The 144179-nt window shown below is 41.0% G+C and overlaps 2 protein-coding genes and 1 pseudogene across 21 annotated transcripts; 1 reads left to right on the top strand and 2 right to left on the bottom strand.

The window, feature by feature from the left end:
- The first annotated feature begins 3831 nt into the window (after window positions 1-3831).
- LOC110519907 (delta-type opioid receptor-like) lies at window positions 3832-22246 on the top strand (annotated as a pseudogene).
- Window positions 22247-71627: 49381 nt separating this feature from the next.
- rcc1 (regulator of chromosome condensation 1) lies at window positions 71628-77396 on the bottom strand. Of its 4 annotated transcripts, none has more exons than XM_021596753.3 (10): window positions 77032-77396; window positions 76020-76158; window positions 75655-75842; window positions 74503-74682; window positions 73941-74037; window positions 73592-73714; window positions 73306-73452; window positions 72804-72923; window positions 72508-72660; window positions 71628-72364 (listed from the first exon to the last, which is right to left on the bottom strand). In XM_021596753.3, exons 2-10 carry the CDS (start codon window positions 76093-76095, stop codon window positions 72189-72191), a joined length of 1260 nt encoding a protein of 419 aa, XP_021452428.2. In that variant the 5' UTR covers window positions 76096-76158; window positions 77032-77396; the 3' UTR covers window positions 71628-72188. The 4 variants fall into 4 exon arrangements, with proteins under 4 accessions (XP_021452428.2, XP_021452432.2, XP_021452434.2 ...); XM_021596757.3 differs by having other exon boundaries at window positions 77028-77392; XM_021596759.3 differs by having other exon boundaries at window positions 76020-76109; window positions 77032-77386.
- Window positions 77397-90634: 13238 nt separating this feature from the next.
- Window positions 90635-141507, bottom strand: phactr4b (phosphatase and actin regulator 4b). Of its 17 annotated transcripts, none has more exons than XM_036973970.2 (17): window positions 141350-141490; window positions 141003-141126; window positions 113979-114087; window positions 113835-113879; window positions 105425-105586; window positions 105000-105080; window positions 103607-104110; window positions 101011-101364; window positions 99051-99194; window positions 97449-97974; window positions 96919-97208; window positions 93747-93972; window positions 93556-93611; window positions 93056-93117; window positions 92587-92724; window positions 92338-92414; window positions 90635-92150 (listed from the first exon to the last, which is right to left on the bottom strand). In XM_036973970.2, exons 4-17 carry the CDS (start codon window positions 113845-113847, stop codon window positions 92135-92137), a joined length of 2649 nt encoding a protein of 882 aa, XP_036829865.1. In that variant the 5' UTR covers window positions 113848-113879; window positions 113979-114087; window positions 141003-141126; window positions 141350-141490; the 3' UTR covers window positions 90635-92134. The 17 variants fall into 17 exon arrangements, with proteins under 17 accessions (XP_036829865.1, XP_036829863.1, XP_036829864.1 ...); XM_036973968.2 differs by having other exon boundaries at window positions 141357-141490; XM_036973969.2 differs by having other exon boundaries at window positions 141346-141473.
- Window positions 141508-144179: the final 2672 nt, after the last annotated feature.

Here is a 144179-nt window from a genome sequence, read left to right as displayed (position 1 = left end):
TGGATAGAGAGCCATTTATTATGTTCAACATAGGAGTTTCAAGCACAGGAAGCAGCTCTTTCAGTAGTTTAGTTGGAATAGGGTCCAGTATGCAGCTTGAAGGTTTAGAGGCCATGATTATTTTCATCATTGTGTCAAGAGATATAGTACTAAAACACTTGAGTGTCTCTCTTGATCCTAGGTCCTGGCAGAGTTGTGCAGACTCAGGAATACGTAGATTTAAAGAGGAGTCCGTAATTTGCTTTCTAATGATCATGATCTTTTCCTCAAAGAAGTTCATGAATTTATTACTGCTGAAGTGAAAGCCATCCTCTCTTGGGGAATGCTGCTTTTTAGTTAGCTTTGCGACAGTATCAAAAATAAATTTCTTATTTATCTTATATTCCTCAATTAAATTGGAAAAATAGGATAATCGAGCAGCAGTCAGGGTTCTTCGATACTGTCTTTCCAAGCTAGTCGGAAGACTTCCAGTTTGGTGTGGTGCCATTTCCGTTCCAATTTTCTGGAAGCTTGCTTCAGAGCTCGGGTATTTTCTGTATACCAGGGAACTAATTTCATGTGACAAATGTTTTTAGTTTTTAGGGGTGCAACTGCATCTAGGGTATTGCGCAAGGTTAAATAGATGTTTGTCTTCTGACATCCTAGGGTAGGCAGAGGGAGTCTGGAAGGGCATCAAGGAATCTTTGGGTTGTCTGAGAATTTCTAGCACAACTTTTGATGAACCTTGGTTGGGGTCTGAGCAGATTATTTGTTGCGATAGCAAACGTTTTAAAATGGTGGTCCGATAGTCCAGGATTATGAGGAAAAACATTAAGATCCACAACATTTATTCCATGGGACAAAACTAGGTCCAGAGTATGACTGTCGCAGTGAGTAGAACCAGAGACAAGTTGGACAAAACCCACTGAGTCGATGATGGCTCCGAAAGACTTTTGGAGTGGGTCTGTGGACTTATCCATGTGAATATTAAAATTACCAAAATTAGAATATTATCTGCTATGACTACAAGGTCCGATAGGAATTCAGGCAACACAGTGAGGAACGCTGTATATGGCCCAGGAGGCCTGTAAACAGTAGCTATAAAAAGTGATTGAGTAGGCTGCATAGATTTCATGACTAGAAGCTCAAAATACGAAAACGTCATTTTTGGGGGGGAAATTGAATTTTGCTATCGTTAATGTTAGCAACACCTCCGCCTTTGCAGGATGCACGGGGGATATGGTCACTAGTGTATTCAGGAGGCAAGGCCTCATTTAAAACAGTAAATTCATCAGGCTTAAGCCATGATTCAGTCAGGCCAATCACATCAAGAATATGATCAGTGATTAGTTCATTGACTATAACTGCCTTGGAAGTGAGGGATCTAACATTAAGTAGCTCTATTTTGAGATGTGAGGTATCACGATCTCTTTCAATAATGGCAGGAATGGAGGAGGTCATTATTCTAGTGAGATTGCTAAGGCAAACACCGCCATGTTTAGTTTTGCCCAACCTAGGTCACAGACATGGTCTCAATGAGGAGAGTGGGGACATTGGCTGATGTCACAGCCAATGTCAATATGGGGAACTGAGTATCCAATGATGGAATGTTATAAACTGACTTACATGGGCTTTGGTTGCTATCATGCATCAGCTCAAGCCCTCTACATGATTTTAAAACCGAGGGGCTATTCAAGTTTATGGCATTCACATTTTAAATTAAAGTACAGGCGGAGATACAGCCCGGCAGGATTTCTTTAGCCTCCTGAGGTTGAAGAGGTGCTGTTGCGCCTTCTACACCACACTGGCTGTGTGAAGGGACAATTTAAGGTCGACACACCTGACTCGTATCTAGAGTCTTTGATGAGATATATGGTTAGAATTTAAATCTTGTAAACCAAGCAGTGCTACAGATCCTCAATAGGTGTGTTATGTGGGAGTGATGGAGACTCCAGAAAGGTTAAGCAAGAACAGTTAGTGACAGTGTTACAGATACATTCTGAAAGTTCTCTCTGATACTTCACTTCAGAGTGAGCTTAAAGGCTAATGCAACCGAATGCAACTTGGTTTCTTGGGTTTCAATCAATTGTTCCTTGACAGTCAATTACTTTACATTCAGCAGCCCTACACCTCTGAGGTTAGAACCTAGGTGGAAGACAAGAGGCTGTCTGAACTAATGCATTCAGTTGGGTGACCCTTTGGTTCAGGAAAGGAAAAGTCGAGAGAGGGGTTTAGTTTTCAATTGATTAACTTTGCAGCTATACATCTGGCTGTTATATAGTATGTTATCATACCCACCTTAAATATTTGATTAGACCTCTGCTACCCCCAGCCTTCATTAACTGCATTACCGCTATGGCCCGGTGAGGTAATTTCATTGTGGTGAAGGCCTAGGGAGTTCACTGATGGAAGGCTAAAGGCCACAGGGAGAAGGGGATATATTGGGCTCCCGAGTGGCACAGCGGTCTAAGGCATTGCATCTCAGTGCTAGAGGTGACACTACAGACCCTGGTTCGATCCTGGGCTGTATCAGAACCAGATGTGATAGGGCGGTGCACAATTGGCCCAGCATCACCCGGGTTAGGGGAGGGATTGGTCTGAGTAGCCCGTCATTGCTGTGGAATGTAGCATTTACTGTAAGGGTCAAGGACAAACTTAGTTATACAAATAAAAATAGAAAACTTAGAAATTAATATGTCTTATTCTGATAAAATGAGTAACAGGGTTGTGTTGGTTAGAGTGATACACTCAATCAAGACTGAAAATATTGGAAAAATATGAAAAATAGAAGAGAGGACTTACCTTTGGTCTACCCATGGTGTTAGCAAATGGTTTGAGGATGTAGTTTCATGTGTCATGTGTCTCATTGTTTTTTCTCTTGCTCTGCCAGGCTAAATAGGTTTAGGGACACAACTTCAGTGCATAATTGATATCATTAAACAAATTCTTTGAACAACTACAAGAGACATAAATCAACAAAATCATACCAACATTTTTTGGATTTAAACCTTATTTGAACTGTTATATTTGATGTGCAAGTTGGTCATCAAGAAGGTGGGACAATAGAAAAATGCCATTTTAGGGGAACCATTTTTTGTCTACAACTATATTTACATTTTGTCACAGGACAAGTATAATATACACAACAAGTGCATGTTTTAGTATTTTGGGCATGGATTATTTGAAATTTCATGGGTGGGACAGAAAATGTCCTCCAATTCTGGAATGACCAATGGGAGTAAAAAGTACATATTTCCTTTATGAATGTAGTGGAGTATAAGTTTAAAAAAATATATATATATCAATATTAAATGTTATTGCTGTCATAAGTGCCCCGAAGAAATTGTTGTAGAAACCAAGCCATTAATTTTTTTGAAAACTGGGTGGACCTGAAAAGAATATGTAATGTTTTACTGCATTATTTTCATTTTAGCAACCAGCCTAATAGACATTAGCCATTAGGGTAGGCTATCATGCAGGATGTCGTCTCGATGCCCATTAACTTGCGCATTAGGCTAATGTCAATTAGAAAATTAGAGAGCAATTTAAGAGCAAAGCACGCACACCTACCCTTGTCTTGCTTCGCACCTGTGTGTCCTCGCCAAGGGAAGTAGATTGCACTTGCCCCCGCCGTCACCACCCCGTTGCATTGCGCGTACCTCGTACAGGGATAGGATCGGATACCTGTCTTTCAGAACATCTTTCCATACCTTCGCCAGAGCCTGAGATGTCAGTGATCACAATTGAATGAGGTCTGATCAGTGCTTTCACACGTTCCTCGTCTGCTCTCGTGCGCTCAACAAAATCTGTATTTGGGGAGTCCGCAAGCATCTGCACTACAGGAAAGGAAAAGGCATCACTGACCTTGAATATAACAACGTTTTATCTACTAGGCTAATATTGCACCTGAATATGATGGAGTTTCCTACCTTGTCTGCGGCTGATTTAGCCAACCTGTATTCTGTGATCCCTTTCAATGGCACATTGCCTGAGGATTCTACAGGGCTGCCATCAAGAGGCAATGACACCGAGAAGGGTTCTTCGAAGGACACCACAAGTATTATAATCGCAGTATCTATAACTGCTCTCTACTCTATTATATGCATTGTTGGACTGCTTGGAAACATCCTCGTTATGTATGGAGTGGTGAGGTAAGAAAGCCTATCTACTGTAGCTCTTTTGGTGACCCTAATGGAAATAACTAATACAAGCACTCTTATGTCCATTTTCTACTGTGAAGTGATTGCATTTTAATGTTGAATATCACCACAAGTGAACTGATATAGTTTATTATATAATCAGAGGCATTTGCATCCTCCAGCTAACTCACATTATTTCGGATAGGCTATGTAGTGCCACAGGTGCATAGTGAGAAAAGGAGACAACAAACCCACCCCACTCATGCCCTACCATCCACCAAGCTCTAGCATGAAGCAGTTAAATTGCAGTAGTGGAAAAAGTACTCAATTGTCATATTTGAATAAAGTAAAGATACCTTAATTGAAAATGACTTAAGTGAAAGTGAAAGTACCCAGTAAAATACTACTTGAGTAAAAGTCTAAAAGTATAATTTTTTTATTTACTTAAAGTACAGTGGTGGAAAAAGTACTGAATTGTCATACTGGTTAATAAGTAGCAAGTACAAATAAATGTGGTACATCAAATTCCTTATATTAAGCAAACCAGATGCAACAATTCACTTATTTACATTTATGGACAGCCAGGGGCACACTCAGACATAATTTACAAACACATTGAGTTTAGTGAGTCCACCAGATCAGAGGCAGTTGGGGTGACAATGCATTCTATTAATAGTTGTGTGAATTGGACCATATTGCTGTCCTAACTGAGCATTCGAAATACAACAAGTACTTATGGCTGTCAGGGAGTATAAAAAAAATGTTTTATAGGAATAAAAGTAAAACATAGATACCCCAAATAACTACTTAAGTAGTGCTTTAAAGTAGTTTTACTTAGTTACTTTACACCACTGTAAAATTGTAAAGCGCTTCCTGGCTGTAAGTGACACAAAGACATGTAGGAACGATTTAAATTAATAAAATTTATATAGACAATTTTTGCTTGTGAAATTGTTATAAATGTTTAAGTCTTGTCAATCTCATCATAAATGTTTAATACATAATGTAGCAAACTAAACTCATGTTGCTTTTATGTGATGCTTATTACATGCTCGGCTCGCTTATGATATTGTGAAGATATTGTGAATTGTTGCAGAATATTATGTCAAATTGCAAAATGTGAACTGTGATTTTTACGGTAGCTATGATACATTAGCCTATGAACCTGGAACTGTGCTCTCTATAGACCTCAGCTCTAATTTGAGGTATTGACTTCGCTTCTGGCTGCACTAGGGCCTTAGATCAATAAATAAACGGCACCCAAGTTCTAATCACCAAATTCAAGGCTGTTGAGTAAACTTGGCTGAGATAACCAGATAAGATGGAGTTAAGTCAGGAGGCAATTAGTGTGATGACATGGGCTGAGTCAGAAAAAAACTATAATTACGAACTGTTTCATCCTTGCTTCCTCCATTCCTCTCAAAGCTCACTGGAGGAGGTCCTTCAATGCACGTTGAGAGGAATCGAGGAAACAAGGATGGAGGAACGAGGAAGCAAGGATTTGATGGCTAGTAACGTTTTCAGACACAGCCCATGTCTCGATCCCCCTACCACCAGTGGTGTCTATTCATGGATGCCAAGGGAAGCCAGCCTTCCCCCCAAAAAAATTACCAAGAAAAAAAAACAACTAAATTATTGATCTTTCATCTCTCTGTGTTTCATAAATGCATCTCACCGGAGAAAGCATTTGAGCAAACGAAACAGCGCCCCTCTGTCTCAGTATGTGTAGCTTATACACTGCTCAAAATAATAAAGGGAACACTTAAACAACACAATGTAAATCCAAGTCAATCACACTTCTGTGAAATCAAACTGTCCACTTAGGAAGCAACATAAACATAAATAAATTGCACATGCTGTTGTGCAAATGGAATAGACAACAGGTGGAAATTATAGGCAATTAGCAAGACACCCCCAATAAAGGAGTGGTTCTGCAGGTGGTGACCACAGACCACTTCTCAGTTCCTATGCTTCCTGGCTGATGTTTTGGTCACTTTTGAATGCTGGCGGTGCTTTCACTCTAGTGGTAGCATGAGATGGAGTCTACAACCCACACAAGTGGCTCAGGTAGTGCAGCTCATCCAGGATGGCACATCAATGCGAGCTGTGGCAAGAAGGTTTGCTGTGTCTGTCAGCGTAGTGTCCAGAGCATGGAGGCGCTACCAGGAGACGGGCCAGTACATCAGGAGATGTGGCGGAGGCCGTAGGAGGCCAACAACCCAGCAGCAGGACCGCTACCTCCGCCTTTGTGCAAGGATGAGCAGGAGGAGCACTGCCAGAGCCCTGCAAAAGACCTCCAGCAGGTCACAAATGTGCATGTGTCTGCTCAAACGGTCAGAAACAGACTCCATGAGGGTGGTATGAGGGTCCGACGTCCACAGGTGGGGGTTGTGCTTACAGCCCAACACCGTGTAGGATGTTTTTAATTTGCCAGAGAACACCAAGATTGGCAAATTCGCCACTGGGCGCCTGTGCTCTTCACAGATGAAAGCAGGTTCACACTGAGTACATGTGACAGACATGACAGTCTGGAGACGCCGTGGAGAACGTTCTGCTGCCTGCAACATCCTCCAGCATAACCGGTTTGGCAGTGGGTCAGACATGGTCTGGGGTGGCATTTCTTTGGGGGCCGCACAGCCCTCCATGTGCTCGCCAGAGGTAGCCTGACTGCCATTAGGTACCGAGATGAGATCCTCAGACCTCTTGTGAGACCATATGCTGGTGCGGTTGGCCCTGGGTTCCTCCTAATGCAAGACAATGCTAGACCTCATGTGGCTGGAGTGTGTCAGCAGAGGAAGGCATTGATGCTATGGACTGGCCCGCCCGTTCCCCAGACCTGAATCCAATTGAGCACATCTGGGACATCATGTCTCGCTCCATCCACCAACGCCACGTTGCACCACAGACTGTCCAGTAGTTGGTGGATGCTTTAGTCCAGGTTTGGGAGGAGATCCCTCAGGAGATCATCCACCACCTCATCAGGAGCATGCCCAGGCGTTGTAGGGAGGTCATACAGGCATGTGGAGGCCACACACACACACTACTGAGCCTCATTTTGACTTGTTTTAAGGACATTACATCAAAGTTGGATCTGCCTGTAGTGTGGTTTTCCACTTTAATTTTGAGTGTGACTCCAAATCCAGACCTCAATGGGTTGATAAATTTGATTTCCATTGATAATTTTTGTGATTTTGTTGTTAGCACATTCAACTATGCAAAGAAAAAAGTATTTAATAAGAATATTTAATTCATTCAGATCTAGGATGTGTTATTTTAGTGTTCCCTTTATTTTTTTGAGCAGTGTATATCAGATGCTGTCTGGTCAGAAAGCATCTGACATTGTTGCTGCCCGTAATATTGACTGCAATGGAAGGCAGCAAGCATTTGGCCTAACTTGATAAAAAAATATAAAAAAATAGCAACTCAGCATTGAGCTAAACAGAGTAACCTCAGTTGTGAATTGTCCTGGCGCACCAAATAAAAGTGTAAGGGGAGCCAGTTTGGATTTGGCTTCAGACCAATCATCAGAGTACGCCGCTGAACACTGTATGCTGGCAACACTCAGTTTGTTATTTTAACTGAAACATAACCTGTAATGAACACGATGGGAGACAGCTGGTTTCAATCGCAGGTCGCAGTAGGTGTTGGACCACAGGAGGAGGCAGGTAGTTGGGTCCAGGGGCAGGCAGAAGGTCATACACATGTGGTCCAAAAGGGCAACAGTACAGCCAGGGAAAAGGCTAGTAACGTAGGTAAATGCTTGAGCTTATCGGTAGGTAGTTGGTGAGGGCTCTTTGCCAATGCACAGACGGGACAGGAATCCAGACACAGGAGGCAGGTGGTTAGTCCAAGATGTTTATTAACTTCTTGACGCTACCAATCCCTGTAGCGGGATAATTTCCGTCTGCAACCGCTGAATAGCATAGCGCAACAGTCAAATAATATTACTAGAAAATATTCATATTCATGAAATCACAAGTGCAATATTTTGAAACACAGCTTAGCCTTTTGTTAACCGCCCTGTTGTCTCAGATTTTGAAATTATGCTTTACAGCGAAAGCAGTCCAAGCGTTTGTGTAAGTTTATCAATAGCCTAAGCATAGCATTATGTACACTTAGCATCAGGAAGCTTGGTCACGAAAATCAGAAAAGTAATCAAATTAACCGTTTACCTTTGATGACCTTAGGATGTTTTCACCCACGAGACTCCCAGTTACACAGCAAATGTTCCTTTTGTTCCATAAAGATTATTTTTATACCCAAAATACCGACGTTTGTCGTGTTATGTTCAGAAATCCACAGGAAAGAGCGGTCACGACAACGCAGACGGAAATTCCAAATAGTCTTCATAATGTCCACAGAAACATGTCAAACGTTTTTTATAATCATTCCTCAGGTAGTTTTTAAAATATATATTTGATAATATATCAACCGAGTGTGTAGCTTTTTCCATAACAGCGGGAGGAACAATGGCCGGTTTACTCAATTGCGCACCAACTCACTCTGAGAGCCCCCACCTCTCCACTTACGCAATGTGATCCTTCACACTCATTTTTCAAAATAAAAGCCTGAAACTATGTCTAAAGACTGTTGACACCTTAGGGAAGCCACATAAAAAGGAATCTGGTTGATATCCCTTTAAATGGAGGACAGGCACGCATAGGAACACAGACATTTCAAAAGAATAATCCTGATTGGATTATCCTCAGGCTTTCGCCTGCAATATCAGTTCTGTTATACCCACAGACAATATTTTTACAGTTTTGGAAACTTTAGAGTGTTATCATAATCTGTCAATTATATGCATATTCTAGCAACTGGTCATGAGAAACATAACATAAAAATAGTGCCCCCTTGCTTCAAGAGGTTAACAATCCAAAAGGGATAGGTAAGAAGATGGGAGTCCAGAAAAACAGGCAAAGGTCAAAACTGGGAGGACCAGTAAAGAGAATAGAACAGCAGGAGCACAGGAAAAACATGCTGGTTGACTTGAACATACAAAATGAATTGGCACAGAGAGACGAATAAATACACTGGAGGGTGACACCTGGAGGGGGTGGAGACAATCAAAAGGACAGGTGAAACAGATCAGGGTGTGATGGAACTTGCGTGTCAGTAGCTCTGTAGTCTGGGTGATCCCAGGATGGCTAGAACTCAGCGAGGTATGGCACTATTGCATTTAGTTGGGGTCTGACGGACGCCGGAATGTAGGTCTTGCCTGCAGGGGTGTCGGGAGGTGCTGGGTCGTGGCGTAGGGCCTCTTGGACGGCTGATTGGATTTCCCACTGTATGGGTCCCACAAGACCGAGGCAGGATGAGCTTGGGAGCTGGGTTAGAGGAAGGGGAGTCAAATAGACGGGATAAGGAATCAGCCTTCACATTGTTTCTTGCCAGGCAGATTGGTGAAGTTGAAATTGGGTGAAGAAGACTGCCCAGCGTGCCTGTCTGGGGTTGAGCCTCTTAGCACTTAAGTACTCCAAATTGCATTGGTCGGTAAGGACAAGGAATGGGTGATGAGCTCCCTCTAACTAGTGGTGACACTCTTCAATAGCCAGCTTAATGGCAAGGAACTCTCGGTTCCCGACATCATAGTTCCTCTCAGTGGGTGACAGTTTCTTGGAAAAGAGCCACATCGGTGTAATTTGGGAGGTGTACCTACCCGCTGAGAGAGAAGCGCTCCGAGGCCGACTTCAGCTGCATCAACCTCCAGAACAAAATGAAGGGTAGGATCTGGCTGCCTAAGGATGGGTGCAGAGGTGAAGAGGCGTTTCAAGGTCTCAAATGCCGTAAGGGCGGTGTCGGTCCATTGGAGGTTATGGGTGAGAGCTGAGAGAGGAGCGGTTGTGCTGCTGCAGTTTCGGATGAACCGGCAGTAGTTGGAAAATCATAGGAAACGTTGTAGTTCCTTTACGGTGGTGTGTTTGGGCCAGTTAAGCACGGCCGTGACTTTGCCTTCGTCCATGTTGACCCCTCCTAGGAAGGTTACCGTAGTAACGTGAAATGCGCTCTTCTTAGCATTGACATAAAGATGATGGTCCTGTAGCCGTTGGAGGACCTGTTGCACATGCTGTATGTGTTCTGCAATCGAGTGAGAGTAGATCAAGATGTCGCCAATGTACACGATGAGGAACTGGTTGATCAAGTCCTGGAAAACTTAATTCATGAAGGACTGGAAGACTGCGGGATCATTGGTGAGACCGTAGGCCATAACCAGGTATTCGTAGTGACCCCTAGATGTGATGAATGTCATCTTCCACTCATCCCCACTTCTGATATGGACCAGGTTGTAAGCACTACGTAGGTCCAGTTTGGAGTAGATGGTAGCCTGTCCAACTTGTTTTAGTGGGGCTGAAATCAGAGGGAAGCGATTCTTGATGGTAATTTCATTGAGGGGTTGGTAATCTGTGCAGGGACTGGATGCAGTGGATGGACGGATTAATCCCATGTTGAGGGCCTCTTCTATATAGGTGTCCATTGCCTCATTCTCTGGGATGGACAAGGGGTTGATCTGACCCTTAGGGAGCGATGCCCCAGGAAGGAGGTTGATTGTGCAGTCCTCCGGGCAAGGAGGGGGCAGAATGGATGACTTTCTTGCTGAAGACACTCAGGAACTGGGCATATACAGGTGGGATGTGGGTTGGAATGGCAGACTCCAATCCTTCTATAGAGATGGCTCGACAGGTTAGATTGAAGCAGTTCTTAAACAGGTGGGAGACCATGACAGCAGTTCCACTTGCCGCCAGGAGATGGCAGGGTTGTGAAGGCTTAGCAAGGGGTGACCGAGGATGAGGGGGTTCTTTAGGTGAAGACAACACCACTAACTGAATGACCTCAGAGTGAAGGAGGCCAATCTGAAGTGTGATAGTGTCGGTCATGCGAGTCACAAGACCAGTTCTGAGAGGTTGTCTGTCCAGCGCATTAATCCTAAAGGGAGGATTAACAGGGATTAGTTTGACTCTTAACTGTTGTGCCAATTGTTTGTCAATAAAATGACCTGCAGCCCCCCCGAGTCCACTAGTCCCTCCACAAACTGAGTGACCCCATTAGCAGAAAGAAGAGCAGGGATAGCAAACTGCCTTTTGGTAATATTCAAAAACGTAGAGGTGCTTACCTGTGCGGAAGTGGAGTGGTTGTGGGCGAACCGGACAGCTATTGAGTACGTGGTTACTCTCTCTCTGGTTACAATAGAGACACAGGTATTCACATAACCTCCAATGTGTTGCATGGGTTTGGGGCTTTTAGACCATGGTGGACGAGAGAAGGGAGTAGAAGACTCGCAGGCCATGGACGACTGTATATGTCTGCGGTCCACCAGTAGGTTGCCAATGGATTTGGACATCCGGATGTATTGGTTTAGGTCCATTAAATCTCCTCTGCAGGCCAGTTCGGTCTGTGACTACCGATTAAGAGTTCTCCGGTAGACTGTAAGGAGAGCTGGTTCATTCCATCCAGTGCTGGCAGCCATGGTGCGGAACGCAAGGGCATACTCAGTGATGGAGCGACGGCCCTGTCGCAGCTCACATAACAGGTCCCCGATGTGACGACCTGAAACTGAATGGTCGAACACCAAGAGGGCGTGGAAACGTGATTCAGACAGATCAGAACTTTGAGCGGCCCACAGGGCTGCGACCCAATCCAGAGCTTTGACTGTGAGTAGGGAGATGACGAAGTCCACCCTGTCTTTGTCAGAGGTGGAGTCAGCGGGGTGATGGCGGATGTACAGGTTACATTGCATGAGAAATCCTTGACATTTCCTTAGGGAGCTGACGTATTTATAAGGCATGGATATGGGGAGATGAACGAGAGGAGGCTGTGGCACCTGATATTGATGAGGCAGAATGGACTGGCGAAGGAGGTTGCAGAGTTCATCGATTCGTTCCTCCTGTCGGGCTAGACGTAGCTGCAGCGCCGCTGAATCCATCTGTCGTTTTTGGGTGAGGTATTCTGTAATGAACAATATGGGAGATAGAGAGCTGGTTTCAAGCCCAGGGCGCAGCAGGGGTTTTTTGTCAAGGACCACGGGAGGAGGCAGGTAGCTGGGTCCAGGGGCAGGCAGAAGGTCATACACAGGGAGTCCAAAAAGGCAACAGTACAGGCAGGGAAAAGGCTAGTAACGTCGTCCGGGAGATCAGGCAATAGGTTGATAACAGGAAATCTGATAGGCTAAAGAACAGACAAGGAATAGGCGTCATTAGTGAGGCATGCAAACAAACAAAACAAAAAACATACACGGGAGGGGGAACCCAGCACTCCGAATAGTAGTTTGTCACAAAACAAACAATACCTCACAATGATGGGGTGCAAAGAACTGAAATAAGTAGTGTGTGATAATGACATACAGGTGTTTGAACAGGTGATCAGAATTCAGGTGATTGGAATCTGGAGAGGGGGATCTATGTGTTTGAGAGTGTGAGCTGGAAAGTGGGCTGGAAAGTGAGCTGCGTTCGGGGGATCTACGTGTTTGAGAGTGTGAGTTGGAAGCAGAAGTTACATAACCAATCTTTGTTAAACATAAATACCAAACTTGTTTTTGCATGGATTCTGTGAAGCGTTTAGATTTTAACAGCTAGGACTGTTATTTCTTGTCTCAGAATCCTGCTTAACTGACAGGTTAAAGTCTGCTTGAAAGAGCTAACCTAACTAATTGCTTGAAATGTGAGAGTGGGAGGATATCCTTGTCTTTCTCACTAGCCGTGAGAAATGTGACTGTTCCTGTTGCAAAAACAATGTCCTATCCCGGAGCTGGAGTAAATGACATTACTAAGCTGCTCCTGAATGTACTACGCCAGGACATGGACATCGATTCTATCGAAGTCCATGTGGGTTCTAACGTCATCATAAAAGGCAGCTCTGAACAGTTGAATTTGGATTTCAAAGAGCTGATTGACTTTCTGCTAGACACTAATAAAAGATCCATCATATCTGGCCCTGTGCCCTCTGAATTGTGGTATTGAAGGGTTTAGCAGGATTCTTTCTCTTCACAACTGGCTATGTGATTATTGCAGCTCATCAATGGGTGTAACTTTTGTTGACAATTTCGATACCTTTTGGAAACAAAACATGTTTTACAAGGAGGATGGGATCCACCCAAATAATTTGGGTTCCTGGGTCCTTTCACAGCATTATAAGCCTGTGTTGAGACAATGACTTGTTAGCTCAGTTAATCCATACCATTGTGTTGCTGAGTCATCATAATGCTTTAGCAAATGTACATTATACCAGGGGCATTGATAGACACAATCAAAGTAACCTAATTTATGTCCCTCTAACTGCCCTGAATGCCTTTGCTGATCCTATAGCTATTGTATGCAGCAATCATGTGCATATGAACCAGATTTATGCTATTAGCACTGAGGCAGTGTGCCCTGGTAGGAAGTCCACTGTGTGCAGCTCACCCTCCACTAACATAAATAACATGAGAATAACTACTTCTGCTAAGCTTCCCTGTGCTCTAAATGGCCCACGCTAACATATGTAGCTTAAGAAACCAGGTTCATGAAATTAATAGCTTGCTAGTAACAGATGACATTCATATTCTGACTTATCTCTGAAACTCACTTCGACAATACCTTGATAAAATGGTAGCAATTCAAGTTTCTAACATTTACAGAAAAGACAAATGCCAGGTGTTGCTGTTTATATTCAGAACCACATTCCTGTAAATATTAGAGGGGATCTCATGTTAAATACTGTTGAAGTAATATGGCTACAGGTTCATCTGCCTCACCTAAAGCACATTCTGGTGGGAAGCTGCTATAGATCACCAAGTGTTAGTATCTGGATAGCATGTGTGAAATGCTTGATAATGTATGTAATATCTGTCACGCCTGCTCCCTCTCCCCTCGAGCGCCAGGCTCCCAAGCAATGCGCACTCCTGACACCATCATTACCACACCAGCCACCCCCCATCACGCGCATCAGCGATTATTGGACTCACCTGGACTCAATCATCTCTGTCATTACCTTCGCTATATCTCTGTGGTTCCCTGCTCTGTTTCCTGTTTCTGCATTAATGTTCTTATGTCTTTGTATACCTGTGTACTGACGCTGGTCCTGTTACCTGTATGTTCCCCATTAAATTTTAAACTCCCGGACCTGCTTCTCATCTCCAGCATCGGTCCTTACATTATCAACAGAGAGGTATACTTTCTGGGTGATTTAAATATTAGAAGACTTTCATCAAACGGCCTCTCAAGAAAAAGCTGAAAACTGTAAGTAGTGCCTGCAATCTGGTTCAGGCTATCAGTCAATCTACCAGGGTCGTTAAAAATAGCACAGGAATGAAATCATCAACATGTATTGATCACATCTTTACTAATTCTGTAGAAATTTGCTTGAAAGCAGTATCCAGATCCATTGGATGTAGTGATCACAATATAATAGACATATTTAGGAAAACCAAAGTTCAAAAGGTTGGGTCTAATATAGTGTATAATAAAAAAAATCTAAATTCAACCTTTATTTAACTAGACAAGTCAGTTAAGAATAAATTATTATTTACAATGATGGCCTACTCCTGCCAAACCCAGACAACGCTGGGACAATTATATGCCACCCAATCACTGCTGGATGTGACGCAGCCTGGATTTGAACCAGGGACTGCAGGGACTCGAGACCCCAAAAAGTTGTTGATGTAAAGCATATTTGTTGGTCCATGGTGTGAGATGAGGACCAAACCGAAGTGGCACTTGACACATTTATGAAATTGCTTATCCCAGTTACTAATAAGCATGCACCCATTTAAGAAAATGACTGTAAAACTGTTACATCCCATGGATTGATGAGGAATTTAGAAATGGTGAGGGATGAGGCAAAAGGAATGGCAAATAAGTCTGGCTGCACAACTGGTTGGCAAACGTACTGCAAATTGAGAAATCATGTGACTAAACTGAATAAAAAGAAGAAACTACACCATGAAACAAAGACAAATGACATAAAGCATGATAGTAAAAAGCTTTGGAGCACCTTCAATGACATTTTGGGGAAAAAGGTACACTCCATCATTCCTTGAATCAGATGGCTCATTCGTCACAAAAGCCACTGCCAACTACTGTAATGATTTTTTTCATTTGCAAGATTAGCAAACTTAGGCGTGACATGCCAGCATGTCAATACACATCCAAGTATATCTGACCAAATTATGAAAGACAAGCATTGTAATTTTGAATTCCGTAAAAGTGCGTGTGGTAAAGGTAGAAAAATTATGGTTGTCTATCAACCATGACAAGCCACTGACAACTTGGATGGAAAATTACTGAGGATAATAGAGGACAATATTGCCACTCCTATTTGCCATATCTTCAATTTAAGCCTACTAGAAAGAAAGTGTGTGCCCTCAGGCCTGGAGGGAAGCAAAAGTTATTCCGCTACGTAAGAATAGTAAAGCCCCCTTTCCTGGCCCAAATAGCTGACCAATCAGCCTTTTACCAACCCTTAGTAAACTTTTGGGAAAAAATGTGTTTGACCAGATACACTGACATTTAAAAGTACAGCACGTACGGCAGTTTTATTGTTCTTTGAACTCACAACGAAACAAGAGAGTGCTCTATTATCCAATATCTGGATCAATTGTGCTATTTTGTTCGTTTTTTTGTTTTGTGTAACTTATTTCTTAACATACTGTGTACATAATGTTGCTGCTACCGCCTCTTATGATTGAAAAGAACTTCTGGACATCAGAACAGCAATTACTCACCGCGGACAGGAAGAAACTTTTTCCTTTAACGAGTCCGACAAGAAGGATATCCTGCTTTCACGGGAACAGGCCCAGAGCCTCGCCTTTTGAATGAAGAAAAGGCACAGGAAAAGGTGCTGCAGATCAGGCAGCCTTCTGAGAATCCGTAGGCGAACGAGAACTCCCACTGCCATCCGTTCTTCTTGCTAACGTGCAATCATTGGAAAATAAAATTGATGATCTATGATTAAGATTATCCTACAAACGGGACATTAAGACATAGCTGAATGACAATACGGACAATATAGAGCTAGCGGGATTTTCCATGCACTGGCAGAACAGAGACGCTACCTCTGGTAAGACGATATTTGTCTATTTGTCAATAACAGCTGGTGCTCAATGTCTAATATTAAAGAAGTCTTGAGGTATTGCTCACCTGAGGTAGAGTACCTTAAGATAAGCTGTAGACCACACTATCTACCAAGAGAGTTCTCATCTATATTATTCATAGCAGTCTATTTACCACCACAGAGCGAAGCTGGCACTAAGACTGCTCTCAACCAACTCTATAAGGCCATAAGCACAGAAGAAAATGCTCACCCAGAAGTGGCGCTCCTAGCGGCCGGGGACTTTAATGCAGTCAAACATAAATCAGTTTTACCTCATTTTACCAGCATGTCACTTGCAACCAGAGAAAAAAATCCTAGATGACCTTTACTTCACACACAGAGATGCATACAAAGCTCTCCCCGGCTCTCCATTTGTCAAATATGACCATAATTCTGTCCTCCTGATTCCTGCTTACAAGCAAGAACTAAAGCAGGAGGTACCCGTGACTCGCTCAATACGGAAGTGGTAAGATGACGCAGATGCTACACTACAGGACTGTTTTGCTAGCACAGACTGGAATGTGTTCCGGGATTCATCCAAGGGCATTGAGGAGTACACCACCTCAGTCATCGGCTTCATCAATAAGTGCATCGACAACGTCGTCCCCACAGTGACTGTACGTACAGTTGTGCCGTAGCATTCTGTGGAACGTAATTTAATTGTCAGCCATTTTTTCTGTTACTGCAAGTTATTGCTAGTTTGACCACCAGACGGCATCTTTGAGAAGCATTTGATAGTATTCCGTATTGGCATTACCTGAGAATTGAAAACCTTTTTTGTAATAACATTAATATATGGGATTGATTTTAAGAAATTTGGCTTAATTAATTTGATTAATATTATGGTGTTTCTATTCAGAGAAAAATGAAAAAATTTAACTCTCAGGGTTTCCGTTAGGATGAAATGACTGTACAACATGACTGTTGGGAGTAGGCTACAGGATTGGAGGATTCTAAATTGTTTGCCTTATCTAGACAACTTTGTTCCAATATTTCTGTAAATCAGTGATATTTATTTCCATAGTAATTCATTATGGATCCATAACTAAATCAACATCTGCATTTTGAAATAGTATTTTTTTATCATTATTTTATTAACAAAATGTGTTTATTTGTTTATTAGGCTACTGTGCAGTCTACAATACATACTGTAGTAACATGGGAAAGTCCCTAATTCCTTACATAAGGGAGAGCATGCCATGTTTGTACTACAGAATGTAGAGCACGCGGGAGACTGGTTTCAAAACCCCGTTGGGGAGGAAGGAGTGGGCTAACCTTGTAAATAAGAATTTGTTCTTAACTGATTCCATATGTGTTATTTCATAGTTGTGATGTCTTCACTATTATTCTACAATGTAAAAAATACTAAAAATATTGAAAAATCCTGGAATGAGTAGTTGTGTCCAAACTTTTGACTGGTACTTGCTGGAACGGAAAATTTGTCGCTGTACAACGTGGCAGTCGGCAGTACAGTACTGGGCTATTTAGCTAAAGAATCCCTGTGTCATGCGAATGAGAGACCATAGTTCAAATTCCCATATGGAAGGAGTAGGCTTGTCTCAGAGTACCCATGCTTGTCTCAGAGCAGTGCAAAATGGTGCTAAAATAGTTGTAGGCTTTTGCTTCTAAATACAATATGCTCTTTACATAAATAAGACCTACACCATTTTTAACAGTATATCTACAAATATTTTTTTCAATGACATGACTCTCCGCAAATAATTACATTAGAGGATTGGGGGACTGTATTAATATCTAAGGGGCATTTATATAATTCAAAATGAATCGAATTTTTTTTAAAGTAATGATATTTTGGAGATTTCATTTTCATTTAAGGAGTGAGTGAGAAAAAGGCAATTCTTGAACATGGGGTGAGACATTCTCACTAATTTGTAAATAGTCAGTTTGATGTTTTAAAATTATTTATTTCAGGAGAAAACTAACTTAATTATTTAGCAGACATCACTTGCTTATATTCAGTCAACACATATCTTAAGAATACCATGGAACATTTGAACATTTTCATTTCTCCATGCTTGCTTGCTGAAATAGACGTCCGCAGTGGGAAAGCTATGTATTCTGTGCCAACTTTGTGGTATCTCTTCGGTTACACATCCTTGGAATAGCAGAACAGCATAACGGTCTGAGCGGCACTTGCTGTGCCTGGTGAGCAGTTGGTCATGTTCTGTTGTCAGAAGAGGAATGGAAATGTCAGGGTGAACCTGCCACGTATGTTGACTCTGCCTGTCAGAGATGGAGTTCCAGAGCTCACAGGTGTGCCTGGCATGGACTGTGACTCCATCTCATTCCTCGCCCTTTTCAACGAGTGAGTGAGTCAATGATTCTAATGATTAGTCTGACAAACAAAGAACTTTGCATCCTGCAGGCCCAGGCATGGATTAAAGCTGGCGAGACATTCAATAACGTCATCTTCACAGATGAATCAACCATGGCCCTTGAGCAATTTGCTCAAAATTGCTACAGAAAAAAAGTTAGAAGATCAAGAAGATTAACGAAAGCATAAAGATGTTGATGAAGAAATGCTGTTTTGAGTTAGACATGTAACACTTTAGACTACTTAAGCATCGAATAAATTGAAAGTTGCGCCGCAGTTGCCGCCGGTTGTTGTTTTTTTACATGTTAAATAAAGGTTCAAAGGCAAGTCAGGTAAGAACAAATTCATATTTATAATGAAGGCCTATCCCGGATGACGTTGGGCCAATTGGGAGTTATGGCTCCCGAGTGCCTCCCAATCACGGTCAGATTTGATACAGCCTGAATTCGAACCAGGGACTGTAGACCGCTGCACCACTCGGGAGCCATAACTTACACACATATATATACATATAAAAAACATTTTCAGAACATTAACCGTGTGTAGGTAGATAGACACAAATTGTTTGTTGCAAGTTGCGGGGGGGGGGGGGTAAAGGTTGAATAGTCTATTGTTCAGCTAATAGCCCATCCTGCTACACTTGTGAAAAACAAATAATAATACTTTTCAATATGTTAAAGATTCCAATTAATAAAGTGTTTTTAGTCACAATCGGCCCAAACCCAATTGATACATTTGGGCACAGTCGATAGCGTGCTGGACTTCGGGCTAGAATGTTGAGGGTTTGAAACCTGCTCCCTGCTTGTTTCATTACATTATTACGCTGGTCTCTGAGCAAATAGCCTGGATTGTTACTCCCATCTCGTTCCTCGCTCCCTTCCACACGTCATTCAGCACGCTTTTTGGCGTGCTGACAGGATGTACTGTTTTTTATTTTGTATATATGAATTACAAATCAACCTTTAAACAGGTCAACATTCACAAAGCCGCTGGGACAGACAGATTACCAGGACATGTACTCAAAGCATCCGCTGACCAACTGTCAAGTGTTTTCACTAACATTTTCAAACTCTCCCTGACCGAGTCTGTCTTACCTACATGTTTCAAGCAGACCACCACACTAAGGTCACCTGCCTTAATGACTACTGACCCGTAGCACTCACATCTGTAGCCATGAAGTGCTTTGAAAGGCTGGTCATGGCTCACATCAACAGCATCCTCCCAGACACACTAGACCCACTCCAATTTGCATACCGCCCCAACAGATCCACAGATGACGCAATCTCAATCACACTCCACACTGCCCTTTCTCAGACAAAAGGAACACCTATGTGAGAATGCTGTTCATTGACTACAGCTCAGCGTTCAACACCATAGTGCCCACAAAGCTCATCACTAAGCTAAGGACTCTGAGACTAAACACCTCCCTCTATATAACTGGATCCTGGACTTCCTGACGGGCTGCCCCCAGGTGGTAAGAGTAGGCAACAACACGTCTGCCACGCTGATCCTTAACACTGGGGCCCCTCAGGCATGTGTACGACTGCGTGGCCAAACACGACTCCAACACCATCATTAAGTTTGCTGATGACACAACAGTGATAGGCCTGATCGCCGACAACGATGAGACGCCCTAAAGAGAGGTCAGAGACCTGGCAGTGTGGTGCCAGGACAACAACCTCTTCCTCGATGTGAGCAAGACAAAGGAGCTGATCGTGGACTACAGGAAAAGCTCGGCCGAACACACCCCCATTAACAGCGACAGGGCTGTAGCGGAGCAGGTCGAGTTTCCTTGGTTTCCACATCACCAACGAACTATCATGGTCCAAACATACAAGGACAGTCGTGAAGAGGGCACGACAAAACCTTCCTCAGGAGACTGAGGGAGAAATGGGTGCCCAGATCCTCAAAAGGTTATACAGCTGCACCATCGAGAGCATCCTGACCGGTTGCATCACCACCTGGTATGGAAACTGCTGAACATCTGACCGTAAGGCACAACAGAGGATAGTGCGAATGGCCCAGTTCATCACTGGGACCAAGCTTTCCGCCATCCAGGACCTATATAATAGGAGGTGTCAGAGGAAAGCCCATAAAATTGTCAGACTCCAGTCACCCAAGTAATTTTCTCTACAGCACAGCAAGCGGTACCGTAGCGTACCAAAAGGCTAGGACCAAAAGGCTCCTCAACAGCTACTACCCCCAATCCATAAGACTGCTGAACAATTAATAAAATCGCCACCAGACAATTTACATTGAGCCCCCCCTCCCTGTTGTACACTGCTGCAACTCGCTGTTTATTATCAATGCATAGTCACTTCACCCCCACCTACATGTACAAATTACCTCAACTAAACTGTACCCTCGCACACTGACTCGGTACCGGTGCCCCCTGTGTATAGCCTCGTTATTCTTATTGTGTTACTTTTATTATTACTTTTTATTTTAGTCTACTTGGTAAATATTTTCTTAACTCTTCTTGAGTTAACTCCCTTGGTTAAGGGCTTGTAAGTAAGCATTTCACTGTAAAGTCTACACTTGTTGCATTCGGCGCATGTGACAAATAAAATTTGATTTTAATTACACCTCCGTGCAATACAGATACCTTGCCTTCTGAGATCTGTAGTATTTGACAAGCTAATAAACAGCACTCTCTGTCCAGATACACCAAAATGAAGACAGCCACTAACATCTACATCTTCAACTTGGCCCTGGCCGATGCTTTGGCTACCAGCACTCTGCCCTTCCAGAGTGCCAAGTACCTGATGAACACCTGGCCCTTCGGTGAGTTCCTGTGTAAAGTGATCCTCGCCATTGACTACTACAACATGTTCACCAGTATCTTCACCCTGACCATGATGAGCGTGGACCGCTACATCGCTGTGTGCCACCCGGTCAGGGCCCTGGACTTTAGAACACCTGCCAAGGCCAAGATGATCAATGTGTGCATCTGGATCCTCTCCTCTGCCATCGGAGTGCCCATCATGGTCATGGCGGTTACCAAGGTGACAGACAAAGGTGAACAGTCCATATGAGCTGTACCGTATGTGCTCCAGACACCAACATCCACATATCCATATGCTAACCATTTGATTGTTTATCCCTCAGGCAATACAGGCTGCATGCTACAGTTTCCTCAGCCAGACTGGTGCTGGGACACGGTGACTAAGATTTGTGTGTTCATATTTGCTTTCGTGGTGCCAACCCTAGTCATCACCATCTGCTACGGCCTGATGATTCTCCGCCTGAAGAATGTCCGGCTGCTCTCTGGTTCAAAGGAGAAAGATCGGAATATGCGGCGCATTACCCACATGGTCCTGGTGGTGGTGGCGGTTTTCATAATTTGCTGGACGCCCATCCACATCTTTATCATCCTCAGGACCATGGTGCAGATCAACAGCACGAACCCCTATGTGATCGCCAGCTGGCACCTGTGCATCGCGCTGGGCTACATGAACAGCAGCCTCAACCCCCTGCTCTATGCCTTCCTGGACAAGAACTTCAAGAGGTGCTTTAGTGATTTCTGCCTGCCTTTCCGCTCCAAAAAAGGACCAGAGCAGCTTCTCCAGAGCCCGCAACTCCACACGAGAGCCTACCACCGTGTGTCCCACTAGAGTGTTGGTGAGGAAGCCTGTATGACTAGGCATGGAGCAGTGTCCTGGAGACTCCCGCTCACGGACAGTCCAGGCAGACTTACAGACTGATGTCACACAGTTCTCCACAGATTCCTGACAGTAGCTCTGGCTTTAGGCCTACAGCACAAAACCAACTGCAACATTTGCATAGAGTGTGATGTTAAATTTTTTGGCCTATCCAGACAAAAACTAGATTTACTCTTCCTCTAGCCTAACATAGCAAGCATAAATTCCCCCATCCGGGTTTCAGTGGAAAGGAATCTACAGTGGCTTGCGAAAGTATTCATCCCCCTTGGCATTTTTCCTGTTTTTTTGCCTTACAACCTGGAATTAAAATAGATTTTTGGAGGGTTTGTATCATTTGATTTACACAACATGCCTACCACTTTGAAGATGCAAAATATGTGTTATTGTGAAACAAACTAGAAGTAAGAAAAAAAAACAGAACTTGAGCGTGCATAACTATTCACCCTCCCAAAGTCGATACTTTGTAGAGCGACCTTTTGCAGCAATTACAGCTGCAAGTCTCTTGGGGTATGTCTCTATAAGCTTGGCACATCTAGCCACTGGGATTTTTCCCCATTCTTCAAGGCAAAACTGCTACAGCTCCTTCAAGTTGGATAGTTTCTGCTGGTGTACAGCAATCTTTAAGTCATACCACAGATTCTAAATTAGATTGAGGTCTGGGCTTTGACTAGGCCATTCTAAGACATTTAAATGTTTCCCCTTAAACCACTCGAGTGTTGCTTTAGCAGTATGCTTAGGGTCATTGTCCTGCTGGGAGGTGAACCTCCGTCCCAGTCACAAAAAAACAGAAACAGGTTTCCCTCAAGAATTTCCCTGTATTTAGCGCCATCCGTCATTCCTTTAATTCTGACCAGTTTCCCAGTCCCTGCCGATGAAAAACATCCTACCGCATGAGGCTGCTACCACCATGCTGGAGTTCTCGAGGTGATGAGAGGTGTTGGGTTTGCGCCAGACATAGTGTTTTCCTTGATGGCCAAAAAGCTCAATTTATGTTTGGGGAGTCTCCCACATGCCTTTTGGCGAACACCAAACGTGTTTGCTTATTTTTTTCTTCAAGCAATGGCTTTTTTCTGGCCACTCTTCCATAAGCCCAGCTCTGTGGAGTGAACGGCTTAAAGTGGTCCTATGGCCAGATACTCCAATCTCCGCTATGGAGCTTTGCAGCTCCTTCAGGATTATCTTTGGTCTCTTTGTTGCCTCTGATAAATGCCCTCCTTGCCTGGACTGTGAGTTTTGGTGGGCGGCCCTCTCTTGGCAGGTTTTTGTGGTGCCATAATCTTTCCATTTATTAAGAATGTATTTAATGGTGCTCCATGGGATGTTCAAAGTTTCATATATTTTTTTATAACCCAGCCCTGATCTGTACTTCTCCACAATGTTATCCCTTCCCTGTTTGGAGAGCTCCTTGGTCTCCTATGGTGCCGCTTGCTTGGTGGTGCCGCTTGCTTAGTGGTGTTGCAGACCCTGGGGCCTTTCAGAACAGGTCTGTGTATATAAATACTGAGATCATGTAACACTTAGATTGCACACAGGTGGACTTTATTTAACTAATTATGTGACTTCTCAAGGTAATTGGTTGCACCAGATCTTATTTAGGGGCTTCATAGAAAGGGGGCGAATACATATGCATGCACCATTTTTCGGTTTTAAATTTAAAAAAATTTTTTTAAACAAGTAATTTTTTTCATTTCACTTTACCAATTTGGACTATTTTGTGTATGTCCATTGCCAGAAATCCAAATAGAATTCCATTTAAATGACAGGTTGTAATGCAACAAAATAGGAAAAATGCCAAGGGGGATGAATACTTTTGCAAGGCACTGTAAGTTGAAATAGCTGTATCCCTGAAAACCAGATACATCCGGTTGTTGCATCGGCCAGGGCCAAAAATCTGTAATTCTGCCCCTGAGCAAGTGTTAGGGAAGATTCAGAATTTGTTGGTAACATATGTAAGATGTTTTATATTTATCAAATGTGTGTAAGTTAATTCTCATCAGAATGGTATTTTTGTATAATACTGTGGGCAGGGTTGCAGTATCTGTTCTATGTCAAGACTAAGTTGCATGGCCGCTGAGAGGGGAGAGGTCAAAGTGTCATCATGTGTAAACATATCTTTTACTCCCTACCTTTTCTAGTGGGGAAAGAAGGGTTGCAGTGTTGTTTCTATCTTAAACTATAGCCTCACCCTCCTCTCCGTGAGTTTGTCCAGGAGTTTGTATTTAGAGTGGGTTGTATATAAATGACAATTTGATATATGCCTGTTGATATGGAGGATTTGGTTTATGGTTTCACGGGTTTGGGAAAGGAGACAAAGCTGAACGATGAGTTATGTCTATGCTGTCTGACTATGTGTGTCTCTTTGCTATTAAAGGAACTCAGTTGTATTGTAAGGGGGCTCTCAGAGAATTCATGGTTAGACACTGAATCGATCTGAGAGTCACAGGGTTGTGATAGAGCTCATATAATTAAAGATGGACTTTTATAACTAACTCTGACTTGTGTGTGTGGTTTGCTCCCATGATTTGGTAAATAGAGGAAATTTCCACGACATTTGGCGACGAGGAGGGGATGTGAATCTTCACTCGGTGACCGTTCCTACGATCTAGGTAAATAAGTCGTGCACGAGGGATCCCCTAAACTTGGGATCTCAGGGAGAACCACACTTCGGGAAACGGAGCAGATGGACCAACCTTTGATCTAAGAGGAAGCGAGCCGAGTGGATACCACATCTCGAACTGAGTTTTTTTTAAAGAAAATGGTGAGCGAACCACACACAGATTTGAAGTCGAGTTTTTTTAATTATGCCTGTTATACTCTGAGCGTGAATTCCTTTGTAAGGAAGGCACCTTGGCGGCGTAAGCAGGGCCGAGTCAGAGGAGAGTAATCTGGGGGTTTTGTGGACTCAAAAGATACTCTGCGCTGTCCGGTTGCCAGTGACCAAGAGCCCTCCTGACACTGAATTGATCACAGTGGGGATTTGGTGAGGTCTGTCGGGGTGAGGGGCCAGGGGGTCTGTGTGTTCTAGGTGAAACACGGCACTTGGTGAAGCCCTATTGGAAGAAGGACCTCATTCTGTGCGTCTGTGTGATTTGTCTAAGTGACCCTCAGATGTGGTGAATTCCAATTATTTTAAATGTGCTAGCCAGGTTGCCCTAGGGTTACTCTGTGTGAGTCGGACCGTTCTGTGTGAGCGGGGTAGGTTTACTCTGTGTGAGTCGGACCGTTCTGTGTGAGCGGGGTAGGGTTACTCTGTGTGAGTCGGACCGTTCTGTGTGAGCGGGGTAGGGTTTACTCTGTGTGGGCAAACCTTTTGATGTTCTGTGTGGACGTCAGAAAAGTTCTATGTGAAAAATCTGACCAATCCTGTGTGGATGATCCTGAAAGTTCTGTGTGAGTAACTAAGATTTCTTAAGTTTTATATGGATTCTGTGAATTATTTGAAATTATGATAAATGGTATGTGTGTATAAAGTAATGCTGAAAATGATTAGATACAATTTAAACCACCCATTCGTAGACGTACGTAGGTTTTGATTTGATATCTTAAATGGATAATTTGATAAAGATGAAGTTTTTAAGCACTATTAAAATAATCTACAAAATCTGGGAAATTGAGCTCTAGAAACTGATTTAGAGTGTGTCCACTTTTGATTATCTTACCCTAACGATGTAACTATAAAACGCATATTGGATTATCTCCGTCTGGGTGAAACATTTGAAATCAAACTGCCCTTAAGGTCTGAACATGTTATATTTTTTCTTCCCAGTATGAGAGAAATTGCGGGATTTATTGAATAAACTGTTTTCCATAAAGTTAAATAGAATTCGAGGGATGCTCGATGTAATTTATAATGTTGTACAAAGCCTAAGGTTTTCCATCAAGCTAATTATCATTGCGTGATTAAAGTGATGTAGTAAAGTAATTGAAATACGTTGCATAAGTAAACATAATCTACTTTTACTGTTTCCTAGTCATTAGTGTCGATTTTATTCTTTGATTGCTAATATATTCATTTGGAATTTGAGAATCATAGCTGGAGCAATGTTTGTACTATTAAAATCGGGCTATTATTCTTCTGGGAATTACCGATAGTGTCGTGTTTTGATTTTACTTTGTAAATGGGGTTTATATCCGGAGAATTTTGGTTATTGGCAATAGCATTAGTGGTTCAGTGGTAGAATTCTCGCCTGCAACGCGGGAGGCCCGAGTTCCATTTCCAGTCACGGCGCTGGCTCAATTTAGAGTTTCTGATTGTAAATAATCTATTTGTATGTTTTGCATGGAAAGTTATGGTCGCTAGTGTTTGTATAAGAGATAAATTGAACGTTTTCAATAGATTGTTTAGGTTAAATTGATAGGCTAATTCAATTTAAAATAATAACGAAGCAAATTCTGATGCAAGACGATGTCTGTTCACTAAATTATCTGCTGGAATAATGTATTGAGAATTGGGTCGTATTTAAATTACTGTATCAATAGAGAAGACAGTTACCTAAGTTAAAGACACTCTGAATGATAGCGGGGAGAGAATGGCGATAGGAAAGTGGTTACCGAAATGTTTTTCATTCTTATAGATTGACTGACGCATGTTATAATTTTTGCGCTGTGTGTGTTATTTTTAAAGAAATATGATACATTTCATAAGTGTGGAGAGCAAAGAGAAGAGGAAGTTATAAAGTTGAGGTTTTAATCTTACGATAGAGGTAAGGGAAAAACGTTGAAATGAGAGGGGTTATATTTTTGCCCAACTGGGGGAAAAAGAAATAGGAAAGTTGAGTTGAAAGTATGTAAGAGAGTGAGTTGTTATGTTGGCTGCTCATTGTCAGGGAAAGTTTCTGGAGGCAGGTAGATTGTTGTAGAATAACGTACATTTGCGTTATTAGTTTGAATATACAATAACCTTACTCAAATTGTTTTAACCGTTGTTCAGGTACATTTTTGTCTGTATTTCTAGCAGCTGATTCGCTAGGTGGGCATCATAGATTTGTGGCGTTTATATTTACTGTATTAGGCTATGAGAATTGGGAGACTGGATGTCGGAATCATAAAACATCGTAAGGATAGCTTCTGATGGTTATTGATTCTTGGTTTGATTGTTTAAGTAACACCAGTTAATTTGAGCAGGAAAGTTCATGTACTCTAAGGTTATGGTATGTTTCCATTATGTGGAACAATGTCAGGTCATTAAAGGTGATTGCTGGATTGAATGGTATGAGAACCTGTTGACAGAAGACTGAATGGGTATGAATGTTGAAAAGCAAGATTGGGCCAAAGACTAAACTAGTATGTTAAGTGGGGGAGTATCATAGATTTTAATTATAGTGTTGTTATAGTAGTTATATAGTGTAGTCAAAACGATTTCATATGTTTTGGGAATTAGCGAGGTTGAATTTGGTATTTGAGTTCCTTTATTATTTGCTTTTTAAAAGAAAGGTTGGAATCAAGTATGATGCCTTGGCACTTAAAATCAGATACCACCAGGAGCTTTTTCCATCAGTACTTGTTTTTTGAGGAACATGCAGACTGTTTTATTTTATTGAGATGTAAACATGAGTCTCTTAGCTATTTTGTCATCTGAATCATTATAGTAGTGAGTTCTTGTGTAGTTTGTTATTTGCATGAATTTATCACTGTATCATCTGCATACATTGGAACTTCAGACCCTGTACAGACTAAAGGAAGATCATTAATGGATGTGCTGAACAGTATTGACCTTTGTGGATATCAGTTGGGGAAAAAATATGTTTATTTGTATTTTTAGATGATGAGACAGCACCGACTTTTGAAGGATTTTAGATTTGTTTTAAAAAATCAGGATTGGTTTTTACTAAATTTATATCAACAGATTGAAATTATTAGGTTGCTGATTAAGAGGTTTTTTTTAGGAGTTGATTTAACTTATCATGCATATACATTGATTTGATTAAAACGTATGATTAATGATTTGAGGTACAGTGGAATTATCATTAGGTTTGGTTTATAGTTCACGTTTGAGTTTCTGAATCAATGTAGTGTAAGTGTTTTTGTGTTTTCTTCGGGAAAATTGATATTTCACTGTCTCTCTGGAATGTGTCCAGGGAATATACTCTTGGGGAGAGTGAGTGAAATTGGGGCCATAAACTACCACATTGAAGGGGGAACTCACCACATTGGGATTGTAATGAGTTTTTATTTTCTGACTTTTCATTACACACAAATTCTTTTGATAAAGGAATGTTCTGGGAACATGGAATTACGAAAATGTTTGGAACTAGTTGATTATTGTTTGCAAATTGTTTTATATAGTGCAAAACACTGCTTTGGAGGGTTTTGTATGACCTATGACCTTCTGATGACTTTCCGTTGTGGCTTGATCACCCGCATTGGAAAGCCATTTGGAAAATAAATGTATGGTCATTTGTAATACTGCTTTCAAAATAATTTGTGTAATTGGTAAATATGTTTCTTAATCCTTATTTGTAATTTGGACCAGTGTGAAGAGGGCATTGCTTTTAACTAAGGGTATGCTGCTTTAAGTCTATTTTCCTATGACCATAGGGGTTAAATAATTTTTCTTTGTGTAGTTTTTCTTCAGTTTAGTGATTTTAATTTGATTAGGTTAGCTGAAATTTTGTTTTACATTACTCTCATACGGAGAGATGTGTGTAAAACATGGGGGAGGATTCAGTTTTTTGAGGGTTTGAATTGAAGTTATACAACTTAAGTGATATGTGAATGAGTGTATTGTATTGTTGAGTGTATTGTATTGTTGTGTTTGTTTTGTTCTATTCCCGAGGGGTATAGGTCTAATTTCTTGATCCTTGGCTCTACGATGGAGTTGACAGTGAGATGGGGAGTATAAACCAATTTGAAAGAATAGTTTCAATAGAATGTTTTGATATTCTCCGTGAAATATGTTTAGATATGTGTATTAAGAATAATTGGTAAAAGTAATAATTTATCATGTAGTTAATGAACTGAACTAAACTGTTGTTCTGATCTGTTCTTTCGAGGTTATCATGAAGAGTGACATCAGACGGTATCTTAATGCATGGAAGAGATAATTTGGACCGAATGGTGTGTGTACCTCAAAACCCCCTCTAACTGGCTGAAGAAGAGAGACAAAGGCATTGAAGGAGGCTTTCCAAACCACTTCTACCGAGAGAAAAGAACCAAGCCAGAAATTGGTGTACAGTATCAGATCTAAGCTATCAACTGCTTTTCTTTCATGGTTCTGTCATACTGTGAGGAGTCCATTTGGAGTGATCATGGAGAAAGATCTGTTCTAACATTTTCTTATGATGCTGGTATATTGGTTGACGAATGGACAAGACATGAGTGGTAGAGATGAGACATTGAAATTGGGACATTATCATGGGCCGTCCACTTTGAACTGTAAAGCTATTTGAAGAAAAACGAAGATGCCAGAAGATGCCGTGCCTGAGAGGGGGGGGTTTAATCTAACTGTGCCATTAAAATTGTTTATACTTTTGTGGTATCAGATTGATTGAAGAGGTCTACACCATGTAAATTGTAGTAATTTAGATTAAGAATGCATTGAGATACTGATCTGTATTAAAATCATGATTAAAAAAGTTAATAGTAGAATTATGGGATAATTATACTGTATGTAAATCTGCTAATATTGATGTGTGTTAAATTGAGGTTTTTACTTTGAGTGATAAGACAAATTTGAATCACTGAGGAGTGCTATTCTAAATATTGGTTTGCTAAATTGTTGGGTTGTTACTTATGATTTGTAATATGAATGATTTCAATGACCTATTCTCTATTCCTGAGTATATTTCTGAGCATGAGTACTTAGAGGGATGTCTGTCCTATATGTTGTGAGGAGGCCTGTGTTTAGACACTGGTTCTCATGTAATTGAAAGAGCATAAATATGTTATGTTTTTATTTTCCTCAAATGGATTATTCTGTGTTATTAAACATGTGCAAGGTTGTCTTGTAGAATAAAGGTTGTTGTAATCTTAGTTTCAGAAGGGAGGAAGCTTACATATAAGCTAAGGTATTTGACATTGAGGGGATTTGAATTTTAAAATATTGAGTATGTTACTATTCTGATTCTTCAAAAGGGACTGAGTCCCTTGAGAGGGGAATGTTAGGGAAGATTCAGAATTTGTTGGTAACATATGTAAGATGTTTTATATTTATCAAATGTGTGTAAGTTAATTCTCATCAGAATGGTATTTTTGTATAATACTGTGGGCAGGGTTGCAGTATCTGTTCTATGTCAAGACTAAGTTGCATGGCCGCTGAGAGGGGAGAGGTCAAAGTGTCATCATGTGTAAACATATCTTTTACTCCCTACCTTTTCTAGTGGGGAAAGAAGGGTTGCAGTGTTGTTTCTATCTTAAACTATAGCCTCACCCTCCTCTCCGTGAGTTTGTCCAGGAGTTTGTATTTAGAGTGGGTTGTATATAAATGACAATTTGATATATGCCTGTTGATATGGAGGATTTGGTTTATGGTTTCACGGGTTTGGGAAAGGAGACAAAGCTGAACGATGAGTTATGTCTATGCTGTCTGACTATGTGTGTCTTTGCTATTAAAGGAACTCAGTTGTATTGTAAGGGGGCTCTCAGAGAATTCATGGTTAGACACTGAATCGATCTGAGAGTCACAGGGTTGTGATAGAGCTCATATAATTAAAGATGGACTTTTATAACTAACTCTGACTTGTGTGTGTGGTTTGCTCCCATGATTTGGTAAATAGAGGAAATTTCCACGACATTTGGCGACGAGGAGGGGATGTGAATCTTCACTCGGTGACCGTTCCTACGATCTAGGTAAATAAGTCGTGCACGAGGGATCCCCTAAACTTGGGATCTCAGGGAGAACCACACTTCGGGAAACGGAGCAGATGGACCAACCTTTGATCTAAGAGGAAGCGAGCCGAGTGGATACCACATCTCGAACTGAGTTTTTTTTAAAGAAAATGGTGAGCGAACCACACACAGATTTGAAGTCGAGTTTTTTTAATTATGCCTGTTATACTCTGAGCGTGAATTCCTTTGTAAGGAAGGCACCTTGGCGGCGTAAGCAGGGCCGAGTCAGAGGAGAGTAATCTGGGGGTTTTGTGGACTCAAAAGATACTCTGCGCTGTCCGGTTGCCAGTGACCAAGAGCCCTCCTGACACTGAATTGATCACAGTGGGGATTTGGTGAGGTCTGTCGGGGTGAGGGGCCAGGGGGTCTGTGTGTTCTAGGTGAAACACGGCACTTGGTGAAGCCCTATTGGAAGAAGGACCTCATTCTGTGCGTCTGTGTGATTTGTCTAAGTGACCCTCAGATGTGGTGAATTCCAATTATTTTAAATGTGCTAGCCAGGTTGCCCTAGGGTTACTCTGTGTGAGTCGGACCGTTCTGTGTGAGCGGGGTAGGTTTACTCTGTGTGAGTCGGACCGTTCTGTGTGAGCGGGGTAGGGTTACTCTGTGTGAGTCGGACCGTTCTGTGTGAGCGGGGTAGGGTTTACTCTGTGTGGGCAAACCTTTTGATGTTCTGTGTGGACGTCAGAAAAGTTCTATGTGAAAAATCTGACCAATCCTGTGTGGATGATCCTGAAAGTTCTGTGTGAGTAACTAAGATTTCTTAAGTTTTATATGGATTCTGTGAATTATTTGAAATTATGATAAATGGTATGTGTGTATAAAGTAATGCTGAAAATGATTAGATACAATTTAAACCACCCATTCGTAGACGTACGTAGGTTTTGAGTTGATATCTTAAATGGATAATTTGATAAAGACGAAGTTTTTAAGCACTATTAAAATAATCTACAAAATCTGGGAAATTGAGCTCTAGAAACTGATTTAGAGTGTGTCCACTTTTGATTATCTTACCCTAACGATGTAACTATAAAACGCATATTGGATTATCTCCGTCTGGGTGAAACATTTGAAATCAAACTGCCCTTAAGGTCTGAACATGTTATATTTTTTCTTCCCAGTATGAGAGAAATTGCGGGATTTATTGAATAAACTGTTTTCCATAAAGTTAAATAGAATTCGAGGGATGCTCGATGTAATTTATAATGTTGTACAAAGCCTAAGGTTTTCCATCAAGCTAATTATCATTGCGTGATTAAAGTGATGTAGTAAAGTAATTGAAATACGTTGCATAAGTAAACATAATCTACTTTTACTGTTTCCTAGTCATTAGTGTCGATTTTATTCTTTGATTGCTAATATATTCATTTGGAATTTGAGAATCATAGCTGGAGCAATGTTTGTACTATTAAAATCGGGCTATTATTCTTCTGGGAATTACCGATAGTGTCGTGTTTTGATTTTACTTTGTAAATGGGGTTTATATCCGGAGAATTTTGGTTATTGGCAATAGCATTAGTGGTTCAGTGGTAGAATTCTCGCCTGCAACGCGGGAGGCCCGAGTTCCATTTCCAGTCACGGCGCTGGCTCAATTTAGAGTTTCTGATTGTAAATAATCTATTTGTATGTTTTGCATGGAAAGTTATGGTCGCTAGTGTTTGTATAAGAGATAAATTGAACGTTTTCAATAGATTGTTTAGGTTAAATTGATAGGCTAATTCAATTTAAAATAATAACGAAGCAAATTCTGATGCAAGACGATGTCTGTTCACTAAATTATCTGCTGGAATAATGTATTGAGAATTGGGTCGTATTTAAATTACTGTATCAATAGAGAAGACAGTTACCTAAGTTAAAGACACTCTGAATGATAGCGGGGAGAGAATGGCGATAGGAAAGTGGTTACCGAAATGTTTTTCATTCTTATAGATTGACTGACGCATGTTATAATTTTTGCGCTGTGTGTGTTATTTTTAAAGAAATATGATACATTTCATAAGTGTGGAGAGCAAAGAGAAGAGGAAGTTATAAAGTTGAGGTTTTAATCTTACGATAGAGGTAAGGGAAAAACGTTGAAATGAGAGGGGTTATATTTTTGCCCAACTGGGGGAAAAAGAAATAGGAAAGTTGAGTTGAAAGTATGTAAGAGAGTGAGTTGTTATGTTGGCTGCTCATTGTCAGGGAAAGTTTCTGGAGGCAGGTAGATTGTTGTAGAATAACGTACATTTGCGTTATTAGTTTGAATATACAATAACCTTACTCAAATTGTTTTAACCGTTGTTCAGGTACATTTTTGTCTGTATTTCTAGCAGCTGATTCGCTAGGTGGGCATCATAGATTTGTGGCGTTTATATTTACTGTATTAGGCTATGAGAATTGGGAGACTGGATGTCGGAATCATAAAACATCGTAAGGATAGCTTCTGATGGTTATTGATTCTTGGTTTGATTGTTTAAGTAACACCAGTTAATTTGAGCAGGAAAGTTCATGTACTCTAAGGTTATGGTATGTTTCCATTATGTGGAACAATGTCAGGTCATTAAAGGTGATTGCTGGATTGAATGGTATGAGAACCTGTTGACAGAAGACTGAATGGGTATGAATGTTGAAAAGCAAGATTGGGCCAAAGACTAAACTAGTATGTTAAGTGGGGGAGTATCATAGATTTTAATTATAGTGTTGTTATAGTAGTTATATAGTGTAGTCAAAACGATTTCATATGTTTTGGGAATTAGCGAGGTTGAATTTGGTATTTGAGTTCCTTTATTATTTGCTTTTTAAAAGAAAGGTTGGAATCAAGTATGATGCCTTGGCACTTAAAATCAGATACCACCAGGAGCTTTTTCCATCAGTACTTGTTTTTTGAGGAACATGCAGACTGTTTTATTTTATTGAGATGTAAACATGAGTCTCTTAGCTATTTTGTCATCTGAATCATTATAGTAGTGAGTTCTTGTGTAGTTTGTTATTTGCATGAATTTATCACTGTATCATCTGCATACATTGGAACTTCAGACCCTGTACAGACTAAAGGAAGATCATTAATGGATGTGCTGAACAGTATTGACCTTTGTGGATATCAGTTGGGGAAAAAATATGTTTATTTGTATTTTTAGATGATGAGACAGCACCGACTTTTGAAGGATTTTAGATTTGTTTTAAAAAATCAGGATTGGTTTTTACTAAATTTATATCAACAGATTGAAATTATTAGGTTGCTGATTAAGAGGTTTTTTTTAGGAGTTGATTTAACTTATCATGCATATACATTGATTTGATTAAAACGTATGATTAATGATTTGAGGTACAGTGGAATTATCATTAGGTTTGGTTTATAGTTCACGTTTGAGTTTCTGAATCAATGTAGTGTAAATGAATACTAAGTGTTTTTGTGTTTTCTTCGGGAAAATTGATATTTCACTGTCTCTCTGGAATGTGTCCAGGGAATATACTCTTGGGGAGAGTGAGTGAAATTGGGGCCATAAACTACCACATTGAAGGGGGAACTCACCACATTGGGATTGTAATGAGTTTTTATTTTCTGACTTTTCATTACACACAAATTCTTTTGATAAAGGAATGTTCTGGGAACATGGAATTACGAAAATGTTTGGAACTAGTTGATTATTGTTTGCAAATTGTTTTATATAGTGCAAAACACTGCTTTGGAGGGTTTTGTATGACCTATGACCTTCTGATGACTTTCCGTTGTGGCTTGATCACCCGCATTGGAAAGCCATTTGGAAAAGAAATGTATGGTCATTTGTAATACTGCTTTCAAAATAATTTGTGTAATTGGTAAATATGTTTCTTAATCCTTATTTGTAATTTGGACCAGTGTGAAGAGGGCATTGCTTTTAACTAAGGGTATGCTGCTTTAAGTCTATTTTCCTATGACCATAGGGGTTAAATAATGTTTCTTTGTGTAGTTTTTCTTCAGTTTAGTGATTTTAATTTGATTAGGTTAGCTGAAATTTTGTTTTACATTACTCTCATACGGAGAGATGTGTGTAAAACATGGGGGAGGATTCAGTTTTTTGAGGGTTTGAATTGAAGTTATACAACTTAAGTGATATGTGAATGAGTGTATTGTATTGTTGAGTGTATTGTATTGTTGTGTTTGTTTTGTTCTATTCCCGAGGGGTATAGGTCTAATTTCTTGATCCTTGGCTCTACGATGGAGTTGACAGTGAGATGGGGAGTATAAACCAATTTGAAAGAATAGTTTCAATAGAATGTTTTGATATTCTCCGTGAAATATGTTTAGATATGTGTATTAAGAATAATTGGTAAAAGTAATAATTTATCATGTAGTTAATGAACTGAACTAAACTGTTGTTCTGATCTGTTCTTTCGAGGTTATCATGAAGAGTGACATCAGACGGTATCTTAATGCATGGAAGAGATAATTTGGACCGAATGGTGTGTGTACCTCAAAACCCCCTCTAACTGGCTGAAGAAGAGAGACAAAGGCATTGAAGGAGGCTTTCCAAACCACTTCTACCGAGAGAAAAGAACCAAGCCAGAAATTGGTGTACAGTATCAGATCTAAGCTATCAACTGCTTTTCTTTCATGGTTCTGTCATACTGTGAGGAGTCCATTTGGAGTGATCATGGAGAAAGATCTGTTCTAACATTTTCTTATGATGCTGGTATATTGGTTGACGAATGGACAAGACATGAGTGGTAGAGATGAGACATTGAAATTGGGACATTATCATGGGCCGTCCACTTTGAACTGTAAAGCTATTTGAAGAAAAACGAAGATGCCAGAAGATGCCGTGCCTGAGAGGGGGGGGGGTTTAATCTAACTGTGCCATTAAAATTGTTTATACTTTTGTGGTATCAGATTGATTGAAGAGGTCTACACCATGTAAATTGTAGTAATTTAGATTAAGAATGCATTGAGATACTGATCTGTATTAAAATCATGATTAAAAAAGTTAATAGTAGAATTTTGGGATAATTATACTGTATGTAAATCTGCTAATATTGATGTGTGTTAAATTGAGGTTTTTACTTTGAGTGATAAGACAAATTTGAATCACTGAGGAGTGCTATTCTAAATATTGGTTTGCTAAATTGTTGGGTTGTTACTTATGATTTGTAATATGAATGATTTCAATGACCTATTCTCTATTCCTGAGTATATTTCTGAGCATGAGTACTTAGAGGGATGTCTGTCCTATATGTTGTGAGGAGGCCTGTGTTTAGACACTGGTTCTCATGTAATTGAAAGAGCATAAATATGTTATGTTTTTATTTTCCTCAAATGGATTATTCTGTGTTATTAAACATGTGCAAGGTTGTCTTGTAGAATAAAGGTTGTTGTAATCTTAGTTTCAGAAGGGAGGAAGTTTACATATAAGCTAAGGTATTTGACATTGAGGGGATTTGAATTTTAAAATATTGAGTATGTTACTATTCTGATTCTTCAAAAGGGACTGAGTCCCTTGAGAGGGGAATGTTAGGGAAGATTCAGAATTTGTTGGTAACATATGTAAGATGTTTTATATTTATCAAATGTGTGTAAGTTAATTCTCATCAGAATGGTATTTTTGTATAATACTGTGGGCAGGGTTGCAGTATCTGTTCTATGTCAAGACTAAGTTGCATGGCCGCTGAGAGGGGAGAGGTCAAAGTGTCATCATGTGTAAACATATCTTTTACTCCCTACCTTTTCTAGTGGGGAAAGAAGGGTTGCAGTGTTGTTTCTATCTTAAACTATAGCATCACCCTCCTCTCCGTGAGTTTGTCCAGGAGTTTGTATTTAGAGTGGGTTGTATATAAATGACAATTTGATATATGCCTGTTGATATGGAGGATTTGGTTTATGGTTTCACGGGTTTGGGAAAGGAGACAAAGCTGAACGATGAGTTATGTCTATGCTGTCTGACTATGTGTGTCTTTGCTATTAAAGGAACTCAGTTGTATTGTAAGGGGGCTCTCAGAGAATTCATGGTTAGACACTGAATCGATCTGAGAGTCACAGGGTTGTGATAGAGCTCATATAATTAAAGATGGACTTTTATAACTAACTCTGACTTGTGTGTGTGGTTTGCTCCCATGATTTGGTAAATAGAGGAAATTTCCACGACATTTGGCGACGAGGAGGGGATGTGAATCTTCACTCGGTGACCGTTCCTACGACCTAGGTAAATAAGTCGTGCACGAGGGATCCCCTAAACTTGGGATCTCAGGGAGAACCACACTTCGGGAAACGGAGCAGATGGACCAACCTTTGATCTAAGAGGAAGCGAGCCGAGTGGATACCACATCTCGAGTTTTTTTTAAAGAAAATGGTGAGCGAACCACACACAGATTTGAAGTCGAGTTTTTTAATTATGCCTGTTATACTCTGAGCGTGAATTCCTTTGTAAGGAAGGCACCTTGGCGGCGTAAGCAGGGCCGAGTCAGAGGAGAGTAATCTGGGGGTTTTGTGGACTCAAAAGATACTCTGCGCTGTCCGGTTGCCAGTGACCAAGAGCCCTCCTGACACTGAATTGATCACAGTGGGGATTTGGTGAGGTCTGTCGGGGTGAGGGGCCAGGGGGTCTGTGTGTTCTAGGTGAAACACGGCACTTGGTGAAGCCCTATTGGAAGAAGGACCTCATTCTGTGCGTCTGTGTGATTTGTCTAAGTGACCCTCAGATGTGGTGAATTCCAATTATTTTAAATGTGCTAGCCAGGTATGCCCTAGGGTTACTCTGTGTGAGTCGGACCGTTCTGTGTGAGCGGGGTAGGTTTACTCTGTGTGAGTCGGACCGTTCTGTGTGAGCGGGGTAGGGTTACTCTGTGTGAGTCGGACCGTTCTGTGTGAGCGGGGTAGGGTTTACTCTGTGTGGGCAAACCTTTTGATGTTCTGTGTGGACGTCAGAAAAGTTCTATGTGAAAAATCTGACCAATCCTGTGTGGATGATCCTGAAAGTTCTGTGTGAGTAACTAAGATTTCTTAAGTTTTATATGGATTCTGTGAATTATTTGAAATTATGATAAATGGTATGTGTGTATAAAGTAATGCTGAAAATGATTAGATACAATTTAAACCACCCATTCGTAGACGTACGTAGGTTTTGAGTTGATATCTTAAATGGATAATTTGATAAAGATGAAGTTTTTAAGCACTATTAAAATAATCTACAAAATCTGGGAAATTGAGCTCTAGAAACTGATTTAGAGTGTGTCCACTTTTGATTATCTTACCCTAACGATGTAACTATAAAACGCATATTGGATTATCTCCGTCTGGGTGAAACATTTGAAATCAAACTGCCCTTAAGGTCTGAACATGTTATATTTTTTCTTCCCAGTATGAGAGAAATTGCGGGATTTATTGAATAAACTGTTTTCCATAAAGTTAAATAGAATTCGAGGGATGCTCGATGTAATTTATAATGTTGTACAAAGCCTAAGGTTTTCCATCAAGCTAATTATCATTGCGTGATTAAAGTGATGTAGTAAAGTAATTGAAATACGTTGCATAAGTAAACATAATCTACTTTTACTGTTTCCTAGTCATTAGTGTCGATTTTATTCTTTGATTGCTAATATATTCATTTGGAATTTGAGAATCATAGCTGGAGCAATGTTTGTACTATTAAAATTGGGCTATTATTCTTCTGGGAATTACCGATAGTGTCGTGTTTTGATTTTACTTTGTAAATGGGGTTTATATCCGGAGAATTTTGGTTATTGGCAATAGCATTAGTGGTTCAGTGGTAGAATTCTCGCCTGCAACGCGGGAGGCCCGAGTTCCATTTCCAGTCACGGCGCTGGCTCAATTTAGAGTTTCTGATTGTAAATAATCTATTTGTATGTTTTGCATGGAAAGTTATGGTCGCTAGTGTTTGTATAAGAGATAAATTGAACGTTTTCAATAGATTGTTTAGGTTAAATTGATAGGCTAATTCAATTTAAAATAATAACGAAGCAAATTCTGATGCAAGACGATGTCTGTTCACTAAATTATCTGCTGGAATAATGTATTGAGAATTGGGTCGTATTTAAATTACTGTATCAATAGAGAAGACAGTTACCTAAGTTAAAGACACTCTGAATGATAGCGGGGAGAGAATGGCGATAGGAAAGTGGTTACCGAAATGTTTTTCATTCTTATAGATTGACTGACGCATGTTATAATTTTTGCGCTGTGTGTGTTATTTTTAAAGAAATATGATACATTTCATAAGTGTGGAGAGCAAAGAGAAGAGGAAGTTATAAAGTTGAGGTTTTAATCTTACGATAGAGGTAAGGGAAAAATGTTGAAATGAGAGGGGTTATATTTTTGCCCAACTGGGGAAATAGGAAAGTTGAGTTGAAAGTATGTAAGAGAGTGAGTTGTTATGTTGGCTGCTCATTGTCAGGGAAAGTTTCTGGAGGCAGGTAGATTGTTGTAGAATAACGTACATTTGCGTTATTAGTTTGAATATACAATAACCTTACTCAAATTGTTTTAACCGTTGTTCAGGTACATTTTTGTCTGTATTTCTAGCAGCTGATTCGCTAGGTGGGCATCATAGATTTGTGGCGTTTATATTTACTGTATTAGGCTATGAGAATTGGGAGACTGGATGTCGGAATCATAAAACATCGTAAGGATAGCTTCTGATGGTTATTGATTCTTGGTTTGATTGTTTAAGTAACACCAGTTAATTTGAGCAGGAAAGTTCATGTACTCTAAGGTTATGGTATGTTTCCATTATGTGGAACAATGTCAGGTCATTAAAGGTGATTGCTGGATTGAATGGTATGAGAACCTGTTGACAGAAGACTGAATGGGTATGAATGTTGAAAAGCAAGATTGGGCCAAAGACTAAACTAGTATGTTAAGTGGGGGAGTATCATAGATTTTAATTATAGTGTTGTTATAGTAGTTATATAGTGTAGTCAAAACGATTTCATATGTTTTGGGAATTAGCGAGGTTGAATTTGGTATTTGAGTTCCTTTATTATTTGCTTTTTAAAAGAAAGGTTGGAATCAAGTATGATGCCTTGGCACTTAAAATCAGATACCACCAGGAGCTTTTTCCATCAGTACTTGTTTTTTGAGGAACATGCAGACTGTTTTATTTTATTGAGATGTAAACATGAGTCTCTTAGCTATTTTGTCATCTGAATCATTATAGTAGTGAGTTCTTGTGTAGTTTGTTATTTGCATGAATTTATCACTGTATCATCTGCATACATTGGAACTTCAGACCCTGTACAGACTAAAGGAAGATCATTAATGGATGTGCTGAACAGTATTGACCTTTGTGGATATCAGTTGGGGAAAAAATATGTTTATTTGTATTTTTAGATGATGAGACAGCACCGACTTTTGAAGGATTTTAGATTTGTTTTAAAAAATCAGGATTGGTTTTTACTAAATTTATTGATTTTATTAGATTGAAATTATTAGGTTGCTGATTAAGAGTTTTTTTTAGGAGTTGATTTAACTTATCATGCATATACATTGATTTGATTAAAACGTATGATTAATGATTTGAGGTACAGTGGAATTATCATTAGGTTTGGTTTATAGTTCACGTTTGAGTTTCTGAATCAATGTAGTGTAAATGAATACTAAGTGTTTTTGTGTTTTCTTCGGGAAAATTGATATTTCACTGTCTCTCTGCAATGTGTCCAGGGAATATACTCTTGGGGAGAGTGAGTGAAATTGGGGCCATAAACTACCACATTGAAGGGGGAACTCACCACATTGGGATTGTAATGAGTTTTTATTTTCTGACTTTTCATTACACACAAATTCTTTTGATAAAGGAATGTTCTGGGAACATGGAATTACGAAAATGTTTGGAACTAGTTGATTATTGTTTGCAAATTGTTTTATATAGTGCAAAACACTGCTTTGGAGGGTTTTGTATGACCTATGACCTTCTGATGACTTTCCGTTGTGGCTTGATCACCCGCATTGGAAAGCCATTTGGAAAAGAAATGTATGGTCATTTGTAATACTGCTTTCAAAATAATTTGTGTAATTGGTAAATATGTTTCTTAATCCTTATTTGTAATTTGGACCAGTGTGAAGAGGGCATTGCTTTTAACTAAGGGTATGCTGCTTTAAGTCTATTTTCCTATGACCATAGGGGTTAAATAATTTTTCTTTGTGTAGTTTTTCTTCAGTTTAGTGATTTTAATTTGATTAGGTTAGCTGAAATTTTGTTTTACATTACTCTCATACGGAGAGATGTGTGTAAAACATGGGGGAGGATTCAGTTTTTTGAGGGTTTGAATTGAAGTTATACAACTTAAGTGATATGTGAATGAGTGTATTGTATTGTTGAGTGTATTGTATTGTTGTGTTTGTTTTGTTCTATTCCCGAGGGGTATAGGTCTAATTTCTTGATCCTTGGCTCTACGATGGAGTTGACAGTGAGATGGGGAGTATAAACCAATTTGAAAGAATAGTTTCAATAGAATGTTTTGATATTCTCCGTGAAATATGTTTAGATATGTGTATTAAGAATAATTGGTAAAAGTAATAATTTATCATGTAGTTAATGAACTGAACTAAACTGTTGTTCTGATCTGTTCTTTCGAGGTTATCATGAAGAGTGACATCAGACGGTATCTTAATGCATGGAAGAGATAATTTGGACCGACTGGTGTGTGTACCTCAAAACCCCCTCTAACTGGCTGAAGAAGAGAGACAAAGGCATTGAAGGAGGCTTTCCAAACCACTTCTACCGAGAGAAAAGAACCAAGCCAGAAATTGGTGTACAGTATCAGATCTAAGCTATCAACTGCTTTTCTTTCATGGTTCTGTCATACTGTGAGGAGTCCATTTGGAGTGATCATGGAGAAAGATCTGTTCTAACATTTTCTTATGATGCTGGTATATTGGTTGACGAATGGACAAGACATGAGTGGTAGAGATGAGACATTGAAATTGGGACATTATCATGGGCCGTCCACTTTGAACTGTAAAGCTATTTGAAGAAAAACGAAGATGCCAGAAGATGCCGTGCCTGAGAGGGCACTGTGCCATTAAAATTGTTTATACTTTTGTGGTATCAGATTGATTGAAGAGGTCTACACCATGTAAATTGTAGTAATTTAGATTAAGAATGCATTGAGATACTGATCTGTATTAAAATCATGATTAAAAAAGTTAATAGTAGAATTTTGGGATAATTATACTGTATGTAAATCTGCTAATATTGATGTGTGTTAAATTGAGGTTTTTACTTTGAGTGATAAGACAAATTTGAATCACTGAGGAGTGCTATTCTAAATATTGGTTTGCTAAATTGTTGGGTTGTTACTTATGATTTGTAATATGAATGATTTCAATGACCTATTCTCTATTCCTGAGTATATTTCTGAGCATGAGTACTTAGAGGGATGTCTGTCCTATATGTTGTGAGGAGGCCTGTGTTTAGACACTGGTTCTCATGTAATTGAAAGAGCATAAATATGTTATGTTTTTATTTTCCTCAAATGGATTATTCTGTGTTATTAAACATGTGCAAGGTTGTCTTGTAGAATAAAGGTTGTTGTAATCTTAGTTTCAGAAGGGAGGAAGCTTACATATAAGCTAAGGTATTTGACATTGAGGGGATTTGAATTTTAAAATATTGAGTATGTTACTATTCTGATTCTTCAAAAGGGACTGAGTCCCTTGAGAGGGGAATGTTAGGGAAGATTCAGAATTTGTTGGTAACATATGTAAGATGTTTTATATTTATCAAATGTGTGTAAGTTAGTTCTCATCAGAATGGTATTTTTGTATAATACTGTGGGCAGGGTTGCAGTATCTGTTCTATGTCAAGACTAAGTTGCATGGCCGCTGAGAGGGGAGAGGTCAAAGTGTCATCATGTGTAAACATATCTTTTACTCCCTACCTTTTCTAGTGGGGAAAGAAGGGTTGCAGTGTTGTTTCTATCTTAAACTATAGCCTCACCCTCCTCTCCGTGACTTTGTCCAGGAGTTTGTATTTAGAGTGGGTTGTATATAAATGACAATTTGATATATGCCTGTTGATATGGAGGATTTGGTTTATGGTTTCACGGGTTTGGGAAAGGAGACAAAGCTGAACGATGAGTTATGTCTATGCTGTCTGACTATGTGTGTCTTTGCTATTAAAGGAACTCAGTTGTATTGTAAGGGGGCTTTCCAAACCACTTCTACCGAGAGAAAAGAACCAAGCCAGAAATTGGTGTACAGTATCAGATCTAAGCTATCAACTGCTTTTCTTTCATGGTTCTGTCATACTGTGAGGAGTCCATTTGGAGTGATCATGGAGAAAGATCTGTTCTAACATTTTCTTATGATGCTGGTATATTGGTTGACGAATGGACAAGACATGAGTGGTAGAGATGAGACATTGAAATTGGGACATTATCATGGGCCGTCCACTTTGAACTGTAAAGCTATTTGAAGAAAAACGAAGATGCCAGAAGATGCCGTGCCTGAGAGGGGGGGGGGTTTAATCTAACTGTGCCATTAAAATTGTTTATACTTTTGTGGTATCAGATTGATTGAAGAGGTCTACACCATGTAAATTGTAGTAATTTAGATTAAGAATGCATTGAGATACTGATCTGTATTAAAATCATGATTAAAAAAGTTAATAGTAGAATTTTGGGATAATTATACTGTATGTAAATCTGCTAATATTGATGTGTGTTAAATTGAGGTTTTTACTTTGAGTGATAAGACAAATTTGAATCACTGAGGAGTGCTATTCTAAATATTGGTTTGCTAAATTGTTGGGTTGTTACTTATGATTTGTAATATGAATGATTTCAATGACCTATTCTCTATTCCTGAGTATATTTCTGAGCATGAGTACTTAGAGGGATGTCTGTCCTATATGTTGTGAGGAGGCCTGTGTTTAGACACTGGTTCTCATGTAATTGAAAGAGCATAAATATGTTATGTTTTTATTTTCCTCAAATGGATTATTCTGTGTTATTAAACATGTGCAAGGTTGTCTTGTAGAATAAAGGTTGTTGTAATCTTAGTTTCAGAAGGGAGGAAGCTTACATATAAGCTAAGGTATTTGACATTGAGGGGATTTGAATTTTAAAATATTGAGTATGTTACTATTCTGATTCTTCAAAAGGGACTGAGTCCCTTGAGAGGGGAATGTTAGGGAAGATTCAGAATTTGTTGGTAACATATGTAAGATGTTTTATATTTATCAAATGTGTGTAAGTTAGTTCTCATCAGAATGGTATTTTTGTATAATACTGTGGGCAGGGTTGCAGTATCTGTTCTATGTCAAGACTAAGTTGCATGGCCGCTGAGAGGGGAGAGGTCAAAGTGTCATCATGTGTAAACATATCTTTTACTCCCTACCTTTTCTAGTGGGGAAAGAAGGGTTGCAGTGTTGTTTCTATCTTAAACTATAGCCTCACCCTCCTCTCCGTGACTTTGTCCAGGAGTTTGTATTTAGAGTGGGTTGTATATAAATGACAATTTGATATATGCCTGTTGATATGGAGGATTTGGTTTATGGTTTCACGGGTTTGGGAAAGGAGACAAAGCTGAACGATGAGTTATGTCTATGCTGTCTGACTATGTGTGTCTTTGCTATTAAAGGAACTCAGTTGTATTGTAAGGGGGCTTTCCAAACCACTTCTACCGAGAGAAAAGAACCAAGCCAGAAATTGGTGTACAGTATCAGATCTAAGCTATCAACTGCTTTTCTTTCATGGTTCTGTCATACTGTGAGGAGTCCATTTGGAGTGATCATGGAGAAAGATCTGTTCTAACATTTTCTTATGATGCTGGTATATTGGTTGACGAATGGACAAGACATGAGTGGTAGAGATGAGACATTGAAATTGGGACATTATCATGGGCCGTCCACTTTGAACTGTAAAGCTATTTGAAGAAAAACGAAGATGCCAGAAGATGCCGTGCCTGAGAGGGGGGGGGGTTTAATCTAACTGTGCCATTAAAATTGTTTATACTTTTGTGGTATCAGATTGATTGAAGAGGTCTACACCATGTAAATTGTAGTAATTTAGATTAAGAATGCATTGAGATACTGATCTGTATTAAAATCATGATTAAAAAAGTTAATAGTAGAATTTTGGGATAATTATACTGTATGTAAATCTGCTAATATTGATGTGTGTTAAATTGAGGTTTTTACTTTGAGTGATAAGACAAATTTGAATCACTGAGGAGTGCTATTCTAAATATTGGTTTGCTAAATTGTTGGGTTGTTACTTATGATTTGTAATATGAATGATTTCAATGACCTATTCTCTATTCCTGAGTATATTTCTGAGCATGAGTACTTAGAGGGATGTCTGTCCTATATGTTGTGAGGAGGCCTGTGTTTAGACACTGGTTCTCATGTAATTGAAAGAGCATAAATATGTTATGTTTTTATTTTCCTCAAATGGATTATTCTGTGTTATTAAACATGTGCAAGGTTGTCTTGTAGAATAAAGGTTGTTGTAATCTTAGTTTCAGAAGGGAGGAAGCTTACATATAAGCTAAGGTATTTGACATTGAGGGGATTTGAATTTTAAAATATTGAGTATGTTACTATTCTGATTCTTCAAAAGGGACTGAGTCCCTTGAGAGGGGAATGTTAGGGAAGATTCAGAATTTGTTGGTAACATATGTAAGATGTTTTATATTTATCAAATGTGTGTAAGTTAATTCTCATCAGAATGGTATTTTTGTATAATACTGTGGGCAGGGTTGCAGTATCTGTTCTATGTCAAGACTAAGTTGCATGGCCGCTGAGAGGGGAGAGGTCAAAGTGTCATCATGTGTAAACATATCTTTTACTCCCTACCTTTTCTAGTGGGGAAAGAAGGGTTGCAGTGTTGTTTCTATCTTAAACTATAGCATCACCCTCCTCTCCGTGAGTTTGTCCAGGAGTTTGTATTTAGAGTGGGTTGTATATAAATGACAATTTGATATATGCCTGTTGATATGGAGGATTTGGTTTATGGTTTCACGGGTTTGGGAAAGGAGACAAAGCTGAACGATGAGTTATGTCTATGCTGTCTGACTATGTGTGTCTTTGCTATTAAAGGAACTCAGTTGTATTGTAAGGGGGCTCTCAGAGAATTCATGGTTAGACACTGAATCGATCTGAGAGTCACAGGGTTGTGATAGAGCTCATATAATTAAAGATGGACTTTTATAACTAACTCTGACTTGTGTGTGTGGTTTGCTCCCATGATTTGGTAAATAGAGGAAATTTCCACGACATTTGGCGACGAGGAGGGGATGTGAATCTTCACTCGGTGACCGTTCCTACGATCTAGGTAAATAAGTCGTGCACGAGGGATCCCCTAAACTTGGGATCTCAGGGAGAACCACACTTCGGGAAACGGAGCAGATGGACCAACCTTTGATCTAAGAGGAAGCGAGCCGAGTGGATACCACATCTCGAGTTTTTTTTAAAGAAAATGGTGAGCGAACCACACACAGATTTGAAGTCGAGTTTTTTAATTATGCCTGTTATACTCTGAGCGTGAATTCCTTTGTAAGGAAGGCACCTTGGCGGCGTAAGCAGGGCCGAGTCAGAGGAGAGTAATCTGGGGGTTTTGTGGACTCAAAAGATACTCTGCGCTGTCCGGTTGCCAGTGACCAAGAGCCCTCCTGACACTGAATTGATCACAGTGGGGATTTGGTGAGGTCTGTCGGGGTGAGGGGCCAGGGGGTCTGTGTGTTCTAGGTGAAACACGGCACTTGGTGAAGCCCTATTGGAAGAAGGACCTCATTCTGTGCGTCTGTGTGATTTGTCTAAGTGACCCTCAGATGTGGTGAATTCCAATTATTTTAAATGTGCTAGCCAGGTATGCCCTAGGGTTACTCTGTGTGAGTCGGACCGTTCTGTGTGAGCGGGGTAGGTTTACTCTGTGTGAGTCGGACCGTTCTGTGTGAGCGGGGTAGGGTTACTCTGTGTGAGTCGGACCGTTCTGTGTGAGCGGGGTAGGGTTACTCTGTGTGAGTCGGACCGTTCTGTGTGAGCGGGGTAGGGTGCCCTCTGTGTGGGCAAACCTTTTGATGTTCTGTGTGGACGTCAGAAAAGTTCTATGTGAAAAATCTGACCAATCCTGTGTGGATGATCCTGAAAGTTCTGTGTGAGTAACTAAGATTTCTTAAGTTTTATATGGATTCTGTGAATTATTTGAAATTATGATAAATGGTATGTGTGTATAAAGTAATGCTGAAAATGATTAGATACAATTTAAACCACCCATTCGTAGATGTACGTAGGTTTTGAGTTGATATCTTAAATGGATAATTTGATAAAGATGAAGTTTTTAAGCACTATTAAAATAATCTACAAAATCTGGGAAATTGAGCTCTAGAAACTGATTTAGAGTGTGTCCACTTTTGATTATCTTACCCTAACGATGTAACTATAAAACGCATATTGGATTATCTCCGTCTGGGTGAAACATTTGAAATCAAACTGCCCTTAAGGTCTGAACATGTTATATTTTTTCTTCCCAGTATGAGAGAAATTGCGGGATTTATTGAATAAACTGTTTTCCATAAAGTTAAATAGAATTCGAGGGATGCTCGATGTAATTTATAATGTTGTACAAAGCCTAAGGTTTTCCATCAAGCTAATTATCATTGCGTGATTAAAGTGATGTAGTAAAGTAATTGAAATACGTTGCATAAGTAAACATAATCTACTTTTACTGTTTCCTAGTCATTAGTGTCGATTTTATTCTTTGATTGCTAATATATTCATTTGGAATTTGAGAATCATAGCTGGAGCAATGTTTGTACTATTAAAATTGGGCTATTATTCTTCTGGGAATTACCGATAGTGTCGTGTTTTGATTTTACTTTGTAAATGGGGTTTATATCCGGAGAATTTTGGTTATTGGCAATAGCATTAGTGGTTCAGTGGTAGAATTCTCGCCTGCAACGCGGGAGGCCCGAGTTCCATTTCCAGTCACGGCGCTGGCTCAATTTAGAGTTTCTGATTGTAAATAATCTATTTGTATGTTTTGCATGGAAAGTTATGGTCGCTAGTGTTTGTATAAGAGATAAATTGAACGTTTTCAATAGATTGTTTAGGTTAAATTGATAGGCTAATTCAATTTAAAATAATAACGAAGCAAATTCTGATGCAAGACGATGTCTGTTCACTAAATTATCTGCTGGAATAATGTATTGAGAATTGGGTCGTATTTAAATTACTGTATCAATAGAGAAGACAGTTACCTAAGTTAAAGACACTCTGAATGATAGCGGGGAGAGAATGGCGATAGGAAAGTGGTTACCGAAATGTTTTTCATTCTTATAGATTGACTGATAATTTTTGCGCTGTGTGTGTTATTTTTAAAGAAATATGATACATTTCATAAGTGTGGAGAGCAAAGAGAAGAGGAAGTTATAAAGTTGAGGTTTTAATCTTACGATAGAGGTAAGGGAAAAACGTTGAAATGAGAGGGGTTATATTTTTGCCCAACTGGGGGAAAAAGAAATAGGAAAGTTGAGTTGAAAGTATGTAAGAGAGTGAGTTGTTATGTTGGCTGCTCATTGTCAGGGAAAGTTTCTGGAGGCAGGTAGATTGTTGTAGAATAACGTACATTTGCGTTATTAGTTTGAATATACAATAACCTTACTCAAATTGTTTTAACCGTTGTTCAGGTACATTTTTGTCTGTATTTCTAGCAGCTGATTCGCTAGGTGGGCATCATAGATTTGTGGCGTTTATATTTACTGTATTAGGCTATGAGAATTGGGAGACTGGATGTCGGAATCATAAAACATCGTAAGGATAGCTTCTGATGGTTATTGATTCTTGGTTTGATTGTTTAAGTAACACCAGTTAATTTGAGCAGGAAAGTTCATGTACTCTAAGGTTATGGTATGTTTCCATTATGTGGAACAATGTCAGGTCATTAAAGGTGATTGCTGGATTGAATGGTATGAGAACCTGTTGACAGAAGACTGAATGGGTATGAATGTTGAAAAGCAAGATTGGGCCAAAGACTAAACTAGTATGTTAAGTGGGGGAGTATCATAGATTTTAATTATAGTGTTGTTATAGTAGTTATATAGTGTAGTCAAAACGATTTCATATGTTTTGGGAATTAGCGAGGTTGAATTTGGTATTTGAGTTCCTTTATTATTTGCTTTTTAAAAGAAAGGTTGGAATCAAGTATGATGCCTTGGCACTTAAAATCAGATACCACCAGGAGCTTTTTCCATCAGTACTTGTTTTTTGAGGAACATGCAGACTGTTTTATTTTATTGAGATGTAAACATGAGTCTCTTAGCTATTTTGTCATCTGAATCATTATAGTAGTGAGTTCTTGTGTAGTTTGTTATTTGCATGAATTTATCACTGTATCATCTGCATACATTGGAACTTCAGACCCTGTACAGACTAAAGGAAGATCATTAATGGATGTGCTGAACAGTATTGACCTTTGTGGATATCAGTTGGGGAAAAAATATGTTTATTTGTATTTTTAGATGATGAGACAGCACCGACTTTTGAAGGATTTTAGATTTGTTTTAAAAAATCAGGATTGGTTTTTACTAAATTTATTGATTTTATTAGATTGAAATTATTAGGTTGCTGATTAAGAGTTTTTTTTAGGAGTTGATTTAACTTATCATGCATATACATTGATTTGATTAAAACGTATGATTAATGATTTGAGGTACAGTGGAATTATCATTAGGTTTGGTTTATAGTTCACGTTTGAGTTTCTGAATCAATGTAGTGTAAATGAATACTAAGTGTTTTTGTGTTTTCTTCGGGAAAATTGATATTTCACTGTCTCTCTGGAATGTGTCCAGGGAATATACTCTTGGGGAGAGTGAGTGAAATTGGGGCCATAAACTACCACATTGAAGGGGGAACTCACCACATTGGGATTGTAATGAGTTTTTATTTTCTGACTTTTCATTACACACAAATTCTTTTGATAAAGGAATGTTCTGGGAACATGGAATTACGAAAATGTTTGGAACTAGTTGATTATTGTTTGCAAATTGTTTTATATAGTGCAAAACACTGCTTTGGAGGGTTTTGTATGACCTATGACCTTCTGATGACTTTCCGTTGTGGCTTGATCACCCGCATTGGAAAGCCATTTGGAAAAGAAATGTATGGTCATTTGTAATACTGCTTTCAAAATAATTTGTGTAATTGGTAAATATGTTTCTTAATCCTTATTTGTAATTTGGACCAGTGTGAAGAGGGCATTGCTTTTAACTAAGGGTATGCTGCTTTAAGTCTATTTTCCTATGACCATAGGGGTTAAATAATTTTTCTTTGTGTAGTTTTTCTTCAGTTTAGTGATTTTAATTTGATTAGGTTAGCTGAAATTTTGTTTTACATTACTCTCATACGGAGAGATGTGTGTAAAACATGGGGGAGGATTCAGTTTTTTGAGGGTTTGAATTGAAGTTATACAACTTAAGTGATATGTGAATGAGTGTATTGTATTGTTGAGTGTATTGTATTGTTGTGTTTGTTTTGTTCTATTCCCGAGGGGTATAGGTCTAATTTCTTGATCCTTGGCTCTACGATGGAGTTGACAGTGAGATGGGGAGTATAAACCAATTTGAAAGAATAGTTTCAATAGAATGTTTTGATATTCTCCGTGAAATATGTTTAGATATGTGTATTAAGAATAATTGGTAAAAGTAATAATTTATCATGTAGTTAATGAACTGAACTAAACTGTTGTTCTGATCTGTTCTTTCGAGGTTATCATGAAGAGTGACATCAGACGGTATCTTAATGCATGGAAGAGATAATTTGGACCGAATGGTGTGTGTACCTCAAAACCCCCTCTAACTGGCTGAAGAAGAGAGACAAAGGCATTGAAGGAGGCTTTCCAAACCACTTCTACCGAGAGAAAAGAACCAAGCCAGAAATTGGTGTACAGTATCAGATCTAAGCTATCAACTGCTTTTCTTTCATGGTTCTGTCATACTGTGAGGAGTCCATTTGGAGTGATCATGGAGAAAGATCTGTTCTAACATTTTCTTATGATGCTGGTATATTGGTTGACGAATGGACAAGACATGAGTGGTAAAGATGAGACATTGAAATTGGGACATTATCATGGGCCGTCCACTTTGAACTGTAAAGCTATTTGAAGAAAAACGAAGATGCCAGAAGATGCCGTGCCTGAGAGGGGGGGGGGGTTTAATCTAACTGTGCCATTAAAATTGTTTATACTTTTGTGGTATCAGATTGATTGAAGAGGTCTACACCATGTAAATTGTAGTAATTTAGATTAAGAATGCATTGAGATACTGATCTGTATTAAAATCATGATTAAAAAAGTTAATAGTAGAATTATGGGATAATTATACTGTATGTAAATCTGCTAATATTGATGTGTGTTAAATTGAGGTTTTTACTTTGAGTGATAAGACAAATTTGAATCACTGAGGAGTGCTATTCTAAATATTGGTTTGCTAAATTGTTGGGTTGTTACTTATGATTTGTAATATGAATGATTTCAATGACCTATTCTCTATTCCTGAGTATATTTCTGAGCATGAGTACTTAGAGGGATGTCTGTCCTATATGTTGTGAGGAGGCCTGTGTTTAGACACTGGTTCTCATGTAATTGAAAGAGCATAAATATGTTATGTTTTTATTTTCCTCAAATGGATTATTCTGTGTTATTAAGCATGTGCAAGGTTGTCTTGTAGAATAAAGGTTGTTGTAATCTTAGTTTCAGAAGGGAGGAAGCTTACATATAAGCTAAGGTATTTGACATTGAGGGGATTTGAATTTTAAAATATTGAGTATGTTACTATTCTGATTCTTCAAAAGGGACTGAGTCCCTTGAGAGGGGAATGTTAGGGAAGATTCAGAATTTGTTGGTAACATATGTAAGATGTTTTATATTTATCAAATGTGTGTAAGTTAATTCTCATCAGAATGGTATTTTTGTATAATACTGTGGGCAGGGTTGCAGTATCTGTTCTATGTCAAGACTAAGTTGCATGGCCGCTGAGAGGGGAGAGGTCAATCAAAGTGTCATCATGTGTAAACATATATTTTACTCCCTACCTTTTCTAGTGGGGAAAGAAGGGTTGCAGTGTTGTTTCTTTCTTAAACTATAGCCTCACCCTCCTCTCCGTGAGTTTGTCCAGGAGTTTGTATTTAGAGTGGGTTGTATATAAATGACAATTTGATATATGCCTGTTGATATGGAGGATTTGGTTTATGGTTTCACGGGTTTGGGAAAGGAGACAAAGCTGAACGGCCAGGCCGTGACATTACTAAAGCACTTGAGTGTCTCCCTTGATCCTAGGTCCTGGCAGAGTTGTGCAGACTCAGGACAACTGAGCTTTGAAGGAATACGCAGATTTAAAGAGGAGTCCATAATTTACTTTCTAATGATCATGATCTTTTCCTCAAAGAAGTTCATGAATGTATTACTGCTGAAGTGAAAGCCATCCTCTCTTGGGGAATGCTGCTTTTTAGTTAGCTTTGCGACAGTATCAAAAATACATTTTGGATTGTTCTTATTTTCCTCAATTAAGTTGGAAAAATAGGATGATTGAGCAGCAGTGAGGGCTCTTCGATACTGCACGGTACTGTCTTTCCAAGCTAGTCGGAAGACTTCCAGTTTGGTGTGGCGCCATTTCCGTTCCAATTTTCTGGAAGCTTGCTTCAGAGCTCAGGTATTTTCTGTATACCAGGGAGCTAGTTTCTTATGACAAATGTTTTTCGTTTTTAGGGGTGTAACTGCATCTAGGGTATTGCGCAAGGTTAAATTGAGTTCCTCAGTTAGGTAGTTAATTTATTTTTGTCCTTTGACGTCCTTGGGTAGGCAGAGGGAGTTCTGTCACACGACACAACGCCATAGATGTCTCAAGTTTTGAGGGAGTGTGCAATTGGCATGCTGACTGCAGGAATGTCCACCAGAGCTGTTGCCAGAAAATGTAATGTTAATTTCTCTACCATAAGGCACCTACGCCAGGCAGATAGCCTGGTAGGTAGGAGCGTTGGGTCAGTAACCGAAAGGTTGCTGGATAGAATCCCCAAGCTGACAAGGTCTGTTATTCTGCCCCGGAGCAAGGAAGTTAACCCACTGTTACCCAGGCACTGATTACGTGGATGTTGATTAAGATTCAGAAGGGTTGGGTTAAAAGCAGAATACATATTTCAGTTGAATGCATTCAGTGGTACAACTGACAAGGTATCCCCCTTTCCCTCCAATGTCATTTTAGAGAATTTGTCAGTACGCCCAACTGGCCTCACAACTGCAGACCACGTGTATGGCGTTGTGTGGGCAAGCGGTTTGCTGATATCAACTTTGTGAACAGAGTTCCCCATGGTGGCGGTGGGGTTATGGTATGGGCAGGCATAAGCTACGGACAATGAACACAATTGCATTTTACCAATGGTAATTTGAATGCACCGTGACGAGATCCTGAGGCCCATTGTTGTGCCATTCATCCGCCACCATCACCTCATGGTTCAGCATTATAATTAATGGGCCCATGTCGCAACAATCTGTACACAATTCCTGGAAGCTGAAAATGTCCCAGTTCTTCCATGGCCTGCATACTCACCAGACATGTCACTCATTGAATACAGTGCCTTGCAAAAGTATTCGGCCCCCTTGAACTTTGCGACCTTTTGCCACATTTCAGGCTTCAAACATAAAGATATAAAACTGTATTTTTTTGTGAAGAATCAACAACAAGTGAGACACAATCATGAAGTGGAACGACATTTATTGGATATTTCAAACTTTTTTAACAAATCAAAAACTGAAAAATTGGGCGTGCAAAATTATTCAGCCCCCTTAAGTTAATACTTTGTAGCGCCACCTTTTGCTGCGATTACAGCTGTAAGTCGCTTGGGGTATGTCTCTATCAGTTTTGCACATCGAGAGACTGAAATTTTTTCCCATTCCTCCTTGCAAAACAGCTCGAGCTCAGTGAGGTTGGATGGAGAGCATTTGTGAACAGCAGTTTTCAGTTCTTTCCACAGATTCTCGATTGGATTCAGGTCTGGACTTTGACTTGGCCATTCTAACACCTGGATATGTTTATTTTTGAACCATTCCATTGTAGATTTTGCTTTATGTTTTGGATCATTGTCTTGTTGGAAGACAAATCTCCGTCCCAGTCTCAGGTCTTTTGCAGACTCCATCAGGTTTTCTTCCAGAATGGTCCTGTATTTGGCTCCATCCATCTTCCCATCAATTTTAACCATCTTCCCTGTCCCTGCTGAAGAAAAGCAGGCCCAAACCATGATGCTGCCACCACCATGTTTGACAGTGGGTTCAGCTGTGTTGCTTTTACGCAAAACATAACGTTTTGCATTGTTGCCAAAAAGTTCAATTTTGGTTTCATCTGACCAGAGCACCTTCTTCCACATGTTTGGTGTGTCTCCCAGGTGGCTTGTGGCAAACTTTAAACAACACTTTTTATGGATATCTTTAAGAAATGGCTTTCTTCTTGCCACTCTTCCATAAAGGCCAGATTTGTGCAATATACGACTGATTGTTGTCCTATGGACAGAGTCTCCCACCACAGCTGTAGATCTCTGCAGTTCATCCAGAGTGATCATGGGCCTCTTGGCTGCATCTCTGATCAGTCTTCTCCTTGTATGAGCTGAAAGTTTAGAGGGACGGCCAGGTCTTGGTAGATTTGCAGTGGTCTGATACTCCTTCCATTTCAATATTATCGCTTGCACAGTGCTCCTTGGGATGTTTAAAACTTGGGAAATCTTTTTGTATCCAAATCCAGCTTTAAACTTCTTCACCACAGTATCTCGGACCTGCCTGGTGTGTTCCTTGTTCTTCATGATGTTCTCTGCGCTTTTAAAGGTACCTCTGAGACTATCACAGTGCAGGTGCATTTATACGGAGACTTGATTACACACAGGTGGATTGTATTTATCATCATTAGTCATTTAGGTCAACATTGGATCATTCAGAGATCCTCACTGAACTTCTGGAGAGAGTTTGCTGCACTGAAAGTAAAGGGTCTGAATAATTTTGCACGCCCAATTTTTCAGTTTTTGATTGTTAAAAAAGTTTGAAATATCCAATAAATGTCGTTCCACTTCATGATTGTGTCCCACTTGTTGTTGATACTTCACAAAAAAATACAGTTTTATATCTTTATGTTTGAAGCCTGAAATGTGGCAAAAGGTCGCAAAGTTCAAGGGGGCCGAATACTTTCGCAAGGCACTGTATGTGTGTTCCAGTTCTCAGACTGTGGTAGTGGGTACTGTGCCTCGTCATTTCCAGTCACAACTTGTAGACTTGTTTATGTGCTGCTGTGCGGTTTGTTGTTAACGTTTCTTTGCTACCTGCCAACCCTATGGTTCTTACTTTTAAATTACAGTTTTATATATATTTTATTTCCCCTCGCTCAACTTTTTTCATTCAACCTTTTCACCCTGAACGCTTTAACTGGACATGGTTCAACACGACCTTCACCAGCTGAAGCTAAGCAGTAACATTAACATGATGCCTTCAAATTGCAGTCACTGTACTCATAATATACAGGAGAACGATCGCCTTATGGCAAGGATAGCCGTGCTGCAAGTCCAGCTTCAGACGCAACTGTTAGGCAAGGGTCATTTAAGTGTAGGAAAGGATGAAACAGCATCTGTGCCACCAATAAGTACAGATAGTAGTACAAATCCCCTCGCACAGTCCCTGCAGCCGGACAATTTTCTCATGGCTTCTGGAAGGAAATGTTGTAGGAATGCTCAACCGGTGTCGCTCATTCATCCGACACAAACTTTAAACCGGTTCTCCCCATTAATAAGCAACAAGTCAAGAGTCTGAGTCTTCTCTGGTCTCCCCTCCACCATTTACAGGGTCTAAGACGCAGAAGCCTCCCACCAATAATGCTGGCAAATTGAAAACCCTACTCATTGGTGACTCCATTACCCATAGTAATAGTAACAGGGGGCAGGGCTACCGACTTTTTAAAAAAAAATGTTTGTAAAAATTTGACCCCCTTTTCGTGGAATTCAATTGTTAGTAGTTACTATCTTGTCTCATCGCTACAACTCCCGTACAGGCTCGGGAGAGACGAAGGTCGAAACACAACCCAACCAAGCCACACTACTTTTATCCGGAAGCCAGCCGCACCAGTGTGTCGGAGGAAACACTGTGCACCTGGCGACCTAGTTAGCGTGCACTGTGCCCAACCCGCCACAGGAGTCGCTATTGCGCAATGAGACAAGGATATCCCTACCAGCCAATCCGTCCCTAACCCGGACGACGCTAGGCCAATTGTACGTCACCCCATGGACCTCCCAGTCGCGGCCGGCTGTGACAGAGCCTGGGCTCGAACCCAGAGTCTCTGGTGGCATAGTCCCTCGACCACTGTGCCACCCGGGAGGCCCAGGGCTACCGACATTAAGGCTAATATGAAGATGGTGCTAGCTAAAGCTAAACCTGATGAGAGAAAGTATAGGGATATTGTTATCCACGTCGGCACCAACAACGTTAGGATGAAACAGTCAGAGGTCACCAAGCGCTACATAGCTTCACCGTGTAAATCAGCTACAAAGATATGTTGGCAACGAGTAATTGTCTGGACCCCTCCCAGTTAGGGGGAGTGAGTCTCGCAATTCAATCGCTGGTTGAAAACCCCTCCCAAAAGATAGAATTTGTTGATAATTGACCCTGTTTCTGGGACTCACTCACAAACAGGACCAAGCCTGGCCTGCTGAGGTGTGACGGACTCCATACTAGCTGGAGGGGTGCTCTCATCTTATCCACAAACATAGACATGGCTCTAACTCCTCTAGCTCCACAATGAGATGGGGTGCAGGCCAGACAGCAGGCTGTTAGCCACCCTGCCAGTTTAGTGGAGTCTGCCACTAGCACAGTCAGTGTAGTCAGCTCAGTTATTCCCATTGAGACCGTGTCTGTGCCTCGATCTAGGTTGGGCAAAACTAAACATGGCGGTGTTCGCCTTAGCAATCTCACTGGAATAAAGACCTCCATTCCTGGCATTTTTGAAAGAGATGGTGATATCTCACATCTTAAAATAGGGCTACTTAATGTTAGATCCCTCACTCCCAAGGTGAGTCAATTAACTAATCACTGATCACAATCTTGATGTGATTGGCCTGACTGAAACATGTCTTACGCCTGATGAATTTACTGTGTTTATTTGAGGCCTCTCCTCCTAGTTACACTAATGACCATATCCCCCGTGCATCCCGCAAAGGTGGAGGTGTTGCTAACATTTACAATAGCAAATTTCAATTTACAAAAGACAATGACTGCGTTTTCGTCTTTTGAGCTTCTAGTCATGAAATCTATGCAGCCTACTCAATCACTTTTTATAGCTACTGTTTACAGCACTCCTCACTGAGTACCCTGAATTCCTATCGGACCTTTGTAGTCATGGCAAATAATATTACAATTTTTGGTGACTTTAATATTGACGTGAAAAAGTCCACAGACCCACTCCAAAAGGCTTTCGGAGCCATCATGTCCAACATGTCTCCGGACCTACTCACTGCCACAGTCATACTCTGGACCTAGTTTTGTACCGTGGAATAAATATTGTGGATCTTAATATTTTTCCTCCCGGACCACCATTTTATTACCTTTGCAATGACAGTAAATAATCTGCTCAGACCCCAACCAAGAATCATCAAAAGCCATGCTATAAATTCTCAGACAACCCAAAGACTCATAGATGCCCTTCCAGACTCCCTCCACCTACACAAGGACGTCAGAGTAAAAAAAACGGTTTACCACCTAACTGAGGAGCTAAATTTAACCTTTCGTAATACCCTGGATACAGTCGCACCCCTAAAAACAAAAAACATTTGACATAAGAAACTAGCTCCCTGGTATACAGAAAATACCCGAGCCCTTGAAGAAAGCTTCCAGAAATTGGAACGGAAATGGCGCTACACCAAACTGGAAGTTTTCCGACTATCTTGGAAAGACAAGCTAGTCAGTATCATGCAGTATCGAAGAGCCCTCACTGCTGCTCGAACATGCTATTTTTTCAACTTTAATTGAGGAGAATAAGAACAATCCAAAATGTATTTTTGAAACTGTCGCGAAGCTATATAATAGCAGCATTCCCCGAGAGAGAATGGCTTTCACATCAGCAGTGATAAATTAATTAATTTCTTTGATGAAAAGATCATGATCATTAGAGAGCAAATTACAGACTCCTCTTTCAATCTGCACACATAGTCTGCACAACACTGCCAGGAGCTAGGATCAAGGGAGACACTCAAGTTTTTTAATACTATATACTGACACATTCATGAAAATAGTATTGGCCTCTAAACCTTCAAGCTGCATACTGGACCCTATTCCAACTAAACTACTGAAAGAGCTGCTTCCTGCTTCCTGTGTCTGTGCTTCCTCCTATGTTGAACATAATAAATGGCTCCCTATCCACCGGATGTGTATCAAACTCTCTAAAAGTGGCAGTAATAAAGCCTCTCTTGAAAAACCTTGACCCAGAAAATATAAAAAACTATCGGCCTATATCGATTCTCAACTCACTGCCTTCCTGAAGACAAACAATGTATACGAAACTCTTCAGTCTGGTTTTAGACCCCATTTAAGCACTGTGACTGCACTCGTGAAGGTGGTAAATTACCTTTCAAAGGCTTCAGACCAGGCTCTGCATCCGTCCTCGTGCTCCTAGACCTTAGTGCTGCTTTTGATATTATCGATCACCACATTCTTTTGGAGAGATTGGAAACCCAAATTGGTCTACACAGACAAGTTCTGGATTGGTTTAGATGTTATCTGTCGGAAAGATATCAGTTTGTCTCTGTGATGGTTTGTCCTCTGACAAATCAACTGTACATTTCGGTGTTCCTCAAGGTTCCATTTTAGGACCACTATTGTTTTCACTATATATTTTACGTCTTGGTGATGTAATTTGGAAACATAATTTTTACTTTCACTGCTATGCGGACGATACACAGCTGTACATTTCGATGAAACATGGTGAAGCCCCAAAATTGCCCTCCCTGGAACGCTGTGTTTCAGACATAAGGAAGTGGATGGCGGCAATTGTTTTACTTTTAAACTCAGACAAAACAGAGATGCTAGTTCTAGGTCCCAAGAAACAAAGAGATCTTCTGTTGGATCTGATAATTAATCTTGATGGTTGTACAGTCATCTTAAATAAAACTGTGAAGAAACTCGGCGTTACTCTGGACCCTGGTCTCTCTTTTGACGAACATATCAAGAATATTTCAAGGAGAGCTTTTTTCCAGCTTCTTAACATTGCAAAAATCTGAAACTTTCTGTCCAAAAATTATGCAGAAAAATGTATCCATGCTTTTGTTACTTCTAGATAGACTACTGCAATGCTCTACTTTCCCGGCTACCCAGATAAAGCACAAAATAAACTTCAGTTAGTGCTAAACATGGCTGCTAGAATCTTGACTAGAACCAAGATATTTTATCAGAAATGCATTACTCCAGTGCTAACCTCTCTACACTGGCTTCCTGTTAAGTCTAGGGCTGATTTCAAGGTTTTACTGCTAACCTACAAAGCATTACATGGGCTTGCGCCTACCTATCTCTCCGATTTGGTCCTGCTGTACATACCTACACGTACACAGCGTTCACAAGACCAGGCCTCCTTACTGTCCCTAGAATTTCTAAGCAAACAGCTGGAGGCAGGGCTTTCTCCCTATAGAGCTCAATTTTTATGGAATGGTCTGCATATCCATGTGAAAGACACAGACTCGGTCTCGACCTTTAACTCTTTATTGAAGACTCATCTCTTCAGTAGGACCTGTGATTGAGTGTAGTGTGGCCCAGGGGTGTGAAGGTGAACGGAAAGGTTCTGGAGCAACAAACCGCCCTTGCTCTCTGACATTTACTCCCAGGTGCTGACCTGCTGCACCCTCTACAACCACAGTGACTTTACTATCTGACCCTGCTGGTCATCTATGAACAACTTGGTTATGTTCTGTTATAATCTCCACCCAGCACAGCCAGAAGAGTACTGGCCACCCATCAGAGCCTGGTTCCTCTCTAAGTTTCTTCCTAGGTTCCGGCCTTTCTAGGGAGTTTTTCCTAGCCACCGTGCTTCTACATTGCTTGCTGTTTGGTGTTATAGGCTGGGTTTTTGTACAGCACGTTGTGACATTGGGTGATAATAAAGGGGCTTTATAAATACATTTGATTGATTGATCGAGTTCCTGCCAATATCCAGCAACTTCGCACAGCCATTGAAGAGGAGAGGGACAACATTCCGCAGGCCGCAATCAACAGCCTGATTAACTCTATGCGAAGGAGATGTATCGCGCTGCATGAGGCAAATGGTGGAAATAAAATGCATCTCAAACGTGTACACTGTTTCGGACAAAGAGGACAGAGATATGAGTGTCCAATCGTTGCCAAATTTTCTTTCTTTAATGATAAAGTAAAGCCTGTGTAAAAGACTCGCTGGCATGAAAATAGGCATGAATGATAGGTTCCCTAGGGAGATTGCAGAACGGAGCAAAGTTCTGTATCCAATCTTCAGCGAAAATAGATTAAAGGGGAATAATTGTTTAATAAAGTAAAACTACACTGCACCTCTCAAGATAGGGAATGTTAGTAGGGAATAGTAGATAGGGAATAGTACTCAATTTTCCATTAAGTATTTTATAAATGGATAAGACAGCTTAGAAGAAAGGATAACTAGCAAAATAACACCTCTTCAAATATAACTAATTGGAACACGAAAGTACTAATTCAACATGGTGGAGATAAAAACACAGCAAACAGAAGACATTGAAGGCAAAGCATGTGGGTATGTGTGGATGTATTGTGATGGAAGGTGTGGTGTGTGTTTTTGGTGTTTGGAAAAGTGTGGCGAGTGAGTAAGGAAATGGTTGCATATCCCAGAACCAATGTGTGTCTGTGAGCAGGGGTTGTGAGAGAGAGCTTTCAATTTTGTGCAGATGAAGGATATACATTTTAATATAAATTATGCATCTATTTTATTTATTTATTGTCTTATGATGGAACCAAAAATTTAAATAAATTATACATCAAATGTATTTATTTGTTGTCCTATCATGATGGAATGGTCCACAACCCTGTACCCTAAACACCCACCTGAATGACCCATACACTAAAAAGAAGTCCCTATCTGTTTTTTGGGACTGCTGCGAGGAGCCCCCTGATGGGAGAAAATAATGTACAAGGAAATTCTCAAAGCTGCTAATGAGAACCGTGAAGACCTTGTACCTAGCCGGTGGGGTACCCCCACCCAGGTATTGGCAGTGCTGGCAACACTGGCTGCAGTAACCCATGGAGAGGGGGTCACACTCAGACAATCAGAGAGGGGGCATACTATTGTGGCCCTGGTGGCACAAAATAATCAAAGGTCTGACTGCACAGAGATGCTTGGGAAAATGGTCACAACGGGGGACCAGCGTGTGTGTGTTTCAGGGGAACAGGGTAGATCTGATCTCCATCACCTATAACTTGACAATGGTTAATCAAATCTCACATTTTTGCTCAATCTTGCATGCTATCTCAAACAACTCCAACTGTATATGAATCATGAATCAGGTCCTTTCTTGAGTTGGGCTCTGGGATGTAACAACCGTTGATCATCTGAGCCTATGGTTGATTGTAGGGGAAAGGGGTTGAGTGTGTAAGTGTGTGTATGTATCCCACATCTGTTGCAAGGGGGTAAGGACGTTAGGGACAATGTAGGAAGAATCACAATAATTGTTTGCTAAAATAATAATTGCTTGACAAAAATGTAATGTAATGCAATGGCAATCCTGGTTACAGGTATTCACCCCCCTTGGAATTTTTCCTGTTTTTTTTGCCTTACAACCTGGAATTAAAATAGATTTTTGGGGGGTTTGTATCCTTTGATTTACACAACATCAACGCACGTACCACTTTTTCATTTTTTTTTTATACAAGTAATTTTTTTTCCATTTCACTTCACCAATTTGGACTATTTTGTCCATTACATGAAATCCAAATCCAAATCTATTTACATTTTAGGTTGTAATGCAACAAAATAGGAAAAACGCCAAGGGAATACTTTGGTGAATACTTTGCAAGGCACTGTAACAATCCTTTGCACAAACTGCCAACATTATTACACATATGAATTGTTAATGATGGAAATTAAGATACGCAAGATATTTGAATATATATTTTTAATAGCTATGTATAATTGAGGTGAGAGCATTGGAAATACTTTTAGCAGTTGATGTGCTTCTGTTCTGTGGGTGGCACTGTGTGCTCTTTTCGAAGAATGGGTCCTGTCCTTTCGGGGGGCCTAGGGATCCGGGGGGCGGGGGTGGTTTGCCGGTCACTGGGATGACAACCCAATTTGGGAGTGGCTTTGGCGGGTGCAGTAGTGGAGAACAATTGGAGGGTTACTTAGTAGCAATGCAAATATCATGGTACATGGTAATATCATATATGGACACTCAATCCCTAAGGTACTTTTTAATGGTACATTTACAAACATATATTATGATGAATAGATTTGCAACTTGTATCTCATTATGGTAAATGGTGAAATAAGTATAGCCATATAATTGTAATGGCTTAGCAGATAATAAGAAATGAAGAACATTATTTACCTGGCTCAAGGACAAGGAATGTAATATCTATTGTTTACAGGAAACTCATTCAACAATTTTAGATGAAATATACTTCTCCCATAGGCAAAGAAACTCAAAAGAGGTGATGATATTAATGAACAGTCATTTTGATCCGAATGTGCAAATTGTCGAAACACATCCGCAAGATGGATGATTTTAATGATTGGACCATAAACAGATAGGGCTCATTAACCTTTACTGACCAAATAATGATGAATCTACGCTTCTTTGAAAATATATATAATAAATGATCAACCCTGCAAGCAATGTTATTATAGTGGGAGATTATAATACTGTTTTAAATACCTCAATGGACCGTAAAGGAAATCACACTACAAACTATCACCCACATGCTCTTAAGGAAATTATGAATGTCATGGATATATTGTAAATAGTGGATATATGGAGGCTTAGATATCCTGACCTAGTGAGATATACATGGCGGAGGCTCAATCAAGCTAGTCGTCTTGACTTCTTTCTTATGTCATTCTCGTTGGCACCAAAAGTGGGAAAAGTGTTGATAGGGGATAGAATGCAGCCAGAGAATCAGATAACTTGCATTACATTACTCTTACTGAATTTCCATGTGGGCGAGGATATTGGATATTTAATCAAAACCTAATGGATTGTTTTTAACTAGGACAGAGGAATTTATAACTGCATTTTTCATACACAACATTGGTACAGCAAATCCGCTTATTGTATGGACACTTTTAAATTTGCCTTTATAGGCCATGCAATTCAGTACTAATCTCAAAAACAAAAGCAATTTATGTCAAAGGAGTCCATACTAACAAAGGAAATAGAAGGTCTAACAGAACAGATAGATAGCAATAAAAACTGTACCGTAGAGACTCAGAATAAGATAGAGGAAAAACAACAACAAAAAAGGTGCTACTTATTCAACAAAGATTAAGTGTAATATATTATAACAATAAAGCAAACTGGATGGAATATGGGGGAACATGCACCAAATTATTTTTTAATCTTCAACATAGAAATGCTACCAAAAACAATTTACTTGTTACAAATGACAGAGTCACCTATGATTCGCAAAATTATATTTTGAAGGAGGAAGCAAAGTACTTTAAGCATATGTTTCTCTGTATATATCAATGATGTCGCTCTTGCTGCTGGTGATTCTCTGATCCACCTCTACGCATCTATCCATTCTTTGGACACTGTGTTAATAAACCTCCAAACGAGCTTCAAAGCCATACAACACTCCTTCTGTGGCCTCCAACTGCTCTTAAACGCTAGTAAAACTAAATGCATTTAACCGATCGTTGCCCGCACCCACCCGCCCGACTAGCATCACTACTCTGGATGGTTCTGACTTAGAATATGTGGACAACTACAAATACCTAGGTGTCTGGTTAGACTGTAAACTCTCCTTCCACACTCACATTAAGCATCTCCAATACAAAATTAAATCTAGAATCGGCTTCCTATTTTGCAACAAAGCCTCTTTCACTCATGCTGCCAAACATACCCTCGTAAAACTGACTATCCTACCGATCCTTGACTTCGGTGATGTCATTTACAAAATAGCCTCCGACACTCTACTCAGCAAATTGGATGTAGTCTATCACAGTGCCATCCATTTTGTTACTAAAGCCCCATATAATACCCACCATTACGACCTGTATGCTCTCGTTGGCTGGCCCTCGCTACATATTCGTCGCCAGACCCACTGACTCCAGGTCATCTATGAGTGTTTGCTAGGTAAACACCCACCCGTAGCATGCGCTCCAGCAGGTATATTTCACTGGTCATCCCCAAACCCAACACCTCATTTGCCCGCCTTTCCTTCCAGTTCTATGCTGCCAATGACTGGAACAAATTGCAAAAGTCACTGAAGTTGGAGACTTACATCTCCCTCACTAACTATTAGCATCAGCTGTCAGAGCAGCTTACCGATCACTGCACCTGTACACAGCCCATCTGTAAATAGTCCACCCAACTACCTCATCCCCATATTGTTATTGTTTTTGCTCTTTTGCACCCCAGTATCTCTACTTGCACATCATCATCTGCACATCTATCACACCAGTGTTAATGCAAAATTGTAATTATTTCGCCACTATGCCCTTTTTATTGCCTTACCTATCTAATCTTACTACATTTGAACACACTGTATATAGATTTTTCTATTGTGTTATTGACTGTACGTTTGTCTATCCCATGTGTAACTGTGTTGTTGTTTTTGTTGCACTGCTTTGGTTTATCTTGGCCAGGTCGCAGTTGTAAATGAGAACTTGTTCTCAACTGGCCTACCTAAATCTCCATCTCCTCTAACCAAAGCTAATTGTATGGATTTATTTTCTATTAATAATGTAAAATTAGCAGCCATACAGAAAGACTAATGTGAAGGTGAAATTACAGAGGAGGAACTTCTTGATGCAGTTAAAGCTTTTAAGTCCGGGAAAACTCCAGGGCTGGATAGCATACCAGTTAAGGTATACCAAACCTTTTTTGATATACTCAGAGGACCGTTATTAGCATGTTTTAACCACTCTTATAAAAATGATAGATTATCAGACACTCAACAAGAAGTTCTGATTTCATTTTTACTGAAACAGGATACAAGTGGGAAATATAAAGATCCAGTCTGTCACGACTTCTGCCGAAGTTGGCTCCCCTGCCTTTTCGGGCGGTGCTCGGCGGTCGTCGTCACCGGCCTACTATCCGCCACCGATCCCTTTTTCGTTTTCTGTTTGTTTTGTCTTATTAGTTGCACCTGTGTCTTTTGTGTTTGCTTGATGGGCTTCCTTATTTATAGCTAGGCTACCCGCCCTTGTTTTGTGCGGGATTACTCTTATGTTACATGTGTAAGATTTTTGGTGTTCGTGCTCCGGACCTGGTAGCCTGTGTGTTTGGGTTGGTCCACATTTTTCAGTGCCCTGTGTTGTGGGCATCGTTTTCGGTGCGATATTAAAGTGCACTTCTTCCTGTGGAACTATATGCTCTCTGCGCCTGATTCTTCCACACGCACCTAGTTTTCCATGACACAGTCCATAAAAAAAATTGGAGGCCCCTTACACTTCAGTGTTGTGATCCAAATATTTGAGCAAAATATATAGGGTATATAATTAAAAAGGTATTGTTGGACATTATTTATTCTAATCAGACAGGTTTTTTACATGGACGATACATTGGCAATAAAACAAGCAAGTAATGGAAACAATAGAACACTAGGAAAAATCTGTGAAACCAGGCCTGCTGTTCATAGCGGACTTTGAAAAGGCTTTCGATAAAGTATGACTGGAGTTTTATATAAATGCCTGGAACATTTTAATTTTGGAAAATCTCTTATAAAATTGTTTAAAATAATGTATAGTGACCCTAGGTGTAAAATAGTAAATAATGGCTACTTCTCAGAAAGTTTTAAACGCTGATGATTCATGTTTTCTTTTAAATGTAAAGGTAAATACCTTTCTATTTGTGGAAAAATCGCCCTGATTAACTCTAGTCATATCCCAGTTTACTTATTTGCTTATGGTCTTACCTGTACCTGCACCACTCGGGAGGCCCGAGAATAGATTTTTGACATACCGATTCCATGGCACATGGTTCATGAACTGATACGCAAAAAGACACTGGATTCAAAACTTATGAATTATTCCATTTAAATTATTATACAGCTCTGCATATTTTGCTGCGAAGATGCAGAATCATTAGATCATTTGTTTTGGTACTGTTTTGGTACTGCATGGTTTTGGTCAAAAGGTCCAAGAATGGCTGAAGAATTGTCATATCTACCTGGAGCTAACCCTGCAGATAGCACTACTGGGCGATCGAAAAGTCATACTCAATCAATTAATAATATAATAATACTTTTAGCAAAAACAATTATTTTCAAAGTACAATCTGTGGGAACATTGAGAATAGAAAGGTTCAGAACTTTTGTGAAATATCACAGCACAGTTGAAAAATATATGGCAAATAGAAATCCAGTATGGATGGCGTTAAGAGATAGATGGGAGGCGATGAATGGAGCTGGGACTAATAACAACAAGATAACTAATGTAAAACATACCGTGCCCGTGAAACATATATAGGTTAAGAACTTGAACTTTGAAAGAGCACAGTTTGAAATATATGGCAAATAGAAATCGGATGAACATCATAAATATATGGGAGAGTTTGAGGGTAGAGGAAGGACAAGAGTTAAAAACAAACAAAATAAAACTATTGTAAAATAGACTGTGTTCATAAAATGTATATAATATGTATACACTGGAAATACAGGCCTAAGTGTTGTTGTTCACTAGTTTGCTCCAATTGGGGGAGGGGTGGTAGGGTTGGAGGTTAATAAAGGAAATATAACAACAACAAAAAAGATATGTATATATATGTATGTACATGTGTATATATATATATATATATATATATATATATATATATATATATATATATATATATATATATATGTGTATATACAGTTGAAGTCAGAAGTTTACATACACCTTAGCCAATGACATTTAAACTCAGTTTTTCACAATTTCTGACATTTAATTCTAGTAAAAATTCTCTGTCTTAGGTCAGTTAGGATCACCACTTCATTTTAAAAATGTGAAATATCAGAATAATAGTAGAGAGAATGATTTATTTCAGCTTTTATTTATTTCATCCCATTCCCAGTGGGTCAGAAGTTTACATACACTCAATTTGTATTTGGTAGCATTGCCTTTAAATTGTTTAACTTGGGTCAAACATTTCAGGTAGCCTTCCACAAGCTTCCCACAATAAGTTGGATGAATTTTGGCCCATTCCTCCTGACAGAGCTGGTGTAACTGAGTCAGGTTTGTAGGCCTCCTTGGTCGCACACACTTTTTCGGTTCTGCCCATCTATAGGATTGAGGTCAGGGCTTTGTGATGGCCACTCCAATACCTTGACTTTGTTGTCCATAAGCCATTTTGCCACAACTTTGGAAGTATGCTTGGGGTCATTGTCCATTTGGAAGACCCACTTGCGACCAAGCTTTAACTTCCTGACTGATGCATAGGCTGAAATCCCAGGGGGGACTGGGGACACACGACCCACCATCCTGGAAAGAATATGATTTGTCCCCCTCAATATATCACTGTAAACATAACTATAATTTCAATAATATTAATAATACGCAATGAAAGCACTTGTGCTGATTATAGACACTTAATTTGCCTCACAATGGTTTGATCCACTGCCTCCCACCCCCCAGCAGTAGCACATAATGCAGGTACTGTGCATGTGTGGGAATTTGACAGTCTGTCGTTGTTGGCTGACCTCCAGTAAGTAGTTCAAACAAAGGATATGTTAGACATTTCTATACTTCTACCACTCAATACAAGAAAACACATGTATAACTGTTAGCAGTCTTCATTTTCGCTGCATTAAATTACTATGTTCGCTAGTGGTTAGCTGATGTTTCCTAGCTAGCTACAGTAACATCAACCAGTGTTTGCAGCTATTTGAGTCAAAGAGATAAGCTAGTAATGCAATGTAGTGTTCCTTAGCTGGCAAGGTAACAGAGGGTTCGTGTCTACCGTCGGAAAAGGCACTCAATGCACGTAACTAACGTGAGGTCAATCGCACCATAGCGAAGTTGTTTTATGTTGGCAGGGTTCACACACACAATAGCTGAATTTGCAGAGCTATCGCACAAACTAAAGCAAACATTAGCTAGCAAGCTAGCTAGTTCCTATGCCATTATGTAGCGTCCTCAAAGATGGAATATTTGCTATCGTCAGTTTATTCCAAGATTAGCATGCAGCTGTAGTGCTTCGAAGTCCCTGTGATAAGGTTCGCGATAAACTGAACTCCAAACTGAACAGAACTACACTCTCTTCTACCATTGTCTTAAATATCTATAATGGTCTCGTTGCAAAAGCTAAATTGTCGCTAGGGAACTTTAAAGCACTTGTGTGCGGATCTTGGAGTAAACTGACGATAGCAAAGATTATAGCAAACACCACAGAAAGGGAATTGGTGCTCGCTAGCTCTGTAAATTCAGCTATTGTTGGAAGACAGCCAATATAAAACAAACTATATTAAAATTACAAATGGCACACAGACAGCAGAGCTGGGGACAGATGGACAGGGAGTCTCAGGTAAGTTGGTTGAGCCTTTGTTTGGCAACATTATGAAAGGTACTCTCTTTTTTAGACTTGTAAATTAGGGACATAATTGGAAAATGCCATGGATACCCCCACTCTCAACTTAAACTGGTGACTAAACTAAGATTTGTTTAAGGTAATGGTATTGCTGATGTGATTATTTGTGTAGTTATGGGTACCGGTAGTTAGGAGTATGGCAAACACCTAATTTATTTTCTAGGAGACAAACTGTGAGTCAGTGAGGGTGGTGAAAGGGAACGAGCCAGGGAAGAGAGATTTCAGAGGACAGTGTCACAGCCACGGCAGGCCCAGGTGTCAACCTTGTTGCCAGTAGCACCAGTATAGGGGACAGTGGCACAGCATTGTCCAGTTACCTCAGTGATGGTACAAAACCATATCAGCCACACCTACAATTTATAGAACTGCAAACTCTTGCCAACAGAGTGATGTTTCAAGAGAGATGGTTTCGCAATTTCCTCTGGCTACATTATAATCCATCAATAAAAGGAGTGTTGTGTTCACTGTAGCCAAGGGTTTTCAAGCCAGCCATCTTTTGGCCAAAGAGCGGATGCTGCCTTCATTAGTGCAGGATTTAGGAACTGGAGGAAAGCCATTTAAACACTCACATCAAAACTATCAAACTACCAGTTATCCAGCGCGTGGGGTTAACAGCAGAAATGACGAAAGCTACCTTGCACTGTATGAGAAAGCAACAACATTGATTGACTCCATTGAGACACGCTCAAGACGATTTGCTGGCAAAGCAGTGGATCACTATAGGGCATATTCATTGAAATAGTTATTTCACTTCTAGAACTGAACTTATCCTGAGCTTGTTCTTGTAAAGATATTGTAGTCGACTCAGGCCAGTGGCACATATTTAATGACTATATAAATGTATCAGAAAAAGTACAATTAAAAAGGTAAATTCAATACGAAGACCACTTTGTGAAGGTTCTCAATGGCTATTCATTTAGATGAGATGGCACCATGCTCATTGTATTTACGAAAACTGCACCCATACACAGTGTACAGTACCATTGCCGCCTACTGGCCTTTCTTGGTATTGCTGGTTGTAAATACTTAATGGACTGATAAGGAACACTGCTATAACTATAATTAGTAGTAGTATTATAATGATTTTGTCACGCCCTGACCATAGAGAGCTGTTTATTCTCTATGTTGGTTGGTTTGGGGTGTGATGTAGGGTGGGTTATCTAGGGGAATTGTATTTCTATGGTGGCCTGATATGGTTCCCAATCAGAGGCAGCTGTTTATCGTTGTCTCTTATTGGGGATCATATTTAGGTAGCCATGTTCCCCACTGTGATTGGTGGGATCTTGACTATGTTTGTGTGTAGTTGCTTTCTGCACTGCATGTAGCTTCACGTTTTGTTTATTCGTTTTGTTTTTTTGTGCTTTAAGTTTCTCTTCTAATAAAAGGATGGAAACATGCCACGCTGCATCTTGGTCCACTCATTTCAATGAGCGTGACAGATTTAAACATTTGAACAAGTTGGAACAACCCTACTGTGCCTATCAATTATCCAGTTGTAGCAATTATGGTTCCTCAATATACATTTAACATATTACAATGTAGGCTATGTGTTACAGCACTACTTTTGGAGTCCCCCTCAGGAATTGCTCTTGAGAAAATGTTATGTAACTGTCCCCTCAAGTTCATATCAGATTTTCACCCCTGGACTAATGTCTTAAGATTTTGCTTCAATATAACCACATAATTTCCCCGCCTCATGATGCCATCTATTTTGTGAAGTGCACCTTTCCCTCCTGCAGCAAAGCACCCCCACAACATGATGCTGCCACCCCCGTGCATCACGGTTGGGACGATGTTCTTCGGCTTGCAAAAATCCCCCTTTTTACACCAACTTCTGACTTCAACTCTATGTGTGTATATATATACACCTGCTGTGCTAGTGGGAGGCAGGGGTAACCGGTCCTTCACCCACCGCCTGCTAGGCACTGTTTTCCTGCAGTTCTGTTAACAACAGGGTGAGGGCAGGTGTTCGGCAAGCAGGAGCAAAGGACACTGTCTACTGGTGTCGCTCCCGCTAGCCAACAAGGAGGACCAGGAGTTGGAACCGGAACAAAAGTGATCAATGCTGTTCTGGAATAGAACCATGTTTTGAATAACTTTATTTTACACTCCAGGTATTTTTTTCTAGAACCACAAAAAAAATGAAACGAAGCATCTATGCAAAGCCCTCAGAAACATATACCAGCATCTGCCTGCAAGCTGAAAATCTTTGTCAATGGGTGTGTTTAGGCCACCTATCCCTCCCCCCTCTGAAGCATAGGCTACTGTAGCAACATTAGAAGTGTGAGAAGATATAGAGAAACTTTTAATTAGCTAGAGAAGAATGGGGCAACGTTTTCAATAATAAAAACAATTATAAATTGGTGCTCACACCAGATACTGACTGGTTTACTGATCCACGCCCCTACATTTTTATGCATCTGTATTCCCAGTCATTTATTTCAATGGACTGATTTCCTTATTATCCGTAACTCAGTAGAATCTTAAAAACGTCATGCCAGGGCAGGCCTAGATGCGCCTTAGACCGCTGCGTCACTCGGGAGCCAACTAACATCTTGCATTCATGAGGTTCTTTGGAATTTCAAAGCTTTGAGAAAAATGGGATCTACTGGGGCTTTTTAAAACAATCCCACATACTTAATGATTCATTAGTCAGATGAAAGCGATTGCAAAAATCCAAGGACACAACATTTCCCTTCTCACGAGCACAAAAGGCAGCCTGTGGTTGAGCTACGCCACAGAACAATCATTTGCAACTTCAAGTGATTTTAATTTACACTGTCTGCCTTTTAGAAATATGTTGACAGACTGATAAATGTGTGGCTGTCTTACTCAAGTCATCACTATGGCCATCTTATTAGGCCCTCAATGTATTACCAGCGACAACCCCTGGACAAAGTTTGCCATTGCAGTGTGAAAAAAATAATATCCAAACAGTAAAATTGTACTTTATTTCCAAGTTGGACCAGCAAATAATTGTGCAAGGGGGTACAGTGAACAGCTGTCTCAACTACATGGTTCAAGCAAAAGGACCTTGCTGACATGAAATACAAGTACTCATCTTACTGATGCCATGGGAAGGGGGGGGGGGGGGTTATTGCTTGGAACAAAAATGGGAATCTTAAAAGGCTGTGACTTGGGATTTCATTAAAAGGCTCGTCCACTATTTTCCCCACACACACTGGCATCCTAAAGATTGTCATACAAAAATAACTAAACAAACTAGATTTTTAAAAAAAAGTGTTTCTCTTTCTTAATGATCACATCCAAATACATTAGGGGATTTTTGCACTGAGTGGGAGAGATCAGAGCCCTCTTTAACAGAGACTAGTCAGTCTCACCACTGCCCCATCACCACACTCCCTCCACAGCTTACCTGGCTCAGCACAGGAAGGCACATTCGTCCACAAACCCCTCACCCACATGTAGGTATTTAACGCAGATCCCTCTGGTGCAGACCAACAAGATCAACCTTCCCCTGCCTGAGGATACATCAACTCTCCTGCTTGTCTTTGACCAGCAGGACTGTGTGCTGCCCGCCGCTGGCGACCATCAGTACTATGCGGTTCTCCAGCTGCTTGCCTGTCATCTCTACAGGGCTCCATTCATCATCCTCCTCACCCGTGCCAAGCTGGAGGTTAGTGCCCATACCCCAGGCATACACAGATCCTGCAATAAACACACATCAGTGGACCATATACAGACAACGGCCTTGGAGTCATTCCTATCACAATTACACACAATGTAGACATGCACAACAGCAGCAGGTGATTATTTTTTATAAACCAAAAATACACTAGCTATGACCTCACCTTGTTTGGTGACAGCGTAGCTGACCGATGCCCCACATGCCACCACCTGGGCTTCATCCAGTCCTTCCACAGGCGTGGGCTCGCTCTTCTCCTCTGCCCCCTGGCCCAGACCCAGACGCCCATACTCCGCCCGGCCCAGGCTGTACACCTTCCCTATAGGACAGAGAAGGAGCCATCACTATCTTCCCAATTTGTGCTGCACTATGCAGTTGACAGATTCTTGAACAGTCCAAGTTCTAACATAGTTGATCTGATCAAGAGAGTTTAAAATAAAAGATGGGCCCCGAAGCGCTTACCGGCAGAGTCGAGGCAGACTGTGTGGTGCTGTCCCCCTGAGAAGCCAATCCAGTTAATGGTGGAGTTTTTGAAGGTGGTAAGTTTTATTGGAACGAAGCATGTGCTGATGAGTTTGGTCCCTGGAAACATTAGTACAGGAGGTCTATGGTTAATTGGTACTGTGTGACTCACCAACACACCCAACTGCAATTCTAGAGCAGATCAGAGACTCAGTGTGCATAAATAACCAGGTTTCCAGCCAACCTTTCTATGCAAATACAGTACATGTCACTTTTTAAAAAATGCTGATGGAAATGCCTTTATGCGCGCGCATATATTTACATAACCACCAAAGTAAAAATGTGCATATTTCTTAATGCAGATTTTAAACAATGAAAATCTGTTGCCAATTGGATGGAAACCTAGCTATAGTTGATGAATTAAGCTCAAATTGGAGGGACAAACCAAGTTCTGTTACAGTATTTCTGAAGGTTGTCGAATATATTTTTATCTTATGCTCACCAAGCTGATGGTAGTTTGACAGTCCAAATCCGTAGACGTGGCCTTCTTTTGACACAGCAATGGTCATATAAGCACCACAGAAGGCATCTGTGAAGTGAACTTTGCCCCTAGACTGGACCTTCACAATCTGAGGTATCAGCAACCGCACTGTAATCATACAGAAACACTGTCACCCATAGCAGTCAAAACAGAATGGTAGATATCCATTCATCATTTGAGTGCTCACACCCAAACTGCAGCTGAATAAATACTGTGTCAGAGGTAAATGGTTTCAGTTGGTACATACACAGCCCTTTCCTGCCCCCTCGGTTGGCAAAGAGCTCTGGCACCCTTCCCAGCTGCCCCTGCTCTCCGCAGCCTGATGTGTAGAGGTCGCCGCTTGCGGTCAGCATCACCAAGTGGTCATTACCTGAGGGTCAGAGGTCATGAATATGGTCTTATAACCAGGGCAGCATTGAGCAAGAAACAATATGGTAGAAAGCTCAGATGTATGCCAAACATGCATTGACCTACAGAAGGAATCACGTCAGTTCTAATCATTATATTTTTATTGAACGTGGTCCAGACCTCCGGGGAAGCAGAACTTATGCAGAGAAACCTTAAAGAAGGTTAGGGACAGAGCCCCCATTTCTCACCTGATGCTATTTTCATCACAGGCCCTTTCACGGGGACCTTGACAGGCACAGTAACCTTCTTCATAGGCTCTAGTAGACCAATGACTCCGCTGTTATCCTGATGCAAATGGGACAATGTGTAAAATTATTGAGAATTGCAGGTTCTCTGAATTTGTTATATGATAGATATGGCATATGCTGTTGCTATTGTTTATTATCTGTTACTTTATTCCTAGTTATACAGTGCATGTACATATCTACCTCGTACCCCTTGCACATCGACTCGGTATATGAACCCTGTGTATATAACCAAGTTCACTCATTGTGTATTTATTACATGTATTAATGTCTATTTTTCCATTTCCTTTCTCTGCATTGTTGAGAAAAGCCCATAAGCATTTAACTGTTAGTCCACACCTGTTTACAAAGCATGTCACAAATAAAATTGTATTCTATTTGATTAGTTAAAGGCAGATGCAATGCAAGTCAATGGAAAGTCCATTTAAGATTATTTGAGTAACAGAACGGTGCATAAACAGTTTCCAGGGTGTTTGACAGCAGTTAAACCCTGTCCCCTACTCACCCTGAAAGAGCCCCAGATGTATACTGCGCCGTCGTCTGTGAGTGCAGCTGTGTGACTGTCCCCAGCAGACACCTGAACCACCCTCTCGTTCAGGGCCACCTTTCCTGGCACCATCTCGGAGCCCTCCTCTGTAGTCTCTCGACCCAGAGCACCCTCGTCATTGCAGCCAAACGTGTAGATCTACACCAGTGACAAGCATCTTGTTACTAAGCAAAGTCATATATCCTTAAGATACGGTTTCTCAGCCCCAGGTTAATCTTAGTCCAGGGCTTATATTCAAAAAGTGTCTCCCAAGTAGGAGTGCTGATCTAGGATCAGTTTTGCCTTTTAAAATAAGACATCCTAGATCAGCACTCTTACTATGAGCCAGTGTTAATTTTGGCAGCCATTTTAGATTTAGCCAACAGGCGTTTTAATAATTTCCTCTTTTGTAGTTGGTCACATATTCACCTCCAACTTCAACAATGTTCACATTAAGATAGGCCTATTTGGACAAGGCTACAATTCCATTTTTAATAATTATAGTTAAAGGCATTTCATCTCGTTATCGTCATTAGTTTGCGTCAGGAAAAAGACAAGTATTTTTCATTATTGTTGATGAAATAAACAGCTCTGAGCCAATTCATGAATACAGGGCCTGAACTAAAAAGCATTTCCAATAGATATTCTCAATTGAGCATTTTTTCCTCCCACCTTAAATTTAACCAGTTGAGAACAAGTTCTCATTTACAACTGCGACCTGGCCAAAATAAAGCAGCATGACAAAAGCAGAGTTAAACATGGGAACAAACGTACAGTCAATAACATCTGTATACAGTGTGTGCAAATGAAGTAAGGAGGTAAGGCAATAAATAGGCCAATAGTGGCAAAGTAATTACAATTTAGCAATTGACACTGGAGTGATATATACGCAGATGAGGATGTGCAAGTAGAAATACTGGTGTGCAAAAGAGTAGAAAAAAAAACAAATATGGGATGAGACAGGTAGTTGGTTGGATGGGTTATTTACAGATGGGCATTGTACAGCTGCAGCGATCGGTAAGCTGCTCTGACAGCTGATGCTTAAAGTTAACGAGGGAGATAAGTCTCAAACTTCAGTGATTTTTTAAAAAGACCAGTAGCATTGTTAATCTGGATTTATGATTCACTCACATATCCAGTGTCACTGAGACAGACTGTGTGCATGCCCCCCGCCGCCACCTGCACCACACCCTCAGGCAGGGTCACCAGGGCCGGCCTCTTCCTCTCCATGATGTCCTCTCCCAGACCCAGCTGTCCTACGTCCCCTTGGCCCAGCACTAGAACCAGACCCTTCTCCTGCCCATAGCTGCTGTGGGAAACTGACACCAACAGTATTATTTAATACAAACTGTAGTATCTTTATGAAAATGGCACAATTAACAAGCACAGATGCTAATGATGATTCTATTTCAAAGGACTCATACTAGGGGTGTGTTCAAGTAGGCGGCTTGACAATGAGATTGAACATCTAACAATAGACTTCATATTGGCTTCACCTTTAACTTTCTTAGGATCCTTTACTTCCTCTGGTTTACTTTCCTTATGTCTCTTAAGAGCCTTCTTTGCAGACATGGCTACAACAGACCCTGCACAAAACACACAACTCGTGTGAGAAGATTTGAGGGGGAAACAAGCCTGTAGGAACAGAAAATGAAGACTGCATTTAATATAGCAAATAATTGTTTTGGGAAGGTTATTAGAGGAAGCACCATTCTAGATAAGTTCCAATTCTGGGGTACAATAATATTGCTGCAGTAGGATATCAGCTACAAAGTGTAATGTCACCTATGGAAGAGGGCAGTGTGATTTGACTTGGAACAGATGTCAGGAATTGGCTATTATTCAGTCAACGGCTAGCCTAACAAATGCGGACAGCTGTTACACAAGATGTACGTGCAGCGAGACTTGGACTAGAGTGGTATGCAACGTTACGACCGACAGGCGCAAACAATATAGCTAGTTGTTCCTGGCTGCAAACAACCATCCTGTTAACTTTAGCCATGTGGTTGATACACGTGCCAGGGACATCGTGACGGCTATAGCTAGTACTGCCATCAATTGTCGGTTCACTTGTTAGACTGGTGTATATGGTTATAGTAAATACAGAACTTAGTCACATTGGTCAGCTAGCTTGTTAGCTAGAACTAAGCTAATGTTAGCATTCAAGCGCCTGTGGTTGCAATGACAACGTTAGCCAGCTAACGTTAGCTGGCTAAGTTAACAGTTGGTAATTGAGTTTGTTTAAACCAGAAAGTGTGCTAACGTGTTCGCAATTTTACAAACGCTAACTAGCTGCACTTTAAAACGGGAAGGTTAGGCTAGTTAACATTGCCAACAGGAGTTGGCTAACGTCATGTGAAAGTTAGCTTGCTAGCTGATTCATTGGTACATGGATGAAAATATCCCGCTAAACGATTCCAAATAACTAAACAGCTCGTGGTTATATTCAAAGATAACTCGTATATTCCGTTTTCACCAAGGGAAAATATTAAATAACGACATACTTGCCTGTACCGTGGATCACTTTGGTAGCTGACAGAGATGAAGCCACACTGGTTCAGTGTGCGTGTTACTGTAAGCTATCCCAGTCTGCAACTGTTCTACACAGACCACGCACCGTCAATTTTTTAAAGAGACAGTGGTCATGTTAGAAATCTGTCTTGCCAATACACCGTATGTACTATTTAGAACGCACTGTTTAGTAAAAACGAAAACAGTCTTAACGTATGCATCAAATTGTATAGGTAGACTTGACAGAAATAGTAGCAAAAGGTAAATGTTGAACTTGCACACATATCAACTACAAACAGAATCAGAATCGATTATGCTGCATTGGCGGTCAGTCTGATCAAGGCGTTAAAGCTGTACTATACAGAAATCGCACCGCTATTTCCTGGCTGCTAAAAATCCAACAGTTCTAATACGTTTGTGACAAACCAAGCACTTAAATTTAGTTTTTGATTATTTTACTTTGAGTTTTGTACATCAGCTTCAAACAGCTGAAAATACTATATTTTTTTGTTATAGAAAATATATTTCACAGCGGTTTAGCTGGTACAATGATTCTCTATACTAAACTTAACGGGAGGCATAGAAATAGCGCACATAAAATAGATTTACCGCTTCTTAGACTTGTTTTGAATGAGTGACAGATCTATACCTCATATTTCTATGTGAATTTGGACAATTTGCCCCAAAAGTTAGACTGCAGCTCCTTTTCTTTCCTAGACTAATTTCCTTCTTTCTGAGCGTCCTTTCATTTCCTCTTTTCCTAACTTCCTTTCCTTCTTCCGTTCCTTTCCTCTCTACTGTGCGTTGTTGATACCTGCCATAAAATAAAGGAAACACTTGAGTAAATTAGGGATACAAAGTATATTGAAAGCAGGTGCTTCTCTAAAGGAAGCTAGGAAAGGAAAGGAAGCTAGGAAAGGAGAAATAGAGAGAGTTAGGAAAGGAGACAAGGAAAGGGAGCGAGAAAAGGAATCTAGGAAAGAAAATGAGGAAAGAAAAGGAAGAAGGAAAGGAAGCTAGGAAAGTTAGATAGGGATGGAGGTGAGGAAAGGGATGTAGGGAAAGAAAGGAAGCAAGGAAAGGAGGAAAGGAAGCTAGGGCAGGAAAGAAAGGAGGAAAATAAAGGGAGTTAGGGAAAGGAGCGAGGAACGGATTAAAAGGAATTTAAGAAAGAAAATTAGGAAAGGAAAGGAAGCTAGGAAAAGGGAGCTAGAAAAAGAGGAAAGGAGATGAGAATAGGGAAGGGGGAGAGAACATTTAGGTTGGGAAGGAAAGGAAGCTAGGAAAGGAAAGAAAGCTAGGAAAGGAGAAAAAGAAAGGGATATAGAAAAGGAGGAACGGAAATGAGAGAGGAAATCTAAGAAAGAAAAGGAGGAGTACACATGTATGTGGTAGGGATTAAGGATCTAAACCTAGGCCAGCTAGTGACTAAGCCTACACGGCATAACCCTAAATATCCTTCAAAGTCAACTCTGATTGATTGTATTTTAATGAATACCTGAGAAATATGTTTCTACTGGTGTCTTCGCCCGAAGACATAGTGACCATTGCCCAGTTGTGTGTGTTAGAGATGTGAGAATACAAAAATCTAAGCCTTGTGTCATCACAGACTAATTTAAAAAACTTCAGTGAACAGGCTTTTTTACACAATCTTTATTTTAGTGACCTTGATTGTATTTCAGCTGTCCCTGAACCAGATTTAGCTTTGAGTCTCATCAATACTATTGTGGAAAATCATAATCCCTTAAAAAAGATTCAGGTTTAAAGGTAGATCGAAAGAACACAGGCTTAGGCCCAGACTGGCAAGCTTTTAAGCAACTGAGGCATAGCCGCAGGAAGTAGGGGTGCTGACTGTGCTGTAGCACCCCCTAAAAAACAATATACTGTACTAGCTATATTGATAAATGCTATATTTTATACAGTGGCAAGAAAAAGTATGTGAAACCTTTAGAAATACATGGATTTCTGCATAAATTGGTCATAAAATTTGATGTGAGCTTCATCTAGGTCACAACAATAGACAAACACAGTCTGCTTAAACTAATGACACACAAACAATTATACGTTTTCATGTCTTTATTGAACACACCGTGAAAACATTCACAGTGCAGGGTGGGAAAGTATGTGAACCCTTGGATTTAATAACTGGTTGACCCTCCTTTGGCAGCAATAACCTCAACCAAACGTTTTCTGTAGCTGCACAACAGTCAGGATGAATTTTAAAGAGAACCATTCCTCTTTACAAAACTTTTTTCAGTTCAGTAATATTCTTGGGATGTCTTGTTTGAACTACTCTCTTGAGGTCATGCAACAGCATCTCAATCGGGTTGAGGTCAGGACTCTGACTGGGCCACTCCAGAAGGCATATTTTCTTTTGTTGAAGCCATGCTGTTGTTGATTTACTTATGTGTTTTGGATTGTTGTCCTGTTGCATCACCTGATTTCTGTTGAGCTTCAATTGGCGGACAGATAGCCTAACATTCTTCTGCAAAATGTCTTGATAAACTTGGGATTGAATTTTTTCCGTCAATGATAGCAAGCTGTCCAGGCCTGGAGGAAGCAAAGCAGCCCCAAACCATGAAGCTCCATCCACTATACTTTACAGTTGGGATGAGGTTTTGATGTTGGTGTGCTATGCCTTTTTTCTCTCCACACATAGTGTTGTGTGTTCCTTCCAAACAACTCAACTGTAGTTTCACTGTCCACAGAATAATTTGCCAGTAGCGCTGTGGAACATCCAGTTGCACTTTTGCAAACTTCAGTTGTGCGGCAATGGTTTTTTTGCGCAGGAGTGGCTTCTTCCGTGGTGCCCCACCATGAACACCATTCTTGTTTAGTGTTTTGCGTATCGTAGACTCGTCAACAGAGATGTTAGCATGTTCCAGAGATTTCTGGTGCTGACACTCTAGGATTCTTCTTAACCTCATTGAGCATTCTGTGCTGTGCTCTTGCAGTCATCTTTGCAGGAAGGCCACTCCTAAGGAGAGTAGCAACAGAGCTGAACTTTCTCCATTTATGGACAATTTGTCTTACTGTGGACTGATGAACATCAAGGCTTTCAGATGTACTTTTGTAACCCTTTCTATATTTATGCAAGTACACTTCTGAGATTTATTTTGTTTGAGGCATGGTTCACATCAGGCAATGCTTCTTGTGAATAGCAAACTCAAATTTTGTGAGTGTTTTTTATAGGGCAAGGCAGCTCTAACCAACATCTCCACTCTCATCTCATTGATTGGACTCCAGATTAGCTGACTCCTGACTCCAATTAGCTTTTGGAGAGGTCATTAAACTATATCTCCCCCACCCTACCTGACACCCTAGACCCACTCCAATTTGCTTACCGCCCAAATAGGTCCACAGACGATGCAATCTCAACCACACTGCACACTGCCCTAACCCATCTGGACAAGAGGAATACCTATGTGAGAATGCTGTTCATCGACTACAGCTCAGCATTTAACACCATAGTACCCTGGGTCCCTGGGTCTCGACCCCGCCATGTGCAACTGGGTACTGGACTTCCTGATGGGCCGACCCCAGGTGGTGAGGGTAGGTAACAACATCTCCACCCCGCTGATCCTCAACACTGGGGCCCCACAAGGGTGCGTTCTGAGCTCTCTCCTGTACTCCCTGTTCACCCACGACTGCGTGGCCATGCACGCCTCCAACTCAATCATCAAGTTTGCGGGCGACACTACAGTGGTAGGCTTGATTACCAACAACGACGAGACGGCCTACAGGGAGGAGGTGAGGGCCCTCGGAGTGTGGTGTCAGGAAAATAACCTCACACTCAACGTCAACAAAACAAAGGAGATGATTGTGGACTTCAGGAAACAGCAGAGGGAGCACCCCCCTATCCACATCGATGGGACAGTAGTGGAGAGGGTAGTAAGTTTTAAGTTCCTCGGCGTACACATCACGGACAAACTGAATTGGTCTACCCACACAGACAGCGTCGCGAAGAAGGCGCAGCAGCGCCTCTTCAACATCAGGAGGCTGAAGAAATTAGGCTTTTCACCAAAAGCACTCACAAACTTCTACAGATGCACAATCGAGAGCATCCTATCGGGCTGTATCACCGCCTGGTACGGCAACTGCTCCGCCCACAACAGTAAGGCTCTCCAGAGGGTAGTGAGGTCTGCACAACGCATCACCGGGGGCAAACTACCTGCCCTCCAGGACACCTACACCACCTGATGTCACAGGAAGGCCATAAAGATCATCAAGGACAACAACCACCTGAGCCACTGCCCGTTCACCACACTATCATCCGGAAGGCGAGGTCAGTACAGGTGCATCAAAGCAGGGACCGAGAGACTGAAAAACAGCTTCTTTCTCAAGGCCATCAGACTGTTAAACAGCCACCACTAACATTGAGTGGCTGCTGCCAACACACTGACTCAACTCCAGCCACTTTAATAATGGGAATTGATGGAAATTTATGTAAAATATATCACTAGCCACTTTAAACAATGCTACTTAATATAATGTTTACATACCCTACATTACTCATCTCATATGTATATACTGTACTCGATACCATCTACTGCATCTTGCCTATGCCGTTCTGTACCATCACTCATTCATATATCTTTATGTATATATTCTTTATCCCTTTACACTTGTGTGTATAAGGTAGTCGTTTTGGAATTGTTAGGTTAGATTACTCGTTGGTTATTACTGCATTGTCGGAACTAGAAGCACAAGCATTTCGCTACACTCACATTAACATCTGCTAACCATGTGTATGTGACAAATAAATTTGATTTGATTTGACTAGGGGTTCACATACTTTTTCCAGCCTACACTGTGAATGTTTAAATGATGTATTCAATATAGACAATGAAAATACAATAATTTGTGTGTTATTAGTTTAAGCACACTATGTTTGTTTATTTTTGACCAATTTATGCAGAAATCCAGATAATTCAGGTTTCACATACTTTTTCTTGCCACTGTATATTATTATTTTTTATTTTTTTGTGTCATTATTATTTAACAAAAGTAGTGCATTGGGCCTTTACTAGTATTAGCGTACCATGATAGACTTCTGTAAGGTTGGCAACAACGCTGGCCCCCCAAAAATTCAGCATCTCAAGCTTTGGCAAAAAAAGGTAGTTGTATAATGGTTTTTAATTTCACCTTTATTTAACCAGTAGGCCAGTTGAGAACAAGTTCTCATTTACAACAGCGACCTGGCCAAGATCAAGCAAAGCAGTGCAACAAAAACAACAACACAGAGTAACAACACATAAACAAATGTACAGTCAATAACACAAAATAAAATAAAAATATAAATATCTATGTACAGTGTGTGCAAATGTAGAAGAGTAGGGAGTTAAAGATATCCACAAGCCACCTGGGAGACACACCAAACATGTGCTCTGGTCAGATGAAACCAAAATTGAACTTTTTGGCAACAATGCAAAACGTTATGTTTGGCGTAAAAGCAACACAGCTCATCACCCTGAACACACCATCCCCACTGTCAAACATGGTGGTGGCAGCATCCTGGTTTGGGCCTGCTTTTCTTCAGCAGGGACAGGGGAAGATGGTTAAAATTGATGGGAAGATGGATGGAGCCAAATACAGGACCATTCTGGAAGAACCTGATGGAGTCTGCAAAAGACCTGAGACTGGGACGGAGATTTGTCTTCCAACAAGACAATGATCCAAAACATAAAGCAACATCTACAATGGAATGGTTCAAAAATAAACATATCCAGGTGTTAGAATGGCCATGTCAAAGTCCAGACCTGAATCCAATCTAGAATCTGTGGAAAGAACTGAAAACTGCTGTTCAGTGCTCTCCATCCAACCTCACTGAGCTCGAGCTGTTTTGCAAGGAGGAATGGGAAAACATTTCAGTCTCTCGATGTGCAAAACTGATAGAGACATACCCCAAGCGACTTACAGCTGTAATCGCAGCAAATGGTGGCGCTACAAAGTATTAACTTAAGGGGGCTGAATAATTTTGCACGCCCAATTTTCAGTTTTTGATTTGTTAAAAAAGTTTGAAATATCCAATAAATGTCGTTTCACTTCATGATTGTGTCCCACTTGTTGTTGATTCTTCACAAAAAAATACAGTTTTATATCTTTATGTTTGAAGCCTGAAATGTGGCAAAAGGTCGCAAAGTTCAAGGGGGCCGAATACTTTCGCAAGGCACTGTACCTAGACATACTAAAACCCCATAGATATACAAAAACCCTAGACAAGACAAAAACACCTAGACATTACAAAAACTAAATCAACCACCCTTGTCACACCCTGACCTAACCAAAATAATAAAGAAAACAAAGATAGGTCAGGGCGTGACACTACCTAGGCCTATTATACTGAACAAAAATATAAACGTAACAATTTCAAAGATTTTACTGAGTTACAGTTCATATAAGGAATTCAGTCAATTTAAATAAATTTATTTGGCTCTAATCTATGGATTTCACATGACTGGTCAGGGGTGCAGCCATGGGTGGGCTCCCACCCAGGCCCAGCCAGCCCAGGCCCAGCCAATCAGAATCAGTTTTTCCCCACAAAAGGGCTTTATTACAGACAGAAATACTCCTCAGTTGAAGCCGGGTGTGGAGGTCCTGGGCTGGCATGGTTACACTGTGGTCTGTGGTTGTGAGGTCGTTTGTCGGTACTGCCAAATTCTCTAAAACAACGTTGGAGGCTTATGGTAGTGAAATTAACATTACATTTTCTAACAGCTCTGGTGGACAGTCCTGCAGTCAACATGCCAATTACACGCTCCCTCAAAACTTGAGACATCTGTGGCATTGTGTTGTGTGACAACTGAGAGTAGCCTTTCATTGTCCCCAGCACAAGGTGTAATGATCGTGCTGTTTCGTGCATATGGAACATTGCTTATATATTTTATTTTAGCTCATGAAACCAACACTTCACATGTTGTGTTTATATTTCTGTTAAGTATACTTCGTAGCTTAATCAATCGTAGGCCAAAGTAGCCTGTATGTCTGTGAAACATTTCCCCCACAATACTGCAAAAATACCATAACTTGAGAAATCGTTGGGAAGTTATTTATCTGAAGCCTTTGATAATTTAGGCCTAATATATAGCCCTATGTGTGTCACAGATGCGGGTCTATAGAAAAATAGCTGGAAAATCTGGAAGAGTGGAATTTTAGAAAACAGCTGCTGGTTGTCAGTGAAAGAGCAGCACAGAGACATGCAGAGGAAAGTCCACTTTAAATTGTTCGATATCCACTTGTAGGAATACGCTATTTATTATTCATCTTATGTAGCGAGCCACTATGTGCTCCTGCAAAGGCATAGTAGCCTACATAATTGGACAAATAAACATTGTAAACCATAGCCTTTGGTCTCTCCTGGACTGTGTGACATTCAGTGTTCTCCAGACAGTCCCGGGGAAATGTGCTTTCGGAGCCATCATTGACTCAGTGGGTTTTGTCAAATTTGTCTCCGGACCTACTCATTGCCACAGTCATACTCTGGATCTAGTTTTGTCCCGTGACATAAATATTGTGTATCTAAATGTTTTTCCTCATAATCCTGGACTATCGGCCAACCCTCTTATTACGTTTGCAATCGCAACAAATAATCTGCTCAGACCCCAACCAAGGATCATCAAAAGCCCTACTATAAATTCTCGGACAAGCCAAAGATTCCTAGATGCCTTTCCAGACTCCCTCCACCTTCCCAAGGACATAGGAGTGCACAAATCAATTAACCACCTAACTGAGGATCTAAAGGTAACCTTGCGTAATACCCTAGATGAAGTCGCACCCGTACAAACGAAAAACATTTGTCATAAGAAATTAGCTCCCTGGTATACCCGAGCCTTGAAGCAAGCTTCCAGAAAATTGGAACAGAAATAGCGCTCCACCAAACTGGAAGTCTTCCGACTAGCTTGGAACGACAGTACCGAAGAGCCCTCACTGCTGCTCGATCATCCTATTTTTCCAACTTAATTTAGGAGAATAAGAACAATCCAAAGTGTATTTTTGATACTGTCGCAAAGCTAACTAAAAAGCAGCATTCCCCAAGAGAGGATGCCTTTCACTTCAGCAGTGAAGTGAACTTCAACGAAAAGATCATGATTATAAGAAAGCAAATTACGGACTCCTTTTTCAATCTGCATATTTCTCCAAAACTCAGTTCTCCCGAGTCTGCACAGAACTCCCAGTACCTAGGATCAATGGAGACACTGAAGTTTTTAATCCGATATCTCTTGACACATTCATGAAAATAGTCATGGCCTCTAAACCTTCAAGCTGCTTACTGGAAACCTATTCCAACTGAACTACTGAAAGAGCTACTTCCATTGCTTGGCCCTCCTATGTTGAACATAATAAATGTCTCCCTATCCTCCAGATGTGTACCAAACTCACTAAAAGTGGCAGTAATAAAGCCACTCCTGAAAAAGCCAAACCTTGACCCAGAAAATGTAAAAAACTATCGGCCTATATCGAATCTACCATTTTTCTCAAATAATTTAGAAAAACCTATTGCACAGCAACTCACTGCCCTCCTGACAACAAATAATGTATATGAAATGCTTCAGTCTGGTTTTAGACCCAATCATAGCACTGAGACTGCACTCTTGTAGGTGGTTAATTACCTTTTAATGGCGTCAGACAAAGACTCTGCATCTGTCCTTGTGCTCCTAGATCTTAGTGTGGCTTTTGACAACATTGATCACCACGTTCTTTAGGAGAGATTGGCAAACCCTAATTGGTCTACAAGTTCTAGCCTGGTTTAGATCTTATCTGTCTGAAATATATCAGTTCGTCTTTGTGGATGGTTTGTCCTCTGGCAAATCAACTGTACGTTTCAGTGTTCCTCAAGGTTCTGTTTTAGGACCACTATTGTTTTCACTATATATTCTACCTCTTGGTGATGTCATTCAGAAACATAATGTTAACTTTCACTGCTATGTGGACGACACACAGCTGTACATTTCGATGAAACATGGTGAAGCCCCAAAATTGGGAGGAGGTGGTGTTATGGTGTGGGGGTGCTTTGCTGGTGACACTGTCTGTGATTTATTTAGAATTCAAGGCACACTTAACCAGAATGGCTACCACAGCATTCTGCAGCTATACGCCATCCTATTTGGTTTGGGCTTAGTGGAACTATCATTTATTATTCAACAGGACAATGACCCAACACACCTACAGGCTGTGTAAGGGCTATTTGACCAAGTAGAGTGATGGATTGCTGCATCAGATAACCTGGCCTCCAGAATCACCCAACCTCAACCCAATTGAGATGGATTGGGATGAGTTGGACTGCATAGTGAAGGAAAATCAGCCAACAAGTGCTCAGCATATGTGGGAACTCCTTCAAGACTATTGGAAAAGCCTTCCAGGTGAAGCAGAGAGAATGCCAAGAGTGTGCAAAGCTGTCATCAAGGCAAATGGTGGCTATTTGAAGAACCTCAAATATAAAATATATTTAGATTAACACTTTTTTTTGGTTACTACATGATTCCATATGTTATTTCATAGTTTTTCATAGTCTTCACTATTATTCTACAATGTAGAAACCTCATAAAAAGAAAAAAAAAAACGTCCTCTCAATGTCAACTGCATTTATTTTATTTTCAGCATACTTAACATGTGTAAATATTTGTATGACATAACAAGATTCAACAAATGAGACATAAACTGAACAAGTTCCACAGACATGTAACTAACAGACATTGAAAAATGTGTCCCTGAACAAAGGGACACAAAATCAAAAATAACAGTCAGTATCTGGTGTGGCCACCAGCTGCATTAAGTACTGCAGTGCATCTCCTCCTCATGGACTGCACCAGATTTGCCAGTTCTTGCTGTGAGATGTTACCCCACTATTCCACCAAGGCACCTGCAAGTTCCCGGACATTTCTGGGGGCAATAGCCCTAGCCCTCACCCTCCAATCCAACAGGTCCCAGACGTGCTCAATGGGATTGAGATCCGGGCTCTCCGCTGGCCATGGCAGAACACTGACATTCCTGTCTTGCAGGAAATCATGCACAGAATGAGCAGTATGGCTGGTGGCATTGTCATGCTGGAGGGCCATGTCAGGCTGAGGCTGCAGGAAGGGTACCACATGAGGGAGGAGGATGTCTTCCCTGTAACGCACAGTGTTGAGATTGCCTGTAATGACAACAAGCTCAGTCCGATGATGCTGTGACACACCGCTCCAGACCATGACGGACCCTCCACCTCCAAATCGATCCTGCTCCAGAGTAAAGGCCTCTGTGTAACGCTCATTCCTTTGACGATAAACGTGAATCCGACCATCACCCCATGTGAGACAAAACCGCGACTCATCAGTGAAGAGCACTTTTTGCCAGTCCTGTCTGGTCCAGCGACGATGGGTTTGTGCCCATAGGCGACGTTGTTGCCAGTAATGTCTGGTGAGGACCTGCCTTACAACAGGCCTACAGGCCCTCAGTCCAGCCTCTCTCAGCCTATTGTGGACAGTCTGAGCACTGATGGAGGGATTGTGCGTTCCTGGTGTAACTCGGGCAGTTGTTGTTGCCATCCTGTACCTATCCCGCAGGTGTAATGTTCGGATGTACCGATCCTGTGCAGGTGTTGTTACACGTGGTCTGCCACTGCGAGGACGATCAGCTGTCCGTCCTGTCTCCCTGTAGTGCTGTCTTAGGCGTCTCACAGTACGGACATTGCAATTTATTGCCCTGGCCACATCTGCAGTCCTCATGCCTCCTTGCAGCATGCCTATGGCACGTTCACACAGATGAGCAAGGACACTGGGCATCTTTCTTCTGGTGTTTTTCAGAGTCAGTAGAAAGGCCTTTTTAGTGTCCTAAATTTTCATAACTGTGACCTTAATTGCCTACCGTCTGTAAGCTGTTAGTGTCTTAACGACCTTTCCACAGGTGCATGTCCATTAATTGTTTATGGTTCATTGAAAAAGCATGGCAAACAGTGTTTAAACCCTTTACTATGAAGATCTGTGAAGTTTTTTTTATTTTTATGAATTATCTTTGAATGACAGGGTCCTGAAAAAGGGACGTTTCTTTTTTTGCTGTGTTTAGGACAGTCTGTCTCTTCAAAATCTTTTTCCTCATGATTTATTTGATGGTCTTTTTTTGCCATTTATGAATGTGTTATTCAGTGTGTTTCTATGGGTGATAGCAGTAAAGGCCAAATTCAATATTTGATAAAATAATTGTTTTTTATATATCTTTTTATACCTAAAACATAAAAAAATATGTACAAAGTTAAATTCAAAATCAAATATCTAAATGATCCACAGTATCATCATCTTAAAACAATTCCATGTCAGTTTAGAACCCCCCCCCCCTACAGCTTACTCTTAAGAAACAAGCAATGCCCACTGAAAAACAAGTTGGGAAACCTATACCCGCCACCACACTACTGTATAATGTTGAGTTCACATCTCGTCAGAACTAGGAGACTCTGAAATTTCTGCCTTGCTAACTGGTTGTAGTTAATCACATGCCGTGTTCAACAAATTAGCAAAAAAAAAAAGATTCTGAGCAGATCTTCACAGATCTTCATTGTAAAGGGATTAAACACTGTTTGCCATGCTTGTTCAATGAACCATAAACAATTAATGGACATACACCTGTGGAACGGTCGTTAAGACACTAACAGTTTACAGACAGTAGGCAATTAAGGTCACAGTCGTATTTATTCGCAAGTGAGCTAGGTAGGATTACCTTGTGAACGCGGCATAAAACCCAGCCCTGAAATAAAAATAATTTGCACGTCATCTCATAGGAAGACACAGAAGACTCAGGGAAAATCTGATTCCAAATATATCATACTTTGACTAAAACGATAACATTGACTTACATCATGGGTATACTTGTATTTACTTCGCCACCATGGCCTTTTGTTGCCTTTTACCTCCCTTATCTCACCTCCTTTTCTCACATTGTACATAGACTTATTTTTCTACTGTATTATTGACTGTTTGTTTTACTCCATGTGTAACTGTGTTGTTGTATGTGTCGAACTGCTTTGCCTTATCTTGGCCAGGTCGCAAATGTAAATGAGAACTTGTTCTCAACTTGCCTACATGGTTAAATAAAGGTGAAATAAAATAAATAAAAAATAAATACTCTGGCTATCGTCTTTCATCGCAAAAAAGTGGATTTTTACTCGTGGGCATTTAAAGGCCCAGCTAGTCAAAATTGTATCAGCTGATGCAACGAACACTAAGAGTGAAAAAATGTGTTCAGTGTAATTTCCTGATATTTGCTGGTTGAAAAGCAATCTACACAGGACCTTCTAATCAGCAGGTTTGCATGGCTAGGAGTTTCAGCTTTCGATGGTGACATCCCCCATGCAGTAAATTGATTAATAGACCAAAAACAAAGAGTTCCAAACCTCTGCCAATAACAGCTAGTTTTCCCCTCCCTACCCAGACAATAGCTAGATTTCCATTCAATTGGAGACACATTTTCATGCGAATATTCTAAAATACACAACGAAAACATGAACATTTTCCCAAAAGTGGTGTGTTTCCACCAAGCTGACCTGTTGCGGGTATAAATCAGTGCATGATGACGTGGTGCACACAAAATATACTTTTGCTTATGTTTTCATGTACCAAATAAAAATCAAAAGTTTGTGTTTCCATCTTATTTCCAACTCTGATAGTTTTGTCACAAAAACTGTTGCGTTAAATAGCAAATGTGCCTACTCTGGTCTTGGCACATGCACACAGTTTTCAGATAGAGTGTGGGTAGGCTGTGCAGGTAGGCTAGTCTACATGAGGTTATTATGGATAAGAGCGAGAATATTTTAATTTGTCAAACAGCAGTCAAGCATCATACCACAAGAATAAGACCCGCAATATTTACAAACAAATGGCAGCATTTATAAAATTGTGCTGAAACTTCCTTTTTCGGTCACAGCTGTCATGATTTTTTTTATACGGTATGACTTACTCGCATAGAAACTGGATGTAAACGTGATTAGTCCTAGAAAAATTATTGCTTGAAAAATATTGTTTTTCGAAAAAGCATTTTTTTTAAATTTTTTTTTTTATGGAAATCTATTACAGTAAGGTACTAGTTACCCAGAAAGTATTTGATCTGTTTTCATATTAACTAGTCTAGATCCACTTGTAGGTTCTTGTGATTCAGCTATATGCCTGAATCCCAGATGAATGAGAGATGCACCATCTTGAATGATGAAGTCCCATCTTTCCCATTCATTTGGAATTACAGGATTTAGCTGGATCTTCACAATTGACGACAGGAGGTGGGATGTGGACTCAATCTAAATTAGGCAATTCATTCTGGAGTGAACCATCACTTTACAGTACAGCATGCACATATTTATTCACAAGTGAGCTATTAATGCCGCATTCAAGTGCTAGTCGGAAGTAGGAAACTCGAAGATGTTAGACTTGCTAATTGTTTGAACGCAAACAGTTATCAAGTCTTACTTTTCTTAGTTTCCTAGTTCCGACTAGCATGTGAACACGGCATAAGTCCAACAACAAGACAAAAAGAGTGATTAAGGTTTTTAATTCTAGTTGACTAGTTATAGTCAGTTACTAAAATTCTACATTTCATAAAAAAAAATGAGTAAAACTGAACAGGTACACTTAGACATTCCCATTGTTGTAGTGTTTAATTATATAGTAATATTTTGTACTTAGAAAAATAGCAACATATAATACTTTACTATATTTAACATTTATTTTCAAATAATAAGGAAGAAAAAATTACACAACAGTAACCTAAATGCATCTGTACAGCAAAGGACCCTGTAATCTACTGACCAGAAGAAGCATGATACATTTCTCCAGATAAAAAAGCATTTTCCTGACGAAATGATTCCCCGTCAACCGTAAAATGCACTAAACATTTTTTTCATGTTTGATTAATCAAATCCTGATCTACGCTAACTGCACTTTGATACATTCTCTAAAGATGTGTAACATTTCTAATTTTATTTCATTTAAGATGCCATCATGATCTTAGCATTTTTAAACAGCTATTATTTGCAGCATTGCATGGTTTGACCTATGTAGAGAAGTACAAAAAAAATCTAATAAAAAAGCGTAAATAAAAAAAGAATTATGTATTGATTCAATAATTGCACTGTGTGTTGGCTCATGCAGCGAATTGAAGAAATCTGTGACATGAAAAACCAGCATTCTACTGTCAGCATGGGGATCAGTGTCTGGCAAAAAAAGAGCGAAACAAATAAAAAGAATAGCACACCAACTACCTCCTCATTGTGTTCTTTCCTATGACTAGTATCAGCTCAAAATGCTCACCCCAACGTTACAGGCAGGGCAGGCTAGCGGTTAAGAACGTGCGAATCCCCAAGCCGACTAGGCGGGAAAAAAAAATCTGCTCTCAAGCAAGGCACGTAACCCTAATTGCTCTTGTAAGTCGCTCTGGATAAGAGCGTCTGCTAAGTAACTAAAATGTAAAAATGCACACTACAAAACAGGTTAAAATAAATGCAGTAATTTATGTTGTGATCAAAATATTATGCATTACAGTTGTCATTATTAGAACTCTCCAAAGTTTCAGTCTAACAAATCACAGAAATCTATACACAATTATCCCAGAGCTTTTCCAGTCTTGGGGAACGGCAAATCCCACAGTCGTCTTCCTCCTCATCCTCTTTCTGCAGCTTCCCCTCTAACATGTATTATCACTGTGTTTATTATTGTAGCTGTCATTATTAGGACTATTATTACTGTAATGTTATTACATTTACATCTCTGCAACATGGGTTAACTGTGCCATACAGAGTAAAAGCAGAAAAAAGGCAAAAGGTCGTTGTCAGTGGAACCAAGTCCCTGAGGGATAACACACATTGGCAGTGGCTCCCAGTCAGTCCTCTCGGTCAAGCCCCTCTGCCAGCTCTCCACTTTGTTGGCACTTGGTTCCCCCTAATGTCCGGGAGAAATACTGCATCTGGTCCTCAGTCCCCCTGTTTTCAGTTCAGTCAATTCCAGGGCCTTCCTTGATGATCTGTACCTTACATTCAGCAACATAAAAAGGCAGTCTGTTTAGGGAGCACCAAGACCCTACGACTCCTCTCCAGAGACTCCGCCAGCCACTGGTTAAGAAAGTGCTTTCCAGTATGGGGTGGATGCTAAGGCCGGTGGAACCTAAAGAAAGGGACATCAATGATAATTTGATCAATCACGACAACTCAACATATCAAAAAGGTATTTTCCATGGCTGTAAGAGCTGCCAATTAAAGGGACCGAAACAAATGTCTTAGTATGTTAATTCAAGATCTATATTATGGAATGGTGTATATAACTTCATGTTGTCCATAAGCTGAGGAAGTACCTTGTATAGATCCTACTGTCTTCATGAACCTCCATTTCAGAGCTCTTAAAGTCATTGAGCTCCTTCCGAATGGCAGCCTGGACAGAGGGGAAATGAATATAGTGAAGACTTGCATAAGGCAACATCTAAATACTAAAGTAGAGACAGAAATATATACTTCCTTTACTGGGCAACAAGATATACTGGTGTCAATAAATAAGTGCATTACAAGCCGTGATTTAGGGAGCTATGAGTGACAGCTGATTGTACCTTGTCGGCGGGTGTTAGCTTGGTCCAGGGCTTGTCCGCTCGCCGATCGTAATCATTGGCTGTGGTGACCTCCACATACTCATGGAAACGCAAGATCTTTCTGGCCTGAAGCTCAGCAACCGTGGGCCTCTGACTCAGCTAAAGGAGTTGTATAAAGAGTTTAAAGGGATACCTTCAGTATTTTGGCAATGATGAATTTTATCTACTTCCCCAGAGTCAGATTAATTTATGTTCAGTATGAATGAAGTTAGAGGTAGTTTTGCGAGCCAAAATGGTATCCACAAGTTCATCTGAATCTGGGGAAGTAGATAAAGGGCCTCATTGCCAGTCTCCCTTGAATAAGACTACCTTCCATCTTCTCTCAGCTCGTTTTATAAAAATTCACTGTAGTTAATCATCTATATGTAAATGTTTTGTTAAATGAGAGAACTATCTTATTACAGGTAACAGTGTGTGTCACTGGTCTTACCTTCCTGGTGAGCCTACGTTTGATCTCTCGGACCTCTGCCTGCCTGTCTACCTGGTTCTTGGCTGGAAAGGAGAGAGAGAGCGAGTCAAACAAATGTTTAGAACCCTGTACAGACATTCACCAAATTGTGCAATTGTTGTCTATTCACAAAGATTGGATTTTCCAATGGGACTTAACAAAGGTACAAATCAAAAGTACACTGACAATTTTTTTCTTCTAATCCACAATGATAAGAAGTGGCCTCATGCTCTTGAAATGTGGCCTCATTTATATAAATAACAAGAATCCTTACTGAGAGAGAAATACCAGTGGGGATTGAACAGTGATTAGGTGAAAACCTAGGCCCCATTCTAATTCCATAAAAGTGCATTATTCAAGGAAGGGAGGAAGGAAGTTCTCTGATTAGACGTGATCAGACAGGTGAAGGCAAGGGCTTCACGCCTCCACCACTAAGCTTTCACCTGTTGAAAAAATTGTGATGGGGAGTTGGAAAGACTTACGTTGAAGGATGTTTCTCTGCTCCAGCTCCTCTGCACTGGGTCTCTGGCTGAGACGCCTAGAAGTTAGAATATCAGTATCACATCAATCTTGTGTTAGATTTGGTGTGTGTATATGTGGAGAGAGAAAAGAGAGAAAGAGAGAGAAGAGCGAGAAGAAAATGATAGTGAGACTGTGTGGCTTTATCTATTACCTTGTGAGTGCAGAGCCTATTTGTGTGCGTATGGCCTCCCATTGCTCCCTGCTCTGCCACGTCAGCCCTGTTGACCCTTGGTGTGTGTGTCCTGGTGTGTGTCCCGGAGTGCATCGTTCGGTGTGACCGCTGGACTTGTCCTCTCGAGCATGTTTCTCTGGGGCGTGTCGGTTACTCAGTTTCAAAGCTAAAGTGTCTTTCCTTCTTACCCTGCTGGCCAAAGCACCTGAACAAGAACCACAGAGAGATGGAGTCAGGTATACAAAGATATACAGTACCAGTCATTAGTTTGGGCACACATACTCATTCAAGGGTTTTTATTTTTACTATTTTATACATTGTAGAATAATAGTGAAGACATCAAAACTATGAAATAACACATCTGGAATCATGTAGTAACCAAAAAAGTGTTAAACAAAAAGTATATTTTAATGTTTGAGATTCTTCAAAGTAGCCACCCTTTGCCATATTGGTAGCTTTGCAAACTCTTGGCATTCTCTCAACCAGCTTCACCTGGAATGCTTTTCCAACAGTCTTGAAGGAGTTCCCACATATGCTTCAGTCTGCGATCCAACTCATCCCAATTGGGTTGAGGTCGGGTGATGCTTCAGTCTGCGATCCAACTCATCCCAATTGGGTTGAGGTCGGGTGATTGTGGAGGCCAGGTCATCTGATGCAGCACTCCATCACTCTCCTTCTTTGTCAAATAGCCCTTACACAGCCTGAACGTGTGTTGGGTCATTGTCCTGTTGAAAAACAAATTATAGGCCCACTAAGCGCAAACCTGATGGGATGGCGTATTGCTGCAAAATCCTGTGGTAGCCATGCTGGTTAAGTGTGCCTTGAATTCAAAATAAATCACAGACAGTGTCACCAGCAAAGCCGTGTCACCCTACACTTCCTCCTCCATGCTTCACGGTGGGAACCACACATGCGGAGATCATCCGTTCACCTACTCTGCATCTCACAAAGACACAGCAGTTGGAACCAAAAATCTAAAATTCAATTCAGATAAAATTTTATTTGTCACATACACATGGTTAGCAGATGTTAATGCGAGTGTAGCAAAATGCTTGTGCTTCTAGTTCCGACAATGCAGTAATAACCAACGAGTAATCTAACCTAACATTTCCATAACTAATACCTTATACACACAAGTGTAAAGGGATAAAGAAAATGTACATACAGATATATGAATGAGTGATGGTACAGAACGGCATAGGCAAGATGCAGTAGATGGTATAGAGTACAGTATATACATATGAGATGAGCAATGTAGGGTATATAAACATAAAGTGGCATAGTTTAAAGTGGCTAGTGATACATGTATTACATAAAGATGGCAAGATGCAGTAGATGAAAAAGAGTACAGTATATACATATGAGATTAGTAATGTAGGGTATGTAAACATTATATTAAGTGGCATTGTTTAAAGTGGCTAGTGATTTTTTTTAACATCAATTTCCATTATTAAAGTGGCTGGAGTTGAGTCAGTATGTTGGCAGCAGCCACTCAATGTTAGAGGTGGCTGTTTAACAGTCTGATGGCCTTGAGATAGAAGCTGTTTTTCCAGTCTCTCGGTCCCTGCTTTGATGTACCTGTACTGACCTCACCTTCTGGATGATAGCGGGGTGAACAGGCAGTGGCTCAGGTGGTTGTTGTCCTTGATGATCTTTATGGCCTTCCTGTGACATCGGGTGGTGTAGGTGTCCTGGAGGGCAGGTAGTTTGCCCCCGGTGATGCGTTGTGCAGACCTCACTACCCTCTGGAGAGCCTTACGGTTGTGGGCGGAGCAGTTGGCTCTTGGTGACAAGCCGAATTTCTTCGTTCTTCACAACGCTGTCTGTGTGGGTGGACTAATTCAGTTTGTCCGTGATGTGTACGCCGAGGAACTTAAAACTTACTACCCTCTCCACTACTGTCCTGTCGATGTGGATAGGGGGGTGCTCCCTCTGCTGTTTCCTGAAGTCCACAATCATCTCCTTTGTTTTGTTGACGTTGAGTGTGAGGTTATTCTCCTGACACCACACTCCGAGGGCCCTCACCTCCTCCCTGTAGGCCGTCTCGTCGTTGTTGGTAATCAAGCCTACCTAATTTGGACTCAGACCAAAGGACAGATTTCCATGTGTCTAATGTCCATTACTTGTGTTCCTTGGCCCAAGCAAGTCTCATCCTCTTATTGGAGTCCTTTAGTAGTTGTGTCTTTGTAGCAATTCGACCATGAAGGCCTGATTCACACAGCCTCCTCTGAACAGTTGATGTTGAGATGTGTCTGTTACTTGAACTCTGTGAAGCATTTATTTGGACTGCAATTTCTGAGGCTGGTAACTGTACCTCTGCAGCAGAGGTAACTCTGGGTCTTCCTTTCCTATGGCGGTCCTCATGAAAGCCAGTTTTATCATAGCGCTTGATTGCTTTTGCAACTGCACTTAAAGAAACTTTCAAAGTTCTTGAAAATTCCCACATTGACTGACCTTCATGTCTTAAAGTAATGATGGACTGTTTCTCTTTGCTTATTTCAGCTGCTCTTGCCATAATATGGACTTGGTCTTTTTTACCAAATGGGACTTTCTTCTGTATACCACCCCTACCTTAACACAACAAAACGGACTGGCTCAAACGCATTAAGGAAAGAAATTCCACAAATTAATTTTAACAAGGCACACCTTTGAATTTAAATGCATTCCATTCCACCTCATGTAGCTGGCTGAGAGAATGCCAAGAGTGTGCAAAGCTGTCATGAAGGCAAAGGGTGGCTACTATAAAGAATCTCAAATATGAAATATATTTTGATTTGTTGAACACTTTTTTGGTTACTACATGATTCCATATGTGTTATTTCATAGTTTTGATGTCTTCACTATTATTCTACAATGTAGAAAGAAAAACCCTGGAATGAGTAGATGTGTCCAAACTTTTGACTGGTACTGTATAGGTATCATGTGCGGCTCAATTGGTAAGAGTGCAGTGCTAACAATGACAAATGAGGGGTAAATTCCCTAGGGATCAATAGTCACATACAAAAAGTGTATGCGCTCACTCTACTGTAATTCACGTCTAAAATGTGTCTGATAGGTGGCATATATACTTTTACAGTATTTTAAAGATGCTGCTATATCTGAGTATAAATGTTTATCCATAAAGCAATTCAAGTGAGACAGAGATACATACTGGGTGGAGGCTCATCCTCCTCATCCTCGTCTGAATCTTCATCTTTATAGCGCACTGGCCCGTCCGAGTCGCTGTCGTCCCTTTGCAAGTCCTGCTGTTCTTCCTCCTCCTCCTCCTCCTCCTCACTGCTGTTGGGTCCCTCAGGGATGACATTGATGCTGGGCTCTCCCACCATGCACCTCCTGCTCCGTGGCTCCAGCTCTGGCTGGGGCAGCTCCCCATCATACTCCTCCTCCTCCTCTTCTTCATCCTCCTCCTCCTCCTCCTCCTCCGAGTAGTCATCCTCAGCCCTGATAGCATGAGAAATGGAGCGATGGAGACCAGATGAGTTTTCAACAGAAATAGGAAAAGCCGTCAGTCACATATTGATGATAATAAATCTGATAATAAATCATTGGCATTACAGAAAGATTGTGTGGCTAGATCCTTTCATATAAGGTCTTGCCAACTTTACATCTATTGTTTCAGGTGTGATTTTTACTCAAGTCTAGAACATGGAGGAAATACCCACAGTGACATATAGGACTCACAGTTTCAGAGGCTGGATGCTGACGGCTAGGGGCCGGCTGCGGTCCCCCTGGTACTCAGGCGGTGTCTCGAAGAGCAGGGAGTGAGCTGAGCGCTGGGAGCCGTCGGGATGTGGCTGGGCCGGGCCGGGGCTGGACAGGGCCCTCTGGATCATGATGTGCAGGGGGACGGGGGACGGCCGCTGGGGGGGCTCACTGGTGGGGCTGGGGGGGTCAAAGAGCAAGGGCTGGGGGATGGGATGTTGGTAGGAGTGCTGGTGGTGGAGGTAGTGTGCTTGCAGATGCTGGCGGGGTGGAGAAGGGGGGATGTGGTTGGGTAAGGGCGGGGACGGGGGAGGCATCTGGAAGCCTGCTGAGTGGTTATGATGGTCCTCAGGAGAAAGCAGGGAAGGGGAGGGGGTGGAGACAGACTGGGTGGACGCAGACGGGTCCTCCGGGTTGCGCTTTGTGACAGGGGTGGTCCTCTTGGGGGGCATCGGTGGGGAGGGCTTAGTTGGCACCAGTCTGGTACCGGCCTGGGTGAGGTTGCCTGTGTGATGGAGAAACAGTTTATTGAATGTGTCACACACTGATAAACACACGTTCACTTACTTTATTAACCTATATCTGGGCTTTCAACTGCGGATCAAGTGAGTGCACAAGCTTGTTAACGTCTCCATTTACATGTAAGATCGAGCCCAAGTAACATGGGTGAGTGCACATGAATGGATATACACACCCAGATCACATGACTGAGTCCACATGAATGCATAGGTCCACAAATCCAGGTCACATGACTGAGTGAGGGTTTGAATAAGTACACATGCACTAGAACACACACAGACCATATACAAATCGAATTGGCCAGTATGCATCCATCGCTTCTTAGCATCTCTGAACTGAGAATTATTAAAAAAACTCTGTTCAACCAAGCTGGAATAGACATTTTGCGATTGCATGCAAACCTTTAAATACATAAGCTCGATGCAGTTGCTGGTGAATGTGTCAACATGAAATAGCTTTAAAATACAAAGCCATGGAGACATACTGCATTGGAGTACAATAGATCACAGCAGCAGACTGATTGAGCGCCAGACATGAAGCATACTGGACTGGATTTTAACATCTGCTTTAAACAGTCAAGCCCCTCTCCTTTCTCGCTCCAGAGCAGATGTGTGGATTAGCCTTTATGGGGCAGCCTGGTCTGCGCTGGGCTGCCACAGGTAGCCATCACGGGAGACACTCAGTTACTCCCCCATTCACATGCCAGAGGTAGTAGTACACATATGGTGGTCAGACGCCCACGTACACCCACTTACACGCACACCTCACTCAACCTTGTTACGCGCATGCAGCCTAACGTGGCATGAGCAGGAGAGAGCACTCAATCCAGGCCGTTATAGGTTAGTCCATCAGTTGCATCCAGGTAGCGTTTGGCATGAGGCTTTTCAAGTCAGGATAATGAAATATGATGACGCAAGTAACCAGAAGGTTGACGTTAACAGGGGTGTGGCATACAGCCACACATACAACGCAGGCTTGGGAAGACGTTAGAGAGACAAGGTGGGCACCGTTGCTGCGGCGATGCCAGTGAAGAGGGGCATTGGTGGGCATCCTTTGTTTTACCTGACCGCAGGCCTCTGCCATCCCGCCGGCACAGGTAGACAGGGAGGGACAGGTAGACGTCATAGTCGCCCTCGCGTTTCCAGCAGGACCAGTAGAGGGGCAGTTGGGAGTCATTCTGGTTCTCACCCCCCTGTAGAGTGGAGGCTGGTAGGGGATGAGAGGCACGACACACATGCCTTCAGCTCTCATATAGGCTGGCTGAATGTATACACTGTGTATAGGGTGACCAGACGTCCCTGATTACCAGGGACAGTCCCCAATTTTAGTGGCCTGTCCCCGGCTAGAGCTGCCCACCCCAAAATGATCCCCGATTATCCCTCCGAAAACAAGATGCAACTGTTGATAATGAGTTTTATATTTCAATAATCAAAACACTGTATCCAGTCAGATTTGCATGTACAAATTGTCTATCCCTGTACCAAACTTGTTTGACCATTTATGAAAACGTTTGATCATTGATACAAATATGTAACCACTTCATGAACAACCATGCCCACCAGGCTGCTAAACAAGTGATTCTGCTAAACAAGTGATCCATTTCTGTTAGAATTAAAACAAGTATTTGAAAGGAATATAGTGAAAATTGATAGTTAACTATAGTTCCATACCATTGTTTCTTATATATTTTTGCACAGCTAGCCCCATATAAAAAAAATCCATGATTTTCATTTCAAATATCTGGTCACCTTAACCTTAACTACACATACACCAGGATGGTGTTCATTTGGGCACACCGTAGCACAACATTTTAAATACAGTCCAGGAAGTCCTTCCTGGTTTCAGTCATTTTTTTTTTTAACGTGTGGTGTCTAATGAACACGACCAAGGTGGATATGCTTACACTTAACGCACTACCAGCACCCAGAACAAGAGGGTTTGCGTAATTAGAGTACGTGTCTAAGTGTCTGAGGGGCTTGCCTGGGCTGTGAGAGGGGAATCAATGGGGAAAGTGAAGAGGTAATCAAAACTCCTTCAGTTTCGGGCCCTCTAGGTTAGCTGGTGAAGTAATCACTCTGTACCTAGCTACCTGTTAGGAATTTTCCTAATTAACTAGTGGAATACTTTTGAAAACAGTCACTACTGGCTCAGCTAGCATTCATATACACTTTGATATGTTTCAACAACAGCTGGGCAAGCAATGATTGCAAATTCAGTATCATGTCGGATGGTTTAATACATCAGAATTGTTTACATAATGTGAGAGCTGAAATGTCTACATACATTCTAGAACGTACATTTGAAATAGCTTGAAAGACTGTAGGTGGCAAATAGGTGACACGAGTGCATGGCAAATGACTTCCAAGCCTATCAGCTCCAGGCTAAACCAACCAACCTACATGTAAAAATGACACAGGAAACTAGAGGGAATATATGCAAAAAATGTGTTTAAACAGTCCTAAGGTAATAGGCGTATCAGATCTCAAAGAGAACAGTGAATAAAGTCGGGCTCCCCTGACAAGAAACGCCCCTGGTAAAAACAATAATAATATTGCCTCCGTATGGAGCTGAGCAGCAGTAGGCTCAGAGCCACCAGAGTCAGTGTTGTCCTGGGAGAGATACAATGCCAGGGAAAATCTGCTCTGCTGCTGCTGTCTAAAATAGTTCAGTCTTATTAAGTTATCGTCTAGGGAACAGCTGCTGGAGCCACAGGGATAACATCATTATAAAGATGAGCGGCAAAGTGTGTGTGTGTGTGTGAGATAGAATGCGCGCGACGTGCACATGTCCCTTGTAGTAACGCCTATGCATGTAACGTGAGTCTTCTACAGACATGTATGCATGTGACACTTAACTACATGTTACGTGAGGAAGCTCCACTGAGTGAATGTGTGTGTGTGCATTGATGCAAGCTGCACCTGGTCTCCTCTGGCATCTCATAAGCTAATTCTGCCATCCTGTGATTAAACAGGCAGCTGTGGTCCCTACTACTACAATCACCACAACTAGTACTACTACTCACCCAACATGGCAGCATTAACGCCCCTGTTGACGGGCTTGGGCAGGGGGAGGGGAGGCTGCTTGGTCGCCTGGTGGGTGGAGGATGGAGCGAAGGACACTACTGCTGAAGATTGGGGGTTGGCGCCTGCAGAGGAGACAGTTCGGGCAGGCATTGCAACTGCAGAGGAAGAAGAGGAGGAAGAGTACGTGGTTGCAGGGTGGTTGGATGGGGTGTGGGATGAGGGTAACCCTTCGCTGCCGGGCTCGGGGGTGGAGCTCAGCCACTTGGGGGGCATAACGGACTGTTTGGGGGACAGAGACTCTCGGAGAGTGTCCCGCAGCAAATCTGGGTCAGGAACAAAATGGCTCTCTGATTCTGCAAAACACACAGCACACAAAACACGTTACATAACTTACATGTGTTAAAGAGCACTATACATTTAATAACTAATCATCATCATGAGAGACACATGAGCGCATGTGTCAAAGACCGCACACACAACAACTCACTACACACTGCTAGCCTTTTTTGGGTGCTTTTGGCTCTTTAAAAAATGGAAAAGATACTATCTCATCTCTAAAAAACAAATGTTTCAGTCTTGGGTTGAAGCACTGAGCCAATTTGTGCCATTCACTCAGTCACTCTAGTGTGTGTGTCAAAACACTTGTATGAGATTGTCATTATCAGGGGATCCGCTGTGTAGATAAACAGTGCTGTAATTACAGTACTAAACCCCCATTCCCCTAGCCCTCCACCCTGCTTCTTATTATCCCACGCCATTCCTCAAAGCTGAAGTTTATTTATAGACAAGTCCTTATCACATGCTGATGTCACAGAGAAAATAGGAAATAGTGCCTTCAGAAAGTATTCACACTCTTACTTTTTTCAAATTTTGTTGTGTTACAAAGTGGCCTTTTTTTGACAATGATCTACACAAAATGCCCTAATGTCAAAGTGGAAGAAAAATTCTAACAGTTTTTTTAATGGAAAATAAAACCATAATATATCTTCATTAGATAAGTATTCAACCCCTAAGTCAATACATGAATCACCTTTGGCAGCAATTACAGAGTCTCTGGCACACCTGGATGGTACAATATTTACCCATTATTATTTTTAAAATTATTCAAGCTCTGTCAAGTTGATCATTGCTAGACAGCAATTTCCAAGTCTTGCCACAGAGCCGATTTAAGTCAAAACTGTAACTAGGCCACTAAGGCACATTCAAGGTTGTCTTAGTAAGCAAGACAGTGTATATTTTGGCCTTGTGTTTTAGGTAATTGTCCTGTTGAAAGGTGAATGTGTCTCCAAGTTTCTGTTGGAAAGCAGACTAAACCAAGTTTTTCCTCTCAGACTTTGCCTGTGGTTAGCTCTATTCCATTTCCTTTCATCCTAAAAAAAAAAAAAATAGTCTTTGCCGATGACAAGCATACTCATAACATGATGCAGTCACCATGCTTGAAAATATGAAGAATGGTACTCCGTGGTGTGTTGGATTACAGGTTTCCTGAACAGGCTTCCTTCATTGCATTCTGTCATTTATGTTAGTATTGTGGAGTAACTACAATGTTGTTGAGCCATCCTCAGTTATCTCCTATCACAGCCATTAAAATCTAAACTCTAAACAGTTTCCTTCCTCTCTGGCAACTGAGTTAGGAAGGGTGCCTGTATCTTTGTAGTGACTTATTTTGGCTTGCCATTACAAAAGGTTTGAACATTTATTGACGCAAGACTTTTCAGCTTTTCATTTTTCTAGAAACACATTTCTAGAACCATAATTCCACTTTGACATTATGGGGTATTGTGTGTAAATCAGTGACACAAAATATTAATTTTACCCATTTAAAATTCAGGCTATAACAAACGGGGAAAAAGTCAAGGGTGTGAATACTTTCTGAAGGCACTGTAGGTCAGAGAAAACCGAGGGAGAGGTAAAAGGGGAGAAAAGGAGAGGGAGAGAGAAAGCGAGAAGATTAAGATATTAAGAGTATAAGATCTAAAAGAAACTCAGTGTTAGCTCAGTGTGTAATAGCTGGAATGGTATCAATTAGCTTTAGCTCTTCAGCAGGGTTACGGTTGAGCTGACAGGCATTAGCTTTTAAGGACAGGAATGGTTAAAACGATAATGCCGCATTAATTACAAAAGGAGGAGAGGATGAGCTAGTCCCTCTATTCCCTTCGGCTCCCGAATAAGACGCATAGCTGGAGCAGGACTCTGGGGAGCAAAGAGGCTCCGAGACTCGTGTCTATATCTGGGGCCAAACCAGAGGACTGAAGAGGAGGAAGATTGACTGGAGAGAGGGCAGTCAGAAAACCAGGCTCCAGGTAGAAGTTGCCCTTATGCAAAGATCTAGGATCGTTTTCAAATCTTCCATTAGGGGGGAAAACACAAACCGTAGATCAGTGTCTAAGGACAGCTTCACCCTACTCCACAGAATAAGGCCGCGTGTGTGTCAAATCAAATTTTATTGGTCGCATACACATATTTAGCAGATGTTATTGCGTGTGTAGCGAAATACTTGTGTTCCTAGTTCCAACAGTGCAGTAATATCTAACAAGTCACAACAATACACACATATCTAAAAAGTACAATAATGTGTTGGTGTTAATAGCTCACCTCTACGGGCCCTTCCCTCCTCTGCGGACGCGTGCCGGGGGAGGGTAGGTTTCCATGCGGTCTCAGCAGGGCGACTCCTCCTACCGTCCTCTGATGGCGCCTTCTGCAGGCCCGGCCGCTTGTCTCCGTCAGAAGGGTGGAGTCTGCCCCCGCGTCTACCCTCCTCCTGTCCCATCCCCTGCACCATCGCCTGGCCCTGCCAGGCCATGTTAGACTTCCATTCCCCCTCCCCCTGGGACCCTCCACCTCCTCGCCGGCCCTCCTCCTGCTGTCCGGAGCCTCTGGGACCACCCTGGCGGTCTACGTCCGGGGGGAATCGGACCCTGCGGTCCTCTATCTGGGGCAGCCAGGCTGGGTTAATCTTAAAGTCTGAGGGGTTCATCCCAAGGTCTGAGGGGGGTCTTGTCTGGTTTTCCTGCCCTCTGCCCCCTCCACCACCACCCACGGGCAGGGTGTGGCCATTCTTCACGTAGGACTGTTTGGGGCTGTGAGGATCGTCCCCTTCTGTCACAAAAATGGACACAAGCAGTGAGACTTTCCATACAGAGTCACTCACACATAAGAAGATCTATAAACTAGCACTACTTTGAGTCACTAACAAAGTGTGAGGGAGGGGTTAGTCAGAAATCTAACAAAGCCATTATCTCTACTCAAAATGTTCTGCATATTTGAGTATAAATGGTCAAACTTAATTGGCTTGTTGAAATAGGGCACATGATGGACTTTTGGATTGGTTCCCTCTGTGCATCTGGACATGATTTCACAGGCCCCTTCAGAATGAGAGGTTTTAGAAAGGTGTCCTAACTGCCAACCCCTTTGGACCAGAGCTCTGGCCATGGAGTGAAATATGTTTAATAAACGGGCCTCTGCAACACTGACGCCGGCAAAGTGAGTAAGAGCACAGAACACACTGACTTTAAAAGCTATTCCGCTGCAGTGCGCAACTCGTTCCACTTTCCCCAGCTCAAGAAAAACACCATGTAATTTTCTTCCCAAAATATATAGTTATACTGTTGAAAAGGAGCATGAGAGTGAATTTGACTTTCTTCAACTGCCATTGAGTGTGCTGAACTTGAAGCTGTTACTTATCGACTATGCTGTCTGTGTAGGTGTGATAGCCCTGGACTTTTGTCTGATAAAGATAAAGCCATTTCCAATTTGCTCCCTCCCCCTTGGCTGCCATAACCCTTAAATGTTTGTAGATCTGAAGGGTCTGGATAGGTATATGCAGGGTAGTGGTGGAGCATCCACCATGTTGCTTACACTTTACAGATATAGAAACATTGAAAATGTTAGGTGCAAGAGAAAGGAGTAGGGAGCCAACTGGAACTGGCTGATTGAGTCATGTGGGGATCAGGTGAGTGAGTGACATCACCAGTGGCAGCACTCTTACCATTCTCTGAGAGCTCCTTCAGCACTCCCTGTTCTATAAGCTCCTGCCTCGGTCGCCTCATCGACATCTTTCTCTCCAGAACTGCCGTCAACACACAGAATTTAAGCCAGTGCATTAAGGCTCTGAGTTTTTTTCTTCAGATTTCTTCCAGATAGCATATAAAACCGAAGATAATATTTCAAATTTTAGTGTGTCATTTCACGTTCCAGAAGTCAAAGATGTAAGTTTACAGATCTTCAGATAAAAAGGATATTATTCTAACCACTATAACAATTGTTTTGTTTAAGCAGACTGAACTGGACACACTAGAAAAGGCCATGGCATGTACATATCACCAGGAGACAGGAAAACACACGAAAGGCGTTTGATAAAGATTGAATGCAACATGTAAAAACTAACAAACACAATGAAGCTGGAACACAAACCTTCTGAAGTTTCCGTAAACTTCTCGCTGCTTTTCTTCTTCCTCCACTTCCATGGTTTGAAGATCTTGCCAAGGGTAGAGAACTTGCCCTTGCCCTTGCATGGGAGAGGGGTGCTGTCCCCATCTCCCTCCGTCGTGTTGTGCAGGTGGTCAACTTCATCAACTGGAGCAATGGAGTCAGAGAGAAAATAATGGAGAGTCAAGAAACATTGTTGAAATATCACAACCATAACTGGGCATCTACAACATAACAGCAGCACAGAGAGCAGAGGTAACCAGAGCCCTGACATTTTCACAGTAGCCTAGCTAAGCTCTAACTCAGGCGAGCAAAACCTTGTGCACCAGCTGCTGTTTAGCCTGGCCCATGCACTCCGAGTAAAGTGTAGTATTATAGCATTATCCTATAGCCTAACTGAGCTAGACTGACACCCATATGCACCATGAGTAAAGAACATGGGAGGGCCAGGCTCATTAGGAAGATTATTATCTTTAGCTCAGAGCTCTGGGACTGTGTGTGCTTTGGCGGGGTGATGGTGAAAGCTCATGTACTCCTCCACACATTCACAACCAAGTCACCAACAGCTTTGGGAAGGGAGAGTCCCTCTTGCACTGGCCTCCGTCCATAGCTTCCCACAGTCTCACATTCCTCCCTACTGGGAGAATATTGTTATCAGCCTTTCAACACCAACAGGCTATGTGGACGCACACACACACATTTTTCACTAACAAATACACCTTTAAAAATAATTGGGGAGGTAGGACTCGCTCTTTGGCCTGAGTGCGTCTCTTTCCAAGACACGCACAGACATCCAGCTGCCATGGTAACAGCTCAGCTGACTGACAGGCTGACAAGGTGCTGAGCTTCACAAGGCCTTTCACAGAACATCTCTGTGAGCCAGGTTCCTCTAAGGTTGAGGTTTTAATTCAGCAGACATAATATTTACTGTGTATAAGGGCTGGGGCAAAACAACCAACCAGTCCCACAAAAACAGGATGTCCTGGCAATAACACAACTATAGCAATTCGGTTCACACATCAACACACGCTTAAAATAAAAAACACTATTTTCCAGCTGCTGATGGGCAGAGGTAATCATATTATACAATACCTTCCTTCAAAAGACCAGAAGTGGAGATATAGGAAACATGTCAAAAGGTGGAAATGGGCTCCAAAGCAGGGTCATGGAGGTTATATTACAGAGCTAGTCTACCTGGGTAGGAGCTCAGGGTCCAGCTTCCATGGTGGTGGGACTTGAGGCACCATGCCATGAGGAAGCAGAAGGTTGTGTTCAAAAACTCAAACTCTTGTCCCGAGTCGATCCCAACACCCTAGGTAGGGAGGGGCTGGGGGCGGCTGTGACAGCGCAAAGACCCACAGCAGGCTGCTAAATCACATGCAGACAAAACATAAAAGTTCAGAGGCCAGCTCCAAACCATATACATCCAGCTCCTTAGGAAGTTACAAAAACCAGTGGATTCAGGTTGATGTCCAAAGAACGAGTTGCTAAATGCAGTTGTCTGTAACACACACTCCCCTGGTTCTCCTACACTTAGGCACAGCAGGCTCTGGCAGAGCGGTCTGCCTCTGACAAGGAAAGCACGGCAGGCAGGCAGGTCAGCTAAAATCCACTCAAGCAGGACAAGTGCTGGTTGTGCTGGGCCGACACACTCCAGATCCACAGTGGGTTGACTGACTGATACTACCAGAAACACACAGCAGCAGAACATTCACTCCATTCAGCTGGTAGCAAGAAATACAGTTGATCTTATCCCAGAGATTGGAAAGGTGACCAAATGGATCCTTCCTATACCCAAAAGGGTGCCTGAAGAGTGAGTGGAGGTCCGGAATGTGTAGGCTGTCTGCAGCTGTGTGACTCGGACAGAGGGTGAGGTCTGGGAAACACAGGGAGGAAACAGCACTCCACCCTGATCCTAACTGTGACAAAACAAAGACAACCTCCACCCCTCACACATCTTACTGTACTGGACATGGAAAAAGAGAGCCTGTTTCAACTGATAGCCTGCATTGTAGGCTATAAAGCACACAGGACATAATATTAAGTGATAATGCCCGAGAAGGCGGTGTTTGGAGGATATATTGGCACAGGTGTTAGCAAATTGTGCCAATATATCCTTCAAACATCGGCTTTGAGGGCATTCACACTTTTATACAATGGGTCACCAACATATTCAAATAATGATTGACATATTTTAATTAAAAAATATATTTTGATCAATTTATTCATACTATTTCATCCTTCCACAATATATAGTCCTGACACAAATCTAGAGTTGCTACCCAAGCTGGCTGGTCGTTCATTCTATCGGTTCGGTTGCTGGAGACGTGACCCAGTTCAGTCTAAATGTTCCATTGCTGGCAACGTTCTTATCCCTTGCTTGCTAGCTAGGCAACTACGGCTAACTTACAGTGCAGCCAGAAGAACAGCAAAATAGCTGCACTTGAATTTGTTTAAACGCTTTTCTAGTGACATTTATTTGTACGCATCCGTAAAAATGAGCTAATGAGGCACAATTTCACCTGGCATAGAAAATGTGCTCACTTGTCAGGACACTGTTGTTCAGAAGAGATAACTGTGTTCCAGCTTCAAACTGAAGCTGGAAAGACTGCAAACTAGCTGCACTTCATTTTGTTTAACATTTTTTCAATTGACATTTCTTTGTATATATCCATAAAAATAATTCAAGCTGATTCATGATTTCGACTGGCTGAGAAACGCTGCCTGCCTGGCTGTCCCGTTCCGATTCCCGACACGTTCATTACTATGGGACAGCTGAAGATCAAATTTGAATATTGAAACAATGTTGCAAATGTCAGAGAGACAGAGAGCAAGGTTTATACAAATCTCCGAGGTTGAAAACTAAATGTTAGTCAAAGAAATGTGAGAACGTCTAGATGCTTTTTATAGTCGAGATCAAATTTATAAATTGCCTTGCTGGGCTGATGAGACAGAAATCTGACAGCGCAATCCACTATGTAAAAACAAAGGTCTCAGAGAGGTCTGGATGACAAGTTCAAAGTGAATGATGCAGTAACAGCCAGGATACCAGGCTAGACAGTTATGTCCAATCAGGAAGCCAGCCCATCTAGAGCTTGCCAATAAGGAAACAGGGTCAGACTTGGTCGTCACTAGTTATGTTACATTCCCAAATAAGAAAAAAATAAATCGCTCCTCAACCAAAATAGGGAACTAACAAAATGAGCCTCTGACAACCAGAACGAAACAGATGGGGTTTTAAAATGGGTTCTGAAAGGCATCCATGGGGGTGCCTACTGACTGGGTGCTGGCCAAACAAACTTGAGTAGGGTCTTAAACACCCACCATGTGTAGTGTAACGGAAATGACTAGCTAGTGGCTGAAGTCTGACAATTTTTACGGCCTTCCTCTGACACCACCTGGTATAGAGGTCCTGGATGGCACGAAGCTTGGCCCCGGTGATGTACTGGCACTACCCTCCCTTGCGGTCGAAGGCCGAGCAGTTGCCATACCAGGCAGGGATGCAACCTGTCAGGATGCTCTTGATGGTGCAGCTGAAAAACCTTTTGAGGATCTGAGGACGGCATGCCAAATCTTTTCAGTGTCCTGAGGGGGAATAGGTTTGGTCGTGCCCTCTTCACGACTGTCTTGGTGTGCTTGGACCATGTTAGTTTGTTGGTGAGGTGGATGCCAAGGAACTTGAAGCTCTCAACCTGCTCCACTACAGCCCCGTCAATGAGAATGCGGGCGTGCTCAGCAACTGGACATGAATATTTATAAGATAACCTTTTACCCGAAACGAGAAAAGTATTGCCAGGAGCAGGTTAGTTGAAAGATCTATGGCATAATTTTGTATAAGCTAAGCTGTAATGTTGAGTATGGAAACATTGTTATGTAACATATCTTGTGTAAAAAAACGGTAGTTAATTATGATCCAGGTTTAGCCTCAGCCCCTTAACTTGCAGGAGCAGTCAGGTGAGCATGTGGTGGAGAGCAGATTGAGTTGTTTTAAGGGCCTCAGCAGCAGGCCCGCTGCCTCAAGCAGCCTGATCACTTACATAAGAGTCTGTTTCCGCAAAGAAAGCCCACCCTCTCCCTCACTTTCCGTGTTTTGAAATGGCTAGTCACTTTGACTAGTCACTAGTGGGTGGTACCAGAGGTAATTCCAATACCTAAAGTTTTTTTGGTTGAAAAGATAGCCATTTCTAAACCTGGTTTTGTGTACTTGCACTTACACACTGGATCGGACTGGCTATCTGGCATTTCAAATGCCAGATGGGCTGGTTGATTTTTTGCCTAGTGTGCCTGTAACTTGTTATTGGCACACTATGCTGATTACTCGCTGGTTGCCATACTTCATCTCTATAAAATAATAATAATAATAATACTACCCAATCTCTTAGGCTTAACCTCCATGGGATAACAGACCACAACAATACTGGGGGAAGGGGGATGCAATGGCTCCAAAAAAGCACATAACGCCCTACACATTGACAGACAATCCTATTTCCAGTAATCCCTCAGAAAAATGTTTCAATATCTCAGTTTACTGCCACAAACAGTGAGGCATGTGTTTGTGGGGCTAATCTTTTTGTTTTGTACACATCACGTCAGAAGGGTATCCTGCACTCAGTAATGTGGGTGCACGCACACACATAGCTGATATTCATCCACATGATCCCAGTGATTTTTAACATTTCCTGTGGTAAAGAGAGAAATAAAGTGTGCAACATTGTTGATTACACAATCTCCTGCCCCGCCTCTCCGTTGCCCTCTCTCCTTCGCAGCTAAGATGTTGAAAAGAAACTAGAAAAACTGAACACTAAGGATCGTATTAGAAGTGCTTGAGTGCATTTATAAAGGTGCTTGTGTGTACTTGTGAGACTGATTATAGAGCATGTGTATGTGAGTGAGTAAAGGAAAAACTCACCGCTACGGTGGATGTGTTGGTGTTGGTCCTGAGCTGGGGTCTCCAGAGGAAGGCTCTGTCCCATGATCCAGCCCCAGAGGGGCCTCTTTTCCTCTTTCTACCCAGGAATAGGCACTCTGTGCTGGGCAGAGGAGGAGCACACCTGGTCCACAGCTTGTTCAACCAAGTTCCTTGGTATCCTCTTTCCCGGACACCTCTGTCTACTTTGCCAGAAACTCTGTGCGACTTTCTTTCCCCTCTGGTATACTCCTCCCACTCTCCCTCCCTCTTTCGGTCTCCGTAAGACCTACCCTCCCTGCTCCCTTGAAGTGCTCCCCACCCTCTCCCTTTCTCACTGACCCTCCCTCCTTGGGTTTCTGGCCAGTCAGAATTCACAGACGGATGCCTATCATTCCTTTGAGCTGCACTTGTGGTGTATAAATATGCGCTTGTATTTTAGTGTGTGTGTGTGTGTGTGAGAGTGACAGAATTTACCAACATTCTCTGGCTAACCTCTCAGGCTTTAGTCCTTCATATATGCCCACCACAGTGGGATCCGTCTTCACAGGATCTCTTTCCACTTTGAATGGGGCACTCAGCAGCTTTATAGACCAAACCAGTAGTAATGAAAGTAGTTTCAGCGGTGGGCTCTGACTGCTCATGTGACCTGGCAGTGGCCAGATCCAGGTCAAAGGTTAAATAATGACACCCACTGAGGTATTCATATTCTGTCTCTATGGAGCCACCATATGGATGTACAGCATGAGCAGGAGGCTCCTAACAGCAACTCTCCCAGTAGGGCTGAGAGGTGTGAGTAGTCACAGAGAACTAAAAGAATGGGCCACTGTCCGAGAGAGAAAACACCAAAATTGGGAAAAAAATATAGAAAGTAGTACCTTCTCTCTCTCAATTCCGAAATTAAATTAGAAATTGTTTAAACCTGGAAAACCAGAGCAGGTACAAAGCTACTAGCATGTCCTTTGGGAGAGATATCTATTTCTATCTGTGCCCTCTGTCAATGGAGATGTAGTTCAGATAGAGAAAGGAGGAAGTGTCTGCTCTGAGACCACACAGCATTCCATCAGCAGAAATGTCACTAGTACTGCTGAGGAGGTCATGGGGTGGCAGGTAGCCTAGTGGTTAAGAGCAGAAAGGTTGCTGGTCTAAATCCCGAGCTGACTAGGTGAAAAATCTGTTGACGTGCCCTTGAGCTAGGCACAACCCTAATTGCTCCAGTAAGTCGCACTGGATAAGAGCGTCTGCTAAATTACTAAAATGTAAATGTGAAAAATAAATGCAATATGCTTCACAAAAGCCTTCTTTACATTCTCTTCCAGTCACCACTCAAGAGCAATACTGAGACGATACTGGTTCGTTCCATGTCATTTCAGCAAGCCATGACAACCATGTTTACCTGGTCACTGTTTCAAATGCTAACTTTTAAGCATGAGAATGCATTACATAGGATATGAAGAAACAATACTCTGAGCCGCAGCTGCATACTATACTGAACAAAAATATAAACACAACATGCAAAGCATTGGTCCCATGTTTCATGAGCTGAAAGAAAAGATTCCAGAAATTTTCCATCTGCACAAAAAGCTTGTTTCTCTCAAATTTGTGTACATCCTTGTTAGTGAGCATATCTCCTTTGCCAAGATAATCCATCCACGTGACAGGTGTGGCATATCAAGAAGCTGATTAAAAAGCATGATCATTACACAGTTGCACCTTGTGCTGGGGACAATAAAAGACCACACTAAAAAGTGCAGTTGTCACACAACACAATGCCACAGCTTTTAAGGGAGCGTGCAGGAGGCTCCTAACAGCAACTCTCCCAGTAGGGCTGAGAGGTGTGAGTAGTCACAGAGAACTAAAAGGATGGGCCACTGTCCGAGAGAGAAAACACCAAAATATATAGAAAGTAGTACCTTCTCTCTCTCACTTCCGACATAAAAATGCTGACTGTAGGAATGTCCACCAGAATTGTTGCTGTAATGGATTGAAAACAAAGTCACTAAAAACAGACACCCCTTTATTATTATTTTTTAAACCAATTTGTTCATGTATTTGTCTGAATTCATCTAAAATTGTATATTCTACATGCTTTAGTTTAGTAGTCCATTAGGCCAATAGATGGTGCTGTTGCACTGTGGTAGTCAGGAAAAACAGCAAGTTCTGGCCAAGTGCAAGTACCATTCTTCAAAATAAAGAAAGCACCAGAACTTTGCAGATGTAAACTTGTCCGTTCTTTTTAACAGAACTTCCAAAAGTTCTAATATCAAAAAAATATGTCATAACATGCAATTGAATAACTTTGTCAAGGTATTATCACGTTATCTGGAGTGTGGACGTTTAGTGCAGACAGTGCGGGCGCCTGAAAGAAAGACGAATTTACGGTGGTGCCACTATCTTAAAGCTGAATGTATTGTTGTCAGTTTTCTTTATTGGTAGCAGTTTGTAGAAAAACATTCAGTTATTTATGTTTTCATATATAAGTGTTTCTATTGTATGAACATGAAATACACTGTGGTTTTCATGTGAAATCATACAGTAAGACAGGGTTATTTGTGGAACATTTTTGAATTCTGCTTTAGGTAAAGTGGATTTATGCTCTGTATTTTAAAGTGTGCACTTGTTTGATGTTAATGTTTTAAAAGTACGAAGAAGAAAATAGACAATTGAACAAGTGAAAAAAAACATTCTGAATAAAGAAAACACCAGAACTATTTAGGTAACATTGCCAGAGAATGTAATGTTAATTTCTCTACAATAAGCCGCCTCCAAGGTCACTTTGGGGCCTATTATATTGGTTCCATTGTGCTAGGCAAGCTCAATCAAGCACAGCTAAAGTATTTGCTGATTTGAACAGATGAGGTCTCTGACCTTCTTGGGCTGTCTCTCTCGGGTAGGAGCATTTGGCCATTAACCGAAAGGTTGCTGGATCGAATCCCAGAGCCGACAAGGCAGAAAAGTCTGTCGTTCTGCACCTGAACAAGGCAGTTAACCCCACTGTTCCCCAGGCACTGATGAAGTGGATGTTTATTAAGGCAGCCCTCCGCACCTCTCTGATTCAGAGGGTTTGGTTTAAATGCGGAATACACATTTCAGTTTTACAACTGACTAGATATGACCCTTCCTTTTCTCTGCTTCTGAAGATGGAGTCTGTAGTTGTACGGCCCTTTCTCACTGCCCCACATAAACTGGGCTGGCTTCCAGAAAGCAGGAGACAGAGCTGGGCCAATTCGCATGAGCCCGGAACCTGTCGACCTGGAAAACAGACTGGGCCAGGCCTCTTCAGCAGGCAGACGGAACTGAAGCTCAACACACAGACTGGTGCTAACAAGAAAGGGAGGGAGCCTGTCTCCCTTGCCTACAGCGGGCGCCATAGAGAACTGAGCTGTCTGCTGTGCGCCGAGTAGCAGCAAAAACAAACTGCCCCATAAACACACCCAGGTCTATATTGCACTACTACACAAACCACAATGAAAAAGAAGCCAAACTTACCACGATTTTCCATTACAAGGTCTGAGGCGCAACAGTCAACGGTTCCTGAAAAAGAAACGGCAACATGATTTATTAGCCTGCAGAGGTAAATGGCAAAAGGTCAACTTTAATGAGTAGCATTTATGTAAAACTGAAAAGATGTACACTGGAGAAGGTCATTGGTGTTGGGAGGTGGTGGTCTTCAGCAGCAGTAGGTAGGTCTGTGGGGAGAGGTTTCAGGCCTCCCTGGAGATGCCCTCTCGGCTCAGTCCCTCTGTCCAGAGAGAGCACAACACACAGTCAGTCACACACAGCTGGGAGGGGAGAGCATTTTACCAGTTTTAAATGGGGATTGATAAACAAGTGACATTCCACATAAAACAACACTTAAATATTTAGAGTATTTGGAGTGAGGAGAAGGGTAATGGCATCACTATGACACGCAAACACACATTGTCTTGACGATTGTTTGAAAAATGCATTTTTTTCCCTCTTCAGATCTACATCCAAATCTGAATTCTAAGCTAGTTAATAAAAACAATTAGCATTGAACACATTGTGGTGTGTGGTTACACACACACACACACACACACCTCTAGCTGCAGCTTGGTGTGACAGTGTCATAGCCAGGGGGACAATATTAAACCTTGGGAACAGAACGGGAGCACGTTCGCAATTTATTTTTAGTGTCGCCAACTCGAGCAGATCTGCTGTAACAGGGACCTTTTCAGGGAGAATGAAGGACAAGCACAGGAATGGTGTGCGTGCGTGTCAAGGGAGAGATGATGGAGTGTCAAGGGAGAGGTGAAAAAGTGTGGGTGCAGGTTAGGGTTGAATGGCGGGAACCACCCAAAACCACTCCCTTTTCCCAGGTTAAATAACTGTGAGAAACTAGAAAATTATAATAAATTATTTATATTAACAGCATGACGTTAAACTTTTAATATGCAATGTCTAAACCTGGCGTCCCTATGGCCTTCTCTCTGCAAGATCAATCATAAATGCTCATGGTGTGGACAGACCATCTCAGACCATCTGATCATTTATCACTCCAGTGTTAATCTGCAAAATTGTAATTATTCGCCTACCTCCTCATGCCTTTTGCACACAATGTATATAGACTCTCCTTTTTTTTCTACTGTGTTATTGACTTGTTAATTGTTTACTCCATGTGTAACTCTGTTGTCTGTTCACACTGCTATGCTTCATCTTGGCCAGGTCGCAGTTGCAAATGAGAACTTGTTCTCAACTAGCCTACCTGGTTAAATAAAGGTGAAATAAATAAATAAATAAATAAAATGGAATGCAGTTCACACCGCATGTTGACCCATCATGGTAACTTGTGACAGGTATGCTTACATTTGCTGCGGCATAGCATACTGCTACAGGAATACAAGGACCGAATGCACGTATAATTTACACATCTCCGTCTGGCTTTCGGTGATCAGTGGATTTTAGAATTGTAAAGATTTTTTTTATTGCAGCTGCAGTTTTAAAAACAGCCTATCACTCTATTATCATTGCTTTTAATCAGAGCATGCACGAGCAGACTCTCCATCAATTCCCTTCAAATTGCAGGAAAATAGATAATCCTGTTCAAAACATCCTAGCCTACCTCTTTCAGGTAATACATTCAATGCAGTAGTAGCCTTACATTTAGCTAATGAATGATGGGTTATGCATAATAAGCTTATAAACTTATAGCCTCTGTCTCTTTTGCAATACACATGCGCCTGTGCTCCGCTGCCCTCTCCTTAAAAAACCCTGGCAGGAAAAGCTAGACTAGAATAGCTTGCTGGACATTTTATATATATTTTTAAAATGTTTTATACGAATAGACTATTTGAAGAGGGCTGCAAGTTCGTTTGCCGAATGTTAAATACAACAGTCAACAGAACTGATGTTTAGTTTGAAAGAAGAGCGAACGCACGATGGCGGTAGGCTGTAGCAGTTATTTAGTCAGACCCATAACCATTCAAATCTTTGTGAAGGGAAGTGAAAGCCATCCGCATCTAATTCTAGTCCTATATTATTCAAGCATGTCATTAGAATGATAAACATAAAGACAACTCAAATAATTTAATTTAGCTTAACTGTTGAAAGCGAGGAAGGAAAGAAACAACAGGAGGTAAGGGGTGGGCTAGTAACATCAGGGGAAATATTACTAAAAGGTACAGTGCCTTCAGAAAGTATTCAGACCCCTTGACTTTTTCCACATTTTGTTTACAGCCTCATTCCAAAATTGGTTAAAGTTTTTCCCCCTAAAATCTATACACAATACCTCATAACGGACAAAGAGAAAACAGGTTTTTAGAAATGTTTGCAAATGTATTAAAAATAAAAAACTGAAATGTACATAAGCATTGAGACACTTTGCAACGAGACTCGAAATAGAGCTCAGGGTGCATTTCCATTCATCCTTGAGATGTTTCTACAACTTGATTGGAGTCCACCTGTGGTGAATTCAATTGATTGGACATGATTTGGAAAGGCACACACCTGTCTTTATAAGGTCCCACAGTTGACAGTGCATGTCAGAGCAAAAACCAAGCCATGGGGTCGAAGGAATTGTCCGTAGAGCTCAGAGACAGGATTGTGTCGAGGCACAAATCTGGGAAAGGGTAAAAATGAATTTGCAGGGACCACGTTAGGTGTAATGTCTTTGTGTGTGGTGAATGAGTGAGAGGTAAAATGAGAAAGTAATGTAAAAGGAGAAAGTAATGAAAAAGCTGGAGGGACAGTAATAGTAACTGTTCTGTCTTACAACACAACCTAACTTGCTGCCCATTCAGAGGCCTTATATTACTACCATCAGATCATTTCCTGCAACCTCCCACCATGAAATAGTTATGACTTGCTTATAGTTGAGAATGTTTGGGCTATAGTCTTACTTCTGCTAAGGCACAAAGTTACAAGTACAGTGGTTAACAAAGGTTAACCTCATGGCAGAGACACATAAGAATGACGCTCCATCCCAGTAATGCATGTTGGTGCTTGGTATGTAATTATGGTATGTAACAATGTAAAGGCTTGACCCTGAATCAGTCTGCTCTGTTGAAGTCTTCTATAAAAAGTTCTACAAGGAGGGAGCCAGCGCTGCTTTGCCTGAGTCCCCAACAAGCTGTGTGCTACCAATAAACGACCTGCCAATGTCTTCGAAACAGGTTCTTCATGGTTTACAACAGGTATTCTACAGGTACTTTAACCATGAAGTCATTGTTCCAAGTGTCATTTTTGTAAATGTGGTAAAAAAATATTTTTTTAAAGACATTGGAAGGCCAGCGCTCAATAGCTGTGAGTCCTACATTCACACAAGGACTCACTCTAGGGTTGGGCGTTCAGTGAATTGGCTAGCAGAGATGTGTGGGGGGGAATTTGAGAATTGAACAACATTCCTATTTTGGAGAATGTGTGCGTCAGTGGAGAAGCCAGCTACGACCGGTCCGTTTTGTTTCATGTTTGTGACCTCATGAAAGACAATACAGCCACATTACCCTAACTCTGTTTATACAGGGTCCTCAGTTATGAGGCTTGCATCTAATTATTGTATAAAATGAATGAGTAAAGATGAAACTATTTGCAAAATTATGTAATGTGATGTTAACTTGTTGAGGATAGGGGGCAGTATTTTCACTTTGGATGAATTGCGTGCCCATAGTGAACTGCATCAAACTCTGTCCTAGATTGCTAATATATGCATATTATTATTACTATTGGATAGAAAACACTCTGAAGTTTCTAAAACTGTTTGAATTATGTCTGAATATAACATAACTCATAGGGCAGGCAATCTTCCAAACAAGAAGTGAAATTCTGAAAGTTGGGCCAACTTTGAAGTCAAGATATGGATCTGGAAGCACTTCCTACGCATTCCACTAGATGTCCTCATTCAGTAGAAAGTGTAATGGAGCATTTGCTGTGAACTTTGACCTAATGGGAGGGAAAATAGTCAGTGTCCAGACAGAATGCCATTTTTTTGTGGCGCATTTCTCTGTGGGTGCTACGGCTGTTCCATTCGGCTCCAGATGAAAACGTATGATCCGGTTGGAACGCTATTGGATATATATGATAATAACATCCTGAAGATTGATTCTCTACTTAGTTTGACCAGTTTATTTGACCTGGAATATATATTTTGGAAGTTTTCGTGCAAGTTATCTTGGACCAGCAGTCAGTTTTTGTGCACGTGAGCTGAAAGTGATAGCAAATGCAGCTACTTGGACACTAGTATTGGACATTATGGAACAAAACAACGATTTATTGTGGAACTAGGACTCCTTGCACTACATTATGATGAAAGATCAAAGGTGAGGGAATATTTAGGTTGTAATTTCGTATTTCTGTTGACTCCAACATGGCGTTTACGTCTGAGCGCCGTCTCAGATTATTGCAATGTTAGGCTTTTTCCATAACGTTTAAAAAAATATCTGACACACTGGTTCTTAATGCAACCGCTGTATCTTTAATTATATGTAGAACATGTATCTTTAGTCAAAGTTTATGATGAGTATTTCTGTTATCTGGAGTAGCTTTCTATAATACCTCCGGATATTTTGGAGGAATTTCTGAACATAGCATCAATGTAAACCGAGATTTGTGGATATAAAAATGCATATTATCGAACAAAACATAAATGTACTGTTTAACATGTCATATGACTGTCATCTGATGAAGATTTTCAAGAGGCTAGTGATTCATTTTATTTCTAATCCTGCTTTTGTGATTTTATCTGTGGCTGGAAAAAATGGCTGCGTTTTTTTCTTTGGTTTGGTGGTGGTCTAACATAAATATATGTTGTGTTTTCGCTGTAAAACATTTAAAAAATCTGACATGATGGGTAGATGAACAAGATGTTTGTCTTTCATTTGAGGTATTGGACTTGTTAATGTGTGAAAGTTAAATATTTCTAAAGAATATTTTTGAATTCCCTGCGCCACCTTTTCAGCTGAACGGGAGGGGGTGGAGGGAGTTCCTGAAGGGAACCTTTAAAATTTGAGAAAAGTTTAACTAAAGTCAGTAGCCACACCCAAGTGAATAGACATTGGTTGGAAATGATGAAGCAACCCCTTTTACATTCTTGGATAAAAGCCTCCGTGACGAAAAGTCAACTCAGTTCCAAATAACGGGAGAACATGTCCTCCACGTCGAAAAGGGCTAATTTAAACTCTACAGGCTGGGAAACGAGAGAGCTTGCTCCACACGTGAAATGGTATGAACTCTGAACTATTGATCACCTAAAGAAGAAGTGCATACTAAACTAGCATAGCAGACTGCAGCTGAACATATGTGCAAATCTAGTACGAGAACAATGACCGACGAGGAAGCATCTCCAGAGTGAGGTGAACCTCTCAGACCACGTGAACCTCTCACATGACGACCCGGAAGATTCCACAAAGGACAAGGGCGACATCGACTGGGCAAACCATAGTCTTACATCACCAGCTCAAATATCGCAGCCAGCTTCACGTAAATACAATGCATTGCTTTTCCAAATGAGCGATCGATAGTGGCATATGTATTTATGTTTCCCAGGTCCGATAAAGACCCATGTTCCTTAGTCTTCCTTCCAAAACCCACTTCTCTTCATCGTGTTATAACCAAACTATTTTTGTTTAGTCCACTAGGGACGGTATTTAATGTATCATGTTATTATGTATTGTATATTCTGTAATTGTTTTATAAATTAGTAAATAAATAATTAATGTGTATTGTTGATTTATAAGCAAAGGCTGGGTTCGTGCAGATAACCAAGAATTTTACGACGTTCAGATGAGACTGATATTAGGTAAAGAATAAATTCATGACAGATTGACTGCGATTTATATAAAAGATCTTCAGATCTTTAAGAGCGGATTCGGGAGATAGCCGCTCTACATAAACGAATGCTTCCGTGGTGCCCCATGTTATTAATGGTTTAATTGTTGCATGGTTTAATTCAATCACGTAATCAATTAAACGTTAGGTAATTGATTTGAAAATAGCATGTCATCTCATTTAACCATAGTATAGACACGACAGCGGTATCCAGATTTTCATACCGTCCTACCGTTTCTGTACCAACAGTAGTGTTGAAATATACCGTATGCGTATAGGTAAGGGTCTTTCTATTAATAAATGGGGCCAATGTGTGACATTGAGATAAATATTTCTAAGTGGTGAAAAAAAAAATGTCAAAGATTTCATGCAGTTCCACATGTGTACTTGATGGAATAAAAGTGAATATGCAAAATTGGTCCATATCTCCACCTATACAACATAGGTCTAGGACTATAGATCCTTTAATAATAAGTCTACCCCCTCCCTTTTCGAACATTCTGTTAAAAATCGCGCAACTTTTCAGCGTCCTGCTACTCATGCCAGGAATATAGTATATGCATATGATTAGTATGTGTGGATAGAAAACACTCTGAAGTTTCTAAAACTGGTTAAATCACGGCTGTGACTATAACAGATTGTGTGTTTCATCGAAAAGCGCAAGAAAAACTGCACTCTGAAAGCTAAAAATAATTTCCATGCGTCACTTTCATGGGTTGTTAAAAGGGCACAAAATTAAGTATGGACCTGCATGCAATTCCTACAGATTCCACACGATGTCGCCATTGTCGTCATTTTCCAGGGACTTTTTTGTTTGTAAATCCAACTAACTGGATTCAATTTCTTCCGGTCTCCGCCAGGATGTTGTGAGGTGCACATTTTCAGCCATTGATTTGAAGACGAGGAGCTATTGAATACACATCGCCCTGTAATCATTTTGATAGATTATAAACGTTTACTAATACCTAAAGTTGGATTACAAAAGTATTTCGAAGTGTTTTGTGAAAGTTTATCGTCGACTTTTTTAATTTAAAAAAATGACGCTGCGTTTTAAAACAATGTTTTTTTCTGAATTACACAGCTTCCATAGAAAGCTATTTTGGGTATATATGGACCGATTTAAACGAAAAAAAGACCCAATAGTGATGTTTATGGGGCATATAGGAGTGCCAAGAAAGAAGCTCGTCAAAGGTAATGAATGTTTTATATTTTATTTCTGCGTTTTGTGTAGCGCCGGCTACGCTAAATCTTTGTTTACGTCGCATTCAGGCGTTTTGGGGTGTTGCATGCTATCAGATAATAGCTTCTCATGCTTTCGCCGAAAAGCATTTTAAAAATCTGACTTGTTGGCTAGGTTCACAACGAGTGTAGCTTTAATTCAATACCCTGCATGTGCATTTTGATGAACGTTTGAGTTTTAACGAGTACATTTAGCATTTAGCGTAGCGCATTTACATTTCCAGGTGTCTACTTGAGACATCTGCGTCTCAAGTAGGAGCAAGAAGTTAAGCGGGGTTCATACAGACGCGCTCCAGCAGGTATATTTCACTGGTCATCCCCAAAGCCAACTCCTCATTTGGCTGCAAAAATCACCAAAGCTGGAGTCTTATATCTCCCTCACTAACGTTAAGCATCAGCTGTCAGAGCAGCTTACCGATAATTTCATCTGTAAATAGCCCACCCAACTACCTCATCCCCATATTGTTATTTATTTTTTGCTCCTTTGCACTCCAGTATCTCTACTTGCACATTCATCTTCTGGTCATCTATCACTCGTGTTTAATTGCTAATTATTTTGCCACTACGGCCTATTTATTGCCTTACTACATTTGCACACACTGTACATAGATTTTTCTATTGCGTTATTGACTGTACGTTTGTTTATCCCATGTGTAACTCTGTGTTGTTTGTGTCACACTGCTTTGCTTTATCTTGGCCAGGTCACAGTTGTAAATGAGAAATTGTTCAACTGGCCTACCTGGTTAAATAAAGTTTGAAAAATATAATAATAACATTGGCTAGCCAAATTCATGGACTTTCAGGGAATTTTTCAAGCACTTAAATTGTAATTGTAAAGGACGTCAATGTTGTAGAATTGTATATTTTATATAAATCGTACACATAGGGCCTAATTGACCCCCCCAAAAAGAATATATATATATAAAAAATGTCATAGAGTATGCCATTACCACTAAGAATAATGCATGTCAATGCATTGACATTTTAATTATTATTATATTTTAAAATCTGTGACAATAATGTGGACCTTGCCTGACAGATTGGATGCATGCATGGTGATTTTCATGTAGCCTATGTGGCCGAGGGAGGCGCATAATAAAGCCATGAATAGCGGTATCATTAATCTCACCATCGCTGTTTTTATAATGAGAAAGTGACCAAAAAACTGTTTCCTTTTTAATGGATTTGACTGGAATGCCAAGTGAAGCCAGAGTTTCGCAACACCCAACACCCACACAAACGAAAGTGGCCACATTTATCACCAAAACCGATCAAAAATGAAATCACGGACAATTAAGGGAGCAGGGGAACATAAATTGGCTACAATAATTACAAGGACTTTTCAAGCACCAAATTCAGGAAATGTCTGATTTTGAAGGTAGGCCGACTATTCATGTAATTTAATTTGAGCTCCAAATTCAAGTAGGCTACTTCTGGCCAATTGTATTGTTTAAAATTGCAGGTGTAACATGGAAAGCAAAATGTATGTCATGTTATTTCATTACCAGATCATATTGTGAATAAGCCCACTAGGCTGTCATTTGTTGTCACTATATATATATAGAATAATGAATAGGACTAGCGGTGGGGTTGCGCAATAGTCTATACAATTAAGCACGATAGACTTGGTTTCCAATCCGAGGAACAATAACATATGAAAACATGAAATTCTCGGTTAATCAAGCAGACAGATGATAAACATAAATTTGCTAGGGATATTAGATCCAACGTGGATCCAGGCACAACGGTTTTCACAGGCTTAATGAATGAGAAACCAAAATATTCTGGATATTCCTTGCGAACACCTTTTTTCCAGCACGTTTGTTGCATCGCATGCACAATCACAACAGATATTAGTCACTTGACTGTCATTCTGAAAATTCCTTCCTGGGTCAGATGGTGTGAAAATATCACGGCGTAACTAAATCAGCTTGCACATCCAACAAGTAATATGCAAAATTATTGAAGAACCGCATAAATTACATTATTGGTTTAGGTTTTAAGTATCAAGGTTCCAAAGACTGTGCCTAAAATAGTGTATAAGAGGTCATACAATAAGTTTTGTAGGGATTCATATGTTGATGTAAAGAATATTTGCTGGTCTGTGGTGCAACCAGACGCTGCACTTGACACATTTATGAAATTGCTTATTCCGGTTACTAATAAGCACACACCCATTAAGAAAATTACTGTAAAAACTGTAAAAATCCCCTTGGATCGATAAGGAATTTAAAAATTGTATGGTTGAGAGGCAAAAGGTATGGCAAATAAATCTGGCAGCCCAACTGATTGGCAAACATACTGCAAATTAAGAAATCATGTGACTAAGCTAAATAAAAATAAACTATACTATGAAAAAGATAAATATAATGAATGATAGTAAAACATTTTTGAGCATCTTAATTTTGGGGGAGAAAAGAGAACTTGGCTCCCTCATTCATTGAATCAGATGGCTCATTTATCACAAAACCCACTGATATTGCTAACTACTTTAATGACTTTTTCATTTGCAAGATAAGCAAACTTAGGGATGACATGCGAGAATCAAAATGTTGACACTTCACATCCAAGCATATCTGACCAAATTATGAAAATAATTCTACTATTGAATTCCCGTAAAGTCAGTGTGGAAGAGGTGAAAACAAATATTGTTGTCTATCAACAACGACAAGCCACCGGGGTCTGACAATCTGACAATATTGCCACATTTGTAATGTAATCCTACTAGAAAGTGTGCGCCCTCAGGATGGGGAGAGAAGCTAAAGTCATTCCGCTTCCCAAGAATAGTCAAGCCCCCCTTACTGACTCAAATAGCCGACCAATCAGCCTGTTACCAACCCTTAGTAAACTTCTGGAAAAAACTGTGTTTGACCACAATGCTATTTCACAGTAAACAAATTCACAACAGACTTTCAGCACACATATAGGGAAGGACACTGAACAAGCACAGCACTTACACAAACGACTGATGATTGGCTGAGAGAAATTAATGATTAAATGATTGTGGGGGCTGACTTGTTAGACTTCAGTGCAGCTTTTGACATTAGAGTTACTTGTCTAACAGAACACAGAGGGTGTTCTTTAATGGAAGCCCATCAAACAATCCAGGTAGAAGCAGGAATTCCCCAGGGTAGCTGTTTAGGCCCGGGCTTTTTTCAATGTTTACTTACGACAACACTTAACAAAGAGATGCAGTTAGTTTCAGAATGGGTAGCAAGGAATAAGTTAGTCCTAAATATTTCCAAAACTAAAAGCATTGTATATGGGACAACTCATTCAATAAACCCTAAACCGCAACTACATCTCGTAATGCATAATATTGAAATAGAGCAAGTTGAGGTGACTAAACTGCATGGAGTAACCCTGGATTGTAAACTGTCATGGTCAAAACATATTGATACAACAGTAGCTAAGATAGGGAGAAGTATGTCCATGATAAGACGCTGCACTGCCTTCTTAACACTGTCAACAAGGCAGGTCTTACAGGCCCTAGTTTTGTCGCACCTGGACTACTGTTCAGTCGTGTGGTCAGATGCCACAAAGAGGGACTTGGGAAAATTGCAGTTGGCTCAGAACAAGGCAGTACAGCTGGCCTTTAAAAATACACGGCGAACTAACAATAATGACATGCATGTCAAATTCTCATGGCACAAAGTGGAAGACAGATTTACTTCCTCATTACATGTTTTTGTAAGAAGCTGAAGGTACCCAGCTGTCTGTTTAAAATATTAGCACACAGTTCGGACACCCATGCATACCCCACAAGACATGCCACCAGAGGTCTCTTCACAATCCCCAAGTCCAGAACAGACTATGGGTGGCGCACAGTACTACATAGAGCCATGACTAGATGGAACTCTATTCCACATCAGGTAACTGATGCAAGCAGTAGAATCAGATTTAAAAAGCAGGTAAAAATACACCTTATGGAACAGCGGGGACTGTGAAGTGACAAACATAGGCACAGACACATGCATACACAGACACGATAACATACACACATATACTCATGGATTTCACATATGTGGTAGTGGAGTATGGGCCTGAGGGCACACACTTAGTGTGTTGTCAATTCAGTAATGAATGTATTGTAAATGTTTTTAAAATTGTATAACTGCCTTAATTTGCTGGGCCTTAGCAGCAGCTAATGGGGATCCATAACAAATACAAGGTAAGGCGACTCTTTCGGTAATCAACAGCTTTGTAACAAGTTATCCAGTGTAGGAAATCCTCACTGGTACCTTAGTTTATAGAAAGACCCATAAATTCAATTTCTTGAATTGGGGGGGGGGGGGGGGGGTAGTGGATAGTTATATATTGGGATATTATTATATGATATATTGTACCATTTTGACAAATCATTTTTGTGAGTTTGCTTTACCTGCACCGACATGTCATAACTTGCTCTCAATTTTCTTTTTATAGGGAGCCAATTTGTTTTCAGCACTTTTATTTAACTGATCAAAACTTCTCATGGTACTCATCTCTGCAGCAGACATGGAGACCAATATGTTTGTAACATCGAATTGCAATAAAATCACAGTATTGAATTGCAATACATATAATACTGTGTGAGTCGCAATACATATTGAATTGGCAGACACACTTGCAATCATAAATGCATGAACACAGTCACACACAGCCATTACCTAGGCTAATAGTCTGTCTAGGACTCAGCTATGCAGAGGGTTCTACTGCTCACACACACACTTCCCATCATCAGGCTACCATTTAATATGACTGATTACTCTCTTTCAGAAGCACCATTACCCCTTATGAGTTTCTATTGCTGTATGAGTGTAGGAACAAGGCTTCACTTTTCAACCACAAAAGGAAGCTAAAAGGGTAAAGGAATGAAACTGAACAAGTGGCAGTGACACCAGATAAGCCCCATCCTTTCCTTGAGTTCAGAGCCTGGGCTAAATGTACTGGACTTTTAGCATTGAATGACAGGCAGTCACTGAATTATTGGACAAGGTGCAAAAGCACACACACACCACAGAGGCAGCAGACGTCAGGGTGGTTGAAGATGACGTTTCTCACACTCCTGACTCGCCCAGTACCACTGCTAGGTGAGTCACAGCAGAATCTGGAGCAGAGTGGCGAGCATTTCCCGATCTTAGAAAAGTGTGTGTGTGTGATCTTATACATCTCGTTATGCCCTCATATTTATTCTCAGCCTTTGAATGCATCACTGCATGTCATTTGTGCTCTCTCCCTCCATCGCCCTCTCCTTCTCATACTCACAGCACACCCTCAGGATGGTGCTTGTGGAAAAGGGATGAAAATGTTTCCCTTTTGAGTTAACAGTCTCACATCTGGGCGATAACGCTGAGCTCAATCAATGCTTTTCAGCGTCGCCACAAGTCTCACTGTGTCAAAGTCAGACAGTCCATAGATTTTAATCACTCACTCTTCCACCACAGCGATGCCAGATATGTGTCAAAGACAAGTGGTGTATAACACGTCAGTCTCCAGTCCGACTACACCTGACCTCACACGGACTGTCAAGCAGGAGGGTGCGAGACCTGGCACACACATTGGTCGGTGATAGTCCTGACTAATTAGAGACCGTAATGATTTCCACCGTGGTGAGTAGCCGATTGAATCGATCCTGATGAACTCCGGGTCAGTGGTTGTCTTATAACTCATTCTGATCAGTTCCGACTGATATGAAAGATTCTCTTGCCGTAGCAAACAACCTGAAGTGACCCGCAGACTAAACCCACAACTCTTTACAACCAACACAGACTAAACCTACAACAACTCTTCCTCGGAGGTTACTTTTAAGTCCTGCTATTGCCTGCACCCCTCTCCACACACACACACTCACACCTATCCCCCCTCCACAGTCAACAAGTACCAGGCATCACAGGTCAGAAAGCACAGGTCAGGAGGAATCACAAACTTGTTGTTGCTTGAGTCACTACTATATAATCATTTGTAGAGTGCACCACTTCACTGGCTGGCACTCCACTAGCGATGATTCAATTACAAAGCGAGCGGAAACGGGAGCAGTTGGCTTGGTTATGTGATCTTTAAATAGCAGCCCAGCCCACCTCCTCTCACTGCAGGGTTGCTTGGGTTTTTGGGAACAAATAGCCGCAAATAAAGTAGAGGAAAAATAGTTATCCCCAGTTCTCTACGCTTCACGAAGCCAACACTGAGCTCAGCCTATGACATGCATCTAGCGCTACACATCTAGAAGTAGATATGCATTACCAAGCACTGCAGTTGTCCAGAACCAGAGCTTAAAGCAGGTGGACCCAGTGCCATACTCACTGCTCTGGAAGGGCCTTTATGACAGATCTCTCCCCGGTCAAAGGTGTCTCGGAGCTGGGTGCGCAGTGGCAGACATACAGCCTCTCTGGTCCCTCTCGTGCGAATCTCTCCGATCAGCACCGCTCCCCGGCCCCCCCTCTCGGATACGGACAGAAGATAGAGTCTGTTCTCAATCCGGGCCAGCTACACGTCATCACCGCGCCTACCCCAGAATAGCACTACTCACCACAGGGACTTATGGCCCACTTTCCCAAGGAGCCCAAAATGCTCCTCTCCTCTGAAAAACTTTACTTCTCTCCACCTGTTTAGAGCACTGTTCAACAGTAAGCTAGTGCAAATGGACCTTTGAAATTCACTGTTCTTCGGTCACTACGAACAATGAGAATGTGTTTTTATCCTCTGCCCAAAAGGCAGAAGTAAGGACTCCACTCAATGTGGTATGTGGAAGTGAAGTTCCTGATTACAGTACATACAGTAGACAAGTTCTCTGGCTTGGACAGTTGTCATGTATCAGCATAATCTAGCTTGAAACCACACCTTTTGCATGGTCAGTATTTTCACACAGCCATCTCCCAAGCTCCCTGCATCCCATATTTCCGTCCTCGTGCCTAAATGCACTTCCACTGTTAAAGCCAGTGAGTCCGCAGTCTCCGCACCCTCACCCCTGCTAGTGGACTAAGATGAGGGGTGAATAGAGTACATTAACTGACAGCGTTTCCGTTAGCCGGTAAAAATAAATACATGAAAAGCTGATAAAAATGCTCGGATAAATAATGCTTTTTAATTCATTGGTGTAAATACCAGTCGATGAAAATAAATTTCACCGCCATGCTTATCGGTCTATAGGTTAGTGTAATTAAATTGGCCTGTGTATTCGTTAGTTATCATGCATCTTATTTATCCAACACAACTATCATACGCACACGCATACAGAGCCTATTTTGAGTGGGATTTCTTCTGCAGCTCATCAGCTGGTTGCTGCTAGAGTAAAACATGTACTTTTATAAGCCATTCATTGCGCCACAAATCCAAATCGCATGTTTAAAACTGTTTTATTGCACACTTAAAAAGAGCTAAAAAAAACAACAATTCTAAACTGGTAATTGAAGCATGCCTCCCATTCAACATTCAAGTGCAGGCAACAGCCTATTAGTGCGTCACCCATCACTGCAATAGGAGCTGGAGGCAGTATGCATTTTGAAAACATACTTAATTATTTGAAACCTTTTTCAAACCGCTTACTGTGAGGAACTATAGTTTAAATATTATAATTCGCAATGGATATACATTTTCTTTTAAATAAACACTTTCCTACATTTCCTGTGCAGCAGGCCAGGTACTTCTATGCATGCTCAGGTGTGCGCACACTACCTCAACATTACCCTCACTAGCATGAACTAAATACAGGTACAGACTGTGTGTGGAATATTATTTAAGACCGAGACTCTCTCCAATTATAACCCAACATTGCAGAGTTATGTGCATCCTTTCAAGCACACCCTTCTCATTAACCTGTGGCGAGTTATTCACCATTTTTGATGAAGAAATAAGGTTTTATAAGTAGGATGGTTAAGTAAAGAGCAAAATGATTGATTATTATTATATTATTATTTGTGCCCTGGTCCTATACACTGTGTGCACAATTATTAGGCAAACTGTATTCCTCATGATTCATTTTATTGTTGAACAAACACAATGCTCTCAGTCAATCCAAAATGTTATTGAACCTCAAACCTGAATGTTTAACAAAGGAAAAGTGAGTTTTCATCTTTCTCAGGGGAATATATAAGTGTGCACAATTATTAGGCAACTATTAGTGTGCATCATTATTAGGCAACTAAATTACAAAAATAATTTATTCCAACTCACTTGTTTATTCTCAATTTTTAGAGTAAGTGTAACAAATAACACAAAATGATAATTAAATAAAATTTTTGGCCTTTCAAAAACCAATAAAGCCACCCTTCTTTTCAATAACTGCCATGAGCCTTCCACATCCTTAGAGTCTGTCAGTTTCTTGATCTGTTCACGATCAACTTTCGCTGAAGCAGAAACCACAGCCTCCCAAATGCTGTTCAAATAGATGTATTGTCTTCTCAAATGTAAGATTTATAGTGAGGGAAGGGCCCACAAGTTCTCAATAGGATTTAAGTCAGGTGAGGAAGGGGGTCAGGTCATTATTCGGGCATCTTTGAGGCCTTTAATGGCTAGCCAGCAGTGGAGTACTTGGATACATGTGATGGAGCATTGTCTGCATCCTGTACTCAGTTATGTTTCTATCTGGGTTGTTATCTTCATACCAGAGAAACCTTAAGTAATCTCTGTGATCCTCACGTAAACCAAAACAGTAATACATTTGTTGCACATCTGCCGTTAGTGCAATGCAATCCTTGCGGAAACGCATTAGGACACCCAAGAGTGTGTTTAAGTTTGGACCACTGAGCGGAACATCGTTAAGTTACACGCCTTGACACTTAGCACTGGAGTCAAATACTACTCTTATTTGTTCAGGCCTTTGTGGATGGTAAACACCAAATTTGGGCAGATACCAACGTTCTTTGTCTCCCTCTAGTGGCTGTGAAGGTTCGGCTTGGTCGTTATCCAGCATCTTTTGCATGAAGTCAATAAAATGACGCTTCAGGTCAGGCTTTCTGTCTAAAGTCCTGCGAAGTGATGCGAGACGGTTCATGGCCTGCTCCCTGTTATTTAGGAAGGCGACGTCTAGTAGGGCGAAAGGGTAGTGGAGCCACCCAGTTGTTTCCATCATCCTGGAAAACCTGTTTGTCCATAATGTCCAAGAAGGCTTTGTCCTCCACTGATGGTGCTGGTTTATCATCGTCTTGTGTTTTGTTGAACACGGAACATCCCAGGCTGTCTGTGTTCACAGTTGTGCTTGGATCTCTCGAGTGCACTGTAGAGGGAGAGATGTGTTTCTGAGCTACGCTGTTGTAGTTCTCTTTTACCTGGATGATGTCAGGGCAAGGGCTCAGATAGGATGTGCAACCATTTTGAAGTATGTTTGTCCTGAACACGTTAACATTGGCTGGTCGGTGAGCCGTTCCCAGACAGACCTCACCCACGATGACCCACCCGAGGTCGAGTCGCTGTGCATAAGGAGTGTCGTGGGCCCCATTGATTTGCTCTCGTACCTTGTGTACCCTTAAGATGTCTCGTCCTAAGAGCAGGAGGATGGGGGTGTCTGGGTCCGCAGCTGGAATTTTGTCCATAACTGGTTGCAGATGGGGATGATGATACGCAATGTCGGGGGAGGGACTCTCCATCATATCGTCTGGCATCATATCACACTCTATCAGAGTAGGGAGAGTGAGATGCATGTGTCCATCTATAGACTCCACCATGAAGTTGACGGCTCTCCTGCCTGAAGTCTCTGTTACCCCAGGACACGTCTTCATGGTGTATGGAGTAGAGTTGTCATTGATGTTGAAGAGATTGAAAAACTCTTGTCTTGGCAAGAGATTTGCTACTCTGTTCATCAAGCACTACATACATTTTGACAGCTTTCTCTCTTTTCCCAGCCGATAAGCTTTGACTAGGCATAATTTTGAACATGATCTTGGATTAACTGCCTCAACACAGATCTCCGTACACTGAGTTGACTGACAGAAGAGCATCGTCACCTTGCTCTCTGCCATGCTCTGTCTCTGCTGTAGCGGTGTCTGTATTTGAAGGGGCTGGGCCTGGATGCAGAGCAGCAAGATGTCTGTCGCTGTCGCACTCAGAGCACTTGATTGACACCTTACAGTCTTTAGCTCTGTGCTGAGTTGACCCACAACATTGTAAACAAATGCCATTCTCTTTGAGATATGATTTGCGCTCATCTAGAGTTTTGTATCTAAACCCACAACACTTTAAGAGTATGAGGCTTGTTATGTATTGGGCAGTGATGGTCAAGGTTTTGTCTTACTGGGTTTGGTTTGGTGATCTGAGGTCTCAGATGACATCCGTTTTGTATACAGTCACAGGTGTCTTGCTGCTGTACCTGGCAGGTTTCTCACTTTTCATAGACACCTGGTTAGTTGAGGTGTAGACGGTGAAACTGGGGTCATTTCTAATTTTCGCCTAGGTTCCTGATGAATCTCGAGAAGAACGAGAATGGTGGGAATGCTACCCGATAGTCCTCCTTGTATTTGGATCCATGTGCAATCCATTTTCTTGTAAACTGAATGGAAGTTTCTCTACTATAGGGTTTACCCCCCGAGATGTGTCCAGATAAGCGAGGCCTGGAAGGTACCCTTCTACTTTAGCACACTCCAGTTTGAGAAGAATGTAACCTAGTTCTCTTTGTTTGTGATTGTCTTTGTTAGCCAGTTTTGGAAAATCATCAATTTTCTTCAACAGTGCATCCTCGATCACTTCGGGTGTACCATAGCACTCTTCTAGTCGTTGCCAGACCATGTTAAGTCCTGCTGTTGCGTTGAAAATATGGACAGATCTAATTCTGTTTGCTTGCTCAGACGACTCTGCCCATAGCCACTTGGTAATTAGATCTAACTCTTCCCTGGCTGATAAATTCAAGTCTCTGGTCGCATTGAGAAAGGATGCTTTCCATGCCCAATAATTTTCAGGGCGATCATCAAACTTCAGGAGTCTCACGGCGTAGGAGATACTTGATGAGGTCTGGTGCCACTTGTGACTCAGGGAAGCTTTGTGTGTGACTGGAAGTGGGCTTGCTTTCCATTTCCACCATGCTTCTGTTCATTTCTTTTGAACGGAGAGTCTCTGCTCATATTCTGTTTGCTACTTTCTGGATTATGGAATGTAGCTGGGTCAACACGAAGCTCGTTTCTCCACTTCAAATGGAAGTTCAGCAAAGTAGGGCCTAGCATGTTGTTGCACATACTCACATGTACGTTGGACTGGACTTAAGGGCTGTGTCCCTGTGTCTAGTTCTTTGCGAAGCTCTCTGCGTTCTGATTCTACGGTTTCTTCAAAGGCTGCAGCTTCAGCCAATGCAGCAGCAGCTGTTCTCTCAAATTGGAGAACATATAAACTTGCCTCGAGGTCAGCTTTTTTGCTTAAAAAAGCTGGCCTCTATTTCTGCCTTTTGTTTCACCATAGAAGATTCCTTCTCAGCATAGGAGGCTTGTGCACGCGCTGCTGCAGAACTCGCCGTTGAGGATCTGCTTGACTGTTTTGATGACCTTGATCTTGTAGATTGAGACTTGGTCCCAATGTGCTGAAGAGGCTCCTCCATCTCTCTCTGTCGAACTCTTGGCTCTGCTTGTTGTACCGTAGACTGCTGGTCTTCCCTAGGAACAGAGGCTTTGTTGGCTGTTGAACGTAGAAACAAAACCACCGTGTATGGTTATTCTTGAGCTTGAGCCCACTGTGCTGTTTTTTCACTATTTTGCCCTTGAGTTGCGTTCTCATGCAAAACTAGACAGATAGCTAACAACTAAGTCTTCAATAAAACTCACAAGGCGTGACTTTTCTTGAATTAATACATTGAAAACGTTTATGTTGTGAAACTGCAAAATACAGAAAAGAATATACTTTAGTATTCAATTCACACCGACATACTATAGCTGTACATTATACATTTGAAGTTGCATAAATACAAAGCACGTGCTAAGGTACCATGCATCTGGCATGATGCCAAACCATATAGCTAATTGTTACTCATATGGTAATTGGCTTACTCCTTTCATTACAGTAATAATGTACAACCATCTATGTAGAATAACAAAGCATATTACACTAGAAACAGTAACAAAACTCCAGTATATTTTACAATTCGTATGCATGAGCATGAGCAAAGAAATACAGCTAACGACATACATGAAAGGCATTGCAATTTGTGTGAGTAAATGCAACCAACCAACATTGATATGTAAGCAACTCTATCAATAACAAGATTATCACCATTAGCTAAATGCTTGAATTGAACTTAACAAACAAATATTTTCCAAGGCTGAAGCGTGACAAGAAATAACTACACTGAAAGACCTGCACCGTTCAACGCTGTAGCGTTGTTTTTAGCTGCTTCTATGCGTGCAGAACAAATTCTCTACTTCCTGTTTGCGTAGTCTTTAAGTACCAGAAAGCTCCACTAGGGGGCGAATAACACCATGGAACACAATGAAAATACATTTTAACCATTGTAATAAAATAATCTGTTACCTTCTAACAGGATGGCAGCACACCTTGATATAAAGGTGTTATTCACTTTCGCCACACTCTCCCTCATTTCACAAATACATATCACCTGAAAATGATGAAATCCAATAAGCATTCAAGTTTATATGATTTGGAGTTGGAAAATGTGCATAGAAATAATGATAATATCAGAATACTCACTTGCAGTTGTGCACGCAGTGTAAGAGCTCATTGTCACTTCCCACAAGCCGGGTTGTGACAAACTCACACTCCTTCTTATGTTTAATAAATGTATCGTATAGTGTGTGTGTGTGGCAGGCTTACAATGATGGCAAAAACATTTGAGAGTGAGCTGACCCTGGTGCTAGAAGGGTACGCAGCTCGAGGTAGAATGTTTGAAGGTGTACGGGACAAAACTTTTGGGAACCACTGGTATAGAGCAATGATTTCCTCTGTTAAAAAGCTTTTCCTTGACAAAAACCTTTTCTTTCTCCAAGAGGCATGTTTAATCACATGTCCACAAAGTGCATTTGATGGCTGAGCCTGTATCACGATTAAATGATGTAACAAAAAAACAAAAAAATAAGTTAAAAAACTTCCAAAACCCTGGACCTCTTGGGAATTCCTCACTGACAAGTTGGATTGTAATAACAGTGGTTTGAAAGTAAACGTTCTGCAATAACAGTTTGATACCTTAGAAGTGAGTGAAAAGGAAATAAAATAAAAAATAATAAATTAGTCTTGCCTTTTCCCTTCCTCACCAAGTATATCTAATTGACTGGGGATTTAAAATATCCAGATATCTACTAGATCCAGAGAGGATACAGTTGAAGTCAGAAGTTTACATACGCTTAGGTTAGAGTCATTAAAACTCGTTTTTCAACCACTCCACAAATATCTTGTTTACAAACTATAGTTTTGGCAAGTCGGTTAGGACATATACTTTGCACATGACACAAGTAATTTCCCCAACAATTGTTTACAGACAGATTATTTCACTTATAATTCACTGTATCACAATTCCAGTGGGTCAGAAGTGTACAGTCGTGGCCAAAAGTTGAATGACACAAATATAAATTTTCACAAAGTCTGCCTCAGTTTGTATGATGGACATTTGCATATACTCCAGAATGTTGTGAAGAGTGATCAGATGAATTGCAATTAATTCCAAGTCCCTTTTTGCCATGCAAATGAACTGAATCCCCAAAACATTTCCACTGCATTTCAGCCCTGCCACAAAAGGACCAGCTGACATGTCAGTGATTCTCTCGTTAAACACAGGTGTGAGTGTTGACGAGGACAAGGCTGGAGATCACTCTGTCATGCTGATTGAGTTCGAATAACAGACTGGGGGCTTCAAAAGGAGGGTGGTGCTTGGAATCATTGTTCTTCCTCTGTCAACCATGGTTACCTGCAAGGAAACACGTGCCGTCATCATTGCTTTGCTCAAAAAGGGCTTCACAGGCAAGGATATTGCTGCCAGTAAGATTGCACCTAAATCAACCATTTATCGGATCATCAAGAACTTCAAGGAGAGCGGTTCAATTGTTTTGAAGAAGGCTTAAGGGCACCGAAAAAAGTCCAGCAAGCACCAGGACCGTCTCCTAAAGTTGATTCAGCTTGCTCAGTAAGGGCAGCAGGCAGGTGTGAGTGCATCTGCATGCACAGTGAGGCGAAGACTTTTGGAGGATGCCTGGTGTCAAGAAGGGCAGCAAAGAAACCACTTCTCTCCAGGAAAGACATCATGGAGAGACTAATATTCTCAAAAGGTACAGGGATTGGTCTGCTGAGGACTGGGGTAAAGTCATTTTCTCTGATGAATCCCCTTTCCGATTGTTTGGGGCATCCGGAAAAAAAGCTTGTCCGGAGAAGACAAGGTGAGCGCTACCATCAGTCCTGTGTCATGCCAACAGTAAAGCATCCTGAGACCATTCATGTGTGGATTTGCTTCTCAGCCAAGGGAGTGGGCTCACTCACAATTTTGTCTAAGAACACAGACATGAATAAAGAATGGTACCAACACATCCTCAGAGAGCAACTTCTCCCAACCATCCAGGAACAGTTTGGTGACAAACAATGCATTTTCCATCATGATGCAGCACCTTGCCATAAGGCATAAGTGATAACTAAGTGGCTCGGGGAACAAAAAGTCGATATTTTGGGTCCATGGCCAGGAAACTCCCCAGACCTTAATCCCATTGAGAACTTGTGGTCAATCCTCAAGAGGCGGGTGGACAAACAAAACCCCACAAATTCTGACAAACTCAAAGCATTGATTACACCTGATGTTTATTAACAGTGAGAATCGCAGAAAGGTGAACTTAACTAAACGACTGAGAGTTTTGACTGTGTGATATTAGATTGCTTCTTGTGTAAATATTTTCTGTCTGGATTTTAATGATTTGTACGTACAAAACACAGTCAAAACTCTCAGTCGTTTAGTTCACCATTCTGCGATTCTCACTGTTAATAAACATCAGGCGTTTCAACACAACGGCTCTTTATGTCATCATTTGATCTGGTCAGTCAACGCCAATTTTTTTTCCCTAAAGTAATCTAGTATCATTTCATTTCAGGCTGCCATCAGTCAGGATGTGGGCCAGAAGTTAATTGACATGATGCCAGGGCGGATTGCAGAGGTCTTGAAAAAGAAGGGTCAATATTGCAAATATTGACTCTTTGCATCAACTTCATGTAATTGTCAATAAAAGCCTTTGACACTTATGAAATGCTTGAAAATATACTTCAGTATTCCATAGTAACATTTGACAAAAATATCTAAAAAGACACTGAAGGAGCAAACTTTGTTGAAATTTATATTTGAGTCAGTGAAAACTTTTGGCCGCGACTGTACATACACTAAATTGACTGTGCCTTTAAATAGCTTGGAAAATTCCAGAAAATGATGTCATGGCTTTAGAAGCTTCTGATAGGCTAATTGACATATTTGAGTCAATTGGAGGTGTAGCTGTGGATGTATTTCAAGGCCTACCTTCAAACTCAGTGCCTATTTGCTTGACATCATGGGAAAATCAAAAGAAATCAGCCAAATTCTCAATTGTAGGCCTCCAGAAATCTGGTTCATCCTTGAGAAAAATGTCCAAACGCCTAAAGGTACCACGTTTCTGCATTGTCGGAACTAGAAGCACAAGCATTTCACTACACTCGCATTAACATCTGCTAACCATGTGTATGTGACAAATAAAATTCTCAAGCAGGTTTTCATCAAAGATCTCTCTGTACATTGCTCTGTTAATCTTTCGCTCAATCCTGACTAATCTCCCAGTCCCTGCCACTGAAAAACATCCCCAAAGCATGATGCTGCCACCACTATGCTTCACTGTAGGGATGGTGCCAGGTTTCCTACAGACGAGACGCTCGACATTGAGTTCAATCTTGGCTTCATCAGACCAGAAGATCTTGTTTCTCATGGTCTGACAGTCCTTTAGTTGCCTTTTGGCAAACTCCAAGCGAGCCGTCATGTGCCTTTTACTGAGGAGTGGCTTCCGCCTGGAAGAGTGTTGCAGAGACGGGATAATCTTCCAGAAGGACAACCATCTACACAGAGGAACTCTGGAGCTCTGTCAGAGTGACCATCGGGTTCTTGGTCACCTACCTGACCAAGGCCCTTCTCCCCCAATTGCTCAGTTTGGCCGGGCGGCCAGCTCTAGGAACAGTCTTGGTGGTTCCAAACTTCTTCCATTTAAGAATGATGGAGGCCACTGTGTTCTTGGGGATCTTCAATGCTGCAGACATTTTTTGGTACCCTTCCCCAGATCTGTGCCTTGACATAATCCTGTCTCGGAGCTCTACGGACAATTCCTTCTACCTCGTGGCTTGGTTTTTGCTCTGACATACAGTCAACTGTGGGACCTTGTATAGACAGGTGTGTGCCTTTCCAAATCATGTCCAATCAATTCACCACAGGTGGACTCCAAGTTGTAGAAGCATCTCAACGATGATCAATGGAAACAGGATGCACCTGAGCTCAATTTAGAGTCTCATAGCAAAGGGTCTGAACAGGTACTTCTGTTATTTATTCTAAAAATCTGTTTTCACTTTGTCATTAAGGGGTATCGTGTGTAGATTGATGAGGAAAAACAATTTAAGCTGTTTTAAAATAAGGCTATAACTTAACAAAATGTGGAAAAAGGGAAAGGGCCTGAATTCTTCCTGAATGCACTGTACAACCTCCCCAATCACTCGTACATTTAGCTTCTTCCTTAGCTAGAGTGACAACCAAATGACGGGGATTAAAGGTACATTTACTAATGGTGACATATGTAAAAATTGAGAATCAATAAAACAATGAATGCGAAGAATTGGCGGGATACAGCTAAACCATTCTGGAGAGAGACACCTATATCGTCGCCACACACCCCTCCCCTTCTTGTCTCAACTTTTAAATGATAATAAAAAGACACATTACCTTCACAAGTATTTTAGATGCTTTTCACTGACAGCCGCAATGCAATAGTCAGCTATGCCTATTGCCACTCACGATGCCCAAATAGGCACAGGCCTACGAACTTGTACCTCCACAGCTATTTTTTTCAGGAGGCTAATGATGCTCGACTCCGCAGGCTAAGTCATGCTTTCTGATGAAGTATTTTGAATTATTTTATTTATTTCTGTATAGTAAATAATTTTATTTTGGCAAATGTATTTCCATTTACTTCCCCAATGGACCCACCACTATGCCATTTCTTTCCTGTTCTATTGGTTTTCATATCAACTTTATTTTGTTGTCCAGAAAACAAAAGCCACAATCCCATTCATATTAGCAAGCCATCTGAGTTGTTGTATCTTTAGATTCACCCTCTTTCAAAGTTTCTAACAGAGCTTTTCATCTCTGCTATCAGGTGTACTGTTTAAAATGGGGTTTTCCCGCAAATTGAATTGTGGCCAATTTTTTAAAAGGATGTTTTATTGTCTGCTTCATTACGAGTTGCATCTTCTGTTAAAATGCATTACCATAATCTAAATGTGATTTCTGTCATTCTGAGAACCGTGTGTGGACGCCCTAATGGGTTATGCACACAATGCACACAATGTGTCAGGTACATTTCTCAAAATGTCCGGTCACGTTGTATGGCACAACATTTTGCCCAGCTGATGGGTTAAGCATCCTGCTCTGCTTATAATGGCCCATTACCCATTGCAGTGCATTCCAATAGGATGTGGTGAGCACTGCAAGAGCACTGAGACAGCTTTTTCACAGGCAAATTAACTTCAAGACCTCTCAAGCCCAAATAGTCAGCATCAGATAATGAGATACAGTTTTATGGGGCAGGTATTGGAGGTGGCTAACACAGACAGTACAGACACACGGGAACAATGGAGCAGAGGTCTGACACTCTTCCTCTATCTGTCTCCAAGAGGGTGAACTTGTTGTTGTATCTTGCCATACCCACACAGCCTTTAACTGAAATTCCCAGCAATACAACTGGAAGTCAGGTAGAGTAAGTCCTCCTTCTGAGTTTGGTTTGCATAAAGTTGTGAGTTTCACTCTGGGGGGGGGGGGGGGGGGGGGGGGGGTGTCCCTTTCCACAGAAATGAAGAAACCTTCCTATTAAGTTGTTTGGAAAAAAACTTTTGGAATAGGAAAGGGCAAGGTTTGAAAAGGGTACAAGAATTTTGGTCATATATTTATCTTATATTTGTCCACACAATTGACCCGACCAATAAGAGAAATTTGTAAATCCCGCCATCTATCCAATTCTTCCCCAACCTTTTTGAGAAGTGGAGTATAGTTCAGTTGATATGTCTTAATAGTTTCAGAAGGAATTTGCAATCCAAGATATGTCATTTTCTGTGGTTTCCAAGAAAACGTCTGGGTTAAGATTGGGATCTGCATAGCTGCCCTGTTAAAAGGCATTAGTATACTCTTTGATAGGTTTATATTATATCCTGAAAAGGTACCATATTCTTTCAGGATGTCAACTAATGCTCGGAGTGAAATTTCTGGTTCAGTGAGGTAATGCAAAATTTCATCGGCATATAGCAAGACCAGATGTTCACACCCACCTATACGAACACCATGGATGGATGGATGAGATCTAAAAGCTTCTGCCAGTGGCTCTATAGCCAAAGAAAAAAGGAGAGAACTAGCGGGACAACCCTGTCTTGTTCAACGTGAGAGAGAGGTAATTCTCTACATAATGCAAAATATTAAATAATCTGATTATCAGGAGATGAGCGGTTTCTTACAAAGCCTGTTTGGTCCATATCAACCAAGTCCGGAAGAACCTTATCCAGTATAAGAGCTATGAGTTTCGCAAAAATCTTATATGAAGTGTTCAGAGATATTGGTCTATACGACCCACAAAGCAGAGGATCTTTCCCAGGTTTTAACAAAACTGTGATCAGTGCCTGTTCAAGTGTGTCTGGGAGATTTTCTGTCTCTATGGCAAAATTAAACATACTGCAAAGAGGCTCAATTAGTTTGGGTAAAAAGGATCGATGGATTCCCTATTCAATTCTGTCTAACCCTGGTGATTTTCCCCCAGCAGTGTTGAAAATGGATTCCCTAATTTCCTCTGATGTAATCTCTTTCTCCAAGTGCTCTCTATCCTCATCAGTTAAAGTTTTTACATTGAGATTGTTCAAAAACGTATGCATTGTGGCAGGGACATCCCCTTCAGACTTGTACAATGTTTCATAAAACTCCCTTAAAGACTAGATTAATTTCCTCAGGACTGTGAACAACTGTGTTATTGGGTAGCTTAATAGAGCTAATAACTCTACTAGCATCGTCTCGTCATATCTGCCAAGCAAGCAACTTTCATGCTTTATCTCCATGTTCGCAGTAGTTTTGTTTTCCTAAGAGCATTTTCCAATTTATGGGTCATCAGGGTGTTATATTCCAATCGTTTTGAGTCTAATTTTTGTAGAGTTGAGTTGTCAAATGTTACACTGTGTTCATTTTCCAGATCACTAATTTCATTCTCCAACGAATTTACTTGAGCCTTATACATCTTACGAGCACCTGAACTAAAGGATATGATTTGCCCCCTCAGATATGCAAGGAGAGCTTCCCATAAAATTAGGGGGGAGGCAGAGTTGTTATTGGTGCTAAAGAAATATGTCTGAGTGTTCAGAAATGTTACAAATGTTGGATTATTTAGTAAGTATGTGCCAAATTATGTGTCCATCTTGAGGGTGGCTGTGCTCTACTGACTGGTACTGAAGCCAGCAGGGCAGAATAATCTGATATACATCTACTACTACATCTACCCAGTAGTTAAACTTCCTTTGGCTGCAGGAATAAGCAGGAATAAGAGATGCTCTTATTCTCCATGGACTTTACAGTGTCCCAAAACTTTTGGGAGTTAGAGTTACAGGATGCACATTTCTGTTTGAAAAAGCTAGCCTTTGCCTTCCTGATTGACTGCGCATGTTGGCATAGCCTATTCATATACTCAGTTTAGCCTATTGTGCATATCAAAGGAAGCCGCAGCAACATTTCTAACTGTTGCTAATGGCTGAACAGTGGGCAAATGATGGACCTTCAGAAAACCAACCGCATAGATAGCTATAGCGGTTGTTTTCAAACTAATTAAGTAGCCAACAAGTTCTGGTTAACCTACTTAGCAACTGGCTATTTCGTCAACTGTAGCCTATCATTCTTGCAACAAAAAAAACGAATTGAATAGACAACGCAGTTGTAATCAACCCACAGGGATGAAAAATAGTCACCACATATCTAAAAATCACAAACAGCAGCCTGTAGCTCACCTCTTTGTAGGAGAAAGAGACTTGCTAATTGCTACCCAGTGTAACATCACCGCTCCATCCCACTGATAACATCTAGAGAGCATCATCACGCGCATCCATTGTGCTTGAACGCCAACAGAGCAATCTATGGAGATCAAGCCAAGGTGGAAAATACACAATCACTGATTTAACCGGTAAAAACAAAATAAATACTAATAAAAAATGTCATTTGTGAAAAAGTTATTACAAATCTATATTTTCAATGGCAATGGAATTGTCTCAGTGATTGCCAAGTTAAAAACACGTTCATTGTGTTTTGCAGGGAATTATTCCATCTCTGTTTATATACCATGTTACTTCATACCTACTTCATACCTTCTCTCCTGACTCATGAATTGCCCTCCTCTTGTTTGGAAATCGGTTATAGTCGATTTAATATAGCTAGAATATAGCTAGGCTACTCAGCCATTTCCTCACCAAACACTTTTTCCCAGTCCCCCATCGAAACTTTTTTTTTTACCGGAATGACCGGAAACAACCTGGAGGGCATTTCGGTAGTAGTAGTTCTTGTGTAAAACCGCAGCCAAGAGCATCTCAATGGCCTACTATGTGTGGTAGTCGCAAATCGAATCTGCCTTGGATTAAAAATACTTCAATACCCAGCAAGCATTGTAAGGAAAATGGTCCAAGCGCACTGTTTTAACTGTTTTCGTAATCTAAAAGCATTGATGTTCCTAAATGAAATAACGCATTACAGCTGACTGTTAAAATACAGTATTCTTTGTTTCAATGTGAGCGATGTTTAATTCAATATTTTCACATTTTTATCATCACTAAAGACCATAATAATATGCTGGTAACTGGTCTCATAAGCTTTCAGAGCAACTTGAGCACACATGGAGCATGGACAACTCTAAAGATAATGATGAGTCAAGATTGAAATATTTGTATATATATTTTTTAGGGGGGGGGGGGGCTAACTAGAACCATAAGGTGTTCGACGACTGTCCCTGTAGGAGAGCACATTTTTGGTTCCAGGTAGAACCCTTTTTGGGCTGGGTAGAGCCCCTTTTGGTATCAGGTAGAACCTTTTCACCAATATGAACTAAATGTGTTCTACCTTGAACCAAAAAAGGGTTATCCTACAGGGACAACTGCAGAACCTGTCTGAACCCTTTTTCTAAGAGTGTGCATGAGTCTTACTTTATGTCATATGTAACAAATATATAGAACGTGTCATATCAACTGTAATAGCCAAAATTTTTTTATTTTTTATTTTTATTTTACTTTTATTTAACCAGGCAAGTCAGTTAAGAACAAATTCTTATTTTCAATGACGGCCTGGGAACAGTGGGTTAACTGCCTGTTCAGGGGCAGAACGACAGATTTGTACCTTGTCAGCTCGGGGGTTTGAACTCACAACCTTCCGGTTACTAGTCCAACGCTCTAACCACTAGGCTACCCTGCCGCCCCCAAATTGTTGCCATGAATAGAACAGATATGTATTAAGTCAGTTTATCATACTGAAGATAATTTTTAGATTGAAGGTAGGATTGAAGCAAACCAAGTAGGCTACAGAATAGCTAAAGCCTGTAAACTCTCTGCAAGCTTCAGCTTCAATTTACATTGGACATACAGCCTCATCTAGTGGCTGAATGGTAGTAAATCGTTTACTTTCCCCTGAACATTCTGCTTATTTTCTTATTGTTATAGTCATACTCTAGGAATGATCTTGTGCCAGTGGGATGTGATGTGAAGGAAAGGCAGGAAGGAAGGACTAACAGAGTATGAAACAAAGGGTTGGATCAGCTGGAAACTGTTTTTATTGACCATAATAGATTTCAGGGGAATAACTTTTGGTAAAACAGAACTCATCAGTTTCCATAATCACAATTTAATGTATATATATATTTTTTGCCTAAATGCCATATTTCTTATTGGAAGGTTTATGTGAGGACACTGAATTGAAAACAGATCATAAGAGAACATGTTTTTCCATTGGTTAAAAATAAATAGATCTTTGCTGGACAAAGGAATGCAATGATGAATACTGAAAGCTAACATTTTAACCTTTACAACATGCACATCTGATCGAATTTAGTACTCCGTTGGTACTCTCTAATAGGTTCTCTACATCTAGAACTGAATGGAGGACATTTTTTTAAATACATATTCTTAGTATTTTGAAACCCGTTATGCACTTGACTAAATCATTGTAAATAATGTGTACAGAGCTGCCTGTCAACAACTTTTCCACAGGGAGGAAGCATTTTTAAGTCTATAAATATGATTCCAGCTTGATGCTTGTTCTTAGATCGAGACATTATAAAGTAATCAGGCATTGGGCAGTATTACACCTCCTTAGATATGAGCATGTGCCCTTTCCTCTGATAACATTGCCATGCCTCTCTCTGCATAACAACAAGCTTAAGTACAGTATAGTAGAGTTAGGCTCTCTACTGTATTTATTTTTTCTTCAGAACTCTGAGGTGTTGATGGAACACTGCAGCCGGATGTTTTGTCCAACATAACAAAACATGAGCTGATTCCCAGGTGTTAGAAAAACAGAACATAGTGAAACCAGAGACAGATGTGTTGTGGGTTGTTTCAGGTTTTCTTGTGCTGTATCAGGTTGCCTTTGAATGTTATGAGACATGATTTATTCCGGTAGTCCTCCTACATACTTGTAACAATAATAGTATGCAGCGGGTAGAATGGATTAGGCCACAATCTAGGCAGGAATGTCTATGTTCGGGGGACCAGGCTAGCTGCAGAGGAATTGATCACTGGCTGCAGCTGGATAGCAGGACAACCAGGGCTGGCTCCAGGCATAAGCGATCCCTTAGGGTCCCCAGGCGTTAGGGGTCCCAAGACCCCCAAATATATATATATAGTTGGAGTCAACTTATTGTTTATATTTAGAATAGTAGAATACACAAGGTGCAATTTCGAAATGTGGTTGTGCATCAGCAGTTTCTCTCTTGTTATATCAGTCACTGACAGTCACTCAATTAGCCATGTCAGCTAACAATGTTTTGATAGATAAATTAGTCCAGCCATCTATCTACTGTAAACTGGTAGTAATCATGTCCGAATACCGGTGGCACGCAGAACGTGATTTCCAGGGGGCCTGTCATGCCAAAAAGCGTATGTGTCCCCTCCCCTGTAGGCCTGTTGCTAGAACTTGCAAAATTCTGA

The sequence above is a fragment of the Oncorhynchus mykiss genome, chromosome 3, assembly GCF_057628025.1.
Source record: "Oncorhynchus mykiss isolate SJ-2025 chromosome 3, ASM5762802v1, whole genome shotgun sequence".
Lineage (NCBI taxonomy): Eukaryota > Metazoa > Chordata > Actinopteri > Salmoniformes > Salmonidae > Oncorhynchus > Oncorhynchus mykiss.
This window is presented reverse-complemented; position numbering and strand designations above follow the sequence as displayed.

Coding starts and splice junctions, on each gene's coding strand:
- phactr4b (XM_036973966.2), bottom strand. CDS start 110,412: ATGGGACAGAGCCTTCCTCTGGAGACCCCAGCTCAGGACCAACACCAA. Junction 101,365..103,606: donor GGAGGGAAGGGCCCGTAGAG/GTGAGCTATTAA, acceptor TGTGTTTTGCAG/AATCAGAGAGCCATTTTGTT. Junction 93,118..93,555: donor GCAGAGAAACATCCTTCAAC/GTAAGTCTTTCC, acceptor TCTCCTTTCCAG/CCAAGAACCAGGTAGACAGG.
- rcc1 (XM_021596753.3), bottom strand. CDS start 76,095: ATGTCTGCAAAGAAGGCTCTTAAGAGACATAAGGAAAGTAAACCAGAG. Junction 73,715..73,940: donor TGTGATGAAAATAGCATCAG/GTGAGAAATGGG, acceptor TCTGACCCTCAG/GTAATGACCACTTGGTGATG. Junction 72,661..72,803: donor AGTCTGCCTCGACTCTGCCG/GTAAGCGCTTCG, acceptor TCTGTCCTATAG/GGAAGGTGTACAGCCTGGGC.